This window comes from Saccopteryx bilineata, chromosome 5, assembly GCF_036850765.1.
Source record: "Saccopteryx bilineata isolate mSacBil1 chromosome 5, mSacBil1_pri_phased_curated, whole genome shotgun sequence".
Classification (NCBI taxonomy): domain Eukaryota; kingdom Metazoa; phylum Chordata; class Mammalia; order Chiroptera; family Emballonuridae; genus Saccopteryx; species Saccopteryx bilineata.
In genome coordinates this window covers 34,614,319-34,742,526 of record NC_089494.1, presented here as the reverse complement: position 1 = coordinate 34,742,526, position 128,208 = coordinate 34,614,319, and the positions used below count along the sequence as shown (strand labels likewise).

General features: G+C 40.4%; 1 protein-coding gene and 3 pseudogenes across 1 annotated transcript; 1 reads left to right on the top strand and 3 right to left on the bottom strand.

Moving 5' to 3' along the window:
- Positions 1-3,074: 3,074 nt before the first annotated feature.
- LOC136306454 (ras-related protein Rab-2A pseudogene) lies at positions 3,075-3,735 on the bottom strand (annotated as a pseudogene).
- A 7,860-nt stretch (positions 3,736-11,595) lies between these two features.
- Positions 11,596-12,338, bottom strand: LOC136306453 (small ribosomal subunit protein uS5 pseudogene; annotated as a pseudogene).
- An 11,301-nt stretch (positions 12,339-23,639) lies between these two features.
- On the bottom strand, positions 23,640-27,970 carry LOC136306452 (small ribosomal subunit protein uS5 pseudogene; annotated as a pseudogene).
- Positions 27,971-29,560: 1,590 nt separating this feature from the next.
- On the top strand, positions 29,561-118,147 carry LOC136337564 (aldehyde oxidase 4-like). The gene is made up of 35 exons (XM_066278903.1): positions 29,561-29,668; positions 34,883-34,940; positions 37,234-37,330; positions 38,304-38,412; positions 50,249-50,375; positions 62,315-62,376; positions 64,523-64,606; positions 65,150-65,230; positions 66,332-66,476; positions 66,712-66,804; positions 68,492-68,643; positions 70,043-70,136; positions 71,167-71,276; positions 73,306-73,487; positions 76,042-76,204; positions 79,286-79,378; positions 80,110-80,279; positions 80,600-80,714; positions 81,625-81,747; positions 83,493-83,589; positions 93,053-93,177; positions 96,070-96,203; positions 97,381-97,468; positions 97,771-97,857; positions 98,051-98,242; positions 99,671-99,898; positions 102,796-102,891; positions 105,114-105,242; positions 108,854-108,928; positions 109,782-109,834; positions 110,281-110,395; positions 110,592-110,657; positions 113,682-113,867; positions 116,132-116,299; positions 118,050-118,147. Exons 1-35 carry the CDS (start codon positions 29,615-29,617, stop codon positions 118,101-118,103), a joined length of 4,005 nt encoding a protein of 1,334 aa, XP_066135000.1. The 5' UTR covers positions 29,561-29,614; the 3' UTR covers positions 118,104-118,147.
- The last annotated feature ends 10,061 nt before the right edge of the window (positions 118,148-128,208 follow it).

The following is a 128,208-nucleotide window of genomic DNA, read 5'->3' as shown; positions in this document are numbered from 1 at the left end:
CCATGTTCCCTTTCCCCTAGTGACCACTTCACTTTTCTCTTTGTCCATAAGTCTCAATTTTATGTCCCACTTATGTGTGAAATCATACAGTTTTTAGCTTTTTCTGATTTACTTGTTTCACTCAGTATACTGTTCTCAAGGTCCATCTGTGTTGTCATAAATGTCACTATGTCATCGTTTCTTGTGGCTGAGTAGTATTCCATTGTATATACATACCACATCTTCTTCATCCAACCCTCTATCGAGTGACACTTTGGTTGTTTCCATATCTTGGCCACTGTGATTAATGCTGCAATGAACATGGGGGTGCATGTGTCTTTATGTACCAATGTTTTCAAGTTTGGGGGGTAGATACCCAGTAGAAGGGAATGTTGGTTTATATGGTAATTCTATTATTATTTTTTTTTTTGTATTTTTCTGAAGTGAGAAGCAGGGAGGCAGAGAGACAGAATCCTGCAGGCGCCTGACCAAGAGCCGCTCAGCAAGCCCATCTGGAGTGTAGCTCCATTGCAACTGGAGCCATTCTAGTGCCTGAGGTGGAGGCCATGAGCCATCCTCAGCGCTCAGGCCAGCTTTGCTCCAATGGAGCCTTGGCTGTGGGAGGGGAAGAGAGAGATAGAGAGAAAGGAGAGGGAAAGGGTTGGAAAAGCAGATGGGCTCTTTTCCTATGTGTCCTGGCCAGGAATCAAACCCGGACTTCCACACGCCAGGCAATGCTCTACCACTGAGCCAACCGGCTAGGGCCTTTATTCTTAATTTTTTGTGGAACTATTATACTTTCTTCCATAATGGTTGTACTAACTTGCATTCCTACTAGCAATAAATGAGGGGTCCTTTATTTCACAATCTCTCCAACACTTTTTATTACCTGTCTTGTTAATGACAGCCAATCTAACAGGTATGAGGTGGTATTTCTTTGTAGTTTTTATTTGCATTTCTCGAATAGCTAGTGAAGATGAACATCTTTTCATATACCTGTTGGCCATTTGTATGTCCTCTTTGGAGAAGTGTCTGTTCAGGTCCCCTCCCCATTTTTTAATTGGTTTGTTTGCTTGTTTGTTGCTCTGCATTGTGTGTTCTTAATTATTTTTGGTATTAACACCTTATCAGAGCTGTTGTTTGCAACTATCATTTCCCATTTAGTTGGATGTTTGTTTTGTTGTTAGTTTGTTTTGCTGTGCAGAAGCTTTTTAGTTTGATAGAGTCCCATTCATTTACACTGCTCACAAAAATTAGGGGATATTTTATAGCTTCATATTCATTTTGAGATAACCCCTAAATTTTGTGAGCAGTATATTTTTGCCTTTACTTCCCTTGCCTTTTGGGGTCAAATTCATAAATTGTTCTCTAAGGTCAAGGTCCATGAGCTTAGTACCTATGTTTTCTTTTATGTAATTTATTATTTCAGCTCTTACATTTAAATCTTTGATCCACTTTGCATTAATTTTTGTGCAGGGGGACAAACTAAAGTCAAGTTTCATTTCCTTGCATGTGGCTTTCCAATTTTTCCAGCACCATTTATTGAAGAGGTTTTTTTTTCTACACTGCATGTTTTTGGCTCCTTTGTCAAAGATGATTTGTTCATATATATGTAAATATGTGGTTTTATTTCTGGGCTCTCAATTCTGTTACATTTCTCTTTATGTATGTTTTTCTGCCAATACCATGCTGTTTTGATTATCATGGCTCTATAGTATAATTTGAAGTCGGGTAGTGTGATACCTCTGGCTTCATTCTTTTTCTTCAAGATACTTTGGCTATTTGGGGTTTATTATGGTTTCATATAAACTGGTAATTTTTTGTTCTATTTCTTTAAAAAATGACATTGGGATTTGGAAGGGGATTGCATTAAATCTGTATATGGCTTTGGGTAATATGGCCATTTTAATTATGTTGATTCTTCTTGTCCATGAACATAAAATGTTTTCCCATTTTATTGTGGTTTTTTTTCAATTTCTTTTAATAATGTTTTGTAGTTTTCAGTAAACAGGTTCTTTGCATCCTTTGTTAAATTTATTCCAAGGTGGGTTTTTTTTTTTTTTGATGCAGTTGTAAAAGAAATTTTTTTTAGTTCATTTTCTAATGTTTCATCACTGACATATAGCAAAGCAATGGTCTTTTGTATATCGATCTTGTATCCTGCAAATTTACTGTATAGGTTTATTGTTTCTAATAGTCTTTTGGTGGAGTCTTTGAGGTTTTCTATATACAGGATAATGTCATCTGCAAAAAGTGATACCTTTACTTCTTCTTTCCTGATAAGAATGTCTTTATTTTCTTTCTCTTGCCTGACTGCTATGGCTAAAACTCCCAGAACTATGTTGAATAAGAATGAGAGAGTGGGCAGCCTTGTCTTGTTCCTGATTTTAGAGAGAAAACCTTCATTTTTCACCATTTAGCATGATATTAGCTGATGATTTGTCATATATGGCCTTTATTATGTTCAGGTACTTTCCTTCCATTCTGATTTTATTGAGTGTTTTAAACATAAGGGGATAGTGCATCATATCAAATGCCTTTTCTGCATCTAATGATAGGATCATATTATTTTTGTCCTTTGTTTTGTTGATGTGGTGTGTTACATTGATCGAATTCCATATGTTGAACCACTTTTGTGTTCCTGGAATGAATCCCACTTGATCATAATGTATTATTTTTTTAATGTGTTATTGTATTTGATTTGCTAGTATTTTCTTTAGGATTTTTGCATCTGTATTCATTAAAGATATTGGTCTGTAGTTTTCCTTTTCTGTGTTGTTGTTGCCAGGTTTAGGTATGAGGGTTTTGTTGGCCTCATAAAATGTGTTGGGAGTATTGCTTCTTCATCTATTTTTTGGAAGACTTTGAGAAGGATAGGTACCAAATCTTCTTTGAATGTTTGGTAGAATTCATTATAGCCATCTGGTTCTGGACTTTTATTTTGGGGGAGGTTTTTGATAGTTGTTTCTATTCCCCCCCTGCTTGTATGTCTATTTAGGTTTTCCACTTCTTTGTGACTCAGTCTAGGAAGATTGTATAGTTCTAGGAATTTATTCATTTCCTCTAGGTTCTTGAATTTGGTGGCATATAATCTTTCATAAAATTCTACTATGATCCCTTGTATATGATGTCTGAGGTAATTTCTCCTCTTTCTGCTGTCCTCCCTGATTGCCCACATGTGCGGCATTAGGAGCAGCATGCTGAGGGCCAATTTTAAACCCATTTTCCTCATTATTGTCAAGGACGTCTTTTAGTTTTTCATAAAACTTCTTTTGCTGTACTGTACTAATAAATGCCTCTTCTACATTGAAAGCAGTCTCATCAAGTTAACATGAAGATAAGTCTATGTTCTCATGAAAAGCTTCACCTTCCTTTTTTACATCTCTTCTAGGTTCTAATTCACTTTTATTTCTAATAAGCATAATGATCTGGTTGGAATTGGAATGCCGGCAGGCATCTTCTGACCAGGTTGTCAAGTGGTTGAAGGTATCTCTTTACATCTTCCATTTAGTAAAGCCCCTGCTGCACCTCTGTACTATGACCTTGTGAGAGAACAAAAGAACCCTTGCCCTGCTGTAGCCCACATCTGAAGTTCTGTTTTCCATCAATAATTACTGGAGCACCAAACTCTACACCAATAGTAAGATCATGCACTGGCTGAAACCTCTTATCTGTAAACATTAACAATGAGCATGATTTACCAACACCTATGTCCTCGATGGTGATGTATGTGATAATCAGGCCCCTATGCTGCATGCCCAGGTACACTGCATACCAAAGTACTTCTGCACTTCCCTAACCCTGGGTTCCACTGGGCCCCCCAATTGCCAGGCCCAGTGCCACAGCCCGCCATGGCAATCTGCAGCCTGGAGTGAAGAGCTGAGAGGAAGCCGGACAAACTGACACTGGCAAGCCCAAGGAGACATCACTCAGCGGAAACCAGTCCAACAGCAACAGCCCCTGGGGTGCCTCCACTCTGCCTCCTTAGGGTTTTCTTTAAAAAAGAAATCAACAAAATAGACCCTGACTGGTTGGCTCAGTAGTAGAGTGTCCCCAATGTGTGGATGTCCCTGGTTTGATTCCCAGTCAGGACATACTGGAGAAGCAACCATCTGCTTCTCCACCCACCCTCTTCTCTTTCTTTCTCTCTCTTTCTCTCTCCTTCTCCCTCTCTCTTTCTTCCTCTCCTTCAGCCGTTGCTCAATTGCTTAAAGCGCATCAGCCCCAGACACTGAGGATGGGTCAGTGGAGACTCCCACCTCAGGTGATAAAAACAGCTCCCGTTGCAAGCATGGCCCTAGATGGGCAGAGCATTGACTCCAGATGGGGAGCTGGTTGGATCCCAGTCTGGGACACATGCAGTATTCTGTCTCTCTATCTCCCCCCTCTCACTTGAAAAAATAATAATAGAAAAAAAATCAACAATATGACAATATCAGAAGGTTTAATTTGGCAGAATGTATATGATGAGTTAGCATGGAAGGTAACAGTTGGAAAGCTACTATAATAATCAAGAGGTGACCAAGGCTTGAGCGAGAACAATGCTGACGGTTTTAGAAAACATGCGACACTCCAAGCTATCAGATAAGATAGAGTGGGCAGGGGAGAAGGAATCAAAGAAAGCCCAAGGTTGTGCCCAGGTGAGTGGGAGGACATGTTGCCTTTAACAGCAACAGGCAACACAGGAGGAGGGGCTGCTTTCAAAGGGAAGGGGGTGGATTTGATTCTATATTTATAGCTTGGCAGTCAGCCAAGAGATTTATCCAACTGACAGTTAATTCAGTATTAGAAAGAAATCTGTGCTACAGACAGATTTATAAGTCTTGAGTGCAGTTAGTAAGTAATTAGATCCATGAGACTAGATAAAATTAATTGTATGCACCTGCAGAGAGAGAGGAAAGAATAAAATGTAGAAAGGGAGGAAAGGGGGTAAAAGGAAAAGAAAATGTAGGAAGAGAAGTGAGCCAAGGGCTGCTCCACAGAGAGGGCAGCTCTGAGAGGTAGGTGTAGGGGCAGGAAGCACCCAACACCTTGAAACTAAGGGGAAGTGCTGAGGCTCTGCGCACACTCAGAGTAGGAGCACACCTCCGACAGAGTCTGGGCAGAGCCAACCTCCACCACTGGATGGAGGTTACCATCAGCAAGATCTAAAGGCCCTGAAGGGTATATTCCTCCCCCACACTCGCATACACACCTACTTAAAAACAAAGCAAAACCTCTCATCTATTAGACTGAAAACACACGTGGATGAAGGCAACCAGAACTCCAGGAATTCTTGGTTAAAGGGCCCCCAAATCCAGGGGTGTTCAGGGCTGGGTGGGACTTAAAGCCCTCTTTCCTGGCTCACGACTGTCCTTTGCTCTTACCACATCCACAAGACTCAGATGAGGAGCCCCATCTATTTCTATTTGCGGACTGCTCAGCAAATGTCACTTGGCAGTGGGGTGAATAAGGTCACCCAGTCGAGGACCTCAAGCCAAGGAGAACTTGCAGTAAAACAGAAACAGGAGGTGGAAGCCCCCTCCCCCCACTCCAGAACAGGCGTCAAGGAAACCACCAAAAACAGGTATGTTGGCGGAGTTGGCCTAGGGGACATCTTAGGTGACCTTTCAGGAAACATGTGCACAGACTCAAACCATTGTCTTGCTTGCACGGTCACTGCGCTCAGCTTGGTGATCTGTAGCTAAGCCAGGACTAGCTGGAGGCAACTGGCCATTCAGACCCAGATTCTCTGGATCCCCAAACTCTCTCACCCTGAGCAGGCGTGGCGATATCCCGCAGGGACACAGAGCCCTTTGCGACCCCTGCGGAATTACAGTTTGCCCTGAAACGTTACACTCTGCTCAAAGGAAACTTTCTGCTCCTATGTGGATACACCAAGGGCTTGCCCTTCCACATGAAGGTGAGCGAGCGATGAGTGTCGCCCTGCCATCCCATCGCCCCTGGCTTCTGGAGGGGTTCGTAGCTTCGCACTGCACAGCCCAACTCTGCTAACGCCTGCCCGTGGCAGACGTGAAACTAGCTAAGGTTGTGCGCAGAGTGGGTGCCCCTGACCACCCCCCTCCGGGACCCCCGTGCAGTCTGGATGACCATTGGCCACAAGGCGAAAGTGATGGCATTTATCCTTGTGCTCCGGAGCAAGGAGATTGAAGCAAAACATGTTTAGGCCATTTTGGCTGTTTTCTGAAGTAGATTCAGCAGATCTTGAATCAAACTGGAAACCGGACGTGGCAGAGGCTGAAGGAATCCATTCTGTAAAAAGAAGTGTCTTAAATAGCTTCAGATACCTTCATATTTCTTAAACCCACCTGTCAACTTTTCAAGACTCAGAGTAGATCTCATTATGCAATTCATGTGTTTTAACAATGCAATGGCAAATGGATGTATGTTCTGCTTTCCAGAAAGGAATGTTTTGTTGTTTGCCTGCTGGTTGCAGGTAAAAGAGTTTAATTGAAGCAGATCCCTGATTTCCAAGTGTAGGAAAGCTATAATTCCTTCCTTGAAGCTCAGTTCAATGTGCCAGCCTTCACTTGAGAATTTTATGACCAGTGGCCTGAGCCTGTCATACTGAGAGTATGACAGTATTCCACTGTGGTAGGAGGGCTGCCCTTGTTTTCAGAATATCTGCTGGCTGTGCGCTGGACAGAGCAAGATGGAGGGCTGGACCTAGACAATCAGTCGAGAAAAACTGAAGGGAAAGCCTGGGGCGTGTGCCAGAGGAGCTGCCCCGGTGTGAGTGCAGCTGGTTTTGTGTGCCAGAGGAGCTGCCCCGGTGTGAGTGCAGCTGGTTTTGTGTGCCAGAGGAGCTGCCCCGGTGTGAGTGCAGCTGGTTTTGTGTGCCAGAGGAGCTGCCCCGGTGTGAGTGCAGCTGGTTTTGTGTGCCAGAGGAGCTGCCCCGGTGTGAGTGCAGCTGGTTTGCACTAGTTGAGCTGAATTGTCACTTAAATTGTTAGTGTTATACTTTTTAGCTCAAACACTGAATGAGCCATGTGGCAGATCTGTCTGCTTCCCACCTGGAAAAACCAGCATACGGATTACATTCATTCTCTTTCCATAGCAGCGGGTATTGAATTTAGACAGCTAATTCTTACCTTTGTGTGTCTCCTTATAACTTCCTGTATATATAACTCCTGTGTACACATATATGTCAGAAAACAGCAAATGATTGTCACTATAAAATGCAGAAAGCTGAATGTCGCATTGTGGGGGGAAAAGCTATGGTTAGGCTTGCTCGCTGGTTTACTGGCTGCGAACACTTTGCTTAGTTAGCGTGTGAGCACATGGCAGTGCCACGTGTGTGTAGTCTATGTAAGACTATGGGTGCTTTCCCTTGGGATGCTCCCAGATAGTTCTCCCATCACTACAAGGTTAGGTTTTCCTGATCCCTTGCTCTTCACTGAGAAAATCTGTTTTTCCTTTGTTTGCTCACCTGTCTTTGAGAACCTCCAATAATCATGTAATGACCCAATGCTTTCTGGGTCAGCAGTTTTTCTACTGTCTGCTTGAATCCAAAGTGGACTTGCCTGGCCTTGGCCACTGGCATCACATCTGGCATAGTGGGTAGGATTTGGATCAGATTGCTATGGAGCCATCAACATCTTCGAAGTGTGAGGTACAGGAGTGGTCGTTGTTCTCCTACATACGGTTTCCTGTGGTAGTCCATTTGGGGGCCATGGGCTGGTGTTGTTATTGTTATAGACCTGCAAGAACAGACTGAGCACCAATGATGGCGTGAACTAGAATCAGAGCAAGAGAAGGACTCTGACCAGGTTCAGGAGCTGCACTGCGGCGTGCAGGCTGAAGACCAATGGCACCTGGAGATAGAATGGTCACTGGAGAAAGAAGTATGGTTCTGTGAGCTACAGTTTTCACTAGAAGCTGAACATTGGCAGTAACAATTGTTGGAAAAACAACTGCAGGTTCAAGAATTCTACTCTCAGCTTCAGGCCGAGAGCCGGCAGCCACAGGAGCCAAAGCAGGTGCTGAAGACAGAGCTGTACTTGTGCCAGTGGAGTGGGTCTGAGTTGGCAGGAGCAGGCATTTCCAAATCCTCCTCTTCTGAGGAGGAGGTTTGGCCTAAACTGCCATCTGCAGACTCAGAGCCCAGTTGTTGGTTGACCAGAACGTAAACCCAGCAGCCAAGAACATCTCAGGGGCAGGCACAGCCCCTACACAGGTAATGGAGCATACTGTGGTCTGACCCGACACCCAGGCAGAGCTGATGGAGTTGGGGGCACAATTCAGGAAGAAACACACTGAGCTTCTGGCAGCCTGCTTGTGGTGGTTGTGGGACATAGGGGGTGGATGGCATCATGCTCTCCAGAACAGAGATGGAGAAATGGCTGCCATTACCACACACTCCCCCTTGAGGCAGCATCTTCAGATCTGCCATGACAACCCTGGAAACCATACCCTATTAGAATGGGTGATGGCTGCCATTTGTACAGTCTGGCAGAATGCTGGAGACTTGCCGGGGGCCGTGAGTCAGTGGCAGTGCTACAGTGAGCTTCCCCAGGTCCTTTGGGAACTAGGTATGAAGAATGCTGCTTTCAACCCAAGGTCCCGTGGGCCAGATGAGGAAGTGTTTACAGCCAGGATGAGAGACCTTATTCTCTGTAGCACCCTTTCAGCCCTTTCTGGGTGGCTATCTTGAGCCCCTATGTGGGACGTCCCATTAACACAGTTACACAGTTGGTAGCAGATTTGGGGGAGCTAGAGGCAGCACAGAATCATAAGGTTGTGCGGGCTGCTGCCATGTTGCCCCCCCACACACACACACACACTGACTAATAAGAGAAATGGGCCAGTAAAGGTTACCTGAACACAATTGTGGGTAGATTTGATTGTGGCTGGAGCAGATAAGGAGAAATTAGATGGTAAGTCTAATAAAATCCTGCTAGTGTTTTGGCAGCAGCTTATGACATAAAGGAGGTTTCAGCCACTGAAAAAGCAGGGGAAGCAGACAGCCCAGCAGCTGCCAAAAATATGGCTGGAGTGCTGGTTGCAAGATTACTTGTTGTAGACAGCTGTGAAAGAGGAGGATCCCCCAAACCTGCTATCCCAGTTTGAATAGGGGGAAGGCCAAGGACCCAACCGACTGCGATGGGTGAGGGCCAGAGGCCATATGTGAAATCAGCAATGCACATTCTACTGTACAGCAGGTGTTGGCCTTAGACCATAATAGGTGCTTTTTGTAGCAGCAGCAGCTATGAGAAATGTCAGGGTGACTTGAGTGTGTTTGAATCCACCAAGCCCCGTAAGCTTGCTGAGGAGCTTGTGGCAATGGACAGAGAGCTTCTGGAAAGGTGCTGAGACCTGTTAATAAAGAGCTGTTTGGCTAGTTGCCTGTAATGAACCTTTATCTTGGTGGTTTGCACAGACAGCTGGGCTGCAAATTATAGCCTGATCATCAAGCAGTGTAATGGAGTCTTGGTCAGTGACCAGAGGGGGACCCTGGCTCCCTTGCTGGATGGACCTGCTATCCACTGCTTGTGTAAAGTACTATGAGAGACCTTGATGGGGGGCACAGGGCACCTGTGGAATCCCTGTTGCACCGGGAAGCTGCTCCCATCCAGTTGCAGAGACACACCAAGGACATTTTCTTCAATAGACAAAATGGACGATACATGCCCTCCCACCTACCATGGGGTAGGGGGCTAGAAGTGGGCTTCCAATTAACTCTCTGTGCAGAGTGCTCAGGGAGACATTGTGAAGGGCACCTTTGTGTTATTGTATAATTTGTGCTGTAGCTGTAGTTTCTTTCTATAACGTACCTAACCTCTCGCACAGGGACAATTGCAGAAGACACCTGTCACATAGAATGTGAGCTGAGCAACCCTAAAGGGGTGGAATGTGGGGAAAACAGCTGTGTTAGGCTTTCTTGCTGGTTTACTGGCTGCAAGCACTTTGCTTGATTAATGTGTTAGCTCCTGGCAGCGCCACGTGTGGTTAGTCTATCTATGTAAGGCTATGGGTGCTTTCCCTTGGGGGCGATGCTCCCAGATCGCTCTCCCGTCTCTGCAAGGCGTGGTTTTCATGATCCTTTGCCCCTCATTGCAAAAAGGTTTTCCTTTGTTTATTTGCACCCCTGTCTTTGGGAGCCTCCAATAAACATGTAATGGCCTGATGCTTTCCTGCTCCGCAGTTTTCTACCGTCTGCCTGAATCCAATGTGGACCCGCCTGGCCTCAGCCGCCAGCATTATACCCGTCAGCTGAAACTGCAAAGTTGTTATGCCTGCTTTAAATTTAACAGCTCCGTTGAACTAAGCTAAGGTGACTAACAGTGAAAACGGCCCTCTCTTAATGACCTTTTAAGTTTTTTTTAAATTACAATTGACAATATTATATTAGTGTCAGGTGTACAACATAGTGGTTAGACGTTTATTTATCTTACAAAGTGACCCCCCTCATCAGTCTTGCACCCACCTGACCCCATACATAATTATTAGCAATATTATGGGCTATATTGCCCCTAAGCTGTCATCCCCTTGATGTTAATGACTTACTCTATGATACTTTGCATGTATAATGAAAGGATTTAAAGCTAAGAAAATATCTTTTAAACTAATTACTGTGTGAAAATGTCATCTTGTGCTTTTGGTTTGTCTTGAATGAACAAGCACTGAAAAAAATTGGGAAATCCTATTCTGTGTAATACATATTCACTTTTTAGGTAACTTTTGACCCTACCAAGTCAAATATTAGTGAATTCTAGTTATCCATCTATACATTTTCTCTTATGTAGATAAGAGATTGTTAAATGAAGAATTTGATAGTCTAAATATAAGTTGTTTTACTTGATATGTTTAGCTTTTTACTCTTATTACAGATGAAATCCTTCTTTAATTTCCCTATTCTTCCACTGAGTACTAGATTTTAAAGATTATATACATCTTTGTTTTTTTTGGGGGGGGAGACAAAAAATGACCTTTCAATTTAAGATAACTTTATACTAATTTGAATTTGCTTTTACTTATTTTAGCTTTCATTAAAGAAAAAAAATTAAACTTGCAAACAAGCTCACACAGGGAAAAATCAGTAGATTTTATTCCTTTGTTGTATGTGCTTTTTTTTTTTTTTTTGAGACAGAGAGGTGGGGTAAGGCAGAGAGAAGAGAAGCTTCAATTCATATTTGTGGCACTTTAGTTGTTCATTGATTGCTTCTCATACGTGCATTGACCAGGTTGGGGGGGGAGGAGTCCAGCTAAGCCAGTGACCCTTGTTCAAGCCAGGAACCTTGGGCTTTAAGCCAGTGACCATAGGATCATGTTAGTGATCTCATTCTCAAGCCAGTGACCCCGTAATCAATCTGGTTAGCCTACACTCAAGCTGGAGGAGTACTCGGTCAAGCCAGCGACCACGGGGTTTCAAACCTGGGTTTTGAGCATATCAGGTTGATGCTCTATCCACTGCACCACCACCCAGGAGGCTTATGTGCTATTTTTATAACAGACTATACAAACTTTTAATAATTGTGTTTAATTGTGATGCACCTGAAAAATATTCCCTGCCTTTTATAGTTTTTTCTTTGTTCCATTTATTTTAACTGACTTAATTCACTTTATATTTCTTGTATAAAATTATGTGGTAGCCACAGCTGGAGGCTTGGTCCTCTGCTAAGAAACTCTGCGGTGGGTCTTTATAATATGGTCAGTGCATTCCAGATAGAAAGACTTGGTAAATAGTCTCTTTCCAGAGGTCAGGGGTGAGATAGCTATAGGTCTTAGAGATGACATTAAAGGTGGCCTTGGAGAAGTTGCTCAGGATGGCCATTGTGTCAATACTGGCCATCAACAGCAGTTTCTTGGGCACAAGGGCTGAGACAATGCTAATGCCCTTAGGGACACAAATGAGGCACACAAGCATGGAGCCACAGTGGTGAATCACCTACAAGGGACAGTGTAGGGCTTACCGGTCTTGTTTCCCTGGTAGCCTTGCAGCACAGGGACAACAGAGAGCTTGGCCAAAATGATGGCCCCATAAACGGCAGTGGCTATTTCATTTGAGCACTTAACACCCAGATAACATGTCCATTTTAGTCCCCAATGGTGACAAATGCCTTGAACCTGTGTCTGCTTTTGCACAGGCATAATCTTCAAAATCTAATTTTTGAGGGTTGCCTCAGGACAAAGCCAATGATCTCAGGTTCCTTGATGGGCAGGGAGAAGACATAGATCTTTTTCAGGGACTTGATCTTTATATCCTTGACCAGGTAGGTAATCCAGCTTGGTGACGGTTGATCCACTCCTTGTCCTTGTCCTTGCTTTGACGAGTTGGTGGCCTTGGCTATGACCTCAGCCCAAAATTCTACTGCCAAATACTCCATAGAAGCCAGTGCAGTCTCCCATTCCAGGACCATCAGAGCCTTAGGGGTCACCAGCCTCTCTCTGTCACACTGTGTTGTCTGCTATTTTGTTTTCCAGGAGAAGTCTTTATTTATTTTTGGTAAATGCCTACTTCCCATTAAAGTCAAGAATTTTAACTTCTAAACTGACTGCAGTTTACTCATGCTATTAAGAACCTCAAAAAATGACACTAATGTCAAACGATCTAAAACATAGATCATTTTTTAAAAAGAAGTGTATTTGTCATGATTTAAATGTGTTAATTCTCTATCGTTAATGCTATACCAGAAAAAAAAATCACTTAGTTTATCTTAGCTAAAGTAAGTATTGTATACATTTAGTATGCCAAAAGAACTAGAAATTCTTTTACTTTATCTGCAAAAATAGTAAATAGCTGTTTGGAAAGAGAACAAGCTTACACTTAACAGTCCTGATTCCAGACAATCCAGTTCCTCCCATATGTCACTGGAGCCTTTCAAGCTGCACCTCCCACCCCCCAGCCTCCAGCACTGGAGCCCAGAGCAAGTGAGCCTCTCAGGGAGTAAGTTTGTTTGGGGGCCCTTTACAAGGAACACCTGGAACTCCAGCAGCCCTCTGTCTCACTCAGCCACAGTCCCCTCTGGTTTTCACAGCCAGAAGTTACGGGGACTCCTCAGCACTGGAACCCCGGGCTGGGAGCCTGATGTGGGCTGTGATCCCTGGCTTCTCAGGGGGGACCTCTGCAGCTGAGATGTCCCTCCCAATTCTTAACCGCCACACGTGGGTGTGGGACCAGCCTGTTCCTTATCTCCGTTCCTCTCACCAGCCTCAACGTGGCTCTTCTGTATATTAATTATAGGACTTGTGTTCAACTAGATTTCAGGCAGCTCTCAGTTACAGTTGTTCTGTAATGTAGTTGTAATTTTCTTGTGGGTATGGGAGGACACGAGTATCGCACTTATCTTACTCTACCATCTTAACCAAAAGCCACGAATGGCCTGTTTAAAATTCAATCCAAACTTTGACTAGATTTTGTTTTTTGTATTCCTGATATAAGAACCCCACTCTGCTCAATTCACGAGATGAAAAACGAGGTAACAAGCTTAGTTAACAGAACAGCCCAGATTGAAGATAGGATTAGTGAAATAGAAGACAAACAACTTGAGGCACAACAGAGAGAAGAAGAAAGAGACTCAAAAATAATAAAAAACGAGAAAGCCCTACAGGAATTGTCTGACTCCATCAGAAGAATACATAAGAATATAGGTATTATCAGAGGGAGAAGAGAAAGAAAATGGAATGGAGAATATACTCAAACAAACAATAGACGAGAACTTCCCAAGCCTGTGGAAGAACTAAAGCCTCAAATTCAAGAAGCAAACAGAACACCAAGTTTCTTACCCCAACAAACCCACTCCAAGGCACATCATATAAGATGACACAAACCAATGACAAAGAAAAAATTCTCAAGGTAGCCAGGGAAAAGAAGAGTACAACATATAAAGGAACGGTCTATTAGATTAATCATCAGATTTCTCAGCAGAAACTCTACAAGCTAGAAGAGAGTGGACCCCAATATTTAAAGCCCTGAAAGAGAGGAACTTTCAGCCAAGAATACTATACCATCAAGCTATCCTTCAAGTACAAAGGAGATATAAAAACATTCACAAATACAGAAAAGATGAGGAATTATATCATGCAGAAAGGCCCCACTCCAGGAATACTAAAGGGGTTTTTCCAACCAGATTCAAGAACAACAAGAAAACAGCACAACAAGTAAACAGCTCCAAGAAGAACACAATAAAACCAAACTTAAACCTGTGGACAACAAAGGAAAAAAAAAAAGGGGGGAGAGGATGGAGATTAACCAGTAGCAAAGGACGATGAAGTGCAGAAATACTCATAAGATAGGGTACTACAATGAATATGGTAGGCTACCTCTTTTCATTACTTAATGGTACCACCCTTGAAAAAACCACCACAAAAAACACTTGACTTAAAAAGGTAGCAACAGAGGAAAGAAGTATGGAACACCAAACAAACAAAACAAATGATAGAAAAACAAAAGAGAAGAATCAAACAGATACAAAACTAACAGAAAGCAATTATAAAATGGCGAGTAGGGAACCCAAAGTGTCAATAATTACACTAAATGTAAATGGATTAAAATTACCAATAAAAAGACACAGAGTAGCAGAATGGATTAAAAAAGAAAATCCAACTATATGCTGCCTACAAGAAACACATATAAGCAACAAGGATAAAAAGAAATTCAAAGTGAAAGGCTGGAAAAACAATACTCCAAGCAAACAACACCCAAAACAAAAGCAGGGCTTAGCAATACTCATATCTAATAATGCCTGACTACAAGACTGAAAAAGTACTCAGAGACAAAATTAGGTCATTTCATACTGATTAATGGGGAAGCTGAATCAAGAAGACATAACAATCCTTAATATATATTGCACCAAACCAAGGAGCACCAAAATATATAAGACAGCTACTTATTGACCTTAAAACAAAACTAACAAAAATACAATCATACTTGGAGACCTCAATACACCACTGACGGCTCTAGATCGGTCATCAAAACAGAGAATCAATTAAAGATTATAGTGGCCTTAAACGAAATACTAGACCACCTGGATATGATAGACATCTAAGGAGACACTTCATCCCAAAAGCGACAGATGTACAACATTTTTCTCTAGTGTACATGGAACCATTCTCAAGAATTGACCATATGTTGGGCCACAAAGACAATATCAGCAAATTTAGAAAAATTGAAATTGTACCAAGCATATTTTTCTGATCATAAAGCCTTGAAACTAGAATTCAACTGCAAAAAAGAGGGGGGGAAAACCCACAAAAATGTGGAAACTAACAACATACTTCTAAAAACATGAATGGGTCAAAGAAGAAATAAGCGCAGAGATCAAAAGATATATACAGACAAATTGAAAATGAAATACGACATATCAGAATCTCTGGGATGCAGCAAAAGCAGTATAAGAGGAAAGTTCATATCACTTCAGGCCTATAGAACAAACAATGAGAGAGCCGAGTAAACCACTTAACTTCACACCTTAAGGAACTAAGAAAAAGAAGAACAACGACAACCCAAAACCAGCCGAGAAGAGATAATAAAGTCAGAGCAGAAATAACATGAAATAGAGAACAGAAAAACCTATAGAAAAAATCAATAAAACAAGGAGCTGGTTCTTTGAAAAGATCAACCAAAATTGACAAGACTCACCAAGGAAAAAAGGCACAGGACTCAAATCAAATAAAATCCAAAATGAAAGAGGAGAGATCACCACAGACATCATAGATATACAAGAATGTATTGTAGAACACTATGAAAAATTATATACCACCAAATACAACAATCTAGAAGAAATGGATAAATTCCTAGAACAATACAACCTTCCTAGACTGAGTCATGAAGAAGCAGAAAGCCTAAACAGACCAATCAGCAGGGAGGAAATAGAAAAAACTATTAAAAACCTCCCCAAAAATAAAAGTCCAGGCCCAGACGGTTATACTAGTGAATTCTATCAAACATTCAAAGAAGACTTGGTTCCTATTCTACTCAAAATCTTCCAAAAAATTGAAGAAGAAGCAATACTTCCAAACACATTTTATGAGGCCAACATAACCCTCATACCAAAACCTGGCAAGGATGGCACAAAGAAAGAAAACTACAGACCAATATCTCTAATGAATACAGATGCTAAAATACTAAACAAAATACTGGCAAACCGAATACAACAACATATTAAAAATATAATACATCATGATCAAGTGGGATTCATCCCAGAATCTCAAGGATGGTTCAACATACGCAAAACGGTTAACGTAATACACCATATCAACAAAACAAAGAACAAAAACCACATGATCTTATCAATAGATGCAGAAAAGGCTTTTGATAAAATACAACACAATTTTATGTTTAAGACTCTCAACAAAATGGGTATAGAAGGAAAATATCTCAACATGATAAATGACATATATGATAAACCATCAGCCAACATCATATTAAACGGCATAAAACTGAGGATTTTCTACCTTAAATCAGGAACAAGACAGGGTTGTCCACTCTCTCCACTCTTATTCAACGTGGTGCTAGAAGTTCTGGCCAGAGCAATCAGACAAGACAAAGAAATAAAAGGCATCCATATCGGAAGAGAACAAGTAAAGGTATCACTTTTTGCTGATGATGTGATCCTATACATCGAAAACCCGAAGGACTCCACAAAAAGATTATTAGAAACAATAAACCAGTACAGTAAGGTTGCAGGATACAAAATTAACATACAAAAGTCCATAGCCTTTGTATATGCCAACAATGAAATATTAGAAAACGAACTCAAAAAAATAATCCCCTTCACGATTGCAACAAAAAAAATAAAATACCTAGGAATAAACATAACAAAGAATGTAAAGGACCTTTATAATGAAAATTACAAAGCATTGTTAAGGGAAATCAAAAAAGATACAATGAGGTGGAAAAATATTCCTTGCTCTTGGATAGGAAGAATAAATATAATCAACATGGCCATATTACCCAAAGCAATATACAAATTTAATGCAATTCCCATCAAAATTCCTATGAGATTTTTTAAAGAAATGGAACAAAAAATCATCAGATTTATATGGAACTATAAAAAACCCCGAATAGCCAAAACAATCCTAAGGAAAAAGAATGAAGCTGGGGGCATTACAATACCTGACTTCAAACTATAATTATAGGGCCACGATAATCAAAACAGCATGGTATTGGCAGAAAAATAGATACTCAGACCAATGGAAACAGAATAGAAGCCCAGAAATAAAACCACATATATATGGTCAAATATCTTTGATAAAGGGGCCAACAACACACAATGGAGAAAAGAAAGCCTCTTCAACAAATGGTGTTGGGAAAACTGGAAAGCCACATGCAAAAGAATGAAACTCGACTACAGCCTGTCCCCGTGTACTAAAAATTAATTCAAAATGGATCAAAGACCTAAATATAAGACCTCAAACAATAAAGTACATGAAAGAAGACATAGGTACTAAAATCATGGACCTGGGTTTTAAAGAACATTTTATGAACTTGACTCCAATGGCAAGAGAAGTGAAGGCAAAGATAAATGAATGGGACTACATCAGAATAAAAAGTTTTTGCTCAGCAAGAGAAACTGATATCAAAATAAACAGACAGCCAACTAAATGGGAAATGATATTTTCAAACAACAGCTCAGATAAGGGCCTAATATCCAAAATTTACAAAGAACTCATAAAACTCAACAACAAACAAACATACAATCCAATAAAAAATGGGAAGAGGACATGAACAGACACTTCTCCCAGGAAGAAATACAAATGGCCAACAGATATATGAAAAGATGCTCAGCTTCATTAGTTATTAGAGAAATGCAAATCAAAACTACAATGAGATACCACCTCACCCCTGTTAGATTAGCTATTATCAACAAGACGGGTAATAGCAAATGTTGGAGAGGCTGTGGAGAAAAAGGAACCCTCATTCACTGTTGGTGGGACTGTAAAGTAGTACAACCATTATGGAGGAAACTATGGTGGTTCCTCAAAAAACTGCAAATAGAACTACCTTATGACCCAGCAATCCCTCTACTGGGTATATACCCCAAAACCTCAGAAACATTGATACGTGAAGACACATGTAGCCCCATGTTCATTGCAGCACTGTTCACAGTGGCCAAGACATGGAAACAACCAAAAAGCCCTTCAAAAGAAGACTGGATAAAGAAGATGTGGCACATATACACTATGGAGTACTACTCAGCCATAAGAAATGATGACATCAGATCATTTACAGCAAAATGGTGGGATCTTGATAACATTATAAGGAGTGAAATAAGTAAATCAGAAAAAAACAAGAACTACATGATTCCATACATTGGTGGAACATAAAAACGAGACTAAGAGACATGGACAAGAGTGTGGTGGTTACCAGGGGTGGGGGGAGGGAGGACATGGGAGGGCGGGAGGGAGAGAGTTAGGGGGAGGGGGAGGGGCACAGAGAACTAGATAGAGGGTGGCGGAGTACAATCTGACTTTGGGCGAGGGGTATGCAACATAATTTAATGACAAAATAACGTAGACATGTTTTCTTTGAATATATGTACCCTGATTTATTAATGTCATCCCATTACCATTAATAAAAATATATTTAAAAAACAAAACAAAACAAAAAAACAATGCAATGGCAAATGGATGTATGTTCTGCTTTCCAGAAAGGAATGTTTTGTTGGGTGCCTGCTGGTTGCAGGTAAAAGAGTTTAACTGAAGCAGATCTCTGATTTCCAAGTGTAGGAAAGCTATAATTCCTTCCTTGAAGCTCAGTTCAATGGGCCAGCCTTCACTTGAGAATTTTATGACCAGTGGCCTGAGCCTGTCATACTGAGAGTATGACAGTATTCCACCGTGGCAGGAGGGCTGCCCTTGTTTTCAGAATATCTGCTGGCTACGCGCTGGACAGAGTAAGGTGGAGGCTGGACCTAGACAATCAGTCAAGAAAAACTGAAGGGAAAGCCTGGGGTGTGTGCCAGAGGAGTTGCCCCGGTGTGAGTGCAGCTGGTTTGCACTAGTTGAGCTGAATTGTCACTTAAATTGTTAGTGTTATACTTTTTAGCTCAAACACTGAATGAGCCATGTGGCAGATCTGTCTGCTTCCCACCTGGAAAAACCAGCATACGGATTACATTCATTCTCTTTCCATAGCAGCGGGTATTGAATTTAGACAGCTAATTCTTACCTTTGTGTGTCTCCTTATAACTTCCTGTATATATAACTCTTGTATACACATATATGTCAGAAAACGGCAAATGATTGTCACTATAAAATGCAGAAAGCTGAATGTCGCAATGTGGGGGGAAAAGCTATGGTTAGGCTTGCTCGCTGGTTTACTGACTGCGAACACTTTGCTTAGTTAGCGTGTGAGCACATGGCAGTGCCACGTGTGTGTAGTCTATGTAAGACTATGGGTGCTTTCCCTTGGGGCGATGCTCCCAGATAGTTCTCCCATCACTACAAGGTTAGGTTTTCCTGATCCCTTGCTCTTCACTGAGAAAATCTGTTTTTCCTTTGTTTGCTCACCTGTCTTTGAGAACCTCCAATAATCATGTAACGACCCAATGCTTTCTGGGTCAGTAGTTTTTCTACTGTCTGCTTGAATCCAAAGTGGACTTGCCTGGCCTTGGCCACTGGCATCACATCTGGCATAGTGGGTAGGATTTGGATCAGATTGCTATGGAGCCATCAACATCTTCGAAGTATGAGGTACAGGAGTGGTCATTGTTCTCCTACATACGGTTTCCTGTGGTAGTCCATTTGGAGGCCATGGGCTGGTGTTGTTATTGTTATAGACCTGCAAGAACAGACTGAGCACCAATGATGGCGTGAACTAGAATCAGAATAAGAGAAGGACTCTGACCAGGTTCAGGAGCTGCACTGCGGGTGCAGGCTGAAGACCAATGGCACCTGGAGATAGAATGGTCACTGGAGAAAGAAGTATGGTTCTGTGAGCTACAGTTTTCACTAAAAGCTGAACATTGGCAGTAACAATTGTTGGAAAAACAACTGCAGGTTCAAGAATTCTACTCTCAGCTTCAGGCCGAGAGCCGGCAGCCACAGGAGCCAAAGCAGGTGCTGAAGACAGAGCTGTACTTGTGCCAGTGGAGTGGGTCTGAGTTGGCAGGAGCAGGCATTTCCAAATCCTCCTCTTCTGAGGAGGAGGTTTGGCCTAAACTGCCATCTGCAGACTCAGAGCCCAGTTGTTGGTTGACCAGAACGTAAACCCAGCAGCCAAGAACATCTCAGGGGCAGGCACAGCCCCTACACAGGTAGTGGAGCATACTGTGGTCTGACCCGACACCCAGGCAGAGCTGATGGAGTTGGGGGCACAATTCAGGAAGAAACACACTGAGCTTCTGGCAGCCTGCTTGCGGTGGTTGTGGGACATAGGGGGTGGATGGCATCATGCTCTCCAGAACAGAGATGGAGAAATTGGCTGCCATTACCACACACTCCCCCTTGAGGCAGCATCTTCAGATCTGCCATGACAACCCTGGAAACCATACCCTATTAGAATGGGTGATGGCTGCCATTTGTACAGTCTGGCAGAATGCTGGAGACTTGCCGGGGGCAGTGAGTCAGTGGCAGTGCTACAGTGAGCTTCCCCAGGTCCTTTGGGAACTAGGTATGAAGAATGCTGCTTTCAACCCAAGGTCCCGTGGGCCAGATGAGGAAGTGTTTACAGCCAGGATGAGAGACCTTATTCTCTGAAGCACCCTTTCATCCCTTTCTGGGTGGCTATCTTGAGCCCCTATGTGGGATGTCCCATTAACACAGTTACACAGTTGGTAGCAGATTTGGGGGAGCTAGAGGCAGCACAGAATCATAAGGCTGTGCGGGCTGCTGCCATGATGCCCCCCACACACCAACTAACAAGAGAAATGGGCCAGTAAAGGTTACCTGAACACAATTGTGGGTAGATTTGATTGTGGCTGGAGCAGATAAGGAGAAATTAGATGGTAAGTCTAATAAAATCCTGCTAGTGTTTTGGCAGCAGCTTATGACATAAAGGAGGTTTCAGCCACTGAAAAAGCAGGGGAAGCAGACAGCCCAGCAGCTGCCAAGAATATGGCTGGAGTGCTGGTTGCAAGATTACTTGTTGTAGACAGCTGTGAAAGAGGAGGATCCCCCAAACCTGCTATCCCAGTTTGAATGGGGGAAGGCCGAGGACCCATCCGACTGCGATGGGTGAGGGCCAGAGGCCATATGTGAAATCAGCAATGCACATTCTACTGTACAGCAGGTGTTGGCCTTAGACCATAATAGGTGCATTTTGTAGCAGCAGCAGCTATGAGAAATGTCAGGGTGACTTGAGTGTGTTTGAATCCACCAAGCCCCATAAGCTTGCTGAGGAGCTTGTGGCAATGGACAGAGAGCTTCTGGAAAGGTGCTGAGACCTGTTAATAAAGAGCTGTTTGGCTAGTTGCCTGTAATGAACCTTTATCTTGGTGGTTTGCACAGACAGCTGGGCTGCAAATTATAGCCTGATCATCGAGCAGTGTAATGGAGTCTTGGACAGTGACCAGAGGGGGACCCTGGCTCCCTTGCTGAATGGACATGCCATCCACTGCCTGTGTCAAGTACTATGAGAGACCTTGATGGAGGGTACAGGGCACCTGTGGAATCCCTGTTGCACCGGGAAGCTGCTCCCATCCAGTTGCAGAGACACACCAAGGACATTTTCTTCAATGGACAAAATGGACGATACATGCCCTCCCACCTACCATGGGGTAGGGGGCTAGGAGTGGGCCTCCAGTTAACTCTATGTGCAGAGTGCTCAGGGAGACTTGTGAAGGGCACCTTTGTGTTATTGTATAACTTGTGCTGTAGCTGTAATCTCTTTCTATAACGTACCTAACCTCTCGCACAGGGACAATTGCAGAAGACACCTGTCACATAGAATGTGAGCTGAGCAACCCTAAAGGGGTGGAATGTGGGGAAAACAGCTGTGTTAGGCTCTCTTGCTGGTTTACTGGCTGCAAGCACTTTGCTTGATTAATGTGTTAGCTCCTGGCAGCGCCACGTGTGGTTAGTCTCTGTAAGGCTATGGGTGCTTTCCCTTGGGGGCAATGCTCCCAGATTGCTCTCCCGTCACTGCAAGGCGTGGTTTTCCTGATCCTTTGCCCCTCATTGCAAAAAGGTTTTCCTTTGTTTATTTGCACCCCTGTCTTTGGGAGCCTCCAATAAACATGTAATGGCCTGATGCTTTCCTGCTCCGCAGTTTTCTACCGTCTGCCTGAATCCAATGTGGACCCACCTGGCCTCAGCCACCAGCATTACACCCCTCAGCTGAAACTGCAAAGTTGTTATGCCTGCTTTAAATTTAACAGCTCCGTTGAACTAAGCTAAGGTGATTAATAGTGAAAACGGCCCTCTCTTAATGACCTTTTAAGTTTTTTTTTAATTACAATTGACAATATTATATTAGTGTCAGGTGTACAACATAGTGGTTAGACGTTTATTTATCTTACAAAGTAACCCCCCTCATCAGTCTTGCACCCACCTGACCCCATACATAATTATTAGCAATATTATGGGCTATCTTGCCTAAGCTGTCATCCCTTTGATGTTAATGACTTACTCTATGATACTTTGCATATATAATGAAAGGATTTAAAGCTAAGAAAATATCTTTTGAACTAATTACGCTGTGAAGATGTCATCTTGTGCTTTTGGTTTGTCTTAAACGAACAAGCACTGAAAAAAATTGGGAAATCCTATTCTGTGTAATACATATTCACTTTTTAGGTAACTTTTGACCCTACCAAATCAAATGTTAGTGAATTCTAGTTATCCATCTATACATTTTCTCTTATGTAGATAAGAGATTGTTAAATGAAGAATTTGATAGTCTAAATATAAGTTGTTTTACTTGTTATGTTTAGCTTTTTACTCTTATTACAGATGAATCCTTCTTTAATTTCCCTATTCCTCCACTGACTACTAGATTTTAAAGATTATATACATCTTTGATTTTTTGGGGGGGGGACAAAAAATGACCTTTTAATTTAAGATAACTTTATACTAATTTGAATTTGCTTTTACTTATTTTAGCTTTCATTAAAGAAAAAAAATTAAACTTGCAAACAAGTTCACACAGGGAAAAATCAGTAGATTTTATATTTTATTCCTTTGTTGTATGTGCTTTTTTTTTTTTTGAGACAGAGAGGTGGGAGAAGGCAGAGAGATGAGAAGCTTCAACTCGTAGTTATGGCACTTTAGTTGTTCATTGATTGCTTTTCATACGTGCATTGACCAGGTTGCGGGTGGGGGGATGGAGTCCAGCTAAGCCAGTGACCCTTGTTCAAGCCAAGAACCTTGGGCTTTAAGCCAGTGACCATAGGATCATGTTAGTGATCTCATTCTCAAGCCAGTGACCCCGTACTCAATCTGGTTAGCCTACACTCAAGATGGATGAGTACTCGGTCAAGCCAGTGACCACGGGGTTTCAAACCTGGGTTTTGGGCATACCAGGTTGATGCTCTATCCACTGCACCACCACCCAGGAGGCTTATGTGCTATTTTTATAACAGACTATACAAACTTTTAATAATTGTGTTTAATTGTGATGCACCTAAAAAATATTCCCTGCCTTTTGTAGTTTTTCCTTTGTTCCATTTATTTTAACTGACTTAATTCACTTTATATTTCTTGTATAAAATTATGTGGTAGCCACAGCTGGAGGCTTGGTCCTCTGCTAAGAAACTCTGCGGTGGGTCTTTATAATATGGTCAGTGCATTCCAGATAGAAAGACTTGGTGAACAGTCTCTTTCCAGAGGTCAGGGGTGAGATAGCTATAGGTCTTAGAGATGACATTAAAGGTGGCCTTGGAGAAGTTGCTCAGGATGGCCATTGTGTCAATACTGGCCATCAACAGCAGTTTCTTGGGCACAAGGGCTGAGACAATGCTAGTGCCCTTAGGGACACAGATGAGGCACACAAGCATAGAGCCACAGTGGTGAGTCACCTACAAGGGACAGTGTAGGGCTTGCCGGTCTTGTTTCCCTGGTAGCCTTGCAGCACAGGGACAACAGAGAGCTTGGCCAAGATGATGGCCCCATAAACGGCAGTGGCTATTTCATTTGAGCACTTAACACCCAGATAATATGTCCATTTTAGTCCCCAATGGTGACAAATGCCTTGAAACTGTGTCTGCTTTTGCACAGGCATAATCTTCAAAATCTAATTTTTGAGGGATGCCTCAGGACAAAGTCAATGATTCAGGTTCCTTGATGGGCAGGGAGAAGACATAGATCTTCTCCAGGGACTTAATCTTTATATCCTTGACCAGGTGATCCAGCTGGGTGACGGTTGATCCACTCCTTGTCCTTGTCCTTGCTTTGATGAGTTGGTGGCCTTGGCTATGACCTCGGCCCAAATTCTACTGCCAAATACTCCATAGAAGCCAGTGCAGTCTCCTATTCCAGGACCATCAGAGCCTTAGGGGTCACCAGCCTCTCTCTGTCACACTGTGTTATCTGCTATTTTGTTTTCCAGGAGAAGTCTTTATTTATTTTTGGTAAATGCCTACTTCCCATTAAAGTCAAGAGTTTTAACTTCTAAACTGACTGCAGTTTACTCATGCTATTAAGAACCTCAAAAAATGACACTAATGTCAAACGATCTAAAATAGATGATTAAACATAGATCATTTTTTTTAAAATAAAGTGTATTTGTCATGATTCAAATGTGTTAATTCTCTATGGTTAATGCTATACCGGAAAAAAAAACCCACTTAGTTTATCTTAGCTAAAGTAATTATTGTATACATTTAGTATGCCAAAAGAACTAGAAATTCTTTTACTTTATCTGCAAAAATAGTAAATAGCTGTTTGGAAAGAGAGAACAAGCTTACACTTATAGACCTGATTCCAGACAATCCAGTTCCTCCCATATGTGGAGCCTTTCAAGCTGCACCCTCCCACCCCCCAGCCTCCAGCACTGGAGCCCAGAGCAAGTGAGCCTCTCAGGGAGTAAGTTTGTTTGGGGGCCCTTTACAAGGAACACCTGGAACTCCAGCAGCCCTCTGTCTCGCTCAGCCACAGTCCTCTCTGGTTTTCACAGCCAGGAGTTACGGGGACTCCTCAGCACTGGAACCCCGGGCTGGGAGCCTGATGTGGGGCTGTGATCCCCTACTTCTCAGGGGGGACCTCTGCAGCTGAGATGTCCCTCCCAATTCTTAACCGCCACACGTGGGTGTGGGACCAGCTGTTCCTTATCTCCACTCCTCTCACCAGCCTCAGCGTGGCTCTTCTGTATATTAATTATAGGACTTGTGTTCAACTAGATGTCAGGCAGCTCTCAGTTACGGTTGTTCTGTAATGTAGTTGTAATTTTTTTGTAGGTGTGCGAGGACACGAGTATTGCACTTATCTTACTCTACCAACTTAACCAAAAGCCACGAATGGCCTGTTTAAAATTCAATCCAAACTTTGACTAGATTTTGTTTTTTGTATTCCTGATATAAGAACCCCACTCTGAAGGCTGCAAGCATGGATTGCTAAGTGTAAATGATACCTAAAGAGTGGGGGAAAGCCTGGCAAGGTGGAAGCACATCAGCTAAGTATTTCCTGCCACAATAGAAGTGTGACTCCACCCGCCCCCCATAAGTTACAATTTCTGTGGACTTTTGCTTATGAGTTGATGACTCTTTAATTTGTATCTCCAGTCTGGGCCCCGCCTCTGACCTCCAGATTCCTAGATACAACTGACATGCGCACTTTAAACGAAACAAGCAATTCAAACTGGATAATCCCAAGAGGGGATCTTGGTTCTCTTGCCCTGATCCTCAATGTTATGTCCCTACTCTTCCTCTGTACTCCATGCTGAGCCACACTGGCCTTCTTTCCCCTTTCAACAACCAGCTCATTTCTCCTTTGAGGCCACTATACTTGCTGCTCTTTTCCTGTGTCTACTCTTGATGGGTTTATTACCAATCTAAAGGGCTTCACTGGTCAGGGTGTTCTGTTCAAGAATGAGATGTGGTTGTCATTAGATAGTTTTATTTACTTGAAGCAAGCAAAGAAGACAAGATATTCATGTTCAAAGCTGTGTCTTCTCAAAGGGAGGCTTGGCCATTGCTTATCTTATGTACACTATTTGGTAAATTACGCAGTGATTTGTTCTTTGCAGTTGACTACACTTAATCAGCTGCGTCCCTGTTGAGCTTATCTTGTTTACAGTTGTGTCTGCAAAATATTGTGCTACATTTTAGTATTTAGCAAAAATAGCTTTTAGTCAGAATCACCCAGACCTTGAGACTCTTGGTCTGTCTAACAGGCCAAGAACTTAGTTCAAATGCACTCAGGCACTGACTACCCAAAACTAAACTAGTCACTTAAGTTACCTTGTATCCTCTTTACCCTGTTTAGTACATTGCTTACCATTTCTTGAAGTTACCTTTTTTCCCTATAGTTATTCATTATCCTACCACACTGAAATAAATATCATTTCATCTAGTACTTTACAGTGCCCACTGAACTCAAACACACACACCCTACACTCCCTGTGAACAAGGATATTTTCAGGCACATAAATGGTTTTAACAGCTGAGTGATTTTATTTGATACTCATATTCTCGTCATTCATTCCTGAGCAATTTATATGCAAAAATAAAATAAACTTGCAAATCTGTAAAACATAATATGCAATTTTGAACTTCCTTGACTTTACACTAACAGTTCCTTCTGCTAAAAAATGTCCTTTCTCTGCCCTGGCCGGTTGCTCAGTGGATAGAGCTTTGGCCCTGCTTGCGGAAGGCCCAGGATCAATCTCTGGTCAGGGCATACATAAGAAGTGACCATTTGCTTCTCTTCCCCTTCTTCTCCCCCTTCTCTCTCTCTTCCCTTCTCACAGCCAGTGGCTGAATTGGTTCTAGTGTCAACCCTGGGCACTGAGGATAGTAGGGTTGGTCTGAGCATCAGTCCAAAATGGGGGTTGATGGGTAGGTCCCAGTCAGGGTGCATGCAGGAGTGTATCTACTCTACTTTCACTTTAAAAAATGCCCTTTCTTTGTTCCTTTGGTGAATCCTGTTTGGCAAGGAGCCCTCAGAGGGGACCTGTGGAGTAATCAAGGTTGGGGAGTGTGTAGCCCCTCTATCCAGCTGGTCACGTTAGAACTTGGGACTTCAAGGAAGGCTGGATTGGAATCCCTGCAGTGAAATTCTGCCCCAAACATGGAGCCTTCTCTCTTCTCAAGAGAGAGAGCAAAGAAGGCAGCTTTGAATACCCAACAACCCACTCACCACCTCCATTTGAATGTTATAACTCAGACTTCACATATTTAACATGTCCAAATAGAACTTATAATGTAGCCCTGGCCGGTTGGCTCAGTGGTAGAGCGTTGGCCTGGCGTGCGGGGGATCCGGGTTCGATTCCCGGCCAGGGCACACCGGAGAAGCGCCCATTTGCTTCTCCACCCCCCCTCCTTCCTCTCTGTCTCTCTCTTCCCCTCCCGCGGCCAAGGCTCCATTGGAGCAAAGATGGCCCGGGCGCTGGGGATGGCTCCTTGGCCTCTGCCCCAGGCGCTAGAGTGGCTCTGGTCGCAGCAGAGCGACGCCCTGGAGGGGCAGAGCATCGCCCCCTGGTGGGCAGAGCGTGGCCCCTGGTGGGCGTGCCAGGTGGATCTGGGTCGGGCGCATGCAGGAGTCTGTCTGACTGTCTCTCCCCGTTTTCAGCTTCAGAAAAATACAAAAATAATAATAATAATAATAAAATAATGTAAAAGACAGCCCCACTCATGTGCTCAGCTTAAAATCTGTGGAGACATCTTTGACTCCCCCACCCCACAAACCTCAAATACAATCTGTTAGCAAATCTGGCTCCTTCTTACCATTCCTTCCACTGTCACGCTAGTCCAAGCCTCATCATCTGTTGACTGTGCCACTGTCCTAACTTCTAATCTACTCTTTCCTCCTACACTTGCCCTCACCCTTCATTCTCTGTAAAGTAGCCAAAGCAATCTTTTAAAACTTAAAAGAGATTGTGTCACCCTTCCCCCCTTCAAAACCTTCCAATGACTTCCCTACATACTCTGGCCTCTGGCGACTCCTCTGGCCTCATTTTCTATCATGCTTTCACCTGGAGGTTAAGGACACAGACTGTAGAAGACCTCTGCCACCTGTTGCCTGTGTGACATGGGACAAGTTGCTTAAGGTCTCTGTGCCTCAGTTTCTTCATCTCTAAAGAGATAATGATAATATTTACCAAGTTATTGTAGAATTGAAGAACAGTCTCTGGCAAATGGTAAGCCTATGTATATGTACCATATTTTTCTATGTATAAGATGCACCTTTTTTCAAAAATTTTGGGGTCTAAAAACTGGATGCATCTTGTATAGTGGTTGTAGACATTTTTAAACTTGCTTTTCCTGCTTTTCTGTGCAGATGAGGAGTTGTATGAATTTTATGATAAATAAAACTTGAGTTCAATAACTTTATATAATAGTTTTTTTCAAGTTTCAGGCCCCCAAATTAAGGTGCGTCTTATACATGGAAGTGTCTTATACATGGGGAAATGTGGTATATGTATATGTTTATTGTTTGAAGTAGCTTGATATCTTGAAGCCATAAATTTGAAGAAACAAGGATTACCAAAATATATTAAGAAAAGAGAACATAATTTCAAGTTGTTATACATGAATTTTAAAGACACATTTTTATGAAGGTTTTAGTTGCATGCATGGTGGAATCTTCCCTTTGCCTCCCCGCCCCCTGATTGTTTTGTTCAAAGTAACAATTTCTTTAGAGAGTCACAGAGGTAGAAACGAGCCATGGAAGAAGTGAGCCAGCTGGGCTGCATGGGCTCAGGAAACAAGTTACAGAGGCAAAAGAAAAGCTGTTGGAGTTTAGGAGAGAGAAAGGGAAAGGTTTGCGCCTTGAGGCAAGAAAGGGGGAGGAAAGGCACAGGCATGCTAGAGAGAAAGAAAGAGAGAGACAGAGAGAGAGAGAGAGAGAGAGAGAGAGAGAAAGCACTCTGAGGCTTAGCATGTGGTTGTATAGTAGATAGAGCATCGACCTGGAGTGCTGAGGTCACTGGTTCAAAACTTCAGACTTAATTGGTCAAGGAAGCAATGGCTATGAGTTGATGCTTCCTGCTTGTCCATCCCCCATTTCTCTCTCTCTCTCCTAACTCTAAAATTCAATAAATAAAATCTTTAAAAAATAATTTAAAAGAAAAAAAAGCATGCTGAGAAAAGAAGGAATTTCCTTTGCCCTTTAATGCAGAACGAAAGAAAGAAAGAAAGAAAGAAAGAAAGAAAGAAAGAAAGAAAGAAAGAAAGAAAGAAAGAAAGAGAAAGGGAGAAAGAAAGAAAGAAACTTGAGAATTAGTTTCATGAGTTTTAATAGTGTTGTATTGATTGATGGCTTGGTTAGTTTAAAAATAATAACAGCCTATGTAACAGTCACTTTTTATTTATTGTCCCTGGCTTCAAACACTTTCTTCTAGAAAACCAGTCTTGGACTCCAAAGGAAACCAGCTGAGATGCTGACTTGACTCATTCCTGGGTAAGAAGGAAACAGGGTGCTGCCAAGAGCTGTTTGAAGTGCGTTGCGGGCTGGGCGGACAGACAGCCCTGATTGGTGCCTCTATCTGGCAGTGTGGCTATAAGGCACTGCTGCAGCTTGGGCTTTTCCAAAACTGATTGGCATCCAGGTTTTGGCTGTCAAATATCAGCTCTTTAGGACAATCTTTCATTGTGCTGACATGATGTCTTCTCCCCATTCTGATGAGCTGATTTTTTTTGTGAATGGAAAAAAGGTAAGTTTATGAGATGATTAATATGAATTTTTTATACCACAAACAAAAGCTAAGCTAATTTCTTCCTCTATGGTGCCATTTCTTATTTAACCTCTGTCTTCTCTCTTTTTCAAGTCATATATAGTGGTATAAACTTAAACATGGGTCATTCATTCAAGCTTTAGTGCAAAATTATGAAAGCATGGGTGTCTTTGCTTGCTCTTAACTTTTCTTTTGGACTCTCTAAGGAACTCTTATTTTTATTTGTTAGATTACAATGGGAGTGAATTCTGACATTGGTATGAAAAACTATGTCATTCCTTCCTTTACTTGGATATTAGCTCTACTCAGGTTCACCAATGTTCTTTTAATAGAAGGCATATATGGGCCCTGGCCGTTAGCTCAGTGTTAGAGCATCAACCCGAAGTGTGGAAGTTCCTTTTTTGATTTCTGCTCAGGGCACACGGGAGAAGGAACCATCTGCTTAGTCTCTCTTACCCCGTTCTCTTCTTTCTCTCTCTCTCTCTTTCCCTCCCCCAGACATGGCTCAACTAGTTTGGTATGAGCACATTGCCCAGGCACTGATGTTGGCTCTGTGGAGCCTCTGCCTCAGGTGCTAAAAATAGCCTGTTTGTCAGCAGCCCCAGATGGGGTTGCCAGTTGGATCCCCGTCAGGGTGCAAACGGGAGTCTGTCTCTCTATCTCCCCTCCTCTCACTTAAAAAAAAAAGGCACATGTAGGCCCTGGCTGGTTAGCTCAGTGGTAGAGCGTCGGCCTGGTGTGCAGGAGTCCCGGGTTTGATTCCCGGCCAGAGCACGCAGGAGAAGCACCCATCTGCTTCTTCACCCCTCCCCCTCTCCTTCCTCTCTGTCTCTCTCTTCCCCTCCTGCAGCCAAGGCTCCATTGGAGCAAAGTTGGCCCAGGCGCTGAGGATGGCTCTGTGGCCTCTGCCTCAGGCACTAGAATGGCTCTGATTGTGACAGAGCGACGCCCCAGATAGGCAGAGCATCGTCCCCTGGTGGGCATGCTGGGTGGATCCCGGTCGGGCACATGCAGGAGTCTGTCTGACTGCCTCCCCATTTCCAGCTTCAGAAAAATACAAAAAAAAAAAAAAGGCACATGTAACATTAAGGATGATAATAGCAAAGAATAATTTTGTTTTGCCTTAATAAATTCACTCAGATTAATAAATTAACTTAAATACGCACTTCTTCATTTTGGGGGGGATTTTTCTAAAGTAAGAATTGGGGGTCAGAACTCCCACATGCATCTGACCAGGATCCACCCAGCATGCCCAATAGGAGGCAATGCTCTGCCCATCTGGGACGTTGCTCCGTTGCAACTGGAACCATTCTAGTGCCTGAGATGGAGGCCATGGAGCCATACTCTGCGCCTGGGCCTACTTTGCTCCAATGGAGCCTCAGCTGCTGTAGGGGAAGAGAGAGATAGAGAGAAAGGAGAAGGGGAAGGATGGAGAAGCTGATGGGTGCTTCTCCTCTGTGTCCTGGCTGGGAATTGAACCCTGGACTTCCACATGCCTGGGTGATACTCTACCACTGAGCAAACTGGCCAGAGCCAGCACCTCTTCTTGAGCAATGGTGGAGGAGGTGTGGCAGCTGATGCTCAGTTGTTTTCAAGCCTGTACTTGTATGGGCAAAATGAATAAATGAAAAGTCTGAGGAGCTTTGGGACAATTAGGAAAAAACTAGTAAAATATTAAAATAGGAAATAGTTTTGGAAAGTCAGTGGTGTTAACAATTTTACTTCTCAAGCCTCAGTTGAACCAGATTACTGATGTTCTTCCCTAGAGAAAACAGCTCTTTAATCAAGGCAAAAATTCTTGGGAATTTTGTCTATCAAACAGCAGAGGAACATCAATTTTAGGAAACCTATGAACTGAAAAAGCAAAAAGTGAAAGAAAAAGAAAGGAACAACAACAACAAAAAAGTCTGGCTTTAGTAATGCTGTTTACCATTAGGTCTGGATCTTGAATGACTGTAAGCCAACTGAAATATCAGAAAAGAAATTGCTGAGTGACAATTTATAAAAAATAAGTTCAAATGATAAGAACGTTTCCAAGTTCCAGGAAAAAAGACTTTGTTGCTTTGCCTTGGCTGGTAAACAAAACCACTTATCCTTTAATATCACATTAGAATGATGATTCCCTCTCCAAGTCTCCAATCATTTGAATTCACAATTGATATTTTAGTGTGTATTGCCGGTAGCCAAGGCCAGGCAGGTTCACATTGGATTTGGGCAGACGGTAGAAAAAATGCAGAGCCCAAAAGAGTTGGACCATCCCATTTAATAAAATCTCACAACACACAGGCAGCGGAAACAGCCTCTCAGGCAAACAAACAGCAAAATGGCCCTCACACTGGCGAATGGGCAATCCCAGTATCTGCAATCCCCCTGAGTGCAAACACCATAGCTTTATATAGGCCATACACACATGGCACTGCCACGAGGTCACGCACTACTCAGGCAAAGTGCTTATACCTGGTAACGCCGGGAGCAAGCCGAACACAGCTGCCCAATATGGTGTGTTTACCTTTCTCTGTTTTACAAATTTCCTTTTTATTTTTTATTTATTTATTTATTTATTTGCAGAGACAGTGAGTCAGAGAGAGGGATAGACAGGGACAGACAGACAGGAACGGAGAGAGATGAGAAGCATCAATCATTAGTTTTTCATTGCGCATTGCAACACCTTAGTTGTTCATTGATTGCTTTCTCATATGTGCCTTGACCACGGGCCTTCAGCAGACCGAGTAACTCCTTGTTGGAGCCAGCGACCTTGGGTTCAAGCTGGTGAGCTTTTGCTCAAACCAGTTGAGCCCGCGCTCAAGCTGGCGACCTTGAGGTCTCGAACCTGGGTCCTCTGCATCCCAGTTCGACGTTCTATCCACTGCGCTACCGCCTGGTCAGGCTGTTTTACAAATTTCTAAGTCAAGTTATAGATGGCGAAATAATCTGGGTGTGTTCATTGTGATTTTTGTGGTTATTTTTCTATCCTTTTGAGCCAGGAGCACAGAGGTGAGCAGAGCACACGCCTCCATCAATGGCACGTCATCATCATGGTCTGGACGAGGCTCTTCTGCTTCTTATATTTTCTTTTTATTTCCTTCTTTCACATGCATCCACTCTTGTGCATTTTAAATATACATCCTTGCCATTAATTTCCGTGCAGTTATTGAGAAATATAGATTTATCCTTGGAATATATGCAGTTGATCCTTGAATAACATGGGTGTGAATTGCACTGGTCCGCTTACATGTGGTTGTTCTTTTAATAAATACTTTAAATGTATTTTTCTTCTGAATGTCTTAATCACATTTTCTCTATAGCCTACTTTATTGCAAGCATACAATATAAATAAATACATACATATAACAAGCAGACTGTATGTTAATCAACTACTTATGTTATTGGTAAGGCCTCCAGTCACCAGTGGGCTATTAATAGTTAAGTTTTGGGGGAGTAAGAAGCTATACACAAATTTTCAATTGTGCAGGGGGATCAGCACCCCAACCTCTGCATTGTTCAAAGGTCAACTGTAGAGTGTTTGGCCGTGCAGGAGTGTGTGTATATTCTTAATGTACAAACTAAAATTGTGGTTTATACATCTCCTTCTGCTCCTTTTGTGACTCACTGCTGTTTTTGAGATCTGTCCATGTTGCTCTTTGCACCCCTGGTTTGTTACTTCTGCATGCATAGTTCTCTGGGCTGTGCTCATCCTTCATTCTGCATATCCAGTCCCCTAGTGATAGACACATGAGATGCTTCCAACTTCCCACTACCCCAAGAAACGCTGCAGTGGACATCCTACCATGTGCCTCCTTACCAACACTGGCAAGAGGATCTCTACATAAGATTACAGCATGCCAATTATATAAGCCCTGCCAGGTGGCTTCCAGATTCCTGCATAGGGCATCACATGATAAGTGCTTTCTTGCCAATTTATGATTTGCAAATCTGTCATGTGCCAATACTTGAAACAGTCAGACTTTCTAAGGCTTGCTAATCTGATGGGTGTGGAGTGTTGCCTTACTGTGTGCTTTCTCTGCATCCCTCTGATTACTGGTTAGGTGGCTCCCCTTTTCATAAAATTACCCGAAAAGGACTACTTTCTTTCTGGTGTCTATAAAGTATTAATGGAAAACAGAAGACAACTGTACAATTTTGTGAGTGCAACTTATGTAGTATTTCTCATATGGTTAATGAAACATTTATCTAAATGGCTGGGAATACTACATATTTGTCGAATTGTAGTTGGCAGTCTTTGACTAATTTCCCAAAGCCTAATCTTGTTTTCTTCTTCTTCATTTGAAATCTTAATTGTCCAATGCCACAATGGGTGCAGGGTTCATTCCTGGCTCCTCAGGTCTTCTGATGACTCAGAAGGAGGCTTGGAAACAGGAGGCATTTTATGAAAAAGTAATGTGGTTTGTTGCATTTCTGGGGTGACAAAAACAGGAATACCTTTAGTGGAATGGTGTCCTCTTTTTTGTTGCTGCTCAGTGCTACCATTTCAGGTAACTTTCTCTTCAGTTTTCTCTAATCTTGCCTGACTGTACCCAGGAAGGGAGCTGGTTGGGTCAAGGAGAGCAGGGAGCTTTCATCTCCTGTGTCAGCTCTGACCTACTGAGAGTAACAGCCTGGAATGCAGAGTGGGAGGCAGGCAGAGATTCATGCTCCCTTCTGCACCTCCATTTCACTGGGAGGAGGGGGAAAGATCAGGGTGGCTCCCTTAAACACAGTTCCTTAAGATCGCATGACTCCCTTAGGAAATCTCTGGCTAACCTGTTTTAGGGTTTTCAATGGTTATGGATTGTCTTGAATCAATTTCAAAACCTTTATGTCTGCTTCCCCATCTGGATCTTGTCCAGAATTTATCATTGTCATATACTATACAGGGTTTGGTAAAGGTAAGTTTACATGTGTTTGTATGGAAAAATAATACAATAATTAATAAATAATAATATAAGAATCAACTCTGTGTTTTAATACAATTACAAACTTACCTTTGCCCCTAGAAAATTCAGAGACATTGAAATAATGTTCCAAATTTTTTTCAGAATTCTGGTTCCAAAATGTGAGTTTTCCTTTGTTATTATTATTATTTTTTATGTAAAGCCACCACCTATCAAAACCATGCCCTCTAAACCATGGGCAGAATTGCCATGACATTTCGGTGTTACCTTCCTAAAGCCCTTCTCTCGTGTCACACTGTAGGTCACAGAGAAGAGTGCTGACCCTGAAGTGAACCTGCTCTTCTACCTGAGGAGAGTCCGTATCCTTATGTTTCACTGCAATGAATCTGGACTGGGTGCTAAAAAGGGAACTTCAGAACTAACACCTCGGAAGAAAGTCACTCTGTGTTTGTTCTGGGTAAACAATTTCCAGGTCAATTTGTAGTCTAGCTGGAGTTCAGAGCATGCAACTAGCAGTAATAGATTTGTACTTTATTTGCTGTATTTTTCACCTGAGCAAAATCAAGAGAACCCTCCAGTGAACCCTAGGGTGTGGGGTTCTGTGGAAAATAACTTCATGACTTTGGAAGCCCATGGTCACTCCGATGATGAATTCATATTCGGGAGCATGAATATAAAAATGTCTGGCCAATTGCTCAGGGGTGCATGCCACTGACAATGGTTTCACACAAGGGCATTTCATTGACTTGTCACCCATACCTCTGCATAACCTTATTGAAGAAAACAAGGTTTCATAAACATTTCAACACTCCAAAGAACACCTAATGCACTCCCAGATCCCCACCTCAGACCTGGGCCTTTCTCACCTGTCACTCCTCAAGACCTCCAGTGAACCCTCAATAAATACTGAAAAAGAGCTTCCTGGCTTTGGGCGCCACTGAAAAGGGGTCGCACAAGGGAGTGATGGTGGCAGTGGTTACACAGCTCCACCTTAGATGATATGAGTGTGTGTAATTGGGGTGAAATCTGAATCAGCTCTGTTCTGGTTATCAGTGTACGACCGACACCCAGGTCCTGATGTTGTACTGTAGTCATAGGGATGTCAGCACTGGGGACATCCTACGGAAGCTGGGGAACAGGGACACAGGACTGTTGCTACTATTTTTGCGACTTTCTTGAGGCATTATTTCAAAATAATAAATTAAATATATATTGTTGCCCTGGCCGGTTGGCTCAGTGGTAGAGCGTCGGCCTGGCATGCAGGGGTCCCGGGTTCGATTCCCAGCCAGGGCACACAGGAGAAGCACCCATCTGCTTCTCCCCCCCCCTCTTCCTCCTTCCTCTCTGTCTCTCTCTTCCCCTCCCGCAGCCGAGGCTCCATTGAAGCAAAGATGGCCCGGGCACTGGGGATGGCTCCTTGGCCTCTGCCCCAGGCGCTAGAGTGGCTCTGGTCGCGACAGAGCGATGCCCCGGAGGGGCAGAGCATCGCCCCCTGGTGGGCAGAGCGTCGCCCCCTGGTGGGCGTGCCGGGTGGATCCCGGTCGGGCACATGCGGTAGTCTATCTGACTGTCTCTCCCCGTTTCCAGCTTCAGGAAAAAAAAAATAATAATAATAATAAATAAAAATAAAAAAATACACACACACACACACACATATATTGTTTTTGCTATCATCACTCAAAGGAGGCACTGTGCTAGGCTCTGGGATTCGGGTTGTACAGGTAACATTATCCCCTCTTTCCCCAGTGTCTTTACTTCTTCCCCACACCTACCTCTTGCCTCCCAACGCACACACTCCAAACATTACTTTATTTCTCCAAATTTATCTAATAAATTATGTGTACCTGATGCCTCCTTTTCTACTGAACCTCTTGTGATGATTTCCTACCCATCATTTTACTACTCTAGCCAATATTTCTCCTACTACACTGTTCCACTCACTATTCCAGGAACTGGGTTTTCTCCTGCATAACGAACAAACAGACAAAAAACAAACAACAGGCCAAATCCTTCCTCAAGGGCTCTGCAATCTCCTATTTACTCAGCTTCAAAATTTCACTGTTGGTTAGCATACCCTATCACTTCTTAATGAATTTGGTTTTAAGTGAGAGGTAGGGAGGCAGAGAGACAGACTCCTGCATGCACCTTTACCGGGATCCACCTGGCAAGTCCCCTACGAGATGATTCTCTGCCCATCTGGGGTCGCTGCTCTGTTGCTCAGCACCCGAGTTATTTTAGAACCTGAGGTGAGGTCACAGAGCCATCCTTATTCAGCATCTGGGGCCAACTTGCTCAAACCATTTGAGCCATAGCTGTGTGAGGAGAAGAGAAAGAGAAGGGAAGAGAGAGAGGGAAGGGTGGAGAAGCGGATGGTCGCTACTCCTGTATGCCCTGTCCAGGAATTGAACCCAGTACTTCCACACGCCAGGCTGACACGCTACTTGATATCACTTTGAAATCTACACACTTCTCCATGCTTTAAAATGAACAAATTCATCTTAAAATGAACAAATTCATGTATGTGAAGAGCAAGCTGAAAAGTCGTGGACTCCCAAGTGAGCACGGCCAGAAGCAGCTCTGGGCAGAATTACCCCAGCGCCATTTCCCCATCTCCCCTGGGACCTCTCTATTCCTTGACTCTCCTCCTTCCAGTCCACCTCACAGGCACGAAGTACGGCTGTGGGGGAGGAGGCTGTGGTGCCTGCACCGTTATGGTGTCAAGATATGACCCCAAGAACAAGAAGATCCAGTATCCTTTGTGTTGGCCAGGGCCATGCATGTGCACATCTGGAAAGGATGTGGAGCTTCCCACTGTTCTGTTTCTATACACTCCTCCTCTCCTCTCTCCAAGTGTCTATAACATTCACACAGAATCCATGCTGGTTCTCCCTGCAGCTTCCTACGCTCCAGATCTTTCCAGACTTTCTTTCTATCAGAATGTATTTAACTGGGCTAGCATTCAACCAGTATTTGTATTTTTTAATGTTTTGCATTAAAACTGGACTTAACTACGCCACATTGGTTTACATAAGTCAATATATCACCTTATGATCAGTAAAGCTTCTTTTCCTTAGAATAAGGGAGACGAAATAGAGAATGAGGATCTCTTGGAGACCCTACACAAAACTCTATTATTTGATCTACCTATTTCTTTCTTTTCTATTTTTTTTAGTCAAGTGAGAGGTGGGGAGTCAGAAAGACAAGCTTCCATATGAGTCCTGATTGGGATCCACTCAGCAAGCCCTATACAGTGCACTGCCCATCTGGGGCTGCTGCTCTGTTGCTTAGAAACTGAGCTATTTTAGAGCCTGGTGTGAGGCCATAGAGCCATCCTCAGCTCTCAGGACCAACTTGCTTGAAACATTCAAGCTATGGCTGTGGGAGGAGAAGATAGAGAGAAAGAGAAGAGAGGGATTGAGAAGCAGATGGTTGCTTCTCCTGTGTGCCTTGGCGGGAAATCAAACCTGGGACATCCACATGCCAGGCTGACACTATACCACTGAGCTAACTGGCCAGGGCTCCATTTCTTTCTAATATTCTATGCCAGCCACAAGTAAGCCCTTTCTTGAACATTTCCAGATGTTTATAGTTTTATATCTAGTGTTCTCTATATTCTTAAGGAAATACAGCCTCATGCCTCTCCTGGACCAAAACTATCCACTGGATTATGTCACCCACTTCCTATAATTCCAGCATGTTCTCTTTACATAATTCCATCACAGCCATTATCCAGTCACAGCGTGCCTGGTGCCCATCTGCTCTCTGCATGGAGCTGCTGTCACTACAGCAGAAGGTGTAGGAAGCATCAAAACCAGGATTCACCCCGTGCAGGTAAGAACATACACTGATTGGGATGAAGGGTTGATATAGGCATCCCACATAGTCTAATGTACTCCAAATAGATCACCAACTATGAAATCCTTTGTACTTTAAGTTCTCATTTTGTGAGAGTCCATGCTTCAGAACTTAGGATTTTTTTTTTCAAAGACTGGTGTATCACCCAAGATTTCTTCATTGATTTTAATATATGTTAACTTCTCGGCCCCATCATTATGATTTTAATTTGCATTTCTCTGATGATTAGTGATTATTTAAACTAAAACAAGGACAGTCCAGTTTGTCAACAAAAGAAAATGAAATAGAAAACCAGAAGTTTATAGAAAATGCTAGCTGTCTAAGATATTTCAAAATACTGACTTCTGAACAATAGGCTAATTATGTATACAAATACTCCCAAGTGCTCCCCAAATGTCTCCGAAGTAACTAAGCACCGTGCTACCATAAAATACAGCTAAAATGACAAAGTGTTTACTAAAGTCTACAAAACTTTTTAAAGAAATGGCAATGTGTTTCTGTCAGTTATTTTAGTTTGGTGGTCTTATATGCTCTTTTCCTCTTTTTTTTAGCGCTGTATTTCAAGTTTTTTTTTACATGGGTGGTTACCGTTAGGTTATTGCAAAATAAAAGTTCACATATATAAGAGTTCTTTGTTTTATCAGTTCTCCTGCTCTCCATCTTCCTTTGCTATTGCAGACCTTTATTCTCTCACTTTTTATGTTTCTGTTGTCACAAATTATCCTTGTTTATGTTGTAACCTGATGGAGCTTTTACTTGTAGTTTTGTGTTATTTTGTCCTTTGTATTTGGACACATAACCCCCTTGAGTATTTCCTGCAGTAGGGGTATTCTGGCGATAAATTTCCTCAGCTTCTGTATGTCTGGAAAGTTTTTATTTCTCCTTCATATTTAATATGTCACCAGAAAAAACCAGGTTTGGGGCAGCTCATTGCATTCAGCCAATCAAAAGAAATGAACCAGACTGAGTATATAGGAGTATCTCTCATTCAGAAATACTGGTACCCTGGAAGGCAGGAGAGTCCTGTCTACTTAGCTGCCTTAACACTCTCTTGGTTCTGCCAGTATTTAAAGGGTTCCAGGGAAAAAGAAAAAAAGTAAAAGTCAGTGCTTTTAGTCACATAACATTATGCAGAAGGTGAGAATTCAGCTGTGGAAACATCTCCTTTGCAAATTCTTTTGATGTGACACAGGCCCAATCAGCATGGTCCTATCTGGTGTCCTTGGTAAATCTTCATGACAGCCAGAGTCAGGGGTCTCCCAGAAATAGTGGGGACCTGGTGCCTCTAGGAATTAGCTGTGAAAAGACTCCCTATTTTCTTAGGATACAAAATAAAGATTTAAGATCAGCGAACTAAGTTTCTAATTAATATTATAGGCCCTAACTTTTCACAGTAAATCCTGTGGCTAGGATTTTACAAACAACTATTGTGATTTAAAGTCTCCTGATTATCAGGACCCTCCCCATGTAAGCTTTTCCGGACATTCCTGCAAAGGTAAACTTTTTGCTACATTTCAAAGTAAAACCCAGGGAGCCATTAAGAGAGACTAGCAAACAGATTAACTACTTCCTAACCCTATGGATCTCCTATTCTTACAACTAAGAATCTACTTATTATTGAAACCAAATTTCTCACTTTGGGGCTCCCCTATCAGAAGGACAACTCTGAAGGATATAGTATTTTTGGTTAATAATTCCTCTCTTTCAGTATTTTAATTGTTTCATCTACTGTCTTCTGGCTTGACAGTTTCTGCTGAGAAGTCTGATGATAACCTGTTGGGCCTTCCTGGATGTGTTAAGTTTTTGTTTTCCTTAGCTGCCTTAAAAATTAATTCTTTGTCATTGATTTTTGACATTTTTTATTACACTGTGCCTTGCAGAAAATCTGTTTGGGTTGAAATAACTTGGTGTTCTCTTTGCTTCTTGGATTCAAGGATCTAACTCTTTCCATAGGCTTAGAAAGTTCTCACCAATTATTTGTTTAAATAGGTCTCCATTCCCTTCTCCCTCTCTTCTTCTTATGAAATAGCCATTATTCTTATATTGCTCTTTCTGATTAAGTCAGAAAATTCTTATAGCATTCTCTTAGTTTTTGAAATTTTGAATCTCTCTCTTTTTCCCTCCGTAGCATCCCTAGTTGCCTGTCTTTGATGTCACTGAATCTCTCCTCGGTTTGGCCTGTTCCATTAGCTAAACTTGCTAACTTATTTTTCAACTCATGTATTGAGTTCTTTATCTCTGTTTTTCAAGTTTCAGTCTTTCTGGTGAGGTATTCATTTTGCTTTCTGAGCTCATTAATTTGCCAATCACTGTTTTCTCTTATCTCATTGAGTATTTTCAGAACTTGGATTTTGAATTCTCTATTCTTTAACTCCAAGGTTTTAATGTGATTGAGATTTTTTTTTCTAGAGATCTTTCATATTCTTCCTGAACTGCATCTCTTGGGGAGTCGTGGTATTTCTTTTTTTCTGCCTTGAGGTCATTTGGAGTGGTTATTATTAAGAAATCAAGCAAAAAACAATTATAAAAAATAAAATAAATATTAACATTAAACATTGAAGAAGAAAACTACAAAAAACAGAAATAAAAAATAGTAATAAGCAAAACAACAACAAAAAACTAAAGGAAAACAAAAAAATAGAAAAAAATTCCATGAGAATTTTCTCTTTTTCAAGTAGGTGACACTGGATAACAAATTTCAGCTCTGTAAAATCCCAGTCTGAACTCAGCTGTAGCAAAGGTAAAAGTGGGCTTGCAGTTGCAATGAGGGATGGGACTTGTTGTGAGGGCTTTACAGCTTTAGCAATGGCAATCTCAGATTTCTGTTTTCTACTCCTCGCATCCCAACAAAGCAGGGGACAAGACACACAGCCCCTTTGTTCTTCAGCTGTAGGGTGTGTCTCTGCCACTTTCAGTACCCATGTGGGGAGGGAGCCCATATCTGGGAGGCTGGGTTGGTTGAAATGTGTATTTTGTGTCTCTGTCTGAGTGCAGGATTCAGGCAGGTCATGGGAACAGTAACCCCAAGCTCTGCTGCTTTGTTTCGGTATCACACCAAATTCCCCTCAATGTCTCTGGTGTTCTGGGCAGAAAAAGACCCAGTAGCTCCTGGGTCTTTTTTCTCCTCTCTCTGGAGCCCCACCATGAATGCTTCTTATCTTCCACCCTTGTTTTCACCCTTCCCACATTTAGTCGATTGGATTTGCAGAACTTTCAAGCAAGCCTGTGAGGCCAACTGAGGTTCCTTCACTGAGTTATGTCTGTTCAATTTGTTGAAATTTCAAGGACAAATCAAGGGTACCTCTTCCTAGATTATTTTTGATGCAGTCGTATATTGGGATTTTTTTCTTAATTTCTCTTTCTGATAGTTTCTTATAGGTGTATAAAAATGCAAATGATTTCTTTTTTTAATTAATTTTATTTTTTTAATGGGGTGACATCAATAAATCAGGATACATATATTCAAAGATAACAAGTCCAGGTTATCTTGTCGTTCAATTATGTTGCATACCCATCACCCAAAGTCAGATTATCCTCTATCACCTTCTATCTTGTTTTCTTTGTGCTCCTCCCCCTCCCCCTTTTTCTCTCCCATTCCCCCCTCCCCCCCGTAACCACTACACTCTTATCAATGTCTCTTAGTTTCACTTTTATGTCCCACCTACGTATGGAATAATGCAGTTCCTGGTTTTTTCTGATTTACTTATTTCACTTTGTATAATGTTATCAAGATCCCACCATTTTGCTGTAAATGTTCCGATGTCATCATTTCTTAAGGCTGAGTAGTATTCCATAGTGTATATGTGCCACATCTTCTTTATCCAGTCATCTATTGACGGGCTTTTTGGTTGTTTCCATGTCCTGGCCACTGTGAACAATGCTGCAATAAACATTGGGCTGCATGTGTCTTTACGTATCAATGTTTCTGAGTTTTTGGGGTATATACCCAGTAGAGGGATTGCTGGGTCATAAGGTAGTTCTATTTTCAGTTTTTTGAGGAACCACTATACTTTCTTCCATAATGGTTGTACTACTTTACATTCCCACCAACAGTGTATGAGGGTTCCTTTTTCTCCACAGCCTCTCCAACATTTGCTATTACCTGTCTTGCTAATAATAGCTAATCGAACAGGTGTGAGGTGGTATCTCATTGCCGTTTTGATTTGCATTTCTCTAATAGCTAAAGAAGATGAGCATCTTTTCATATATCTGTTGGCCATTTGTATTTCTTCCTGGGAGAAGTGTCTGTTCATATCCTCTTCCCATTTTTTTATTGGATTGTTTGTTTGTTTGTTTGTTGTTGAGTTTTATGAGTTCTTTGTATATTTTGGATATTAGGCCCTTATCTGAGCTGTTGTTTGAAAATATCATTTCCCATTTAGTTGGCTTTCTATTTATTTTGCTCTCAGTTTCTCTTGCTGAGCAAAAACTTCTTAGTCTGATGTAATCCCATTCATTAATTTTTGCCTTCACTTCTCTTGCCTGTGGAGTCAAATTCATAAAATGCTCTTTAAAACCCAGGTCCATGAGTTGAGTACCTATGTCTTCTTCTATGTACTTAATTGTTTCAGGTCTTATGTTTAGTTCTTTGATCCATTTTGAGTTAATTTTTGTACAGGGGGAGAGACTGTAGTCCAGTTTCATTCTTTTGCATGTGGCTTTCCAGTTTTCCCAGCACCATTTATTGAAGAGGCTTTCTTTTCTCCATTGTGTGTTGTTGGCCCCTTTATCAAAAATTATTTGACTATATATATGTGGTTTTATTTCTGGACTTTCTATTCTGTTCCATTGGTCTGAGTGTCTATTTTTCTGCCAATACCATGCTGTTTTGATTGTCGTGGCCCTATAATATAGTTTGAAGTCAGGTATTGTAATGCCCCCAGCTTCATTCTTTTTCTTTAGGATTGCTTTGGCTATTCGGGGTTTTTTATAGTTCCATATAAATCTGATGATTTTTTGCTCTATTTCTTTAAAAAACGTCATTGGAAGTTTGATGGGAATTGCATTAAATTTGTATATTGCTTTGGGTAATATAGCCATCTTGATTATATTTATTCTTCCTAGCCAAGAACAAGGTATATTCTTCCATCTCATTATATCTTTTTCGATTTCCCTTAACAATGGTTTATAGTTTTCATTATATAAGTCCTTTACATTCTTTGTTATGTTTATTCCTAAGTATTTTGGTTTTTTTTTTTGTTGCAATCATGAAGGGGATTATTCTTTTGAGTTCGTTCTCAATTGTTTCATTGTTGGCATATAGAAAGGCTATTGACTTCTGTATGTTAATTTTGTATCCTGCGACCTTACTGTATTGGCTTATTGTTTCTAGTTGTCTTTTTGTGGATTCTTTGGGGTTTTCGATGTATAGGATCATATCATCTGCAAAAAGTGATACCTTTACTTCTTCTTTTCCGATATGGATGCCTTTTATTTCTTTGTCTTGTCTGATTGCTCTGGCTAGAACCTCTAGTACCACATTAAATAAGAGTGGAGAGAGTGGACAACCCTGTCTTGTTCCTGATTTAAGGGGGAAAGCCTTCAGTTTAGTGCCATTTAATATGATGTTAGCTGATGGTTTATCATATATGGCCTTTATCATGTTGAGATATTTTCCTTCTATACCCATTTTGTTGAGAGTCTTAAACATAAAATTGTGTTGTATTTTATCGAAAGCCTTTTCTGCGTCTATTGATAAGATCATGTGGTTTTTGTTCTTTGTTTTGTTGATATGGTGTATTATGTTAACTGTTTTACGTATGTTGAACCATCCTTGAGATTCTGGGATGAATCCCACTTGATCATGATGTATTATTTTTTTAATATGTTGTTGTATTCGATTTGCTAGTATTTTGTTTAGTATTTTAGCATCTGTATTCATTAGAGATATTGGTCTGTAGTTTTCTTTTTTTGTGCCATCCTTGCCTGGTTTTGGTATGAGGGTTATGTTGGCCTCATAAAATGTGTTTGGAAGTATTGCTTCTTCTTCAATTTTTTGGAAGACTTTGAGTAGAATAGGAACCAAGTCTTCTTTGAATGTTTGATAAAATTCGCTGGTATAGCCATCAGGGCCTGGACTTTTATTTTTGGGGAGGTTTTTAATGGTTTTTTCTATTTCTTCTCTACTGATAGGTCTGTTTAGGCTTTCTGCTTCTTCTTGACTCAGTCTAGGAAGGTTGTATTGTTCTAGAAATTTATCCATTTCTTCTAGGTTGTTGAATTTAGTGGCATAAAATTTTTCATAGTATTCTACAATAATTCTTTGTATATCTACGGTGTCCGTGGTGATTTCTCCTCTTTCATTTTGTATTTTGTTTATATGAGTTCTTTCTCTTTTTTCCTTGGTAAGTCTTGCCAAGGGTTTGTCAATTTTGTTGATCTTTTCAAAGAACCGCAAATGATTTCTGAATACTTATTTTGTATACTGCTACTTTAGTTTTATCAGTTATGATAGTTTTCTAGTGCAATTATTAGGATTCTCTATTATAGCATAATATCATCCACAAATAATATCAGTTTACTCCTTCCTTTCCAATTTGAACATCTTATATTTCTTTTTCTTGCTTGTCGTGGCTAGCACTTCTGACATTATGTTTAATATATTTGGTAAAAATGTACATCCTTGTCTTGTTTATGATCTTAAGGACAATGCTTTTAAGTTTTCCCCATTGACTATATTAACTGTGAGTTTGTTATATTATCCTGAGTTATGTTCCCTATATTCCCACTTTGCTGAGAAGTTTTGTCATAAATGGAAAGTCAGTATATTGTCAAATGTTTTCCTGCATCTATTGATATGACCATAAGATTTTTATCTTTCATATTGTTTATGTGATGTATCACATTAATTGTTTTATGGATATTGAACCAACCTTGCTTTGCAGGAATAAATCCCACTTGATCATAGTGTATAATGTTTCTAAATGTATTGTTGAATTTGGTTTGCTAATATCTTGTTGAAGAGTTTTCCATCTATGTTTATAGAGGATATTGGCCTATAATTGTTTTCTGTAACACCTTTATCTAGCTTTGAAATAATAGTAATACTGGTTTCATAAAATGAGCATAGTGCCTTTCCTCCTCTTCAATTTTTTGGAAGAGTTTGAGAAGGATAGGTCTTAATTCTTATTTGGATGTTTGGTAAAATGTCCCTGAGAAGCCTTTTTGGTCCAGGACATTCATTTATTGGGAACTTTTTGATTATAGATTTGGTTTGGTTAGTAGTTATCAGTCTGTTCAAAAATTTTGTTTCTTCTTCACTCTGTCTTAGAAGATGTATGTTTTTAGGAATTTATCCAGTGCTTCCAAGTTGCCTAATTTGTTAGCATATAACTGTTCATAATATTTTTTCATAATCCCTGGTATTTCTGTGGTGTATTTTCACTTGTCTTTCATTTTTTATCTTTTTATTTGGGTCCTCTTTTTTTCTTGATGAGTCTGGTTAAAGGTTTATCAATTCTGTTCTTCTTCTCAAAGGACCAGCTCTCAGTTTCATTGATATTTTGTATCATCTTTTTAGACTCTAATTCTATTTTTTGACCTTTATATTTTCATTCTTATGCTTATTGTGTGCTTTATTTATTCTTCTTTTTCTAGTTTTATTAGTGTTATTTTAGATTATTTGAAATTTTTCTTGTTTTTTTTAGGTTGGACTGTATTGTAATAAATTTTCCTCTTAAGACTGCTTTTGTTCACCCAAAATCTCATGGATTTGGTGTTGTTATTTTTTTTCTAAAAGTATCTTTTTATTTCTTCCTTAATCTTATTGTTAACTCATCTATTATTTAGTAGCATATTATTTAGCCTCCATGCAATTGTGTGTTTTTTAGTTTTCTTTTTATAATTAATCAGAGATGTGCTTGATATTTCAGTCTTCTTAAATTTATTGAAGCCTGTTTTGAGGCCTAACATATGTCCTATCTTAGAACATGTTCTGTGTATACTTGAAAAAGCTGTATGTTCTGTTGTTTTGGGGTGAAATCTTCTAATAATACCAATTAAATCTTTTTCTAGTTTTATTAGTGGTGTTATTTATTTATGGTGTTATTTAAGCCTGCTGTTTCCTTATTGATTTTCTGTCTGGTTGATCTAGCCATTGGTATCAGTGGAGTGTTAAATTTCCTACTGTAACTGTATTACTGGGACTCTCTCCTTTAAAGTCTGTCAATATTTGTTTTATATATATATATTTAGGAGCTCTTATGATGGGTGAATAAATATTTATAAGGGTTATATCCTCTTGTTAAATTGACCCCTTTATTATTATGAGATGTATTGTACATCCTTGTCTCTTGTTATAGCTTATGCATTAAAATCTATTTTGTCTGATATAAACAATGCTACCCAAGCTTCTATTGTATTAATAGGTATGTAGTTATTGCCATTGCATCTTTTTTATTTTTAACTTTTTATTCTTTTTAAAGAAGTCCCTTTAACATTTCCTGTAATACTGGTTTAGTGGTAATGAACTCCCTTACTTTTTTCTTGTCTGGGAAGCTCTTTATCATTCCTTTGATTTTAATTGATAGCCTTGCTGGCTAGAGTAGTTTTGGTTACAGGTTTCTACTTTACATAACTTTGAATACTCGTCAATCCCTTTTGATCTGACAAGTTTTTGTTCAGAAATCAGATGATAGTATTATGGAAGCTCCTTTGTACATAACTAACTGCTTTTCTCTGGTTTCTTTTAAGATTCCCTCTTGTTGGAAAGCTTTTGCATTTTAATTATGATGTCCCTTGTTGTACCTGCTTTGAACTCATTTTGTTTGGGACGCTTGCCATTTCCTGGGCTTATATATCTATTTCATTCACCAGATTAAGAAAGGTTTTTTTCATACTTTATCAAATAAGTTTTCAATCCCTTGAGCTCTCTCTCTTTCTCCTGGTATCTTCATGATGTGAATGTTGGTATGTTGTCCCAGAGATCCCTTAAATTATCCTTATTTTTTTTTCTTTTTGTTTTTCTGATTGGGTGTTCTCTCTTACATCATCTTCCAAATCACTGACTCAATACTCTGCTTCGTCTACTCTACTGTTGATTCCATCTAATGTAGTCTTCACTTCAGTTATTGTATTCTTTTCTAACTGATTCTTTTTTGTGTTTTCTGACCTTCATTCTTATGTTTCTTATTTCTTTGTTGGAGTTTTCACTAAGTTTACTCTTTCCCTAAGTTCATGGGACATCCTTTTGACCAGTGTTTTGAACTTTGCATCTGGTAGATTACTTGTCTCCATTTTGTTTAGTTCTCCTTCTGAAGTTTTGTCCTGTTCTTTTATTTAGGATATTTTCCTTTTTTTCCTCAACCATTCAGGTTGTCTTTCTGTCTTTGTTTCTATACTTTGGATAGATCTGTTACATCTCCTGGTCTTGGCAAAGTGGCTTTATTTGAGTGTCCTGTGGGCCCCAGTGGTGCATTCTCTCTGTTCACCTGAGCTAGGTACTCCAGGAGTATTTTTTGTATGGGTTGTATATACTCTTCTACTGTAGTTGAACTTCTTTTGCTGTTGTGATGTCAGTAAGACAAATTAACCTGAGGCTAACTGACTTCGAGGAATGACTACAATAAACAAACTGTTTTTCAGGGTTTGGCTCCATGGAACAGATTTGCTTTAACATGTCTCTAGTGTCTGTCATGTCCACCCTTTGGGTCTGTTGTTTGTATAGCTAATTGGTTGGTGCTCTTTGCGGTCTGAAGCAAGGTGTGTTGCTTCTGCAACCTCTTAAGAGGATCTCTGACAGAGACCAAGATCCATCAATTCTTGTGCCAAGCACAAAGCCACCAGGTAGAAACTGTACAGTGACCTGAAGATGGTTCCCACCTGTTTTAGGCTGGGAGGAGTCTGGGAGAGGCTAACATCCAAACAAATGTTAGTTGTTTTAGTACTAGAGGTATGGGGCATGCTGGGGCAATGATACTTCTCTGGGGTTGGTGGATCTTAGAGAGATCTTAGGAAAGTTCACAAGGAAGGTCAAAGCCTGTTGCTTGAAAAAGGTTAGAGCTTGTGCACAAGTTGGGTGGGGCAGATTCTCAGTGAACAACCAGGGTGGGGTAAGCAGTGTTTTCCAATTTGATGGAGACTCAGATTTGGTACCTCCTGTACCAACAGGCTAAGTTGCAAAACTAAAAATAGGAACAGTGGTGACCACCAGCTTGTTATGGTGAGGGAGACCTTAAAAATGAAACAATAGTGTGCATTCCAGTACTTTTGTCCAGCAAAGAGCTGCCCCTCCAGCGCTCATACTGAAGCCAGACAATTCAGTTACTGCTTGTATGTCTCTGGCTCTTTTCAAGCTGCCTTTCCTTTGCTGTAACTTAGGACAAGTGTTTGTGAATAAATCTGTGGTCTGGCACTTTAAGATGATTCCTGGGTCTCCAGCATTTCTCTATCTCACTTGGACAGAGTTGATTTTCACAGTGAGATATTGTAGAATCTCCTATTCCCAGCATTGGTGCTCTGGGCTGGGGAGCCCTGTGAATGACTGGGATCGTTTGCTCCTTAGTGGAAACCTTCACAGCCAAGGTATCACACCCTGTTCTTCACCACCATGTATAAGTGTGGGACCAGCTTGTTTTGCATCTCTGCTCCTCCTAACAGTCACAATGTGTCTTCCTTTTTATATCCTTAGTTATAGAAATTCTGTTCGGCTAGTCTTCATGTGGTTATTGGTGACAGTTTTATAATTTAGTTGTAATTTTGATGTTGTCATGGAAGAAGTCAAGCATAGCACTTACCTACTTTACCATCTTGACTGAAAGCCTCTCTCAAGTCTTGACAGTACTTATAGTAGATTTGTTCAGTAGTGCCTTGGAACAGCTTGTACTAGCCTCTGTGAGATAATTGTTAAATTTTCAGGAATTTTTCAAGCCATTGTTTAAACACAGCCATTATTAACAAACTATACAAACTTAAAATTAAATAAGTAATGTTACAAATGTTAATAAATATCAACATTTCTCATCTCCTAATTATTTTACTATTATTTATGCTCTTGAGATTATTTGTCTATTGTATCTACTTAATGAAAATTCCTCAGAATGGTATATCACTGTGCATTTCTTCCCAGATCCACATTCAATGACAGCACATTGGAAATTGGACATCAGCCCTATTGGAAATATTTGCACAATTATATTTGGTAGAAACTACAAATCAGTGTTTGTTTGTTTTTCTCAGAGATCCAGTTGTTAAACATTTGCCACAACCTTTACAGCAAGTTTTTAAACTACTTTTAAAACAACTTGTCATATAGCAATAAATCCAACACAACAAATTTCTCTATAGTATTAAAACAATGTTTGTCTTTTCATTTTTTTATAATCCACACTATTTTTCATGATTACATATGCCATTGTTGTATTAAAATACTTCTTTTTTATTTTTCTATTACAGTTGACATTTAATATTATATTAGTTTCAGGTGTACAGCATAGTGGTTAGACATTTACATAACTTATGAAGCAATTCTCCCAATAATCTGGTACCTACTAGGCACCATACACAGTTATTAAAATATTATTGAATGTCTGGCATTTTAGTTAAGTATAAATGAAATATGTGACTTTCTACTCAGGGGTCATGCTATTTGAAAAATACTGAGACAGCTGGTTGAGTGCCCTGGGAGAGACACATGGAACAGATACACACAGAAGAATCCAGAGTCATGTCTCCCATTTATACCTTCATGGTGTAGGTTCTGTGTATAGAGTAGACAAAGTAAATTGTCATTTCTCACTCTCTTTATCTCCTGTCTGCTGCTCATGATAAGGAAACAAGAGGCTTAAAGCATAACTAATATACCATTTCTCCCCAGGAAAGACTTGCCAAATGTCACGGCACGCAGTGTGGTTTCTGCAGCCCAGGGATGGTGATGTCCATCTACACTCTGCTGAGGAACTACCCAGAGCCCACCCCTGAGCAGATAACTGACGCACTTGGAGGTGAGTTTTCTTAGCCTTCTACAGACAAGACCTAAGGTAGAAATTACCCAAACAACTAGAGGAAGCAGTCCCAGCCCATTAGAAAAGGTTGTGTACAGCTTTGGGGTTTTTCTTTGGTGCCTATCTTTACCCAAGTACTTCCCAGAAAGTGCTGCCTTCATTTTGTCAGCAGAAATGCCTAGTATTGGGGCAATATGGGTTTCATCACAAAACTTTCTCTTTTAATAGAGTCCATTGTGACTCTGCAAAAGCATTCACTGGGTTGTTTATAATACTTTTAATGCAATCTTTTCTATAAGTAGAAATTTGGGTAGTGTGAAAGAATGAGATTTTGTTGCTTATTTTTAAATTAATCTGTTAGAATCATTTATTAACTCTACTGAATTCAATTAATTTTACAAAGAGAATAGACTTCCAGATACCTTATTTTTTATGCTTTGGTTGGGTTCATTACAAGATCAAAGAGGTCATAGACTGCAGTTACTTATCAGAAATAAGCTTGACAAGCATTTTAATTCCCTATAACAGTTAGCTACCAAGTTAAAATGAACAAACACTATTTTTTACAAAAAAAAGCACGTCATGTAAACAAATATAGTTTTCTGTAACAAATTCAACTAGTTTCAAAGTAACTTGTCACTAGTTCTTAGGAGAAAGCTGTGAAAGCAAACATTTTCATACTATAGGGAGTCCTCAGGTTATGATAGTCGACATTTTGAGTTTGCGATGCTCACTCCCATAAAAACTTTAAAAAATTGAGACATGAAGTGCTTCAGCTTTCGCCATTAGTGTTATACTTACGGATTACATAGGTGAAGTAGTTTGGTTGTGCACAGCAAAAGAACACACAGTAACACAACATACGAGTGAGAAAGTTGCTGTTCCCAGTACGCTTACCTATGCCATTTTGGACTGTTAAAAGTGCATATGTTTTTGTGTGTGATTTGACTTACACCAAAATTTGAGTTACATCACTGTCATAGTAACAGAACTGTGTTATAAACTGAGAAACCTCGTATAAGAAAGCTCTTTGTTTCTTTATTGAATAAATAGATTTAGACAGCTTGACCAGGTGGTGGTGCTGTGGTTAGAGCATTGGCCTGGGAAGCAGAGGACCTGGTTTAAAACCCCAAGGTCACCAACTTGAACATCGGCTCATCCCGCTTGAACACAGGGTCACTGGCTTGAGTGTGGGATCATAGATATGACCCCATAGTCTCTGGCTTCAGCCAAAGATTGCTGACTTGAGGAAGGGGTCACTGGCTCAGATGAAGCCCCCTGGTCAAGGCACAAATGAGAAAACAATCAATTAACTACTAAGAAGCCACAATGAAGAATTGATGCTTCTCATCTTTCACCCATCCCGTCTGTCTGTCTCTATTTATCCCCCTCTTTGTCTCTCTTTCTCTGTCTCTCTTGCTAAAAAAAACCAACAACTTAGATAGAAATTCAGTTTTATGATGAAAAGATGTAGACTAAAACAAAGTAAAAGTTAAATGTAAATTTTATAGTAACTGGTATATAAATATTCTCTAAAGTTGCCTTTAACTCTCAACAACTTCTTTATTCAAAATTTTTCAGTTTCTTGTTAAATCCTGCTAAAAACTTTGCCTTATGTTTCAATTTTAATTTTGACTAGACCTGAGTGGATTTGAACAAGAAATCATCTTTCTTCCATGAAATAATCCACATTTATGAGGTATATAGAGCTTTGAAAAATCAGATCTTGTAATTTGCCTTGCTTTTTGTTTGTTTCTTTGAAAATATACAGTCTTATATAGATGAACTATTTCCTCCCAGATTCTAAGCCTGTAATCCACAATACAACCACCAGGAGACAGTGTTGTAAAGTCTGGCTAAATTAATGAATAAAATCAATAACCTCATTTTAAGTGTGGATAATTTGGAGAGTTTTTTTGATTTATAATGCATTTACTTGGGTTTTTTCTGGAATTATAAATGCTATCCACACTGATAATCTTAATGTTCATATTTTAAGAAAAACTATAATATAGAATAAATTTCAAAAATGCAAATAGGTATGACATTTAACTTCCAAAATGGTCAATTGATATAAATCAACACTTAATTTAATCTTGTCTTTCCCTTAAAGTTTAAGGAAAGACTTTTTTCCCCTTAGAATAGCAGAAGAATTTCTGCAATGGATACTATCACTGTTTCTTTGGTAGGCTTCTAGTAGGGCTTCTAGACTTAGCATTAATTAAATGGCCAAGAACAAAACAAAACAACAAGTCAGACACTAGTTTTTCTAGTGTTTAATATTTACTTACAGTTTATCAGAAAGAAAGTGCCCATTGCCACTTAAACATTCTATTTTATGCTATAGTCATATATCTAGACATTTCAACTCTTTTCTCTATTCCAAAGAGAGATTTTTAAGTCACACATTTTTTATATTCTTTCTTCTTAGCAAACGGAAAATAGATTATAGAATCTGAATACATTATTGAGCATGCAGGTTCTCCCTAAACTATTCTCGGTCTAAAAAAGACAGTAGTATACTCATTAACCAAGTTTCCACGTAATTTGCTAACAGCAAATTTCCACACAACACTTTACTCCTAGGTGTTTAAACCTGCCCAACTTATACATGTACATTGCTTCTGACAATTTAAAATTATATTTGAATATAATAATTTTATTTTATTTATTTATTTTTTTAATAAATTTTTATTAATGGTAATGGGATGACATTAATAAATCAGGGTACATATATTCAAAGAAAACATGTCTAGGTTATTTTGTCATCAAATTATGTTGCAAACCCTTCGCCCAAAGTCAGATTGTCCTCCGTCACCCTCCATCTAGTTCTCTGTGCCCCTCCCCCTCCCCCTAACTCTCTCCCTCCCTCCCTCCCATGTCCTCCCTCCCCCCCCCCCTTGGTAACCACCACACTCTTGTCCATGTCTCTTAGTCTCATTTTTATGTTCCACCAATGTATGGAATCATGTAGTTCTTGTTTTTTTCTGATTTGCTTATTTCACTCCTTATAATGTTATCAAGATCCCACCATTTTGCTGTAAATGATCTGATGTCATCATTTCTTATGGCTGAGTAGTATTCCATAGTGTATATGTGCCACATCTTCTTTATCCAGTCTTCTATTGAAGGGCTTTTTGGTTGTTTCCATGTCTTGGCCACTGTGAACAGTGCTGCAATGAACATGGGGCTACATGTGTCTTCACGTATCAATGTTTCTGAGGTTTTGGGGTATATACCCAGTAGAGGGATTGCTGGGTCATAAGGTAGTTCTATTTGCAGTTTTTTGAGGAACCACCATACTTTCCTCCATAATGGTTGTACTACTTTACAGTCCCACCAACAGTGAATGAGGGTTCCTTTTTCTCCACAGCCTCTCCAACATTTGCTATTACCCGTCTTGTTGATAATAGCTAATCTAACAGGGGTGAGGTGGTATCTCATTGTAGTTTTGATTTGCATTTCTCTAATAACTAATGAAGCTGAGCATCTTTTCATATATCTGTTGGCCATTTGTATCTCTTCCTGGGAGAAGTGTCTGTTCATGTCCTCTTCCCATTTTTTTATTGGATTGCTTGTTTGTTTGTTGTTGAGTTTTATGAGTTCTTTGTAAATTTTGGATATTAGGCCCTTATCTGAGCTGTCGTTTGAAAATATCAGTTCCCATATAGTTGGCTGTCTGTTTATTTTGATATCAGTTTCTCTTGCTGAGCAAAAACTTTTAATTCTGATGTAGTCCCATTCATTTATCTTTGCCTTCACTTCTCTTGCCATTGGAGTCAAGTTCATAAAATGTTCTTTAAAACCCAGGTTCATGATTTTAGTACCTATGTCTTCTTCTATGTACTTTATTGTTTCAGGTCTTATATTTAGGTCTTTGATCCATTTTGAATTAATTTTAGTACACGGGGACAGGCTGTAGTCGAGTTTCATTCTTTTGCATGTGGCTTTCCAGTTTTCCCAACACCATTTGTTGAAGAGGCTTTCTTTTCTCCATTGTGTGTTGTTGGCCCCTTTATCAAAGATTATTTGACCATATATATGTGGTTTTATTTCTGGGCTTTCTATTTTGTTCCATTGGTCTGAGTGTCTATTTTTCTGCCAATACCATGCTGTTTTGATTATCGTGGCCCTATAATAGAGTTTAAAGTCAGGTATTGTAATGCCCCCAGCTTCATTCTTTTTCCTTAGGATTGTTTTGGCTATTCGGGGTTTTTTATAGTTCCATATAAATCTGATGATTTTTTGTTCCATTTCTTTAAAAAATCTCATAGGGATTTTGATGGGAATTGCATTAAATTTGTATATTGCTTTGGGTAATATGGCCATTTTGATTATATTTATTCTTCCTATCCAAGAACAAGGAATATTTTTCCATCTCATTGTATCTTTTTCGATTTCCCTTAACAATGCTTTGTAATTTTCATTATATAGGTCCTTTACGTTCTTTGTTATGTTTATTCCTAGGTATTTTATTTTTTTTGTTGCAATCGTGAAGGGGATTATTTTTTTGAGTTCGTTTTCTAATATTTCATTGTTGGCATATAGAAAGGCTATGGACTTTTGTATGTTAATTTTGTATCCTGCGACCTTACTGTATTGGCTTATTGTTTCTAATAATCTTTTTGTGGAGTCCTTCGCGTTTTCGATGTATAGGATCATATCATCAGCAAAAAGTGATAGCTTTACTTCTTCTTTTCCGATATGGATGCCTTTTATTTCTTTGTCTTGTCTGATTGCTCTGGCCAGAACTTCTAGCACCACATTGAATAAGAGTGGAGAGAGTGGACAACCCTGTCTTGTTCCTGATTTAAGGTAGAAAGTCCTCAGTTTTATGCCGTTTAATAGGATGTTGGCTGATGGTTTATCATATATGGCCTTTATCATGTTGAGATATTTTCCTTCTATACCCATTTTGTTGAGAGTCTTAAACATAAAATTGTGTTGTATTTTATCAAAAGCCTTTTCTGCATCTATTGATAAGATCATGTGGTTTTTGTTCTTTGTTTTGTTGATATGGTGTATTACGTTAACCGTTTTGCGTATGTTGAACCATCCTTGAGATTCTGGGATGAATCCCACTTGATCATGATGTATTATTTTTTTAATATGTTGTTGTATTCGGTTTGCCAGTATTTTGTTTAGTATTTTAGCATCTGTATTCATTAGAGATATTGGTCTGTAGTTTTCTTTCTTTGTGCCATCCTTGCCAGGTTTTGGTATGAGGGTTATGTTGGCCTCATAAAATGTGTTTGGAAGTATTGCTTCTTCTTCAATTTTTTGGAAGACTTTGAGTAGAATAGGAACCAAGTCTTCTTTGAATGTTTGATAGAATTCACTAGTATAACCGTCTGGGCCTGGACTTTTATTTTTGGGGAGATTTTTAATAGTTTTTTCTATTTCCTCCCTGCTGATTGGTCTGTTTAGGCTTTCTGCTTCTTCATGACTCAGTCTAGGAAGGTTGTATTGTTCTAGGAATTTATCCATTTCTTCTAGGTTGTTGTATTTGGTGGCATATAATTTTTCATAGTATTCTACAATAATTCTTTGTATTTCTATGATGTCTGTGGTGATCTCTCCTCTTTCATTTTGGATTTTATTTATTTGAGTCCTGTGTCTTTTTTCCTTGGTGAGTCTTGCCAAGGGTTTGTCAATTTTGTTGATCTTTTCAAAGAACCAGCTCCTTGTTTTATTGATTTTTCCTATAGTTTTTCTGTTCTCTATTTCATTTATTTCTGCTCTGATTTTTATTATCTCCTTTCTTCGGCTGGTTTTGGGTTGTCTTTGTTCTTCTTTTTCTAGTTCCTTAAGGTGTGAAGTTAAGTGGTTTACTTCGGCTCTCTCTTGTTTGTTCATATAGGCCTGAAGTGATATGAACTTTCCTCTTATTACTGCTTTTGCTGCATCCCAGAGATTCTGATATGTCGTATTTTCATTTTCATTTGTCTGTATATATCTTTTGATTTCTGCACTTATTTCTTCTTTGACCCATTCATTTTTTAGAAGTATGTTGTTTAGTTTCCACATTTTTGTGGGTTTTTCCCCCTCTTTTTTGCAGTTGAATTCTAATTTCAAGGCTTTATGATCAGAAAATATGCTTGGTACAATTTCAATTTTTCTAAATTTGCTGATATTGTCTTTGTGGCCCAACATATGGTCAATTCTTGAGAATGTTCCATGTACACTAGAGAAAAATGTATACTCTATCGCTTTGGGATGAAGTGTCCTGTAGATGTCTATCATATCCAGGTGTTCTAGTATTTCGTTTAAGGCCACTATATCTTTATTGATTCTCTGTTTGGATGACCGATCTAGAGCCGTCAGCGGTGTATTGAGGTCTCCAAGTATGATTGTATTTTTGTTAGTTTTTGTTTTAAGGTCAATAAGTAGCTGTCTTATATATTTTGGTGCTCCTTGGTTTGGTGTATATATATTAAGGATTGTTATGTCTTCTTGATTCAGCTTCCCCTTAATCAGTATGAAATGACCATTTTTGTCTCTGAGTACTTTTTCAGTCTTGTAGTCAGCATTATTAGATATGAGTATTGCTATGCCTGCTTTTTTTTGGGTGTTGTTTGCTTGGAGTATTGTTTTCCAGCCTTTCACTTTGAATTTCTTTTTATCCTTGTTGCTTAGATGTGTTTCTTGTAGGCAGCATATAGTTGGATTTTCTTTTTTAATCCATTCTGCTACTCTGTGTCTTTTTATTGGTAAGTTTAATCCATTTACATTTAGTGTAATTATTGACACTTGTGCGTTCCCTACTGCCATTTTATAAATTGCTTTCTGTTAGTTTTGTATCTTGTTTGATTCTTCTCTTTTCTTTTTCTATCATTTGTTTTTGTTTGTTTGTGTTCCATACTTCTTTCCTCTGTTGCTACCTTTTTTAAGTCAAGTGTTTTTGTGGTGGTTTTTTCAAGAGTGGTTACCATTAAGTAATGAAAAGGGTACCTACCATATTCATTGTAGTACCCTATCTTATGAGTATTTCTGCACTTCATCGTCCTTTGCTACTGTTAATCTCCATCCTCTCTCCTCTTTTTTTTCCTTTGTTGTCACAGTTTAAGTTTGGTTTTATTGTGTTCTTCTTGGAGCTGTTACTTGTGGTGCTGTTTTCTTTTGTTCTTTGAATCTGGTTGGAAAACCCCCTTTAGTATTTCCTGGAGTGGGGGCTTTCTGCTGATAAATTCTCTCATCTTTTCTGTATTTGTGAATGTTTTTATATCTCCTTTGTACTTGAAGGATAGCTTTGATGGGTATAGTATTCTTGGCTGAAAGTTCCTCTCTTTCAGGGCTTTAAATATTGGGGTCCACTCTCTTCTAGCTTGTAGAGTTTCTGCTGAGAAATCTGATGATAATCTAATAGGCCTTCCTTTATATGTTGTACTCTTCTTTTCCCTGGCTGCCTTGAGAATTTTTTCTTTGTCATTGGTTTGTGTCATCTTTATTATGATGTGCCTTGGAGTGGGTTTGTTGGGGTTAAGAAAACTTGGTGTTCTGTTTGCTTCTTGAATTTGAGGCTTTAGTTCCTTCCACAGGCTTGGGAAGTTCTCATCTATTATTTGTTTGAGTATATTCTCCATTCCATTTTCTTTCTCTTCTCCCTCTGATATACCTATTATTCTTATGTTATTCTTTCTGATGGAGTCAGACAATTCCTGTAGGGCTTTCTCATTTTTTATTATTCTTGAGTCTCTTTCTTCTTCTCTCTGTTGTGCCTCAAGTTGTTTGTCTTCTATTTCACTAATCCTATCTTCAATCTGGGCTGTTCTGTTAGCTAAGCTTGTTACCTCGTTTTTCAGCTCGTGAATTGAGTTTTTCATTTCTGTTTGATTTGTTTTTATAGTTTCAATTTCCTTGGTAATATATTCTTTGTGTTCATTGAGTTGTTTTCTGATCTGCCTATATTGCCTTTCTGTGTTTTCTTGTATATCTCTGAGTATTTTTAAGATTTCTAGTTTAAATTCTCTGTCATTTAGCTCCAAGGTTTCCAATATGTTAAGTCTTTTCTCCATAGATTTTTCCACATCTATTTGTGTTACCTCTCTTTCTTTTGTATCCATAATATTTGATTTCCTCTTTCTTATCGGCATCTGAGGGTGGTCTTATTGATAGCACTAATTAGAATTAATAAAGAGTAAAAAGAAAAAAGAAAAAAAAAAAAAGGGTAAAACACCCCACAAAAAAAAAACAGTAATAATTTATTATTTCCCCCTTTTTTCTCTCTTCTCTTTCCCTCCTCTCCCCTCCTCAGGGAAATATTGTGCCTATAATGGAGGGCCTGATTTGGGGTGAAGAGTTCAAGGGGCAAAAAATGGGAGTAGGGACCTACTAAATGCAAAAAAAAAAAAAAAAAAAGGAAGAAAATCTTAGACAAGCATAAGATGATTTGCTTGTAAGTGATGGTCAACTAAGAGATATAATGAGAGGGATAAGAGGGAATCAGAAAAAAAGGACCAAAAAAGAATAATAAAGAAGAAAAAATAAAAATAATAAGTAAAAATCTGTTGTATTAAGTGGAGCGAAGACTAAATACAATGGAGACCTTGGGTTGGGAGGACCCAAAATGCCACAAAAATAAACAAACAAGAGAGAAAAAAAAAATAAAAACAAAAGCAAAAAAGAGAAATAAAACCAAAAAAAAGCCTTGAGTCCCAAATTAACTAATTTGTTCATGATTGAGGATTATATGGGAGGAAAGTAAAATGAGAAAAGAAAAAATGAATAGAAAGGAAAAAATAAGAAAAAGAGAAAAACGAAGGAAGAAATAAAATAGGAGGAGAAAAAAAACAAAATAAAGCAAAACAAGAAAAAAACAAAAGAGGAGAGAGTGAGAGTTAAGTGTTTTGGAGTATAACCTTAAAGGAGGGTGAGGATGAAGAAGAAAAATAAAATGCAACACTCATGGGTAGTGTAGTTCAAGAAAGGGGAAGCATAAGATGGGCAGAGAATAGAAGGACCGAGGTGGAGGAAATAAAGGCAAAAAGATAGAAGAAACAAGCAACAACAACAACAACAACAAAAAAAATTAGTGGATCAAGTTGTAAAGTCTGTGGGTTTTTCTTGATTTTGAGAGGTTAACTTCTTCCTTTTTCTTTTCTCTCCCTCTTCCTAGTCGGTGACTCTGTACCCCAGGCTCTGCCCCTGTGTCACTCTTAGTTAGGGATTTGCAGTTGATGGGATTCTATGGCAATGTCATATAATTGGCTTTAGTCTTGCTGGAAGTAAAGGCTTGTTGGCGTTTGCAGGGTCCAACGATGAGAGAGTTTGCTTTCCTGGATTCTCTCTCCTAGTCCCCCCTTTCTGAATTAGCAGCCTGGTGATCCAGCTATAAGGCTGCAACTGCTTCTGCCTGGGGAGTAAGAGGCTCAAAGAGCTGGGAAATCCCCACTCTATCCCCACTCAGTGCAAGGCTTTGGGAAAGGCTCTGAGAGTCAGGGCCTCCAGTGTAATCAGGCGGGGGTGGGAGTCAATTGTTGTCAAGGTGACTGTTCAGCGCCTATCATTTAGTTGGACCTCTCAACACAGGCTTTCCACACTTTGTAGCCTGTTTTTGCAGGGAAGAAGAGGCACTAGTCTCTGCTTACGACTAGTGTAGTATAGACCTTATTATCTGCCAAGTCCTTCTTGTTAGCATTTATCCCTGAATATGGAGGCTCTATTAATCAGAAGTTGCCCCCGCCCCTTTAGCGAGAGGCACTAAAAAATATCACGCCTCTTGTCTTGGACCGCTGAACTGAGAGAGATCTTATCAATTAGAACCGAGGGTGCGCAGATTTTATGGGTTAAGCTAATTTCAGTGATTGGGTCGCAGCTGTGTTTCCGAAGGTATATTAGGCTGCCTGCGCGCACCCCTCCCCCAACGCTTGATTGTTAGCTTGAATGGCTGGGTGAGGTGCCCCGCCCACGGAGAGAATCTCCCAAGCCTCTCCCGATCGCCCCGCCGCTGGCGGCTGGACCGCACCAGGCGCAGGATAATGGAGCCCCCTGGGTGTGCGGGCCAGTAGGGCGCCCTGGGCGCGTGGAATGCCCAAGGCACGCGCGCGAATGGGGCGCTCCGGGCACCGGTGGCCGGCGACCCCCACTCGCAGTGTGCGGGCCGCTGGGAACGTCAGCAGTGCTCAACCGGACCGGGCGCGCGCGCGGCGGCTCGTGGCGGCCGCTCGCGGTGGCGGTTCGCGGGGGCTCGCGGCAGCTCGCGGTGGCGGTTCGCGGGGGTTCGCTGCAGCTCGCGGGCTCACGGCGGCTCGCGGTCGGCCGCTCGCGGCGGCTTGCGGTTCCCAAGTATATGGGCTGACTCACCGCGGGCGCACTCCCTGGCGGCTTGAATGAGCGTCGCTGCGGTAGCTTCCTCCACACCCTCGTCTCTCAGATTCAAGTGATAACAGTCCTTTTGCTTTCAGTTTGTGTGGAACTCCGGAATGCTCCGAGGATAAATTTTTCTGTTTCTAGTTGATAAATTTGTTGTGATTTAGGGGAGAGTTGTCGGACGCGCTTCTCACGGCGCCATTTCCGTGACGTCACTCCGAATATAATAATTTTAATAACACATTCCTATTATAAAAAATTAAAAGACAAAGGATAACCTCATTCATATTTCTGCCACCAGGAGACAACAATGACCAGATACATTTACTTTCAGGCTTCTGTATGCATGGCTTTTTCTTTTTTTTTCTTTGCTTCATTTAAACACTTGTGACTATTATATATATGTGCTCTTACATTATATATACAATTCTAAAAGTATAACACAGAAGTCGGGAACCTATGGCTCACGAGCCAGATGTGGCTCTTTTGATGGCTGCATGTGGCTCTCAGACAAATCTTTAATTAAAAAAAAAACGTTATATAAAACATTCTCATGTATTATAGTTCATTCATTTCCTACCGTTCATGTTCATGGTTGCGGTTGGCTGGAGCCAATCACATCTGTCCTCCGGGACAACACCAAATTTTTATTGGATAATGCGTAATATACACGGGTCATTGTATGGCTCTCACGGAATTACATTTTAAAATATGTGGTGTTCATGGCTCTCTCAGCCAAAAAGCTTCCCGACCCCTGAACATAAGAATTTTTTCCATGCTAGTAAAACATCTTCATAAATATTTCTACAGGCTGTAAAATTTGAATATGTACAGCTCACAAAAAATTAGGGAATATTTTACCATTAATAACCCCTAATTTTTATGAGCAGTATACTTTCTGAAAAGACAGTGGTTTCTTCATCATTTCTACCAAGTTTTGGAAATCTTGACTGATTAAAATAATACCAGGTACTTTTTGAACACTACTGTGCTGTACTGAGTGAGTTCAAGAGAATCTAAGATATTCTTTGCCTTTTCCATGAACTTAAGCACCAATGAGGGAGATTAAGCATGTACAAAGATGACCCTACTCTGGCACATTGAGGATAGGTCTGCAGAAGAATCAGACAATGAGTGGTACAGTTCTGCAACGGGTAATACAAACTACGGTACATTTAGACCAGTAATGAAGAATTCAAAAAGCTTTTACAAACCACTGGGGTGTTAGAGCAGACCCCATGGAGAAAGGAGGCTGGGCCCTGTTTAATGGACACACTTTCCCTAAGAGGGCATTTGAAGGAGAAAAGACTTCATGAATAAAGCTTAGCAAAGGACCACATCTGAGACGTTATGGGGAGGACGGGTGGCAGGATACATGAGTTAAGACAAGGCTGAGAAATAAGGCAGGAAGAGTTAATTGAGAAAAATTATGGTGATCTTTGTGATATTTCAGAAAGAAAACATAATCACAATATATATTTCTGAAGAACATCCCTGTTCAGAAGAGACATTTTGCTGGGGGAAACAAAAAGAACCTAATTACTAATACAGCTTTCCACTGAAAACATGAAGCACAAATATGCAATATATTTCTATATCATTCATTAAAAATTGATCTCTTTCTTAATCAGGTAATTTATGTCGCTGTACTGGATACCGTCCCATCGTAGAAAGTGGGAAAACTTTCAGCGTGGTAAGTTAAAATAAAAAATATGTATATAATTTTTTTCATCTGGCTTAACACATTAATAAACCTTTGTATAATCATGCATTGTGCTTAATTATCTCTAAAATAACCTCATATTGACCATCCCAATCACTGAAGTTCATTGAATTGCACTGTTAGTATTTTTTTAATAAACTTATTGCATCTATCTTTTTTAGTCCTAAATTAGGCACTATCCTAAGAAGTAAAATGTATGGTTTATGACTTAAATAGATGCAAACTCTATTGAAGAAAGTGAAATATAGACTAAGAAACAATTAAACCATGAATGAAAAGCAAGATTATTAAAAGCTCAGTCTATCCTCTATCCCATGCAGATAAGATCTGAAGGAGCAGGAATGAAAAGGAATTAATGAGCAGGAAGGAAAGACACAGAGGAGACTCAAGAAGAATCAGCCTGGAAAGAAATGATGGGAATGAGAGCATGGACTAGTGCAGAATGCTAGGCAGGAGGCAGTGAGGACCAGACCAGTGTGGGAGTGTGAACCCAGAACGTTCAGGAATGAGTGCAGAATTCTACTCTCCAGATAAAGGAGGATGTAGTGAGGAACAAATTCACGCCATCTTCAAAGTTGAGAGATCAAAGAATCGGGATGAAGGAAGGTGGAAGAGTGATTTAGTGTGTGGGGGTAGTTTAGAGTTGTATGAAGTTTTCAGAAAGTTAAATATACATATTAAGAGGAGACATACTTTCAACAAGAGTTCAGTTAGGGTATTTCTGCCAGCAGCCATTTGTATGATAAAAATGAACTGTATATAATTTTGGTTGACCAAAACACTTCAAGGGACATAAGTTAATTCCAAATTCTAAATTTTTTTGAAGAAAGAAACTACTTTTACGCTAGTAATGAACAACTCAAAACACTTTAAAAACTGCAGGTCTGTTTATTTTAAATCTTGAGTAAGATGCTATTAAAGTTGAACCATGTGAAAGGCCAATATTCCACCATTTTTGATCCACAAAAACAACAGCTTCATATGATTCAACCTAATACTATGTAATTATTTTCCTGGAGACAAAATCTATACAATGATAGATATTATTGTTTCATTCACTCTAGTTCCTACACTCAGCAGTTTACATTAGTTACTTTATTGTACTTACCATTGTCACAAAATTTAAATCCCTTCTTAACTCTGTAGAAAATTGCCACATGTATGTGTGTGTGTGTGTGTGTGTGTGTATATATATATATATATATATATATATATATACTATAAACATACATGTATATACAAGAGTATTAACCATCACTTTGGCTCTTCCTATGTGTCAAATGCAGTGCACATCTATTGCATATTTAATTTATCAAACCTCTTTGAACTGTATTTTATTTTCTTAATTTAATCAACTCAACCTAACTAGTATGTGTTAAAGCAGGAACTAGAACCCAGGTCTCCTTGTCCCCATGTATGAAGTCAAATCATTGGTCTGTGAATGTCCACAGACTCTTAGGCTCTGTCTGAACAGGGAAGACAAGAATGAAATTATTCATCTGAGTTGCAGTAACAGACTAGTGAATTCGGGCTTAAAACACTACTTTGGGTCTACATGAAATGTCCTGAAAATTAAGGTAGAATGATCTGGGACTTAAATTATCCAAATACTTTGGAACAGCTACAAAAGCATCCAAATAAACTCAGGTTTTCAGTTTCTTTATGTGTGTGTAGAAAGTCTGAAAGCAGTTTTTTCCCCCCAAGACTTCATTAAAGATACAAATCGTATGACCATTACAACAAAGAAGAGCCATCTTTTATGGTTTTTAAATTACTACCTTCTAGCTACATTTCATTTACCTCACTTTTAGTAGGAAGCCTCAGCTGTGGACCACATCTTCCTCTAACCCTCTTTGTCCTCCCCTGAGACTTGAGTGAGACCATTAACGTGGCCCTTTCGTGAGCATGGTGCACATGCCTGCCTTTTTCCCAAGCTGTTCGGTGATACAATACGCTGTTCTCCACCCCACCCATTTACAGAGTTCCTGAGGGCAAGGACACACTCTATTATTACCTCCACAGATCCTGTGGGGTCTGGGCACTGCCAGGTACCTCCCTAGGTTAGTATTTAAAGAATCAACCAATGAATTTGTTTTAAACTGAATTACTTCCTAAGGAATCAACTGTTTGTGAAATAAAAGGATCAGGAAAATATTGCATGGATCAAGAAGAAAAATCCTTTGCAAATACACATGAAAAAGTAAGTATCTGGTGTTGTGTTTGCAGGTGGGAAAAATATCCACAGAAACCTAAATTTATGCAAATTTTCTATTCTTTTCAGTGAATCCAGGGCATAAACAGCCTTAAAAAGTCCCCCAAAGCAGCAAGCCCATGCCTTTCCTGAGGCCAGTCACCACAGAAGGCTGTTTTCCTGCAGAAGCATCACAACCTTCTGTGCCTGATCTGGGTTGACCTATCCCACGCCACCCCCAATCGAGCACAGTGGTGCATCCTCGTGCTCATGGCAAATAAATATCCACAGATAATACCTGATATTCAGCACAGAAGCTTAACACCCAATTCCTGACACCCACAGAGCAAGCCCAGGGTTCAGTAAATCTGCCAGGGAAGCTGTCACGGTCCTCTGTGGGTGGGAAAAGTTCCGCTCAGGGACACGCTGTGGCTCTGGCAGCTCCGTGTGAAGCTGAGGAGTCAGAGGTTTAGACCGGAACTCTGAAGTCTCACAGAGTTTCCTACACATCTCTCAGTGTCTCTGAAGTCGTTTCTCTTTTGTTTTGTGAAGATGTGTACCAAACTGTACAACAAAGATGAATTCCAGCCCTTGGACCCGTCCCAGGAGCCTATATTCCCTCCTGAACTGATAGTAAGATGCTTTACTTTTGTTCTTTCATAACGTAATGTGGTAGAATCCTTTCTCTATTAGCCTGTGGACTTACCGAGTGTTAGACGTTCAAAGTTGGAATTGTGTCCGGTGCACAACCCATTTTTAGGAGCTTGTTCAGCTCCACTATAAATAAGTTGAAGCAGACAGCTTTACCTCAGAAGAGTGGGGCTGCCAGGGCCTCTAAGATGCTTCGGTTCACCTCCTCAGTTGAAGATCCTGAGCTCAGAGTGTACAGGTGACTTATTCAATGTCACAGAGCTACTCTGTGAGATATGTTTAAGGCATTTTGTAAAACTGGTAAAATAAAAATCAGATGATACTTAGTATAATGGAATTTTGCTATTCTTACTTTTAACCTCTGTGGTTCCAACTCAGTGGAAGAAAGAAAGGGAATAATATAAATAGTGTGATATAACCATCATTCTATTCCATGGCTATACCCTGGAGAGAGCATGAGAAGAGGGATATGATTCTATGGGCTTCTCAGAGGGTCTCAGTCTCTGCACACCCCTCAGAGTGTGAGAACTTGGACACACCTACTATTTAAAGATTATATGTCTATATATAGTTATAGTTATGTGCATACATATGTAAATATCTACAGAGTTGTAAAAAAAAAACCACATACAATATACCTGGTGGATGATTCAAGGAATTTTTTCAAGGATAACTTTGCCTATGAGCAATGTTCATCCCATGAAAGAAATCTAATCCTGAAGATGAGGTCCCTCTGAGTCACTCTTGGGACAGAAGTAGAACAAGAAACCTGGCGTTTTAGACACTTTCACCGTGTCATGCTACCTCCTCTTCACAAAATTACTTCTCAAATATAGAGTTTGCTCTGCTCTAGATACAGGTGTTAATGGGCAGAGCACTGTTATGGTGTTTATTCAATGGTGCCCACACAAAACTTAAAAATCCATTTTCAAACTAGTCCCCTTTCCTGTTCCCTAGAAGTTAGGTCACCTCAGAAAGCTAAAATTACCAGCAAGCCATTTGGACACATAGAGAAGAGTATATACTCATGGTACGTAGTCCAACAACCTTACCTGAAAGTCTGTTGGCTTTGCTTCTCTGCAGAGAATGGCGGAAGATCCACACAAGAAAAGGCTGACGTTCCAAGGGGAGAGGACTACCTGGATTACCCCTGTGACTTTCAACGACCTTCTGGAGCTGAAAGCCAATTACCCCAAAGCCCCTCTTGTGATGGGGAACACTACAGTGGGTAGGTGGTTTTAAAGTATGTTCTTTAGGTAAATAATACACTTACATCTTTCTTTAAACTCTTTACAAGTGCAATTCATTATTATTAACAGATACCTATGGTTTTTAGAATACTTTGTTGTTGTTTTCTTTTGCATCATTTGTGTCACAATTTTCACTCTGGATTATCAGTAAGCAACATCTATTAGCACCCAAGACGTGCTTTTCTAATTACTTTAAATGTTTTTCTCCTTAAGGACGTGACATTAAATTCGGAAATGTATTCCATCCAGTTTTCGTATCTCCACTTGGGCTTCCAGAACTGTATTTTGTGGACAGCATAGATAATGGTATGTACTTTTCTTTCTAATGAGATGCAATAATTGGCTGTTGTTGAACAGTTAAGTATATACACTGGGCTGATATGAGGACTTCATAGATTATCTGACCACATTTATTCATTCTGATATGATTATTGAGCATCAACTATGTGTTTTCACTGAATTTTTTCAAACTAACCCACTCAGTTGTTGTGTCACTGAGTACTACATTGTCAGAGGAACCATGATGGTGGTAAGATGCCATGTAGTTCAACCAGGCATGGGAAGACTGGCTGAAAAAGGCTTAAGACATTGTCTGGCCGGTAGGAAAGGGTCTTGCTAGATAGAGATTACTCCACGATTCACCAATTTGTTGAAGGCTCATCTAAACCCACACATATTCTCACACACACACAGTCTGGGCTACAAAATTTGAATGTTTAACTATGAAGAACAACCTTATTTATTTTGTACTCTTTTGAAAATTTACCAAGTGCTTTCATATCTCTTATTTCTTTTGATCCTCATGACAACCCTGGGAGGTGTCACAGCAGGTAGTCTTGGTATCTCCGTTCTTCTAAAGAAGACATTGAGTCAAAGGCTGAGGAAACTTCCCAACTTCACACAGCTAACATTTGGTTAAGTGGGGACTAGATCCTATGTCTTCTTACACTTAGTCAAGTACTCCTCCAACATAATGCACCAGATAAAGCTATCTTCCACTATCCATTACCAAAACTTAACATTTGAATGGATTACAGGTGGTGGGAGCTAAAAATGCTACATAAAACAAGGTTGTCTTCAATAAGTAAATAGCAGTCAAATGGAAAATTGTCTGCTTCCCTTCTGACCTGCTAATCTTAAGTCAGTCAGACCATTAATTTCTTCACTCACTGGAAAATCCACACCAAAGAACTCACAGGTAGAGATGAAGCAGGGGGAAGCCGGACTGGCACTGGAGAGGGTTGGAAGGAAGGTGTGGAGGCACTTGGTGAGGGTGGAGTGCAGGGGTTGGGGAGCTAGGACCTATAGAATGAAACCAGTGTTTCTCAACCTTGTTACTGTTGCCTCTCCAAGGGCAATAGAAATTTTTTTCTATAATCAATCCTCCTTAAAATTTTAAAACCACAGACAGACAATATATCTGTTCATGTGCAAAGAGAAATATTTTTTCACCTTCTTGGAAGTGGTATTGCCCCCTTTAAGAATGCATAAACTGGATGACATCACGTGTTTCATGTAAGCATCCCATGATGAAACTGACCCAAGGTATAGTCAGATATCTACTCTTGTTCTGATGAGAGAACAGAAGGCTCTAGCTAGAAGAAGGGCAAATGGCCACTGTGAATTTGCCGATCAATTCCCACTTAGGCTTAGTGATTTTTGAAAGTCTTACAAAATCTTGGCTGAAATTTTGATATTGAACCAATACATTCTGGAAAACACTAAATTGGAAATAAACTAATAAAGTTTAGATATTTTTATTGATATGTACTAACATATGTGGCATCTATGGCTGTATACATGACTGAGAGAAAAAATTTTGTACCTAATATTTGAGATAAATGGTAATTGCCAGAAATAAATTTTTCCCTTTGTGTTTTGTCATTCTAAGTGAATAATGAAAAGAGAAGCTATATTTGAAAGATTGCTTCCATGCAGCCCATGTGTCTTTTAAAGTTCACTGTCAGGTTTCAATCCAGTATCTTATTTTCAGGGGTGACAATAGGTGCGGGCTACAGCCTTGCCCAGCTGAGTGATGCCTTACATTTTATTGTTTCGGAGCAACCGAATGCGAAGACTCAGACCCACCGCGCCCTCCTGAAGCATCTGAAGACACTTGCCGGAGCCCAGATTAGGAATATGGCGGTACGTTCTCTGGTGTTTTATAAAATAAGACCTAGTTAGATACAGTCATATAGTCCTGCTCAGTTTAGCAAACATTACTCTAAAGAGGAAACCCAAGTCAGTGTTGAATAAACCTTTACAACATGAGTGTGTGTGTGTGTGTGTGTGTGTGTGTGTGTGCCATGCCTATATGCTTATGCCCAGATTAAGCAGCGACATATTATATAACACGATTATCACGATTATGGTCCTGGAGTCTGAAAATGCCCAGTTTCTAATCTTAGCCTGTCACTATGAATGGAAAAGCCACTTGACCTAGATAAGCCACTGTTTCTCTATTTTAAAAGATAAGGTTCAACTAAATGAACTGTTTCTGAAATCCTGTCCAGGTCTATTAGTCTGTAAAATACGTCTTTCCAAGGTTTAGTAAACAAGAGCCTACATTTCCAAATTACTTTTTCATGGATGGTTCTCCTCTTAGACCTTTGCACTGAGGTCAGTTTCTAAACATGTGTATCCCAAACGTAAATTCTCGGTTGTCCCCAGAGATTTCCTTATAATTAAAGATTTAAGAGAAACCAGTTTGAACCACTGCCCATTCCACACATGATGGGTAGTTCTGTGGGATTTGGAGGAAGGCACATTTCTCCTAATTGTCTCTGATCCTATTTTTGTCGATTCTCAAAACCCATCATATGTTTTCACCTTTGGCATCTGCTATCCCTTTCTCTGGACCACATTTTCATCTCATCATCTTGTCTTCTTAGCTCCCTTCAAAAGACTTCATTCAAGGCCACGTCTGAGCAGCTTTATTGATGGTTTGGGCAAGAGAGAAATTTTATCACACAACAGCAGAACAAACATTTTGAAGATGAGTGTTTCATATCCCTGTTCTTTAGAGCTTATTCAGACTCCAGTCTCCGCCTTTCTGTGTTATTAAACACTCACACCACGGCTCGTTCTCGAAGAAATTTACTTCCTTATTACACATGGGAAAGAAATATTTAAAATATTCTTTTTTTAATTATTTTTATTTATTCATTTTAAAGGAGACAGAGGGGGAAGGGGGGTGGAGGAGCAGGAAGCATCAACTCCCATATGTGCCTTGACCGGGCAAGCCCAGGGTTTTGAACTGGCGACCTCAGCATTCCAGGTTGAAGCTTGATCCACTGCGCCACCATAGGTCAGGCCGGGAAAGAAATATTTTATTAAGCAATGTATTTGAACTGGACTCAGGGGTCGAACTCTTGAATGATGTGTTGTCTGAATCTAATTAGCTGCCCCAAAGCTCTGCCACATCTCTCTATGAAGCAAAGAGGAGGATTACAAGCTTATAAGAGACCACTGTATACATAATTGCTTAATTGTTGAATGATTAAGTGTAGCTTTAAAAAAAATAATGTCATCTTTATTTTTCTAGACTTTAGGAGGACATGTGGTGAGCAGGCTGAATTATTCTGACCTAAATCCAATTTTAGCAGCAGGAGATGCTATCATCAATCTGATATCTAAAGGTAAGAGACCAACGTTTAGGCATTCAGTTATAATTATCACTGTCAGTTAGGTATCTCCTTCCATAAACCAAGTATCTCTAACTTAGACTGACCAAATATATGGGCTATATCTACATTCCCGCAAACATAAGAATGAAACTGAGATCGATAATCCTGTTCTCCAGATGTTTTATATCTGGTAGATCAGGGAAGTTACTGCACATGACCATTTTTCTTAACTATTTGGCCATATTCTTGTAGAATCCAAAAGCAGTTTTACAAATATATGAGCTGTATCTATGTGGTTTTAAATTTTTATGACATATTTGATGTCAGAGTTTCATAAAGGTGGATTTTCATTATAGGACTTTTCATTTCAAACAAAATCAAGTTTGTGGGGCATATTACTCACTATTTCTATCTTTATTCAAAAACAGCTTGATCCTTGCCAAGGAAAATGGTTTAAACTTAAAGAAATAAAAATAATACATATTATTTGTAGGGATATTGTTGTAAGATACTCTCGCTTTGATTAAAATCACATTTAGAAATAACGTGGATCAAATAAGAGAGTAGGTTAAGCTGCTTAAAGGAGGGAAAAAAAGCTGTATATGGGGCTACTGACCTCTGCCACTCATCCATCTCTAGTACTGCAGAGAAGTCACTTAATACATCTGACTTCTGGGCCTCAGTTATCACATTTCTGAAATATATTCTACCCATTTTCCATTAGCAAAACTAGGTTATTTCTATATAGCTTTAAAGTTCTTCAAGGCCAACACTTGGGAAAGACATATAATGGGTTGTAAGAACCAGAAAATACTTTTCAGCTTATTTGGTCCAACTCTTTCATCTGCAAACGAGGAACCAGAAGCCCCAAAGTTTCTGTGACTTGCCTAAGGTGACGCAGCTTGAAACCTGGAACTCGAACCCACCTCTTCTGGCTCCCTGCCTGCACTCTCTCTTTTTCCCCAGATACATCACATCAGCCCTTTGGTGGACAGTCTCCAATTTGATAAGTTCATTCTAATCAAGGTCATTTCTCTGATAGAAGGAGAACGGCAGATTCCTTTAGACGGCCATTTCCTTGAGAGATCACCTGAAGCCAGCCTTAAGTCGGAAGAGATCCTGTTATCTGTTTATATTCCCTACTCTACTCAGGTAAGGGCTCCCTGGCCCACCCCCAACCCCTAGGGAACCCCACTGTCCCTGTACCCCGTGCAGAAGCCACACACAGCCTTCCGGGGACAGTGCCATCTCTGGTTCCAACCAACCGCTGCAGGGAGAATGTGGGGGGCTGCTCTCAGGAAGGGACCAATTCCCAGATGACTGCTTCATTCGCTTTCATCAGGCCCACATTGGGGCTTTTGTGGATCTTAGACACTTTTGTCTTCATGGTCCCTCTTGCAATAAAAAAAAGAATAAAATCAATGACCGTACTATTATAAAGATGTATATACTCCAGGCTGCATTGTGTTATATATTCGTTGTTATTACATAAATTTTTTATCTTGTGTTCTTTTAATTAAAAGAAAAGTATTTTCGTACACCTTACCTCTCTGCAAAAGAAGAATCTTTTATGAGATAAGCTGATTTTTTGTTTTCAGATAAATATGTATTTTAACAAAAAATTGAGTCAAACTATTGTCAGTTTCATCTATATTAAGTTTCTGGTAAACTAAATGTTCATCATCATAAAATACTTCCAAGTCATACAACATCTATTAACCATACATTTTAAATAAAATTATTTGTTTATTATCTACCTCCCACTCTGCAAACCAAACACAGGGCTAAATCCAGAAGACACTATACAGATTTCTAGACACAGTTTGTCTTTGAAATTCTTTAAATCTAGGACAGAGGTCTTGAAAGAGGAAATACCCAATCCTCTTAGACAGGAACTAAGTGGACAATTAGCTGGAGTAGTTCCAGGGATGGGGCTACTAGCCCTCCCCTGATGATGTTCAAAGGGGAAGAAAAGCAGTTGGAATCCAGCATAGATCAGAGGAAGGAAGGAGGTGGGAGTGCAGCAGGGAGGTGGGGGTTGGGGGAATGGCAGCTTGGAGACCAGGCAGCAGGGCAAGGTGGCTGGAGGAGGCCCAGGAAGCGAGGCTAGGCGGGAGGCTGGGACTCCGTATCAATTGCTTCAGCAGGCAGCTTGTACGTGTTCTAGCAGACCTCAGGCACCAATGAAGACTTTAAAGCAAGGAAAATTCTTAATGAAAGTGGCATTTTAGGAATATCAATCCACTGGAAATTTAGAGGGAAAATTGATTGGAGGATACGCTGAAGGTTAAATGAATAGTTAGGAGGCTAATACAATATTACAAGAGGGAGAAATAAAGCAGGTGGTGGCAGCAGGAATGGAGAGAGAAGTCCTCACCACTCAGTACAGTGAAGTAAATGTGATGTGCGTCTCAAACACTTCTTCATCACCTTTGCTTTCTATAATAAAAATGTTTTATCCCTGATAGGGTCCGTGATGGTAAGGTTAACCTCTTCCTCACCCCCACCAGAGACACTGGCCACACATTTTGTCACTCTAATATTTATCATTAATGATAAGATTTCACCTAAAATGACAAATGTAAACTGGGAAAACACTTTGGAAACCATTTGGTGCGGTGGTTTTTAAGCTTTTTCTTTTTAACAGTAGAACTCTTTATTTGAATGAAATTGACACAGAACACTAAACTAGTTTAAAATGGAGGTTTGGCAGTTCTCTCTGAGAAACACCCCATCTCCTGATATTCCCCCTCATCCCCTGAGGCACCATCTGATCAAACCCAATCTTATTTTAAAGAAAATTAAGACCCAAGCATTTAAGTCACTTGCCCTGGGCCAACTGTGCTGATTTGAAGTTGGAAGTAGATAGTGTAGACTGTAGAGCCAGACTGCTTGGATTTGAACCCCAGCTGTCACTAACTATGCAACCTTGTGTAAGTTGCTTAACCTCTCAATTTCCTCACGAGTATTTGGAAATAGTTTAGTTGTTATGAAGATTAAATATTAATATAAATCAAACACATAGGCCCGCACTCACATGTAGTCAGCACTAGAGTAAATAAGAGTGAGAATTCAAGTGCATTTACAGGATCCTTTTCATTATAAGAATCATCTAAGTCATGTCTCTTTGTCAGACAGGAGAGCTAAGCATTAAACGTTCTGAGGGCTTTTCTATTTCCAGTGGCACTTTGTGTCGGGACAGCGAATGCCCCAAAGTCAGAATGCCTTTGCCACCATCAATGCTGGGATGAGTGTGAGGTTTGAAGATGGCACAGACACAATCAAGGACCTTAAAATATTCTATGGAAGGGTCAGCCCCACTGTGATCTCTGCAAATGAAACCTGCAAGCGGCTCATTGGGAGGTATGTCGCAACACCTAGAACATAGAGTCAGACATTTCTATTTTAATATTTTAATGAACTAGCACTAAGAAAATTTTCTATGATTATAAAATATACATATATAGTTATTTTTAAAAATGTAAGTACTGCAAAAAAGTATAAAGAAAATAAAATAACTCCAAGACCAATGTCTTTTAAGGTACAATGATTCTTTTACTGCAGTTTCTGTAATAAGATCAATATACTAGTTATTATACCATATTTCCCCATGCATAAGACGCTCCCATGTATGAGACAGACCTTAATTTGGAGGCCTGAAATTTGAAAAAAAAGGCAACAAGCGCGAAAAAGTGGTAAATGCAAGTAAAAAAGACCTACAACTACTATATAAGACTCACCCAGTTTTTAGACTCCACATTTTTGGAAAAAGAGTGCATTATCCTATACAAGTAGATATAACCTTCAAATTTTCATTTTTAATTAACCTGAAAAGTAAGTAAATATTTCTATTACAGTGTTAAGAGTCCTGAAAATCTCCTTAAACACATAAATAAGATGAAATATTTCAAATGGTTAAATGGCTTTATTCTTGGCACTCTCGTTACTTCTAGCATTTGGAGAGTAAATTTTTAAAATTCTCCTAACTAGTGTTTACACAATAATTTTTGTTCATCATTCATATTCATTGTCAACAATTAAAACTTAATATCAGTTTTTTCTCAGTTACTAAAATAAATCGATGCTTCCAAAGCATGATATAGAAACTTTTATTTGTGAAAAACCTCACAACTCTAATCAATATTCAGTCGTTTACCAGTCATTGCCTGTATAGTGTGTGTGCCGGACGCGGTCCAGTTGCTGGAGATATAGCAGTGAACAAGATAAAGTCCCAGACCTTGGGATTCTTGATTTCAGTACTTTTGTTACCCACGCTATTTGAGGTAAATCAACATTCCCAGGCCATGAAGTTAAAAAATAATAAAACAGTGGTGCAGTGGATAGAATATGTTGTCCTGGAATACTGAGGAACCACTTTCTAAACCACAAAGTCATCACTTTGAGCACAGGCTCATCCAGCTTGAGCATGGAGTCATCTGGCTTGAGGGCAGGCTCACCAGCTTGAGCGTGGGATCACAGACATGACCCCATGGTCTCTGGCTTGAGTCCAAGGTTGCTGGCTTGAGCAAGGGGTCACTCACTCTGATGGAGCCCCCTGGTCAAAGCACATATAAGAAAGCAATCAATGAACAATTAAGGTGCCACAACAAAGAATTAATGCTCCTCATCTCTCTCTCTTCATTTCTGCCCCCCTTTCTCACTAAAAAAAATTAATAAAAACCTACAACCCAATTAAAAAATCAGCAGAGGATCTGAATAGATGTTTTTCCAAAAACAGAACAAACTAAAGCAAAGCAAAACAAAACAAAAAAACATACAGATTGCCAATAGGTACACAAAAAGGTGCTCAACATCACTAAATTATCAGAGAAATGCAAATCAAAACCACAATGAAATATCACTCACACCTATTTGAATGGCTATCATCAAAAAGACAAGAACTAATAAGTGCTGGAGAGGGTGTGTAGAAAAGTGAACATTTAGGCTTTAATGATGGGAATGTATATTGGTGTAGTCACTGTGGAAAATAGTATAGGGGTTCCTCAGAAAATTAAAAATAGAATTACCATATGATCCAGTGATTTTATTTCTGGCTATTTTTCCAAGGAAAATAAACACACTACCCCAAAATATATATGCACTCTCGTGTTCACTGCATCATTTATTTAGAATAATCAAGATATGGAAGCAACTTAGGTGTCTGTTGATAGATGCATGTATTAAAAGATGTGCTATATCAATATAATGGAATATTATTCAGTCCTGAGAAGAAGGAAATCTTGACATTTGCAACAATATGAATTGAGTTTGAAGAAAGTATACTAAGTTAAATAAGTCAGAGAAGAACAAATATCACATAACCTGAATCATATGTAGAATACCAAAAAACCCAAAAACTAAACTCATGGATACAGAGAACAGATTAGTAGTTGCAGCTCGGGAAGGGGGAAAGATGGGTGAAGGAGGTAAAAGTGCAAACTTTCAGCTATAGAATAAATAATTCATGGGAATTTAATGTACAGCATGGTATCTATAGTTAATAACACTGTATTATGTATCTAAAAGTTGTAAAAAGAGGGTGGATCTTAAAAATTCTAATCACAAGAAAGAAACTTTGTACTACATGTGATGATGGGTGTTATCTAGACTTATTGTGGTGATCATTATACAATATAGTATCTAAATATTGAATCATTATATTATATACCTGAAATTAATATAATGTTATATGTCAAGTATATCTCCATTAAAAAGTAAAAATAATAAAAAAGATTTAAATAATAAAAAGGAACTTGGTAAGGAAATTTGGGAACCACCGCATCAGATTCTAAAGAAAGCTAGTGAAACATTTGAGTTGAGTTCAAAGATGGATCCAGATTGCTGTCCACCTTCCTATGTTCTATCGCTTTAGTCTGTCTTTGCCGCTCCTGTGAAATGCTGACATCTTTCCTCCCAGGCAGTGGGATGACCAGATGCTGAGTGATGCGTGCCACTTGGTGCTGGATGAGATTCACATTCCACCGGACGCTGAGGGCGGCATGGTAGAATATAAGCGCACCCTCCTCATCAGCTTACTCTTCAAATTCTACCTCAAAGTGAGGCGAGGACTGCATAAAATGGTAAGTGACTTCTCGGAGTTCGGGGTGCCTTGCCATTCCGAGTGTGAGTCCGCATATGAAGGCCTTCCCCTGCCTGGTTTTGATACTACAGCGTGGGTACCCGGGCTGTGTCCTCAGCGTAGTGCGCAGCTTCCTCCTCGCCCTCCTGTGTTCCTCTCCTTCCCTTCTCCTTCACTCCTGGGCTGAGAAGGGGGCCACCTCCTTACTCCATTTGCCCTATAATTGGTGTGACTAATATTAATATGCAATTTGACCTGCAGTAGCAAAAAAAACCAACCCCTTAATTATAACATCTTTCCTCACTTAATAACATTTTTGTTAAAATAATACCAATATGAACATTTAGAAAATGTGAATAAGCCAAAAAAGAGGAGAAAAGTAATTTGTAAATCTATCACCATAGTGAACCACTATTAATATTTTTGTGTGTATCCTTCTAAACCCTTCCCTATGGATGTGTATGTAGATATGTCACACACGGCCATCAATAGAACTGTTTAGTATAGCTTAGTTCACTTAGTAACATATACATCTTTCAATGTCATTAAATATTGTTCAGTGACATCATGACATATGGTTGCATGGCAAGTTTATGGATTATTATTTGCCCTATTCTTTATTTTTAGACATTTAGATTGTTTCCAGATTTTTGTTAACTCTTTTCTTTCCTAGCCTAGTTTAAAGTGACTTCCACTGCAGTTTCTTAAAATATGGCCACATGACTGAGTCTCCCCTTGATACCTCATGAGTTGACTCAAAAATGGAAAATGACTACAGCCACATTTCTTGTATGGCTGAGAATTTTACTATCTTAGTTCAGTCAGTCCTTTTTAAAATTATTTATTATTAGTAGTATCATATCCTGTTCTATTATATATTCTATTATGTGTTACATAATATTTCGGTATATTAATCTGTCATCAAGAAACACCTCAAAGACATACCCAGAAACAATGTTTGACCAGCTCTGTGGATATGCTATACCCCAGCCAGGTGGACAGAAAATGAACCATCCCATAGGTTGCTGGATGGCTGAGTGAATCAATGAATGAATGGCTCCTGAAGAGGAGGGCCGAGGTGCCTGCAGCGGTCCACCACTTCTCCGAGGCCTTGTGACACCCAGCGTCCATGGGCAGTGATGGGAACACAGACCCCATGAAGAGGAAGCTTTGGGCATCTCTATCCAGAGAGTCCGTGCTCTGCCCACAAGGACCTCTGAGCTCCGCAGCCTCCCTGATAGAAGAAAGAAGGAACTTTGCAACCCTCAAACTGACCCTCAGCAACTTCCCAAGCCAGTGACATGGAGTTCATTGGGGAAAAAACATTCTTGAAGGTTAAAGAAAGTGAGAGAAAGGAACTGAGTCCCTGGTGTGCACTTAAAGGATTTAGGGCTCTTACTGTTTTACTTAATTTCACAATATAGTGTTGTTTTTCTTTGTCTTTCTGCTCTGGTAAAGTACGAGCTTCTGAGAGCAGGATGTCCTGTCTGTGACTGTGTGCCTCCTCCTCTCCTGGCCTACAAGCTGTCCAAGAAAGCCAATTACTACCCCATTTCACAGATGAGGAGGCCACTGCTGAGAGAAGTGCCACCTGTCCAAGACGTAACACAAGTGCCAAAGTCAAGACGGGGTGCCAGACTGCTTATCTCCAAACCAGTTCTTCCCAGTTTGACACAACAGGTGACAGGACATACTGGGGAACAGGAGAAGCTCCCTGCAGTGAGGAACTCTCAGCCAGAGGACCCAGACAGGGGAGGAAGACAGAGGATGGGCCCACGCCGAGCCCTCCCTGAAAGCTCCGAGGGCTGCACCCACCAGGACTCCCACCCAGCACAGGTCCCGCCAGCCTCCCCAAAGCACAACAGACTTCACTGTCCCTTCCGTCTCTCCCTCTCCTGCTCAGTCCTCTGCACTGGGGAGAGAGCCGAGTCCCCAATTCTGGGTGACCAATAACAATAAAAAGCATTAATAGCCACAATTAAAAATATGATCAATATATATCTAATATATTATTAGATATACAGGGTGAAGTAAAAGTAGGCTTACAGGTGTTCATATGAAAATAATACAATAATTTAAAAATAATAATACAAAAATAAACTTTTGCCCCACCCTGTAATCTAGTAAATATATGTTTCTTTAATATCTACTGGATATTATCATATATTCTCTAACATATCACATATTCTATTATGTTTTATATTCTATCATTGTTGAAGAATTTACAATACAGAAAAGGAAAATTTTTAAAAATCAACTCTAGTTGTAAACCAACTTTTGCCCCACCCTGTAATCTAGTAAATATATGTTTCTTTAATATCTACTGGATATTATCATATATTCTCTAACATATCACATATTCTATTATGTTTTATATTCTATCATTGAAGAATTTACAATACAAAAAGGAAAATTTTTAAAAATCAACTCTAGTTATCCCATGATTAATATTTGAATGTATGCTTTTATGTTTTTTAAATAAAGAAAGGACCATACTGTAAACAAAGTTTTGTAACTATTTTTTTTCACTTAACTGTACTTCGTGAGCATTTTTCAATGTCAATAAATACACTTCTACAAAATCATTTTTAATGACTACGAATATTATATCTTATGGATATACCATAATTTGTTTAGCTATTTCCCTGTGGTTGGGTGTTTAGTTTAATTTTAGTTTCTTCACTATCACAAATCATCTGTTATTAGAAATCCTTGTGCATGGCTCACAAGTCATCTTTGTCCACTCCCTCTGTTGTGTCTTTGAGATACATGCCCAGTAGATTGGTGTGGATTTGAAATGACAGAGTCTATTTAAAAGTGTGCATACTTCCACTCATTCGAAAAGGTGACCTTGTTGTGATGTGAAATTCTTTACTTCCTGGATGTAACATTCACTTTATGGTGTGCATAAGTAGATGTAGTGTTCTTCAAACAACTGCTACCGACCTAGGAAACTTGAAGCTCAGGGCTCTCTCCCAGCAGAACTGGAATCTAATTTCTCAGAGAACCCTATTTCTATATATGTTTTTTTAAGCTAGTCACTCAGATTGTAAAATTAAATGTGATATGATCTTCTTTTAAGGATCCCCAGAAGTTTCCTGATATCCCAGAAAAGTTCGTGAGTGCTCTAGAAAATTTCCCCATAGAAACACCCCAAGGAGTTCAGATGTTCCAGGTTGGTGGGTAGCGTTTTGTTTTTTTAATCTGTTTATTCATTCAGATGTATACATTATGCATGTACTTCCTTTTTTTCAATAGGTATATTTTGTGTTACTTGTAAAAATAAAGTCTACTAAAACCAATTGATGCTACCCAATGTCACCCACACATGACGAGTTTGGTTTAGCTTTTATGTTTTTACTTAAGACTAAACAAGGAATTTAATTGTGAATATCCCTTCTTCGCTAATTTCAGTTTTGTAGCTTAAAATTTTCTCCTTTTCCTTCCAGAGTTGGTCCATTCTTTTAAACCCGACTCAACATTTACTGCTTCTAAAAAGTCTTCCCTGTTTTATTACAACCACCCTGAGTCTCCCAGGAAACTGTATTTTCCTTGCACCATATAAGTTATGTGCATTATTCTCTAGTACTCTATGAAACTGATCATATTATTTTAATGTATGTATTTTGATTTCACAACAAGGTTGTAGAATTCTCAAGGACAGGAACAATGTCTCCTTCTGGGAAGGAGAAGTGGGGGCCTGGAGAGATGAGGGGAAGAGGCTGTAACCAAGAATATATTCTTTACTTTAATTCTCAGTGGATATTTGTTAACTCTCACTCATGGATATGGATACACAATTGCCTCTAGCTTCTCATGACTTACATTTAAACCAGATATATCTGACCCAATTTTCAGGGCAGGAGCTTATCTGGCAGTAAAATAACATGCTCTGTTCATTAACAGTGTGTGGATCCCCACCAACCCCCACAAGATCCGATCGGCCACCCAATCATGCACCAGTCAGCCATTAAACACGCCACCGGGGAAGCTGTGTATGTTGATGACATGCCCCCCATCGCCCAAGAACTCTTCCTGGCTGTAGTTACCAGCACCAGAGCTCACGCAAAGATCACGTAAGGAAATCAAAGATGTTCCTATAAGTTACTGAAATATGTTAACAATGTTATAAACAAATTGAGAACTTACTGAATATTTATGTCAGGTAGGAGTGTTTATTTCTTTTTCTGGATGGGACTCAGTCATTTTGAAAGTAGTTAAGATAAAAAAAAAAAAAAGGCACTTATGGCCAAGAGTCAGAACACCAATGTAGAATGCTGCCCATGATTTATATGCGGTCCATTGTAGTTTTTTCCTGTGTTTGAGAAATCATTTGTGCGTTACCCTGAACTTACCTTTGCAACTTTAATGTGTACTTTAAAATATCCTCTCCTAGATCCATTGATGTTTCAGAAGCCCTGGCACTTCCAGGTGTTGTTGATGTGATCACCGCAGACGATGTTCCGGGAGATAATAATTATCACGGAGAGGTTCTCTATGCACAGAATGAGGTGTGTGGTTTGTATGCGGCTTGTGATTCAAATACTTTGCTGAAAATGGCATGTCATACATTCAGAGAACCAATGACTCCACCTCAGTGATGCTCAAATTTATTTGGAATTGTAGACCCTTGTGAGCTTCTAACAAAAACCATAATCCCTCTCAAGGAAGGCTTCTAAAGAAAAGTTATAAAAGTCAGAGAAGCAATATAGGACAACATAGAAGCAATAAAAGAACATTCAGAACTTCAAGAATTTCAATATGACTGGAGTACCATGGGTGATCTGGGAATGGGGAAGAATGCAGCAGAAGACAATCAAAGGCCAGATATAGCTTATATCTGCATTCAATTCTTTTACCCCCTTAATCGTACTCAAGCCTTTCTTTTAAATTTATTCTATAAGTAGAAAATAATGTTTCTTTTATTTATTTGTTTGTTTGTTTGTTTTTCTGAAGTGAGAATCAGGGGTGTCACAGACAGACAGACTCCTGCAGGCACCTGACTGAGATCCACCTGGCATGCTTACTGGGGGGTGATGCTAAGCTTATCTGGGGTGTTGTTCTGCTGCAACCGGAGCCATTCTAGCACCTAAGGCAGAGGCCATGGAGCCATCAACAGCACCCGGGCCAACTTTGCTCCCATGGAGCCTTGGCTGCGGGAGGGGAAGAAACAGAGAAAAAGCAGAGGGTAAAGGGTGGAGAAGCAGATAGGCACTTCTCCTGTGTGCTTTGGCCAGGAATCAAATCTAGGACTTCCACATGCTGGGCCAATGCTCTACCACTGAGCCAACCGGCCAGGTCTGAAAATAATGTTTTTTTTAGTCACAGGACCCAGTGGGTAAATGTAAAAATTTGGAAACAGTAAGTCCATTTTAGTGATTCTATGTTTTAGCTAATTACATGCATGTGGGTTTTCTGCAGGTCATTTGCGTGGGTCAGATCATCTGTGCTGTGGCTGCAGATACCTATGCGCATGCAAAAAACGCCGCTAAAAAAGTGAAGATTGCTTATGAAGACATAGAACCTAAGATTATCACAATAGAGGTATTCAGGCTGCTTTGTTATCTTCAAGAATGACTAGGGTGATGTACTTTTGGCAGAATTGAATCCAGGGAGTCACAAAATAGTATAAATTGGGTTTTGTCTATACTGTACTTTGTTCAGAGTCACCTAGAGTTTTAGGGAGAAAGCTTCAGCACTCTGCACCTTGGACACAATACTGAGAATTTTCTCGCCTGGTGTTCCTTTCCTTCCTGTGTCCTCTTTTCCTCGCGTGGCTCTGGCCAAAGCATAGGCTCATGTACGGATAGGTAATTCCAGAGGAAGGTCCTTATGGCCTCACATACAAAAGCAGTCAGTGGGAAAATCCAGAGCACTGTGAAACTCAGAACATTTACCGAATTACAGCTTGGGTCTTCTCTGTCTCTTACCCAATTCCTGCTAGAGCACAAGCTCTGGAGATAAAATACTCAGATTCATTTAATAGGCTAGTAAATCAAAGCTTTGACAAGTTGCTTAAATTCATCATATCTCAGCTTTCTCATCTGTAAAATGGGAACTATGAAAGTACCTATATCAAAAGACCATCATAAGGTTTTAATGAGAGAATACACATAAAATGCTTAAAACAGTACCTGGAATGTGCGATGCTTTAATAAAGGTTAGCTGTTATTTTGTTTTAGTTGTTGTTATTAATAAGGTAAAAAACATGTTCATGGTGTTAAATCTCTGGTGCTTAGCCAAGCACTAAATGCAGAGTAAGTATGCAGTAAATGGCTGCGGTGGAGGGATAGATGCATGCATAAGCAATATGAAACCGGCCAAGTGGATACAGTCTCCATCATCCTCTTTGATTCTCCCCTGTTCTTCCCAACATTTGGGAAGTCTTTTCCAGCTATCTTTAAAATGCCTCTTAAATTGGTCCTTTCTTTGTATTCTCACTTTTACCCCTTCCCACCCTCCAGCCCAGTCCTCACCACCTTTTTGTCAGATTTACTACAATAATCACTTAAAGAAGCTCTTGGATTTCATCTAAAAATATTTACCACCACATTAACTTTCTAAGACACAAAGTTCATCACATGACTTAAAAATACACACACACACACACAAACACACACATACACACAATGTCCCTTAGATAAGGTTCTTGTATATGGAACTCAAGGTCTTTTATATCCAACCTCACTTCACCTTTGAAGCTCATCCAACTGCTTCTTGTTAGAAAACCTCTCCCAGCCAGCCTGGCCTTTTTCTCATCTTGGCCCCTCAGCTGAGCTTTAACCTCAAACTACATATGAGGTGCCTTTGATGTCAAATGATACCTCATAGTCTCTTCTTGAACTGTCCTAATCCTGTGCAGTTCAGCACCTAATTTAGGTCACCTACACAGGCCATTCCAGAGCATTCCCTGCCTCACCAGGCTCCTCCTTTTCGATCTCTCTTTGATCTGTTATCTGCCCCTTCTCCACAAAGTTGGCACCTTAATACCAAACTGCCCAAGGTCATCACTCAGCAAACCAGAGGATAGGATTGTGTTTTGTAAATCCTTGTTCCTGGCCCTGCTTCCCCTCCAGCTCTTCGTCCAAGCCCTGCACAAGGCTAAGTAGTCATCAATGCCTGTAAAGCATTGTAACCCAATTTCTGTGACTCCAGATTGCTCAGATTGTCTTGATGTGTGAAGATCGGATAGAGCAGGAGCATGGCATTTTGATGGGTTTGAGTGGCTTGTTAGAATGTAAAAACATAAATATATATATTTTTTGTTTTGGTTTATTTCTTCCCTGCAGCAAGCCCTAGAACACAATTCATTTCTTTTCACTGATAAACAAATTGAGCAAGGCAACGTAGAGCAAGCCTTCAAATATGTTGATCAAATCATTGAAGGTAAGTGATGTTGAGCCAAAAAGTAACACTGAAAATCTAAGGCAGAACTTCTCAACCCTAGTATGATTTTTAAATAAAGTTAACTAAGTAGACTTATTAATAAAGGAATGCAGTTCGATAAAATTTTACATATGTAAAAATCTATGCAAATACTACCCACTTCAAGATATAGAACATTTCTAGCACCCTAGAAAGCTTCCTTGTGCCGCCTCTCGGTCAGTAATCTTCCAACTATTCTAACTATCATCACTGTAGATCAGTTTTACCTGTTTTAAACTTCATATAAATGAAAAGTAGAGTGTAACTTCTTCTGTGTCTACTTCTTTTATTCAACATTGTGTATAGAAGATTCATCCATGTTGTTGCATAGATCAGTAGTTGCTTTTCATTGTTCAGGAGCATTTCATTGTATAAATATTCCACAAATTACTTATATATCCTACCATTGATGGACTTTTGAGTTGGTTTCAACTAGGGATTATTATGAATAAAGTTTCAAAAACACTGTTGTGGTCAAAAAGGGGGTGCTATGATAAATGTAACCAAAAGTAATCTCACAGGGTGATCTGATTGTAAATTTCAAACATGGTGAGTAGTGATAATCCAGGCATATACCTTCTTTAGTAAAAGTTTTATCTTTGCCTTAAGCAAGCCCTATCCAATGTTTTTGTGCATTGGGATTTTTTAGACCCTTCAGATATTTAACACCCTCAAGAAAGCACATCTTGTTAACTATCCTGTAATCAATCCCCTCCTTGCTTTTTCCCATTCTTATGTAATTTTATTTACATTCCATTCTTAATTCCAAATGTATATAAGAAACTGCAAAACTGTCATTTCTTTGTTTTTTTTCTTTTCCAAGTGAGAGGAGGAGAGATAGAAAGACAGACTCTTTCATGTGCCCCAACTGGAATCCACCTAGCAAACCCAGTCTGGGGCCAATGCTCTGCTCATCTGGGGCCATGCTTGCAATTAAGCTATTTCTAGTATCTGAGGCAGAGACTTCAGTGCCGAGGACCAGTGCTCTCAAACCAATCAAGCATGGCTGCAAGAAGGAGAGAAAAAAGAGAGAAGGGGTGGGGGAGGGCTGGAGATGCAGATGGTACTTCTCCTGTGTGCCTTGACCAGGAATCGAACTCAGGACATCCACACACTGGGCAAACACTCTACCACTGAGCCAACTGGCCAGGGCCCAAAACTGTCATTTCTGGAGCATTAGAGATATTGTTTCCCAACAATGTCATCAGTTTTGCTCCAACAAACTCATAAAATTTCTCTACAGGTTGAATGTGTCAACACTGTTATACATGTCTTTTAGTGAACATAATTCATTTCCAATAGAAATAGGAATAGAGTTGCCAAATATTACTGTTTTTATATATTTGCCTTTAGTACTTAATGCCAAATTTTAAAAGAAATTGTTTCAATTTTATTCTTATTAACAATTATGAAAGTTTCATTGTTCTGTTGTTATTGTCAGTCTTTTTTTAAATTAATTTTAATGGGGTGACATTGATAAATCAGGGTCCATATGTTCAGAAAAAACATCTCTACATTAATTTGACATTTGATTACGCTGCATTCCCATCACCCAAAGTCCAATTGTATTCCATCACATTCTAACTGGTTTTCTTTGTGCCCCTCCCCTCCCCTAACCCCCTCCCTCTCTTCTCCCCCACCCCATAACCCCAATACTCTTGTCCATGTCTCTGTGTCTCATTTTAATGTCCCACCTCTGTATGGAATCATACAGTTCATAGTTTTTTCTGATTTACTTATTTCACTCAGTATAGTGTTATCAAGGTCCATCCATGTTGTTATAAATGATCCAATGTTATCATTTCTTATGGCTGAGTAGTATTCCATAATATATATGTAACAAAGATTTTTAATCCACTCGTCCACTGATGGACACTTGGGCTGTTTTCAGATCTTCGCTATTGTGAACAATGCTGCCATAAACATGGGGGTGCATTTCTTCTATTCAAACAGTGCTATGGTGTTCTTGGGGTATATTCTTAAAAGTGGTATAGCTGGGCCAAAAGGCAGTTCGATTTTTAATTTCTTGAGAAATCTCCATACTGTTTTGCACAGTGGCTGCACCAGTCTGTATTCCCACCAGCAGTGCAGGAGGGCTCCCTTTTCTCCACATCCTCGCCAGCACTTATTCTGTGTTGTTTTGTTGATGAGCACCATTCTGACTAGTGTGAGGTGATATCTCATTGTGGGTTTAATTTGCATTTCTCTAATGATAAGTGATGTTGAGCATTTTTTCATATGCCTATTGGCCATCTGTATGTCCTCTTTGGAGAAGTGTCTATTCATTTCTTTTGCCCATTTTTGATTGGATTGTTTGTCTTCCTGGTATTGAGTTTTACAAGTTCTTTATAAATTTTGGTTATTAACCCCTTATCAGACAAATTGTCAAATATATTCTCCCATTGTGTTCTTCTCCCATCCAAGTACTAACCAGGCCCGACCCTGCTTAGCTTCCGAGATCAGACGAGATCGGGCGCGTTCAGGGTGGTATGGCCGTAGACTATTCTCCCATTGTGTAGTTTGTCTTTTTATTCTATTCTTATTGTCTTTAGCTGTGCAGAAGCTTTTTAGTTTGATATAGTCCCATTTGTTTATCCTGTCCTTTATTTCACTTGCCTGTGAAGATAAATCGGCAAATATATTGCTGCGAGAAATGTCGGAGAGCTTACTGCCTATGTTTTCTTCTAAGATACTTATGGTTTCACGGCTTACATTTAAGTCTTTTATCCATTTTGAGTTTATTTTTGTGAATGGTGTAAGTTGGTGGTCTAGTTTCATTTTTTTTTTGCAGGTCGCTGTCCAATTTTCCCAACACCATTTATTAAAGAGGTTGTCTTTACTCCATTGTATGCTCTTACCTCCTTTGTCAAATATCAGTTGTTCATAGAGCTGTGGGTTTATTTCTGGGTTCTCAGTTCTGTTCCGTTGATCTATATGCCTGTTCTTATGCCAGTACCAAGCTGTTTTGAGTACAATGGCCTTGTAGTATAACTTGATATCATGAAGTGTGATACCTCCCACTTTATTCTTTCTTTTCAAGATTTCTGAGGCTATTCGTGTTCTCTTTGGTTCCATATAAACTTTTGGAATATGTGTTCAATATCTTTGAAGTAAGTAGTTGGTATTTTAATCGGTATTGCATTGAATTTATAAATTGCTTTGGGTAATATAGACATTTTAATGATGTTTATTCTTCCTAACCATGAGCACGGTATATGCTTCCACTTGTTTGTATCTTCCCTGATTTCTTTTATCAATGTTTTATAATTTTCCAAGTACAAATCTTTAATCTCCCTGGTTAAATTTATTCCTAGGTACTTTATTTTTTGGTTGCAATACAAAAGGGGATTGCTTCCTTATTTCTCTTTCTGATAGTTCATTGTTAGTGTATAAAAATGCCTCTGATTTCTGAGTATTAACTTCATATCCTGCCACCTTGCTGAATACATTTATCAGGTCTAGCAGCTTTTTGACTGATGTTAGGGTTTTCTATATACAATATCATATCATCTGCAAATAATGATAGTTTTATTTCTTCTTTTCCAATTTGGATGCCTTTTATTTCTTTTTCTTGTCTGATTGCTGTGGCTAGGACTTCCAGAACTATGTTGAATAAGAGTGGTGAAAGGGAGCACCCCTGCCATTTTCCTGATCTTAAGGGGATTGCTTTTAATTTTTGCCCATTGAGTATGATGTTGGCTGTGGGTTTGTCATAGATGGTCTTTATCATGTTGAGGTATGTTCCCTGTATTCCCACTTTGCTGAGAGTTTTGATCATGAACAGGTGCTAGATTTTATCAAATGCTTTTTCTGCATCTATTGAAATTATCATGTGGTTTTTATCCTTCCTTTTGTTTATGTGATGAATCACATTGATTGATTTACAAATATTGTACCAGCCTTGCCTCCCCAGAATAAATCCCACTTGATCATGGTGTATGATTTTTTTCATATATTGCTGGGTCCGGTTTGCTAATATTTTGTTGAGGATTTTAGCATCTAAATTCATCAGGGATATTGGCCTATAATTTTCTTTCTTTGTGTTGTCTTTGCCTGGTTTTGGAATCAGAATTATACTCGCCTCATAAAAGGAGCTTGGAAGTCTTCCTTCCTCTTGAATTTTTTGAAATAGCTTGAGAAGGATAAGAGTTAGTTCTTCTTTGAATATTTGGTAAAAATCACTTGTGAAGCCATCAGGCCCCGGACTTTTCTTTTTTGGGAATTTTTTGATAACTGTTTAATTGGTCTGTTTAAGTTTTCTGATTCTTCCAGATTAATTTTTGGAAGATTATATGTTTCAAGGAATTTGTCCATTTTATCTAGGTTGTCTAGTTTTTTGGCATACAGTTCTTCATAGTATTTTCTTACAATATTTTGTATTTCTGTTGTGTCAGTTGTTATTTCTCCACTCTCATTTCTAATTTTATTTATTTGAGTCCTTGCTCTTTTTTTCTTGGTGAGTCTGGTTAAAGGTTCATTGATTTTGTCTATCTTTTCAAAGAACCAGCTCCTAGTTTCATTGATCCTCTGTATTGTTTTTTAGCCTCTATGTCATTTATTTCTGCTCTGATCTTTATTATTTTCTTCCTTCTACTACCTCTGGGCTTTACTTGCTGTTCTTTCTCTAGTGCTTTTAGATGCAGGGTCAATTTGTTTATTTGAGCTTTTTCTAGATTTTTAAGGTATGCCTGTAATGCTATGAACTTCCCTATCAGGACTGCTTTTGCTGTGTCCCATAAATTTTGAGTTGATGTATGCTTGTTATCGTTCGTTTCTAGGAACTTTTTTATTTCTACTTTGATCTCATTGTTAACCCATTAGTTATTTAATAACATGCTATTTAGTTTCCAAGTGTTTGGGTATTTTTCAGTTTTTCTGTTGTGGTTGATTTCTAGTTTCATGCCATTGTGATCAGAGAAAGTGCTCGATATCACTTCAATCTTCTTAAATTTGTTGAGACTGCTTGTGTGCCCTAACATGTGGTCTATCCTAGATAATGTATCATGAGCACTTTGAGAATATACAAAGAATGTATATTCTGCTGCTTTAGGGTGAAAGGTTCTGAAGATATCTATTAAATTGAGTTGATGTAGTATGTCCTTTAAGTCTGCTGTTTCTTTGTTACTTTTCTTTCTTGAGGATCTATCTAGTGACGTTAGTGGGGTATTGAAATCCCCTACGATTATAGTATTGCTGTTGCTCTCACCCTTTAAGTCCATCAAAGTCTGCTTTATATATTTAGGTGCTCCTGTATTAGGTACGTAGATATTTATAACGGTTATATCTTCCTGTTGGATTGCTCCCTTTATCATTATGTAGTGACCTTCTTTATCTCTTACTATATCCTTTGTTTTAAAGTCCATTTTGTCTGATATAAGTATTGCTACCCCAGCTTTTTTTTTTATTTTCATTTGCGTGAAATATTTTTTCCATCCTTTTATCTTCAGTCTATGTGCACCTTTTGTTTTAAAGTGTGTCTCTTGTAGATAGCATATGTATGGGTCCTGTTTTCTTATCCACGCAGCTGCCCTATGCCTTTTGATTGGATCGTTTAATCCATTTACATTTAAGGTTATTATTTATATGTAGTTGTTTATTGCCATTTTATTCTTTAAAACTGTATTCCTATTTTGCTATATTCTTTTTCTCCTTTGATCTGTTTACAACAGGCCCCTTAGCATTTCTTGCATCCTTGGTTTGGTTGTAGTGAATTTCTTGAGGGTTTTTTTTGTCTAGAAAGCTTTTTATTTCTCCTTCAATTTTAAACAATAGCCTTGCTGGATAAAGTAGTCTTGGTTGTAGGCTCTTGTTCTGCATTACTTTGAATATTTCTTGCCATTCCCTTCTGGCCTCAAGTGTTTCTGTTGAGAAGTCAGAAGTCATCCCTATGGGGGCTCCTTTGTAGGTGATAGGTATTTTTTTTCTAGCAGCTTTTAATATTTTCTTTTTATCACTTAGCTTTGTTATTTTAATTACGATGTGTCTTGGTGTAGATTTCTTTGGGTTTCTCTTTAATGGAGTTCTCTGTACTTTTTGAACTTGTGAGATGTTTTCCTGCCTTAATTGAGGGAAGTTTTCAGCTATGATATGTTTGAACAAAGTCTCTATCCCTTGTTCTTTCTTTTCTTCTTCAGGAACCCCTATGATGCAGATGTTATTTTTCTTCATGTTGTCACAGAGCTCTCTTAGGGTTTCCTCAGACTTTTTGAGTCTTTTTTCTTTTTTCTGCTCTTCTTCCATGCTTTCATTTATCTTGTCCTCTAACTCTCTGATTCGATTCTCAGCTTCATCCGTCCTGCTTTTAATTCCTTCCATTGTGTTCTTTATTTCAGATTTTGTATTTGTCATTTCTGACTGATTCTTTTTTATTATTTCAATGTACTTTTTTATATTTGCTATCTATTTAGGTGTTCGTAATGACCATCAATTGTTGTTCTAATATCTTTGAGCATCCTAACAATCATTATTTTAAACTCTGCATCTGGTAATTTGGTTATATCTGACTCATTCAGGTCCTTTTCTGGGGATTTCTCTTGATTCATTTGTATTGCACTTCTCTGCCTTCTCATTTTGTCTGTGTAAAAGAAGATTTTGGCCACTAGAGTCCACTGGGTGTGGCCTCTGTGTGCCTTAGGTGTGGTCTGTCTGCAGGCCCACCTCCGCCTCTGCTGTTGCTGCCTACGGCATTTGGGTATGGGCGTTGCCAATGCCTGCCCACTGGGGCTGTTGCTGTGGTTTCTGCCTCTCCTTCACGGGAGAGGCTGTGATCACATGCTCAGGTGTACAAACCTCGGTAGCCTTGGCCTTTGCCCTGCCCCTTTGGGTGGCGTTATGCTTGGCCCTGAGGACAGGGGTGAGCACCTTTGCTCAGCTGTGGGTCTCCACCTGATTCTGGGCTTTTGCCCAGCCCCTACAGGAGGAGCCCACTTGTGGGAAGGCTGCAAGCCTTGGTTCCACAGGCCGGGCGGGACTGCATGCCCACGCTCAGAAGTGGGACTCCACCTGTTCTGGGCTTTTGGCTCTACCCCTATGGGAGGAACCGGCTCCCAAGTCAGGCCACAGGCCTTGGTTCCATAGCTGGGGCAAGGCTGTGCTCCTGTGCCCTTGCTCAAGGATGGGTCTCCACCCCTTCCATGGCTCCTGCCCTTCCCCCGCATGCTGGATTGCAGGTGGCTCGGAGCTGGGCTTGACCATTTCTGCACATCCCCTCCTCCCCAGCTGGGCAAGACTGAGCTCACACCTGGGCTTCAGTGGTGGCCAGCCAGCTTCTGCCCTTGCTGACAGAACTGCACTTCCACATCCCACTGCTGCCCGCCCTTGAGCGAGTTCTCAGCAGTGTGGGTGGGGGGCGCTGCAGTTCAGACCCTAAGACTCACTACTGTAGTCCCAAAAGCTCCCTCCTTCTAAGCCACTGTGTTCTGAGTGTCGCAGGAGAGCTTGTTTGGCTGGTGTCCTGCTTCCCTTTGCTGGTATTGCTGTTTCCAGGGGAAATATTCACTTCAGATTTGGGGAGTGACTCGCCCCAGGGGTTAGGGTGGCTGTCTCACAAAATGTTTCTTCCTGTGCCTCCTAGATTACACTCTCTTCCTGCTACTCCAGTCCTTTCCTCTCTCCCTGTCTCCCAGAACCCCAGGTGAGTGGTTGTGAGAGAGGTTTCCTGTGCGGTCCCTTTAAGAAGAATCCTGGGTCTGAGAAATCAGTCTCTTTCTCACAAACAGTATCTTGTCTTGTTTCCAGCTAAATACTGTTCTTACACCTCTTCTAGGCTCTGGGGCTGCAGGCTGGGACTTTATTCCTGGGACTCAGAACCCTCCCCTTTCTGCTAAACTCACTTCCTGCCACACGAGTCTCTCCCAGCTGCCATTTGCTCTGGGGAGCTAGGCAGCCCTCTCCACGTTTCTGCTTTTCCTACCAGTCTCAGTGTGCCTTCTTCAGTGTTCCTTGGTTGAAGAGTCCCCTTAGTTTAGTCCAAAGTTGGTTTTTCCAGATGATGGTTTTTAAAATTAGTTTGTAATCCACTTTGGTTCTGGGAGGTGGAAGTTTGGTACGTCCGCCTATTCCATCACCATCTTGTCTTCCTCCTTGACCCTGACTTTTCTTTCTTAATTTTTGTTGTTGTTGTTTTTCTTGGGATTTTTTATTTTTTGTTCTTCTTTACATCTGACCCTGCCTTTTATTTAGGTTTACTTTTTTTCTTTCAATAATTTTAGTTTTTGCTATAATGATCTTGCACATCCTCCTTAATATTTATTCCTAGCATTTGATGTTTTATGATGCTCCTGTAAATGACATTTTTATTTTATTTTCTCCTTCTTTGTGTCTAATATATAAAAACACAATTAATTTTTGTACATTTATTATATATCCAGAAAATTTGCTTCACTCTTTTAATAGTCTCATAAGTCTCATGAATTTTCTATGTATGCAAGCATATCATAAGTTTCATTTATCTTTTCCAATCTTGATACTATTGTTTGTGTGTCTGTTTGTTTGATTGTTTGTTTAGGGAAGTTTACTTAACTTTTTTATGTCTCATTTTCCTAATACTTGCTTCATAGGATTTGCATAAGGATTAAATGAATTATCTGTAAAGTGCTATACCTCATAATAATACCTAGCGTATGGTAAAAAATTTGGAGTTCTTAAATAAGTTAGGCTTTAGATGAAAGTCAGTATCTACATACTAAAAACAAAGGGTTTTTTGTGGGTTTTTTGCATGACTCATATTCATTGTCCCAAGAAATAATTTCAAGAAATCCTTTAAATCCTGGAAAAACAATTCACTTATTTTAACTACACAGGAATCTTTTGGCTAGATTTAAAATAAAATAAAAATATTGTCTTCTAGTATTTAAAACTAAGTCCAAATACCTCTCTTGGTACAGCCAGAAAAATGATTAGGTTGTTTTAAACGAGTCAAAAATCTCAGATGAACCAGTAAGAACAGGCTGTCAAATGGGTAGGGAACAGTTCTGCCATTTTAAACCTTTATGTTCTTTAGCAAGCTACTTATCCTCAGCGTGACCCAATAATCCTAATGTGTCCTAATGGAGGTAACTATTATTATTACCCACATTTTACAGATGAAACGAGGCTTTAATAACTTGGTAAACTCCCTGAGCAAGGAGATGACAGAGCCTGAATATGTAGCCAGGTTGTCTGTTTGTCCGGGTCCAGCACATCACGGATCTCACCACCAACCAGACAGAGGAAGAAACTGACACCAACAGAAGGGGATGAATTACCCATGATCACACAGCTGATTGGCATAGTGAGGATTAATTAGAAAAAGAGGTTTAGCCAAATGATATAAAGTCTATTTCTCCATAAGCTGAAACACCTTGCTCTTTATAAACCAAACATCGTTGAGAGCCTCTAATGTGGGACTTCCAAGTAAACACTGTCCCTTGTTTATGCTTTTCAGGTGAGGTCCACGTGGAAGGACAGGAACATTTTTACATGGAAACACAAAGTATCCTGGTTATCCCAAAAGAAGAAGATAAAGAAATGGTGTTACATGTTGGAACACAGCATCCAACCAATGTACAGGTAATAGGGTGTTTTGGAAGATGAGACTCCAGATGACGCTGTGGGGTGAGGCCCTTAGAGCCAGGCATTGCGCTCCAGGGACCTTTTGATCTCTCCCACTCCCACGTCTCACACTCCCTGCGCACTTGTCTCTCGCTGACCTCCAGAACAAGAAAAGTGGGCGAATATTCTCTTAAAAAGGCAGACCTTTTAAAGAGATCTGAAATATTTGCTCCCTTCCAAATACAAGGCAAAGTTCATCTTACCCTATAACAATTAATGATGTAAAACTTAATTTCAGGGAGGTCAACACCTTAGTGTGACATCTACATTTCCCCTTGTGGTTCATCTGCATTGTTTTTCTCTGTGAATTGGTAGTATATGTGTGTTTAAATTTTCTTCATGTTTCCTTTATGTTGCTCCTCTCTATGAATGTTTCCATGTATATGTATGTGATGCACCTGTAAGGTCATCACGTTTCTAAGATATTTTATCCCAGCACAAGAGCATGTGAATGCCAGGCCTTTCTGGTAGTTGGCATACAGAGCATTGTGTTACTCCCGAGTCTGTCGCAGTCCAGGCCAGCTATCCTGGCACTCTCTGGCAGGTCACAACACTGGCTGGCCTCCAGGAGCCTATTGTCACTGGCCCCTGGCCTGTCACTATACTAGCCGGGCCACAGCTGCCTATGGCAGTACTTCCGGGCCTGTTGTGGTACAGGCTGGCCCCTAGCTGCATATTGTGACATTTCCTGGCCTGTTGTGATATTGGCCGGCTTTTAGCTGTCTGGTGTGACATGGCCCAGTTTATCTCTGCCTGTTGTGATGTTATCCAGCCCCGTAGTTGTTTGTTGAGACATTTCTAAGTATTACTTCTTAATTCATTACTATACAAGACCATGTCTATATTACGTTATGTACAGGTTACTTGACCAGGAATTCTGAAAACTGAATTTCATGTGCAGCTTGTCAAATACCTTACTGCTTTACATTTTGAACTTTGCACATAAATACATCCACATGCTCTCACTTTTGCCAATAAAGACGGCACTGCTAAAAAAAAAAAAAAAAAAAAAAAAAAGTGATAAAGCATTGCATCCTGAGGCAAGTAAAGAAAATCTATTGATATTCCCTTCTGATATGTGGAGTGGTATGTTCTAGAACAGTGCCAGGTGCAAGGAAATACTTAAATAATTACCACCAGGAGCAGGAGTGAGGACAAGCCTCACTGAAGGGAGAAGCTGGGGGCTTCCTGGTAGAGCACAGTGAGCTGGTACCTTGAAGTCCTACAAAAGTGGGTCAGCTCAGTGGGAGGAAGAAACTAACAACTGGCATTCAAGGCAAAATGCAAGGGTCGGAGACTGATGCTCAGCGGGGATGTGGCTGCAGCTGCCATAGTTGCAAATTCTGAGCTGAACAAAAGAGTGAAAAGATATGTGTTTTGCCCCTTAGCAGCTACATGATCTCCTACATGTCACCAGGCGTCAAATCTTTTCTATAAATAGAGAAAGGTGACAAAAATCATCTCTGGTGCCCCTTTTAGTAGAGAATATGTGTCTCTGGGCTCTGAACAGATAATGTGTACGTCCTAAGGTCACCATTAATATCTACCATCAACACATCTTAGAGCAGTGGTCCCCACCCTTTTTTGGGCCACGGACCGGTTTAATGTCAGAAAATATTTTCACGGACCGCCTTTAGGGTGGGATGGATAAATGTATCACGTGACTGAGACAAGCATCAAGAGTGAGTCTTAGACGGATGTAACAGAGGGAATCTGGTCATTTTTTAAAAATAAAACATCATTCAGACTTAAATATAAATAAAACAGAAATAATGTAAGTTATTTATTCTTCCTCTGCAGACCAGAACCAAATGGCCCACAGATCAATACCGGTCAGCGGCCTGGGGTTTGGGGACCACTGTCTTAGAGTACAACCATTTAGTCCCATAATGGCAGCACTTTCCAGGGGTAATTAAGACATTGGTACCCACAGCTCACATCCCAGAACCAGAGCAATATCAAAAACAGTCTCAGCAAAGGATTTGAATAGACATTTCTCTCAAGATTTCATATGAATGACTAATAAGCACATGAAAAGATGTTCAATATTATTACTAGAAAATTCAAATCAAAACCATAGCAATGCCACTTCACACCACGTAGAACAGCTATAATCAAAAGGACAGACAATAACAAGTGTTGGTGAAGATATAGGAATTTAGAACCTTTTTACATTGCTTTTGGACATTAAAAATGACAGTCACTTTGGAAAATAGATTGGCTATTCCTCAAAATGTTAAAAATAGAATGACCTTATAACCCAGCAATTTCATGACGAGTTATCTACCCAAAGAAAATAAAAACATATATCCATACGAAGACTTATACATGAATGCTCATAGCAGCATTATTCACAGTAGCCTAAAGTAGAAACAACACAAATGTCCATCAACTAATAAATGGATAAGAAATGTGATACTATCTATACAATGGAATATTATTCAGCTATACATGAAATGGAGTACTGCTACAGCATGGATGGAGCTCAGAAACAATGCTAAGTAAAAGAAGCCAGTCACAAAACACCACATATTGTATTATTCCACATATATGAAATGTTTGGAACGGGAAACTATATAGAAACAGAAAGTGAGTTAGAAGTTGCTTAGTGCTGGGGCATTAGTGGGAATTGAGTTTGGGGGAGATTAGAAGTGACTGATTAATAAATTCAAGGTTTCTTTGAGAATGCTTAAACTGTTCTAAAATTAGATTGTGATAATGGTTGCACAGTCTGTCCATAGTTTATTTGTTGAATTACTGAATTTCCTTTACTAGGAGAGGGAAGTACATGGATGGGGAAGTAAACTATTCAGTTGCACTTACGTGGCTTTGCGGACTTACCTCTTGCAGGAATTTGTGGCTGCAGCACTAAATGTCCCAAGAAATAGAATCGCCTGCCGCATGAAAAGAACCGGAGGAGCATTTGGGGGAAAAGCAACTAAGCCTTCTCTGCTAGGAGCTGTCAGTGCTGTGGCCGCCCACAAGTAAGAGCCGCAGTGACAGCTATCAATGTCAGAAGCACTAGCAGGGCGGGGACCACTCACATCCTTCCAGCACTACAGCCCAGTGTTTATTCCACTGGTCGTAGCCTTTCATTCCAAAGGGTGTGGTTAGCATGTGGGTGAAGGAACACGGGACCTGGAGCCAGAGGACCTGTGTTCAAGTTCCCACTCACTCACAAGGTTACCTCAGGCAAGTCGCCTCTTCTCTCACCTATCAAGTGAAGAAAGTAATATCTACCTATTTCACAAGATAGTTGTGTAGAACAAATGTAATCATTATAAATGTTGACTGGTTGCACAGATATAACTGTGTATTATTTCTTCATGAACTGCATTGGCTTTCACTCTTTAAAATGTCTGTTTCAAATTGTTAAAATAAACCAAGCTGAGGTGGCTGAATGGAGGGAGAGTCAAAACCCCAGCCTTACATGGGACACATTCTGTCATGAAACACAGCAGGGTCTGCTGCTGCCTGGGAACGTTCACTTAGCCTCCACGTCATCCGGATAGAATAACCAGACATAGTAATAGCCATGATTTTGTGAACCTTTTACATTCCAAAGTTCATTAAGTATGTTCAGGAAAAATTTAACGTATCCTAGGCTATAGCTATGAAAAGGAAACCTGTGAGCATCTGAGTTCATTGCGCTTTCCAACAATGACAAGGACTGAGCTGTAAGTGCAGGAGAGCAGGCCCTGGGAGCACTCCCGCAGAAGCCAGGGGAGTCCCTGATGGGCTTTATGAAAGGGGAGTGTGAACGAGATGGGGTAGAGCTCAACAGAGCATTGGTTCTCAATCCTTTCAGCCTCACACTCCCCCTATGGCCAGTATTTTAATGCCCACTTTAATATCCAAAGTGACATCATAATTAAACAATGCTTTAATTTGATGTAAAAAAAGAAAAAAAATAAAGTAACTTGTAAGCAAAAATGAATTATTTCAACATCAAAATTCACCGACATGACTAAACTAGAATAATAATAGTAATTGTTTCTTTTTTACATTTTAATGTCTCCACAAACTTCCAAAATGTTTTAGGTGTATTATTTCCCCCACTAAAAACCACTAAGCTAGACTATTTCCAGTCCCCTTTCACCTTCTCCATATTTCTACAACTTTATGAAACATCCAGTGTATTAACAGAGTCACTTCCTGTAGGACTGGCTGCCCAATCCGGTTTGTTCTAGAGCGTGGTGATGACATGCTGATAACTGCTGGCCGCCACCCACTCCTCGGAAAATACAAAGTGAGTGAGAACAAAAATCCCAGGAAATTGCCTACAACCTTGTCCAGTGATAACCAACCAATAGTAAAGAAAATTACTAAATATCATAACAATTGAAGGGAATATTGGATGCTACCTAAAACTGATTAAAACTTTTGTTTGGGGTCACATGGTCAGCCTGGGTACCATTCTCAGTGTTCCTCTGTTCACTGTCATGTTCATAAGCTATGCACGGACTGACAGTTCTGATCAGATGTATTTGTATACAGCATGGTCTGGTGTAAAAACTACTAAGAAAATGGTTTTATTATATCACTTTGCAGATTGGATTCATGAACAATGGAGTAATCAAAGCTGTGGATCTTGAACTTTATATCAATGCAGGATGCACTCCTGATGAGTCTGAGATGGTAAATAAGAAATATGTCCTTCCTGTAGGTTACCAGTTGAGTTGTGTGTGCCATACTTGATTTGCATGAATATTTATCTTACAAATTTTATACATTCTTTGAAGGACTTGCATTACAGATAAAATTTAGATAAGTGGTTTTGAATATTTGATAGATGTGAAGTTTTGTTTTGTTTTGTTTTGTTTTAAATCAGGTCTTAGAGTTCGTCGTGCTGAGATCTGAAAATGCATATTATATTCCTAATTTCCGGTGCCGGGGTAGGGCTTGCAAAACAAATTTGCCATCCAACACTGCCTTTCGAGGATTTGGCTTTCCCCAAGTTTCAGTGGTAGTTGAAAATTACATCACTGCTGTGGCATCTCAATGCAACTTACTCCCTGAAGAGGTAGGTAATCGGTTGAAATCCCCTAACAAAACTCTAACATTATTGGTTCAAATATATCTTGTGTACCTACCTATAGAATTGTGTCAGAATCTTAAATTCAAAGAAATAAAGTATGTTATTTATGTATCAGTAAGCTTTTGCTGTCTAACAAGTTAATCACAATTTAGTGGATTAAAATAACAAATAGTATTATTTCTGATATTGTGGGTCAGCCAATGGGTAACTCTTCTGATCTGAGTCAGCTAAATTAGAGTTTTATGGTTTAAGACAGTTTTACTTCCATGTCTGATGGTCATTGACTGATTAGTCTAAACAATACCTCAGCTAGGAAGGCTAATATCTGCTCCCCAGCATCTCTCATCCTCCAGTAAGCTAGCCCAGATTAGTTCTCATGGTGATTCATAGATTTTCCAGGAATGGAAACAACATGGCAAGTCCTAGTGCATGAGCACTTTTCGAGTCTACACTTGCATTGCATGTGTTGTCCTATTGCCAAAGCAAGTCACAGCGCTAATTCCAGAATTAGTGTGCAAGCACCCAAGGGCATGTATTGGAAGATTGGTGTTATTACAGCTATTTGTGCAAACATTCTACCATAATTCAGATTTTGAGGAGCCAATCTGAGAACAGCTAAGAATAAGAAATATTGTATAGAAGTTTGAGCCATGCTTGACCAGGTGATGGTGCAGTGGACAGAGTGTCGGACTGGGATGCTGATGACCCAGGTTTGAAATCTCAAGGTCACCAGCGTGAGCGCAGGTTCATCCAGCTTGAACATGGGCTCAACAGCTTAAGCACTGGGTTGCCAGGTTGATCATGAGATCATAGACATGACCGTGGGCTTAAGCCCAAAAGTCGCTGGCTTGAAGCCCAAGGTTGCTAGCTTGAGCTCAAGGTCTCTAGTTATTGGCTTGTGCAAGGGGTCAATGGTTCAGCTGGAGCCTCCCTGTCAATCCACAGATGAGAAAGCAATTAATGAACAACTAATGTGCTGTAACAATGAGTTGATGCTTCTCATCTCTCTCTCTTATCTGTCTGCCCCTGTCTCTCCCACTTTCTGTCCCTGATTCTCTCTCATTCACTAAAAATAAAAAGTTTGATTCAGGAAAATTGTCTCAACACTAACAAAATTTTTCATAAGACTCATAAAGTATCTACTGTTTCTCAGGGTAATTATAAGGTTGAATGAGATCATACACTTAAATTACATACAACCTGGAGCATATGAAGTGTTCAATAGTACTTTTGTTATTGTTATCATTAAGTTTACATAGTTACATCTGCACTTGCATATTTACAGCCATTTAAATAGTTGTTTCCTTTTTAGAAAGACATTCTTCATGTCAGGTATATAACAAAAACAACCACATGCTTCACATATGGAATAGCCTATATCCTTGAAATGCTTTTTTTTTTTTTTTTTTACAGGTTAAAGAAATAAACATGTATAAGAAAATTAGCAAAACAGCCTACAAGGAAATATTTAATCCAGAGCCCTTGCGAAGATGCTGGAAAGAGTGTCTGGAGAAATCTTCCTTTTATGATAGGAAAAGGGATGCTGAGGAATTTAACAAAAATAATTACTGGAAGAAGAGGGGACTTGCTGTGGTCCCCATGAAATTTACTGTTGGGATACCCAAGACCTACTACAATCAGGTGAGGTTAGGAGAGATGAGTTCCCAGAAAATGCTCTTCTTCTCTTCATGGTTAGCTGTTAGAAAAAGGCTGTTATGAGCCACTAGCAGACATGACCACCAGACATGGAAATGAAGCTGACTTTCTCTCTGGAAAACGAAGAAACTAGGACAGTTTCTTATGAAACAAAATGGGTTCAGGCAAGCCTTGGAGTCCATCAATATCAGGGAAGACCTGGGGTGACTCAGTGCCAGGGACATCAGAGAGCAATCAACTGATACAGTCCAGCTCAGGGGGGTCTGGCCTTGGGGAGGGCCCCAAACATGAACATTGAGGTATGGGGTCCATGAAAGGATTTGGGGGAAAAGAGGATCACTTTCTCTCTTTCATAATTCCTTAGTGACAACTTAGTAAGGTCATTTGAAGACAGAGCTTTATAAAACACATGAGAATAGACAGAGCTCCTCTATTTACACAGAAACCTGGAATTATAGTTCTGAGGCTTCATGACTACTGTGCCTTCTTTTTAGTTTCATCTTAACAGTTTTTTGTGAGGTTCTGTTTCTGATTCTACCATTTATTTATTTATTTACTTACTTACTTTCTTATTTCTAGTGCCATCAATCTTTCAAATGTTCCCATAGACCAGTGGTTGGCAAACTGCGGCTCGCGAGCCACATGCAGCTCTTTGGCCCCTTGAGTGTGGCTCTTCCACAAAATAGCACATGTGGGCACTACCTCGAAAAGGAATGTACCTGCCTATATAGTTTCAGTTTAAAAATTTGGCTCTCAAAAGAAATTTCAATCCTTGTACTGTTGATATTTGGCTTTGTTGACTAATGAGTTTGCCGACCACTGCCATTGACAAACCTCACAAAAGAATAAATTCAGGTCCCCTCATGGTGTCAGTGAGAAATGCCTAAGCTGTCTCTTACCAACATTACCTCTGTTCACTCCTTGGATTCCACTAATCAGGTCGAAAGCAAAATGATAAGGAGGGTGAGCAAGGTCAGAAGTGCTTCATGCCGGGAGCAGATAATCAGTCCTTCTCCACCCGGGAATATTTCTGAAGCCAGAATAACATTCAAACCCCAATTGAAAAGAAAATTTCTGTGGACTCTCAACACTGCTTAAATTATTTATTTTAATGTTAACAACTGAGTATAATCACAAAGAATAAGTTTCTTAGCTCTCATATCTCTACAAAACACTAGTGAATTTGGAAATTAAATAAAAGTAGTACAATAAATGCCAGTAGTCTTCAATATACTAACATTAACTTAATATGGTGGGTGATGTTGCTTTTCTAAAACTGAACCCTCACTCACAAAGGATAGTGGTCCTGGCTGCTGCTGTAGTTCAAGTGATTGTAAAGTCTTAATCTTAAATATCAGTGTAAGGTGTGATGACTCGCTGTCCTAGCTCTTGTCTCCAATATGCCTCACCCATGAAAGTAGTCCTCCTAGGTACTTATACAATCATCTACATAAAGTCTAACGTGGGCTCTGAAAGCATGTGGCCATTACCGTTAAATATGGTCATCTATTACTCTTGTTAGGTGATCTTAAGATGAAAATACCAAGTTAAATGTTCCAATAGAGAGCTTGCTGGTCCTAAGACTATAGTCTCACACCCAGGAGACGGGTGTAGCTAAACTAGTTGATATTTTGAATTTGTAGTGGTAAGAACACAGGCATCACCAGGAAGATGGAGGTTCCCAGAGGGGAGATGCAGGGTTCTGGGCCGTGTGCATGAGCATGTGATGGGGATTTCTAAAGACAAGTTCTAAAGACTTGCAGAACCACTGGACAAAGTGCAACCTCCTCCTTCTCTTTCTGATCAGTCTGGTTGCTGGAGCCTCATGCCCAGCCGCAGAGAGGGACAACAGCCGTGAATCTGAAGGAGGCAGCAGAGCGTAGATGTGGAGGACTCTGGCTCAAGTTAGGACTTGCGGGCTCCATACTTGATTTTACCACAAACTAGGCACTGGGTTTAGCCACGCCTCTTCTTCTTTAGGCCTCTATTCCCTCACATACAACGTGAAGAATCTGGACTAAATCTGTTGATTCCAAACATGGTGAATCATCAAAATCACTTGGGAGCTTAAAAAAATGGGTAAGAAGCCCGACCAGGCAGTGGCGCAGTGGATAGTGTCAGACTGGGATGCGGAGGACCCAGGTTCGAGGCCTTGAGGCACTGGCTTCTCTAGTTTGAGCAAGGCTCACCAGTCAAAGCCCAAGGTCACTGGCTTGAGCAAGGGGTCACTCAGTCTGCTGTAGCCCCGCAGTAAAGGCACATATGAGAAAGCAATCAATGAACAACTAAAGTGTTGAAATGAAGAATTGATGCTTCTCATCTCTCTCCCTTCCTGTCTGTCTGTCTCTATCTGTCCCTCTCTCTGTCTCTCTCTGTCTCTGTCACACACACAAAAATTGGTATTTTGGTTCCACCTTCAACCTTAAACCAAACTGGAATTTGGCTCTGAAGGTGAGCAGCATTTGTAAACTATTAAAACATCTCAAATTTCTTCCAGCTCCTTTAGGATCCAGTGGAAACTTTGCCTGGAAATTTACATAGACAGGTTCCATTTGCTTTAAAATTAATTTTTGAGTTCAAGGAGAAAGAATAATAAAATATTCTATGAGTGGTGCTTTGGGGAGATAGCTTCTGAGGCAACCACACGAGGCCTCCAGTAGCAGGAGATGGTGGGAGTGGAGGTGAGCCACCACTTTGATCTACAGTGGTGGTGTTCAAGTCTGGGGTCATTGAAAAGAGTTGTCTGTGGCCACCGATAATGGCTTTATTCTCCAGTATAAACAACAAGAGGGTGACTCAGTAAAGCAAACCATTCATCTGGCAACCTAAGCAACATCTGGCTGTATGGGTTTCCACACTGGTATTACAATTATCCCCAACAGGCCGCTGCTCTAGTCCACATCTATACTGACGGCTCTGTCTTGTTGACTCATGGAGGCTGTGAAATTGGACAAGGCCTCTACACCAAAATGGCCCAGGTGAGATAAGTATCCATTTTCTCTACTGTGGAAGAGTATAACTCTGTACAGTCAGTTTTACATGCTTTTTGTTGTTGTTGAGCAGTAGAAATACCATTACACCAAATGCACAGGTCAATTATAACACTCAGTTTAATATCAGGAACATAAGAATACAGAGAGCTGATGAAAGTGGGTATTAGAATTGAGAAAATATGTTATAGTGTCCTTTCTGCACTCTGAAGCACCAAGTCCATAAGTCTGAAAAATGTGATTCCAGTTTTCAAAGATAAACTAGTTTTCAGCTTTATGGCAACTGCTCAAAGCTATGCTATGTTAATTCAAATCTTCATTAGAAATAAATGTGTTTAATAGGATAAGAAATTATGTTCTCAGAATTCATAATCCTCTTAGAAACACCACATTATGGGCCATTATGTGGGTTAATTCAATAAAGTCTTTCTAATACTGCTGAAAATACAAGAGATTATTTGCAATAAGAAAGTTTCCCTTTTTTTAATACTATATAAAAATTTGTTCAATATGAAATTTGAATAAAAAATGTGAGTACATGGCAGCAAAGCTTTTCTCTCAATGAGAAATAGAAGATTCTTTTCTTTTTTTAGTGAGAGAAATGGAGAGAGAGACACACAGACAAAGGAAGACAGCAAGGGAGAGAAATGAGAAGCATCAACTTGTAAGTGAGGCACTTTAATTGTTCATTGATGGCTTCTCATACATGCCCTGACCAGGAGGCTCCAACTGAGCCAGTAACACCTTGCTTATGCCAGCAACCTGAGGCTCAAGCTAGTGACCTTGGGCTTTAAGGCAGCAACCTTAGGCCTCAACCAGTGACCATGAGGTTGTGTCTATGAGCCCACACTCAAGCCGGTGACCATGGGTTTGAAACCTGGATCCTCAGAGTCCCAGGTCGATGCTCTATCCACTCACTGCACCATCACCTGGTCAGGCAGAAGGTATTTTCTTTAAGGAAATAATATTATTTAATAATGTACTTGAAATTAGGAAATTGTAAACATCCAGAGTTTTCTTTGAACAGATCTTGCTTCTTTTTTGTTTTGTTTTGTTTTTCTGTTTTAATGAGAAGAGGGGTGATAGTGCAACAGACTTCTGCATGCGCCCCAACTAGGATCCACTCAGCAAACCCATCTGAGGCTGATGCTCAAGTACCAAGCTATTTTTATCACCCTAGGCTGATGTGCTCCAATGGAGCTATCCTCAGCAACCAGGGCCACAACTGAAGCAATTGAACCACTAGCTGCCAGAGGGGTTAGGGACAGAAGGGGGAATCGTGGGGGAGTAGCAGATGGCTGCTTCTTCTGTGTGCCCTGACTGGGAATCGAACACAGGATATCCATATGCTCAGCCATCCATATGCTGGGCCAGTGCTCTATCCACTGAGCCACCAGACAGGGCCAGATCTTGCTTCTTTTAAACAAAACCTTTATTCCTACAAAGTGTCCCATAAAAAACCTAAACTGCTAAGTGTCTCAAAACCATGAGGAGAAGATGAAGGTAAAGCTGTAAGACTGGGACCTCAGCCTGGCTTGTATGTGTCATACTAAACCAGATGTCCCAGAGTGACCGTACTGACATGTGGCTTCTATGAAACTGGTATGAAAGAAAACACATGGTTGACCACCTGTCTCTGAAAAGGTATCTTTCGCAGTGCTGTTTAAAAATTTATAAACTCATACTCTACATAAAAGACCCAAGATGCTACCTTAAATTTTTGTCCTGAATGAATAGGCAGGTTTTGTACTCTGTTCAAAAAAGAATGTAGCCTGACCAGGTGGTGGTGCACTGCATAAAGCAGTGTGGAAACCCGGGAGTCGCCGGCTTGAGCCTGGGATCACGAACATGACCCCACGGTCACTGACTTAAGCCCAAAGATTGCTGGAATGATCTCAAGGTTGCTGGCTTGAGCCCAAGGTTACTGGCTTGAGCAAGGGGTCACTAGATCAGCTGGAGTCTCCCAGTCAAGATACATATGAGAAAGGAATCAATGAACAACTAAGGTGCTGCAACGAAAAATTGATGCTTCTCATCTCTCTCCTTTTCTGTCTGACCCTGCCTATCTCTCGCTCTCTCTTTCTCTCTCTCTCTTCCCCTCTTGCTTAAAGAGAAAAAGAGAGAAAGAATGAATGTAAAACTTTTTAATTGGGGGGGAGAAAGACTCAGAGTCACTGACATCAACAGTGTTTCTCTTCTGCTTCTGGCAGGTGGCTAGTCGAGAACTGAACATCCCCATGTCGTATATACACCTGTCAGAAACAAGCACTGTCACGGTGCCCAATGCCACCTTCACAGTAACATCCATGGGAGCAGACATCTTCGGGAGAGCGGTGCAGGTGACTTTTCTTTCATGTCTCAGTCATCCAGTGACAGTGATGGAAATAACCTTGTCCCACTGCTTCTTATACGGGAACTGAAACTGAGGCCAGGAAAGGTCAAGTGGCTGGTTTTAGGTCACTCTGCTAAGTGGTTGAGACTTCAAGGGTTTGAAGCTCCCTGTGTGTGCTTCTTTGTCCATCCCTTTAAATAAAGTCTACCTGCAATGTCTCTAATCAATCTAAGATTATTAAAACCCACTGACCACTTTTATTTGCATCAATAATTAAAATGTCTAGTCCTAAATTCCAAAACTTATTTCATCTTGCAGAATCTCTACTACTTAACAGTTTGGGCTGCAGGTAGAAAGGGGGTGGGGAGCCTTCGCTACATTTCTTTCCTTGCACCCCCCCCCACACACACACACAAGCTCCTTAGCCTTCATTTCAGCTCCTTGTAAAATCCAAGAAAGAACCTGACCTGTGATGGCACAGTGGATAGAGCGCCGACCTGGAACGCTGAGGTCACTGATACGAAACCCTGGGCTTGCCTGGTCAAGTCATAGATGACAAGTAAACAATGAACAACTAACCTGAAGCAACTAATATTATACTTTAGTACTTCTCACTCCCCCTCCTCTCTCTGTAAAATTAATAAATAAAATCATTAAAGTCCAGGAAAGAGAGCACAGAAGAAAGGCAGAACTTTCTTGGCTGGCTCAGTGTCACTTGGCCTTGTTGTATTGGACGCCTTCCCTTGTGGATGCCATTGTGAGCTCCTTAGACAGTCTCTCATTATGACCATGGCGTGGGCGGTGCCTCTCCTATGGCTTTAACCACTTGTAACCTGCCCACCCCCGCCCTAGCCCCAGGTCACTCCCAGCCTCTTTCTACTGAGGCACCTCACCCCTTGCAGAAAGCCCTTATAGGTGGGGAATTTTCAAAACCTGGACACTAGACGGTGCCAGCAATCAGGAGGAGAGGCAAATGGGGAGTTATAACTTAATGGTTAAAGTTTGTTTGGAGTAATGAAAGCAGTGTTGGAAATAGTAGTGATAGTGGCACAGAACAAAAAAAATATGTATAAAATAAGACTGTTTCAAAGTCAATGGGTAAAGTTCAACTAAACAACATGAAAACTTCTTTTAGGACAATGTAAATATCACTCGGCCACCTGTGAGACATAAAATTCTTCATCTGAAGTCTTAAAATGCAGAAAATCTCAAAATGAAGCCTTTCCACACACTGCCTTCCACGGTCTGGTTTGGGCAAAGCTGTGTCCAGCAAATTCAGAGAGTGCTCCCTGTAGGGAAAGGAGTGACAGCTTGTCCTCTGTTTGCCCTTCGGGCCTGCAGCTCTTCGATGGGCTTCCGTGACGGGTTGATTATGAAGAGTTTTTTTTGTTGTTGTTGTTGCTTTACAGAGACAGAGAGAAAGTTAGAGAGAGGGATAGACAGGACAGACAGACAGGAACGAAGACATGAGAAGCATCAATCATTAGTTTTTCGTTGAGCATTGCGACACCGTAGCTGTTCATTGATTGCCTTCTCATGTGTGCCTTGACCACGGGCCTTCAGCAGACCAAGTAACCCCTTGCTCCAGTCAGTGACCTTGGGTCCAAGCTGGTGAGCTTTTGCTCAAACCAGATGAGCCCGCGCTCAAGCTGGCAACCTCAGGGATCTCAAACATGGGTCCTCGGCATCCCAGTCCAAAGCTCTATCCACTGCGTCACTGCTTGGTCAGGCGATTATGAAGAGCTTTTGAGGCTCCCTAAGACTTCCCAAAGCTCAAGGTTCTTTTTCAATCAACCATAGCTCCAGATTTTCAAAAAAACATATGGCGGAAGCTGAGGTCTTATTGACAGCAAAGACAACAGTGGCTCCATCCTTGATACAAATAGACTGTCCATCATGTGAGGAAGGTGAAGCTGTTAATTTCAGATCCCAGAATTCTTTTAAATTCCAAGTCATTTATATGGGAGTAAAGTCAAGGAAATGACTATAAAAGAAAAATGTCTTTTAGAAAAATCTGAAATAATTCCAAATCAAATGCAACACTTAATGGACCAGGTAAATCAATAAGCATTAGTATGTTTATGTCTAAGGACTAAGTATTAAACACCACAAAGTAGAGAGAGCAGGAAATTAAAAAAAACTGATTCCATTTTGGCTTTGTCTTCATAAATTTTTCTTAAATTGAAATGGTTAAATATAGAGGATTCAATAATATAGAAAAATTTAGCCCACACAGCACCCACACCACAGGTTCTGCTCAGACACCTGCCCCTTTGAAGGCCGTCCGGTCAGTGGGAATACAGCATCCCTCTGCCCAGAGATGGTCCTCGACCAGCCTGGGCTGCTGCAGGCTGTCTCTCACCGATAGTCTGTGTTCAGAAGATGATGCAGGTGTGTAGGGTCCCCCAACTCCAGGGGGTTCCTGTCAAGCTCTCTGGGTGGCTTTGCAGTGTCTCTCACTGGGTTTGAGATGGAGAAAGCCCTTTCTGCCCCTCCTCGCTGAGAGGTTGATCCCAACACACCAACAGCCTTTCCTGGTGGAATCTTCTCCCTAATTCTCACATTTCAGTCTCCTCAGTTTTAACCCTTTGATACCATTGAAATGGATGAGGAACAGCTTGAGTCCACTTTCTTAGCAAGATCTGCTTAGAAGGTAGAGAACCCCCATTTGGAATAAGGGACTATTTGTCACCTATTGTGCCAATCTCATCCTTAGTCTAAAATGAGTCAGAAAGAGTCTTTTAATCTTCCATCAATAAATAATAAAGCATTAAGTAATAATAAAAAATTTTAAAATATATAATGGTAGGGGTCATGAATCAAAATAATAGAAGCTATGGAAAGAGAAAGTGCAAATGTTAGCGTGGCCTGCTGGGGCAGCAGAGAAACCAGGCCACGCACTGATTGGTGACCTTTGAGCCTGGTTCTCAATGCAGCAAAAAAAGGAGCCATCCGTGTGGGTACTTAGTAGCAGAAACTCACCCCCTGTGCTTGAGGAGCTGCAAGGGGTCAGTGTGGCTGGAGCACAGAGAGTAAAAGGGAGGGAGGTGGAAGAAGAGGTTGCACAGGCTGCTCGGGCTATAAATGCTCATTGTTGAAGCATGTATTTAACCAACATTATAATAAAAATACTGAGACTCATGGGCATAGATAAAAGTGAAGTGGTTACCAGGGAGAAGGGGATGGGAGGGAGAGGGATGTGGGGAGGGCTTCCGGGGAAGGGTGTAAAGAGAGACAAATACAAGGTGACAGGAAGTGACTTGACTTTGGGTGATGGGTACACAACATAATCAAGATCAAGTTCAAATGCTATAGAAATGTTTACCTGAAACCTATGTACTCTTATTGATCAATGTCACCCCGTTAATGTTAAGTTTGTAAATAAAATTTTAAAAAGAATAATATTAACAATGCAAGACCCACAAGAATTCTTGTTTCATTGTATGGGTTCCACACAATGCTCAAGTTTAAGAAACCCTGCCTAGAGGACTTGGAAGCAGGTTCAGACTGAGTTAATGACAGAACTGACAGTCTACATTTGAATCGAGTTAAATACTGAACATTTTGCTATTTCCTGTGCATTTTATTTTCCATATCATTTCAAATATTTATTTTTAGAATGCCTGCCAAATTCTCAGGGACCGTCTTCAGCCAGTCATCAGGAAAAACCCGAAGGGAACATGGGAGGACTGGGTGAGTGTTCCCATCAGCCCTGCCAGGGAAACGCAAATACATCCAGATAGGCCCAAGTCTAGGCTTGTGATCTGGTTGCTGGTGCTCATTCAAGACACAAAGCATGCATTAGCATTTACCTCTGCTTTTCCAAACGAGAGCGAAAGAGATGTCTGTGTTCATTAAGAGGCTTCGTTAGAACTTAACTTCTCAGAGCTTGATAACAGCATTGGCTCTAGAGTACAGCCCACGGGCTGCTGGCCCAGCTATGAGGCTCCCTGCACTGTGGGAGTGCACTTCCCCCACGCCTCAGGGCCTGGGTTTCCCACCAGGGCGATGGAGATAATAGCAGTCCTAATAGCAAAGGATTACTCTGTTTTTAATAATTATTATTACAATTACCATTAGTGTTATTATTTCCAGCTCTACCCAGGGAAGCTGATATAATATACCGAGAAAACCAATTGAATAATTTGGGGGGGAAAGGCAGGGTCAAGATATATACATACATACATGCATGCACACATATACACATATGTACATACACATGTGTGTGTTTGAATGTACATACACACTTACCTGTGTACATAACTACATGAATATGGCCTGGCTCCTCCTTAATGCAAAAAGCCAAAAAAGTTGAAAAATAGTAAACTTGACTCCGTGCAACTCCAAAAGTAGAGGTGCGCAGAGCACAGCTAGCAGCTGCCGTCAGCACTGCGCTTGAACATGACCTGAGGCTTGTACAAAGCATAAACCTCGCTCGGGATGAATGTGCAGATCATGGTGCCAACAACAGGGGGCAAGCATAGCACAGAATTTTTCATCACTTTCCCTAAACTTATCTGTCTTTGTAACCAATCATCTCTTCCAGATCACAACAGCCTACGAAGAATCCATCAACCTGTCAACTACTGGATATTTCAAGTAAAGGACGCTTTCACTGTGGGGTAGAGTACACTGGGCAGGGATGGCATATGCTCGTTGATCTGGACAGACACCTGCAGAGCACTGGAGCTCTGCTGAGCCCTGTGTTAACCCTCCAGTCATGGGTCCCGGGGTGTGGGAGGAGATCTGGGGGAGGCCTGGGCACTCCTTGGGGCCACAGGTATTTACCAACCAAGAGTGACACCACCTCTGACCCATCCCAGTGACTGTGTGCTGCAGGGCAGCGCTCAGACACCAGTGGACCTTCTCCCCGTGTGAGCACCGGCACTCCTACAACTCTGACCACTGTGCCCCCTTGTAGGGAGGGGAAGAGGCCTTCAGCTATGGGACGGGAGCTCTGGTCATCTCTAGGACCCACAGCGCCACAGGTGATCAGACCACTAGTGGGGAAGTGCCTTTCCTTCACTCCTGATTTCTCTTCTCAGAGGCTACCAGACATATATGGACTGGGAGAAGGAGGAAGGTAATCCTTACCCCTATTTTGTTTATGGAGCATCCTGTTCTGAGGTTGAGGTCGACTGCCTGACTGGGGCTCACAAGGTAAGGGTCACACTGGTGTTCACCATCTTCAGTGTTCATTGTATTCACAGAATAAAAACATGGACATGATTTCTATACTGTAAATAATAATCAACGTGATCCTGCCTGTGAAAAAACTAGGGACAGGTATATAACTGTAGTGAAGATCTACTTTAAATAAATAATATCTTTTATCATATATTTTCTCTTGGCACAGCTCCTTAGGACTGACATCTTCATGGATGCTGCTTTCAGCATAAACCCAGCCCTGGACATTGGGCAGGTGCGTGGTATCAGAGAACGTCACAGGGACTGTCGGTCAATTCCATGCAGAATGTTATTTCCCAGAATTCCACAAATATTGTTTATACCTGGTACAAGTATTCTGAAGTATATTACATAAAAAAATAAAATAAAAGATTAAAAGATAATTCAAGAAAATGTTAATGCCTGACCAGGAGATGATGCAGTGGATAAAACATTGGCATGGGATGCTAAGGACCCAGGTTTGAAACCCCAAGGTCACCAGCTTGAGAACGGGCTCATCTGGCTTGAGTACATACTCACCAGCTTGAGTGAGTGCTGACCATCTTGAGAGTAGAATCATAACATTACCTGTGGTCGCTGGCTTGAAGCCCAAGGTCTCTAGTTTGAGCCCAAGATCGCTGACTTGAGCTTGAGGTCACTGGCTTGAGCACGGTGTCACTGGCTTGGCTGGAGCACCCTTGGTCAAGGCACATATGATAAAGCAGTCAATGAACAACTACAGTACCACAACTAAAAGTTGATGTTTCTCATCACTCTCCCTTCCTGTCTCTCTCTCTCTCTCTCTTTCTCTCTCTCTTCTATCTTTGCTAAAAAGAAAAAGAAAATATAAAAAGTTAACAATGGTTGTATTTATGTGGCAGAAATATTCTCCATGCCTACTAATTTTTTTCAATAAATATGAATTAATCTTTATAATTAGGGAATATTATATATATACATAATAATAAAGCTACATGAATATTTCTACTAATGTTGTATTTAAATAAACTGACCAACTGAGAGAAACATAAGGGAAAAAAAATGCTTAAAAACAATTTTCTCCTGTTGCTGAATTTCTGATTTTTATCTCACAAGTAAATTCATTTTTAACACACCCAAAATTTTTTAAACTTTAAGTTCAAACTTTTCCAGCTCTTGGTGCTTTCTTTTTTCCTCCTAACTTTGTCACTCAAAGTGGGGCCAATGGCCAGCCACATCAGCTCACGCCACACCCGCCCACCAGCTCCCAGGTGAGGAGAGGCAGCTGGTCCACAGTCGACCTGCATAGCTGCACAGGCTGAGGAGCTCGGCATCAAACCCAACAGACATGTTGGTTTCATCTGCCAACAGCGTCCCACCTTCCCAAGGCCTAAGGAACTGATTTGCCTGGATTGACCGATAAGCTTTTCTAAAGAACAATTTATTACGTTCCTCAGTGTTTCTCAAAATGCAGTTCTCAGACTCTTGCAACAAAAGCATCTATAATGTTTACCAGAAATGTGGATTCTTGTGCTCACCCAGGCTCAGACTGCTCCATCATGAGTTTGCTGGGCTGGGACTTAGAATCTGCACGTTGAACATCACCTGACATTCATCTTAAATCTGTCAAGTTGACCAGCACAGCTAGACTCAGCCCCACCTCTCCTTCCCCTTCCTGTTCCCTCCTACCAGCTTGTTCCTGCCTCTTTATTGCTTAAGTAAAAGAAAGAAGTAGAATGTTATAATTAGGAAAACACTACATCTGTCCCATTGAAAAAGGAAAGAAAATCAGAAGTGTGTTAGACTGGAACTCCTGGACCTTGATGTTTTCTTTTAGGGACAAGCATTTGGAAATATCCAAATTTAGCATTTAAATTTGTTTAATTTATTTTGTAATTTTACAATTTAATAAAATGCAAAGTGTAACTCTCCTTCAATGATTTAACCTTGAGACAGATATGACCTTTTTTGTGACAGAGACAGAGGAAGGGACAGATAGGGACAGACAGACAGGAAGGGAGAGAGATGAGAAGCATCAGTTCTTTGTTGTGGCTCCTTAGTCTCCTTAGTAGTTCATTGATTGCTTTCTCATATATGTCTTAATTTGGGGGCTACCGCAGAGCATGTAACCTCTTACTCAAGCCAGCAACCTTGGGCTCAAGCCAGCGACCATGGGTTCATGTTTGTGATCCCACACTCAAGCCGTTGACCCCGTGCTCAAGCAGGTGAGTCTGCACTTAAGCTGGCGACCTCGGGGTTTTGAAGCTGGGTCCTTTGCATCCTGGTCTGATGCTCTATACACTGCTTCACTGCCTGGTCAGGTGAGGCAGAAACCCCTTTAAATAGGACCTTAAACCTTTTTCCTTAAGAGCATAGTAGTCTATAAATAGCACTCAACATGGCTTTTAATAAAAGTATTTCTTCCCACCATGTTTAAGATTGATCTAATCTCCACCATAAGTTATGAAAAAAAGTAAATAAATCTAGATATTATAATAAGTACAGTGTCCCGGGTCCATTTATTCTAGTTCACATTCCTTTAAGTTTAGCTTCTTTTTCATCCAATTCAATGAACATTAATTGAGAATTTACATACCAGGCACCATGCTAAAAACAGAATACAAGAAGCCAGGCTTCAAAATGCTTACCAACCAGTGAGAGAGAGAGAGTGAAACAAGAGCAAGACAGAGAGAGAAAAATGTGGAGAAAAAATGCCCTCTGAGTGCCACCTGGAGGGGGTTCAAATACAGTGAGCCCGGAGGAAGCAGTCCCTAAATCCACGTGGGGCAGGTGGTGAAAAGATTCACCCCCGTGACTGGCCAGGTCATAGCTATTGCATGTTTTAAAAATTCTTGCAGCACAGTGGTTGAAAATTGCTGGTCTAGAGGCTGTTGCAGTACCCTAGAGGGCATCCAAAGTGTCAGTTACTTTTCAGCTGGAACTTGGAGGAGGGATAGGGGTTTGCCAAGTGGACAAACAGAGATGGGGAGCAGTGATGACAGTCAGCAGGAGCTGCCTTTACAAAAAATTGAAGGTCTGAATGCCTCTTGGGGGCTTGCAGAATTACCCAGAACTTGACAAGTGTTGAATCCCTGGACCATTTGGTACCTGGGCCAGAAGAGCTAAGGAGGAAGCCAGGCTGGATGACAAGGGCCAGATCCTGAAGAACCCTTTGTCAAGTTCCCCACAATCCTCTCAAGAATGGCTTATTATGATTCCCAGCTTCATTTTAGATCACATTGCAATATTTTTTCAACCAACATCATATGCTTATACTATACTGTGAAATTTTTGCCTGTAGATTGAAGGAGCATTTACCCAAGGCATGGGATTTTATACCACAGAAGAACTGAAATACTCCCCAGAAGGAGTGCTTTATTCTCGGAGTCCAGATGACTACAAAATCCCCACTGTCACTCAAATACCAGAAGAGTTCTATGTCACCCTTGTGCGTTCCCGAAATCCCATTGCCATCTACTCATCCAAGGTAAGAACTCAAGACCTCTCTATTGGCTTGCTAGGGCGACCATAACAAAATACCAGATGGGATGACTTAAACAACAGAGATTATTTGCTCACAGTTCTGGAGGCTGGAAGTCGGAGATCAAGGTCTTATCTCTGCAGAGTCTTCTCTTTGGCTTGCAATGGCCCCCTTCCTGCTGTGTCCTCACATGATCACCCTCTGTGCACACACGTCTGATGTCTCTGTATGTGTGTCCTAATTTCTTTTCCTATAAGAAACCTAAAGGCTTCATTTTCACTAAGTTACCTCTCTAAATACACCTCCAAATACTGAGATACTGAAGTACCAGGACTAAGATTTCAACAGATGAATTGGAGGGGAGCACAGTTCATCCCATAACCACCAACTCCATCGAGAAATAATAAAACCTCCCCCTGAATTTGTTTATTCTTTGGAATCACAGCTCACAAAGGGAGATGGGAAAAGAAAAGCAAACTCACCGTAGAGTGGCGCTCACTGCCTTCAGCAGCGCAAGTAGCATCTTCACTCTTGAGAGTGATCATGAAACATATTTAAATCAAAGAAGAAGCAAACATCTTGGTTCATGAGGTTAAGTACCATGGTGAGATCAAGCTGAAGCTGTAGGCAAATTTCATCACCCAGCGCCTTCTCTGCGCCCTCCCTGCATGTCCTCCAGACTCAAGTCCTTCTTGCTCATTCTGCCTCTCCCCATACCCCGCCCAAGTAAAAATGGGCTTTCAGACTAGTTTCTCAATGAAGATTGATTTGCGTTGAGATACTAGTAGCCACTGATACGAGGAGTTGACCTATGCTCCCTGAAAACCATGGAGTGGAACTGGCCCATATAGACTTATGGCAAAAATTCCCAAATAAAAGTCTACAAAAAGCACAACTTCTCCAACTTAAGTGCTATTCTGAACCCACATCTGACCATACAGATGGCAATCTAACTAACCTCAGGTTTTCAGGGAATTACCTCTCTTTCTCGGGAGTGGGTCAAGTTTTGGAGGAAGGTAAGACTTTTCATAGGAATGGCTCCTATTTCCACTTCTGCTCCAGATTTTGTCCAGGGATTTCTCTAAAGACTGTTCTGACAAAATCCTACCTCTCCAGGTCTAGCTGTCTCCCTCCCAGTTCTGCTCCACACAGGGCACGAGACCGCCCTGCTGTCTCCCTCTCCCTCACCTCAGAGGAGAACCCACCTTCTGCCAGCTCCACCTTTTCCTCCACATTTGCTTCAGAGTAAAAAGTTTATCTGCTTTGGGTTTTTTGTCCCATCTCTCTACTAAGGCCTTAGACACAGACCAAGGACCAGAATAAAAATCAGTACAAGCAGCATTGGTGACTTATTCAAAATATAATGCCTCCCACACTGGTCATTCAAAAGCCACCAACACAGGCCTGAGAAGTTAGCACGAATGAAAACTTCAACATTGACGCTCCTTTATTGTGGTTTGGGTTAAACACAAATGGTCCAGAGCAGTGATTTTCAACCAGTATGCCATGGCACACTGGTGTGCCACAAGAATTTTTAGAACATGCAATACCAGACTATTTATCAGGGGCACTGCAGCAAGAGGTGAGTGAAATTAGTCAGGTATTGCTTTTTTTTTTTTTTTTTTTTTTTTTGAGATAGAGGAAGGGAAAAAGAGGGAGAGAGAAATAGGGAAAGAAAAGCATCAACTCTTTGTTCCACTTAGTTGTGCTATTCATTGCTTCTCACAGGTGCCCTGACTGGGGCTCCAACTGGCACCTTCAGGGTAGAGCTGGTGCCCTAGGAATGGAGCCGGCAACCCTGGAACTGCAGGACGACATTTTATCCACTGCACCACTGGCCCGGTCATAGCTATTGCATGTTTTAAAAATTCTTGCAGCACACTGATTAAAAATTGCTGTTCTAGAGGCTTTCGGAGTACCCTAGATGGCACCAAGACCTTTGATATTTTTGACCTGGTCAGAGGTACAGACATTTCTAGCTACTCTGCCGTCCTGATGTCCTCGGGCATTTTCATTAACTACTCTGAAGAGGAGAAGAGGACTCCCGCACGCAGATCAACGTGGGGGCAGATTCTGGCCATTTAATGCACTCCATTCTGAGGGTTCTAAAGCCAGAAGTGTGTGCCTGAAAGAGAGAGAGAGGGGGGGGGGGAGAGAGAGAGAGAGGGAGGGAGAGAAAGTACATGTGAACACAGATTAGTTGTTCTAAATGAACCATGCATTTCTGAAATGAACCATGCCTTTCTGATGGCCTTTGCCCTCCTTCTCAGGGACTGGGTGAGGCTGGAATGTTCATGGGATCCTCCGTGTTTTTCGCCATCCGTGATGCAGTGACTGCTGCCCGAAGAGAGAGGGGGCTGGCCAAGTCCTTCACCCTAAATAGCCCAGCAACTGCTGAGTCCATTAGGATGGCTTGTGGGGATCAGTTTACTGACATGGTAAGTGTGGTGAGGAGAGGCTCCTGTTGGAATCCCCTCACATGGGTTTTCACTTCTTGGTCTGAATTGGATAACTGTGACAACATTAGAGAGCAGGTTCATCTTGTCCAGTGAAAAATCTCGTATTTCCTCCACTTGCTACTCCTGTATGTCTTGAAGCAACTGCAAAGTGAGGGAACCTCTTTAAATGACGGTTGGGTTCTTTCCAGCCCCACAGAGAAGCACACTCACTTGGGTCAGTGCTAATCGCAGATGGGCCTGGTAGGTCATTTCTTTAAACATTTGGTCAAAACGTGGTTGATGTATTTAATTACCTCAAAAACCAAATTAGATTAAATAGATATCTGATTTGGTCAATTATTCAGAAAGTGTCTGTTACACACACTAATAAGAATAATTTAAATGAAAATATCACTATGCACACAGTGAAAGAACATAATTCCACTGTCCGGCTGCTAAAGATGCGTCTAGAAGTTCCACCGGAGACTCTTCCTCTGTTCACTGCTCACTGCAGCCCTCGATGAGTCTGGTATAAATTTAGGTTGCACTCTGTGCCTTTGAAGTTGCACGGCTTCTGAATAAGATGCATTTTATCCCAAACATTAGTTTATGAGAATGTGACTTAAGACTCAAGGTTTAAAAGAAATGAGAAAATTGTATGATTTTGATAAAAATAAAATGCACATTCATTTATTCTTTTTTAGAAATTAATATTTTTTTCTGAATTACAATATTTTCATATAACAACATTTTTTTCAACAAAATATTTTTCCGGAACAAGAAGAGCCGAGGGCGGCCCAATGACGCCATGAGGGACCCAGGCTGCTTCCATGTTCCTGCTCCACTCCCCCTGGAGTGTGGCTCCCGGCTCATGGTTACAGGAGGCTGGCTGCACCTCAGGGGTCATGACCAGGTTCCAGGCCCGATAAAGGGATGGGAACAAGAGGCTCTCAATTTTAATGGCTCTGAATTGTAGAAGCTTTTATTTTACTGCAATGATTAAACAGATTTTCTTCTTTGACCTATTTAATAAGTTTTTTGTTTTGTTTTGTTTTTTAGTTACAGTTAACATTCAATATTATATCAGTTTCAGGTGTACAGCACAGTGGCTAGACGTTTATGACTTACAAAGTGGTCATCCACCTGGCACCATACATAGTTATTACAGCACTACTGACTATGGTCCCTATGCTCTACTTTACATCCCCATGACTATTTTGTAACTGCCAATTTGAACACCTGAATCCCCTCCCCTTTTTCACCCATCCCCCACACCTCCTCAATCTAAGCCAAGGGTAGTCAACCTTTTTATACCTACCGCCCACTTTTGTATCTCTGTTAGTAGTAAAATTTTCTAACACCCACCAGTTCCACAGTAATGGTGATTTATAAAGTAGGGAAGTCACTTTACTTTATAAATTTATAAAGCAAAGTTAGTTACAGCAAGTTAAAGCATATAATAATAATTACTTATCAAGTACTTTATGTTGAATTTTCGCTGTTTGGCAGAATAAATCTTTATAATACAACTTACTATAGTTAAATCTACCTTTTTATTTATACTTTGGTTGCTCTGCTACCACCCACCATGAAAGCTGGAACGCCCGCTAGTGGGTGGTAGGGACCAGGCTGACTACCACTGATCTAAGCCATCGGTTTGTTCTCTGCACCTGTGAGTCTGTTTGTATTTTGTTTGTTCAATATAGCAACATTTTTTGAAAGTTATTCTCCTTCTTTTGATTTTTTTCAGATTCCCAGAGATGATCCTTCGACATTTACACCTTGGTCCATCCGTGTGTCGTAATCTTATGTTTTCCTTAGGAAATGAGAGTTAATGATTGGCCTTAAAATTTTCAAACCAGAGCAATATATAAGTTGGCTCTCAGATGTCATGAGTAATTTCAGCATCTTTTAATTATTCTCTGTAGTTTTGATCACTTCATGATCATGTTTTAGGATGTAAATTTTCACAAAAAGTTATAATAAAGAATCAAAATTCTTCTTTTTATTTGCATTATATTGAAGATCTGCAGCATCATTGGGGACTCATCTTAGTCCATTTGGAACTATAACAATATACCATAGACTAGGTGACTTATAGAATACACAAACATTTACTTCTCAACTGTTCTGAAGAACAGGAAGTCTAAGATCAAGTCGCCAGCAGATTTGGTGTCTGCTGAGAACCTGCTTCCTGGTTCACAGACTGCAATGCTCTGGATGTGCCCTGATTTGGAGCAAGGGGCAAGGGAGCTCTCTAAGGCAGGCATGGCCAACAGTGTTTGCCCCTGGGGCAGATTAGAAAAAAAACTTTTTTCACGGGCCGGATGAAATATTAAAATTAAAAACCGTTAAATACAAAAACAATTTGTTTAAGTAAACAAAATTTTATTATGTAATTTGTTTAGAGTAAAAAAATTTTAATATACAATATTATTTTAATAAAAATGTATTTTAATAAAAATATAATTACATACTGTAGGAATATCCAAACTGTATCACAATCAATCGAAACTGTAAGGTATTTTTCCCCGCCAAGAAAGAAGAAAGGGGGCTGGAGCCATGAAATGTGGAATAATAAAAGGCTTTATTGAGTACAGAGCGCTTCCCACCCAATGAGGTTCCCTGGCTCTGAGAAAAAAAATGGAGGCCGGAGAAGTCACAAGGTATGACCTACGTGAGAGGTATTTAAAGGGTCCCTAGGGTGGTCGAGTTAATATGATGTGGTGAAATTTCACTGGCTGCCGGACAGTCGCTCTTTTCCAAAGGGTTCCTGGGAAGTTTCTTTTGGCGCGCTTGGTTGTGGGCAGTCTCAGGCCTGAGTTTGCGGGTCTGACCTTTCCCCATTATCCACCGACCTTACATTCTGACCTTTTGTGGTAAATAGAATATGGGCACCATTTATTCGTCTGGCTACTTCTTGCTGATTAGGGGCATTGTGGGGAGGGGGAGATTGGCTGGTGGTGGTTTTGAGGGGTGTCAGCAGGAACATCTATTTGGCTGTAACTGGAGAAACTTCTCAGATGTGGTCCTGTAAAGATTTTTTAAAAAGAGGAGTAATAGGAGGATTTGCAGGATTTAGCCTTTTGGTGAGCTGGAGATGGATGGAGTCCAGTGGTTCCAACTGCCAGTAGTCCTGTATGGAGGCAAGCTTGAGGCAAAACTGCATGTCAGGAGTGGCATAAAAAGGGGAAAGGAAAGGGTGTCCCATCCATTCCCATAACTGAGACCCATGAGGGAACTAGAGGTCCAGAGCCTGATGGCAAAACAGAGAAGGTAGCCCCTGTGTCCACAAGAAATGAGATGGACTTACCCACTAGTTGCAGCATCCTAGGAGTTTGAGCGATGCACCCACCTGGCTGGATTGGCCTCCCATTTGGGCGCCTCTCCATGTAGAGGTGCTGAGGTAAAACCTATTGCCCAAAGGGTCAATCGCACCACCAATGACCGGGCTGTTTGCAGTCAGGGCAGAGTTCAGTGGGCAGCCACGGGCAGGGGCCCTGCCGGGCCCAGTGGTCCTGCTTGCCACACTTAAAGCAAGCTGTTGGTGAGATTTCTCTTTGCAGCTTAGACTTGGGTCGGGCACTTCCTGTGCCTTGCCTCTGTTTCTGTGCTGGCCTCAAGGCTGCCACAAGAGTTTGGGTTTGGAGTGTTACCTTCTGCTGCATGTGGGCCTGGTGAACAGCCTTGGCCTGTTTCTACTAGTTGGGACCATTAAAAACTTTAAATGCCATGTTCACAGGTCCTGGATAGGAGTTTGGGGGGTTGAGAATAAGAGGAGGAGGCTTCTAGGGAGCCTGGCACCCAGATCCAGCAGGAAACACCAGAGCTAAAGGCAGGACAGAGCCAGAACTTTCTGTAAGAAAATTGGGGTTGGGTCTTGGGGTCCGGCAAACCAGTATAAAAGTCAATAATAAGTGGAGAAAGGCCTGATGGAGGAGGGGTTTAAGAACACAATGGAGAAGGGAGGGGCCCCTGGCCAGCAGGGGAGGAGAGAGACTGGTAGTGGTAAATAAGAAACAAGATTTTGCAAATGGGGTGGAGGGGGCTCTCAGAGCAAAGAGACCCAAGATAAGAGGTCTGCAGAGGGACCAGAGAGAAGTCCCGAGAGAGGGGCGCCCTCGGAGGTCAGGCAGGAAGGGGAGAGAGTTGGGAGTCTGCGGAGAAGGAAAGATCAGCAGTAGAGGTTTTAGGTGAGGTTTCTCTGGCCAGAAAAATGGCCTGTGTGATAAAACAGGTGGCACAGAAATTAAGCAGGGGTGTGCAAATAACTAGAAGCCCTGTATGTAAGGGATCTCCAACCAGCTCCCAGCTTTTTTGGCGATAGTTTAATTGGTGAGGGTGTTAAAACCAAAAGTCCCTTCAGGAGGCTAATCCAGTGGGTTCTGTGGCCTGGCCACAGCGGAGAAGAAGAACAGTTTCTTCTTCTTTAGAGAGGGAGATTCCTGTGCCCACACAGCCGCCCTCAGACCTCAGAGTGGTCAGATTTGAGAACTGGCATCCCAAAACTCAAGCTCTGGCCACGAACGGATAAGGTAAAGTGGATGTGCTTGGATGTCTCCACAGACACATGCACTCAGAACAAAAAGACTTCCCTGACATAGCTACAGTTTCCAGACAGGGAGTCTCGACAGAAAGAACTCAAGGGAGGCTGAAGGCAGGGGAATTACCACACTGTGCGCCAAAGTGGGTGGAAGGTCGGAGATCCTGGCTTTTTCTCAGAGGGGAAGGGAAGAGGAGTGGTCCTTGCAGACTTCAAACTCCTCCTGGGTTTTCGGCACCAAAATGTAAGGTATTTTTTCCCACCGAGAAAGAAGGAAGGGGGCCGGAGCCACAAAGTATGGAATAATAAAAGGCTTTATTGAGTATAGAGCGCTTCCTGCCCGATGAGGTTCCCTGGCTCCAAGAAAAGATGGAGGCCAGGGAAGTCACAAGGTGTGACCCATGTGAGAAATATTTAAAGGTCCCTAGGGTGGTCGAGTTAATATGATGTGGTGAAATCTCACTGGCTGCCGGATAGTCGCTCTTTTCCAAAGGGTTCCTGGGAAGTGTCTTTTGGTGTGCTTGGTTGTGGGTGGTCCCAGGCCTGAGTTCGCAGACCTGACCTTTCCCCATTATCCACCAACCTTACAGAAACAATATTTAATTAATAGAATGAGCTTGAAGGGGTTATATTGCAAATAAAACAATTATTTCATTTTACGAATAGCCTGGACACATTTTCAGTTGTCAACTGCAGTTATTGTCTGTGCTACAATGCCACTTGATTCAGCACACTTGACCACAAAAATAATGAATTGTTTGACCTTGGGTGTGTACTGGCAAACTCCACCTAAAAGAATGGGTTTCATATCGCCACTAAACGTCAAACAGTTCATATCGAGTACAGACGAGTACAAAAGTTGTAAATCTTTAAAACAAAATTTTTTTAAAAAATAAAGAAGTATCAAAAATTCATTCGACCAACTATTGGAAGTTAACCCTAGATTAGTCACATGCAGAATTCTTTTCTGCGTATCACTATCTTCTTAAATATTTCGATTTCCAATAATCAAAGACGCTTCCACTTCTGAGTAGCAGAGATTTTAAAGTAGCAGAGAATATTAAAAATTTAATCGTGGGCCACATAAACTCATTACACGGGCAGGATCCGGCCCTTGGGCCATATGTTGGTCATGCCTGCTCTAGGGTCTCTTTTGTATAAGGGTACTAATCCCATATATGTGGGCTTTGTTCTGATTATCTAATTGCCTTACAAAGGCCCCACATCCTAATATCATCAACTTGAGAGTTAAGAGTTAACATATGAATATGGGAAGGGCACAAGCAATCAGAGCACAGCATTCTGCTCCCAGCCCCCCCAAATTCAGGTACCTATATGTAGGCAAATAGCTCTCCAATGGGAAACCTAAGAAAGAAAAAATGTTATAGGCTTCCAAAATACAGGGTGGGACAAGCATAAGATACACATTCGCATTACAAAAGGAGAAATAAGATAGAAGAAAAGGGTTGCAGGTCCCAAGCAAGTTTAAATTCTTAAAGCTTGATCACACTCATCTTTGGCCAGATGTTCCGTCCTCCAGGCCCACTCTTCATACTCACCCAGACCCAGGGCAGGAGGGAGTTCGGCAACTCATTTGGCACTCCTGCCCTCCTCTTCACACAAATGTCAAACTTGTTCCATGCCCCATTAACACCCCAAAGGGCCAAGCTTTCCTCCAGATTCACAGTTCTCAGGGTGCAAACTTCCAAACACTAGAAAGTACCCAAGGCCTCACTGGTACCCAGCTGCTCATAAGCCCAGCTGCCACCTGGCTCAGCAGAGGCAGAATGATTAGAGCTGAGAGGGGAGAGAAGAGGGCTCATAGTCAAAAAGGTTGAGAGTGGAGGGTCTGAAGTGGACATTTAATGACCAAACCAAGAGCCTTAAACCTGTCCCACTCTCAGGATCTCACCTGTTTCATGTGCAGCTTTTGAAGAGCTCACAACCAGGAACATGGAAGTAGTGGCCAGTACTTTTCCATTTACATCAGCAAGCAGAATTTCTCACAGTGTTCTCCACAAATAGGTTTGTCTGAGTTGTGGGGGAGGGTAGTGTCATTTTCAAATATTCTGTCATAGAGTAACAAGGTTCTTTGATGTAACTAACTCATCGGACCTTTCTTATACAAATAAACAAACTCCTGAGTCAATAGATGGGAGTTTCTCCCATCCCCCAGTACAGTCCATTTAAAAGTGAAGAAATTCAGTCTTCTCTTTTCACTAAAGAGAAAAAGAAAGCTGTGGTTATGTGCTTCCAATGTCTGATAAGATCTGAGAGAAACACTAGGCAGAGACAGGATCCTACCTTCTTACTGTGGTCAACCCTTTGCTTGTTCTGCCATGAGTGATTTTTAGACCCTGGGGTTTCTGAAGGAGAAAAAACACCAGGACTTCAGGCCTTACCCTCAGCCCACTCAACTAAGCAGTAAAATTTTTATTTCATTTTCCACACCTTATAAGATTTCATTCAAATTAAAGTTTACCTGGTTGAAAGAACTTTGAAAACATTATTTTTATTGATTGAATTTATTAGGATGACATTGGTTCAGAAAACCTCACAGGTTTCCAGGTTACAACTCAATAAACACCATCTGCACACCACATCGTATACCCTTCAGCCCAAGCAAAGTCTCTTTCCATCCTCACATTTCTCCCTTTTTGCCCACCTCCACCTACCCCTTATCCCCCTTTCCTTCCGGCCATCGGCACACTGTTGTCTAGGCCCATGTGCTATGCATGTAGGTGTTTTAGGTAATCCAGTTATTTAGATCCCTCACTCCCCTTCTCTCTGACAGCTGCATCTGTTCCATGTGCCTATGTCTGTTTCTATTTGTCCATCAGTTTACTTTGTTCATTAGGTTCCACATATAAGTGAGATCATATGGTATTTGTCTTTCGCTCACTTTCTTATTTCACTTAGCATAATAATTTCCAGGTCCATCCATGTTGTCACAGAAGGTTAGATTGTCTACTTTTTTACAGCCACAGAGTACTCCATTGTGTGAATGCACCATAGCTTTTTTCTCCTCTCATTTATCGATGGGCACTTAAGCTGGTTTCAGATTTTGGATATTGTAAATAATGCAGCAATAAACATAGAGGTGCATATATTTTTTGAATTCGTGTTTTGGGATTCTTTGAGTATATTTCCAGAAGTAAGATCACTAGCTTAAAGGCAATTTCATTTTTCATTTATTGAGGAAACTCCATATTGTTTTTCACAGTGGTGCATGAGTCTGCATTCCCACCAATAGTGCATGAGTGTTCTCTTTTCTCCACATTGTCACCAGCACTTGTTATTTGTTGATTTATTGATGATAGGCTTTCTAACAGGTATGAGGTGGATTTCATTGAAGTCTTAATTTGCACCTCTCTGATGATTAGTAACTCTGAGCATTTTTTCATGTGTCTATTGGTCATCTGTAGGCCTTCTTTGGAGAAGTATCTATTCAAGTTCTTTGCCCATTTTTTAATTAGATTGTTTGTCTTCCTAGTGTTGAGTTGTATACGTTCTTTAGGAATTTTGGATATTAGCCCCATATCAGATTATCATTGTGACTATGTTCTCCCATTCAGTGGGATGTCTTTTCATTTTATTGATAATTTCATTTGCTATGCTAAAGCTTTTTAGTTGGAGGTGGTCTCATTTGTTTATTTTTTGCTTTGTTTCTCTTGTCCAAGGAAATGTATTGACAAAAATATTCTACAAGTGACGTCTGAGATTTTACTGACTATGTTTTCCTCTAGGAATTTTATGGTTTTATTACTTACATTTAAGTTTTTTATACATTTTGAGAATTATTGTGTATTGTGTAAGTTGGTGGTCAAGTTTCTCTTTTTTGCATGCACTTGTTTACTATTTCCAAAACCATTTATTGAACCTGCCTTTACTTCATTGTGTGCTCTAGCCTCCTTTGTCGAAGATTAATGACCGTAAAGGCATGGGTTTATTTCTGGGCTCTCTGTTCTATTCCAGTTTAAAAACATTCTTGAAAGCTGTTTAAGGTCAGTGTTCAGTTTTTCAAAAATTGACATATTTAGTTCCCTTAATCCAAAATAGTTTTATGTTTTCTAACTCTAATACCATAATCTGATTTTAGAACTCTAAAACTACTCTTCTACATTAAGAGCTTGTATTTTATGTTGACACTGGAAGACTTCTTCCTATAAATACTGTGAAACACCACGATCCATGTTCTTCGTTGGCATCATTCCTGCTACTGTAAGTGGGAAGTGTGTGCTTTTGTGCTCACTGGTTTCCCTCTGTTAAGGGCAAAGTGAGATGGTAAAGAGAAAGTGGGCCCTTTAAAACAGTCCCTGTATCCATTTTACCCTAAATTTAAGCAGCTATAAGAAGGGCCTTCACCTCCACTCTCTGCTTCCCTAGCCTGTCCTTCCTTCATTCCCAATTCTCAGCAAATCAACTCCTACTCACCTTTCAGGCATAGCTGTCCTTTCCTCAGGCCTTCCCTGACCTCCTTCCCAAAAACATATTTCTTCTCCATAATCCATTCTTCTCAAAATGGTAAATATTTCATCTAAAGTTTATTTTCTTTCTTATTAACTATTAACCCCTTAGAGGAAGAAAACTTCTAGATCTTGTTTCCACTGTTTCCTTACCACTCCGCATACTGCCTGGTGCAAGGTGGATGCTCAATATCTAGTGTGTGAGTGAATGAATGAATAAATGAGTGTATAAGGGAGCAATAACTTCTTCATTTAAAATATTTTAGATAATTGATAATCAGTCAAGCATTTATTAACCACTGCAAAGAACCAATTGTCATTCATGCTGACAATTGTGGGGGATACAACTAGCTATTCTAACCTCCAAGAGTATATTACCAAATTGGAAAAATGAGAAATATTAAAAAGATTATCAACTAGTTTCCTGGTTTATTAAATCTATATAAATAAATATGTAAATGTTCATTTGTTCAAAATCTTAAATCTCCAAAAGTTCTTCATCAATTGCTTTGAAATTTTGACACAACATTGCATTGCATTACACGCTTTTTTGTATATACCCACTATTATACAGTGTGTCCATAAAGTCATGGTGCACTTTTGACCGGTCACAGGAAAGCAAGAAAAGACGATAGAAATGTGAAATCTGCACCAAATAAAAGGAAAACTCTCCCAGTTTCATACCTATTCAGTGCAGTTTGATGTGGGCTCACACACAGATTTTTTAGGGCTCTTTAGGTAGCTATCCCGTATAGCCTCTACAGACTCATCACTGACTGATGGCCTACCAGAGCGGGGTTTCTCCACCAAACTGCCAGTTTCCTTCAACTGCTTATCCCACCGAATAATGTTATTCCTATGTGGTGGTGCTTTGTTATAAATGTGCCGATATTCACGTTGCACTTTGGTCACAGATTCGAATTTAGCGAGCCACAGAACACACTGAACTTTCCTCTGTACTTCCACATCTCGACTGGCATGGCTGTGGGCTGCTCCGCTGTATACACAGTGTTACATCACCATCTGCACATGCACACATGCTGCCACATCATCCTACAGAAACGGGGAGGGTTTTCCTTTTATTTGGTGCAGATTTTACATTTCTATCGACTTTTGTTGCTTTCCTGTGACCGGTCAAAAGTGCACCATGATTTTATGGACACACAGTATATATATAGATGTCACACCTGTGACAGGTAAAAACATGCTCTTTTTGAAAAACAGCGCCATCTGTTGGAAATAAAAGCAACACACACTATACTAAATATTTTACGATTCCATTTCAATGTTTCTGATTTACAATCCAGTTACGTGCAGCCAGACTTGAGGATGCACGGTTGCGAGCACAGCAATCACGTTCTGCAGCTTCAGATCTGCTTTGTTCTGAACAGAATGAACATGACAGGCTGAGAGTGACTAAAAGACGTCAATGAGAAACAGCAGATCAGCGTCAAACATGACTCCATGCTCAGCAATCACACAATTACAATCACCTTGCATTCAGGTACAACCTGGCTGATGATTATAGTTTGAGCCGGCATGTTCTCATTGACACTATGACTGAAGTGTGTCCTTATTGCAAGGATCAGAAATTTAATGGAGAAACAAAAGGAATGTGTTGCGCTGTGCCAGAAAAATTAAACTGCCTCAACTTGGAGAACTGCCAGAGCCATTAAAAACTTTGCTTGCTGGATATACCACCGAATCAAAGCATTTCCTATCTAACATCAGGAAATAAAACTCATGCTTCCAAATGATGTTGTTTGGTGCAGAAATCGTAACAGCTCAATTCATGCCAACTTTCAAAGTGAAAGGACAAATTATCATAAAGCCGGCTCCCTGCTTCCGTTTCCAGATGGTCAACATAAATTCCTACAAATGTATTTCATCAGTGATGGTAATGATGAATTAAATGCATGCTGTGGAATTTCTACTGGCATAAAAAGGTCTATCGTTTCCCAACTCCAAGAGCTTCTTCACAAAAAAAAACAATTTAGTGCGCTTATTCAAAACAGCAATTGAGCCTGACTGGGCAGTGGCGCAGTGGATAGAGCATTATTGGATTGGGATGGGGAAGACCCAGGTTCGAGACCCCAAGGTCACCAACTTGAGCGAGGGCTCATCTGGTTTGAGCAAAAGGTCACCAACTTGGACCCAAGGTCACTGGCTTGAGCAAGGGGTTACTCAGTCTGCTGAAGGCCTGCAGTCAAGGCACGTATGAGAAGGCAATCAATAAACAATTAAGGTGTTGCGATGCGCAACAAAAAACTAATGATTGATGCTTCTCATCTCTCCATTCCTGTCTGTCTGTCCCTGTCTATCCCTCTCTCTGACTCTCTCTGTCTCTGTAAAAAATAAAAATTAAAAAATTAAAAAAAAAACAGCAATTGACATGATGCCATCTGATACACACAAGATTGTTATTCATGCTGACGAAATGGCTGCTGGAGAACATGTGTGAAGATTCAATGCTCCAACTATAGAGAAGTAGCAATTGGTATAGTCGGAGATCAATTCCAACCTAGAGATATTGTTCTTCATCAGAGAAACAATCAATTAACAAAAGTTGCAAAAACTCATCAATGCTACGATGCCCTGAAATATTCAATCATTTTTTGGCATGGTGCCGATGGATATCACTTCAACGTTAAGATGATAAATCCAGTCAGTGGTGAAGAAACAAATATGAAATACAGTGTAATGAACTATTATTCATACCGATTAATGATCCGAGAGAGTGAAGACAATCATCACATTTTGAAATGCTGTCAATTGTTTCACCAATACATTGTAGATATATATGCAAAAATCGAAACATAACATTTGATATTCATCCATTTGAATCAGACCAAGCTTTGCTCTGAAGAATACGTTCATTTGTGAGATGCAGTTGTAAATGA

Coding starts and splice junctions, on each gene's coding strand:
- LOC136337564 (XM_066278903.1), top strand. CDS start 29,615: ATGATGTCTTCTCCCCATTCTGATGAGCTGATTTTTTTTGTGAATGGA. Junction 50,376..62,314: donor GATAACTGACGCACTTGGAG/GTGAGTTTTCTT, acceptor TTTCTTAATCAG/GTAATTTATGTCGCTGTACT. Junction 110,396..110,591: donor GCCTGACTGGGGCTCACAAG/GTAAGGGTCACA, acceptor CTCTTGGCACAG/CTCCTTAGGACTGACATCTT.